The sequence below is a fragment of the Coenobita brevimanus genome, chromosome 45 (assembly GCF_032717465.1).
Source record: "Coenobita brevimanus isolate Jiangsu-jjx chromosome 45, ASM3271746v2, whole genome shotgun sequence".
In the NCBI taxonomy this organism is placed as follows: Eukaryota; Metazoa; Arthropoda; class Malacostraca; order Decapoda; family Coenobitidae; genus Coenobita; species Coenobita brevimanus.
The window spans coordinates 29,698,069-29,842,247 of record NC_136998.1 but is presented as its reverse complement, the minus strand read 5'-3'; the positions used below and the strand labels follow the sequence as shown (position 1 = coordinate 29,842,247).

Genomic DNA, 144,179 nt, shown 5'->3' with positions numbered 1-144,179 from the left:
AATCAACATAAAAATACTGGGATAACGATTATTTCTAATCTTGAGTTTTGTGATACAAGATTACCTTCCTGGAAAGTGCTAACAACTTTCTAATGTATGAATGAATCCAATCAAGATTAATCATTAAGTCAACACAGATTTTTTTTTTTTACATATACATACAGTACATGAATACAGTAGATGCTTGATTTAACGAACTAATTCAGCCAACCCCCATTCCGTTATCTCGAATTTTCCACTAAATCAAGTTCCACAACCAGAGCTCAGTATAAAGGAAAATTTCCTGTTATTTTGAGGTACTTCCCGCAAAATCCTTGAAGGCAACCCAAACCTTGCAAATTATTTTATCTCTCAATGCTACACACAGCAGTTTGAACCCATTATATCCCCATAAATGCATTATTGTACATGGAATTTCCATAACAGAATTATACTTATTTTAATGGAAATTTTCCCTTAAATAGGGCAAAAAATACTGGAAAAAAAGGATTCCTCTATCTTGGGCTTCAGCTAAATTGGTGTTCGTTAAACTGAGCACCTACTGTACAAATAAAAGCATCCTGACATTACGGAAGTTACTAGTCACGAGTTAGGATATTGCAGAAATGATGATCCTGTCTGTTTTTGGTAGGAAAATTACTTTGTACAGTTGAGGTAAATAGTTCCTTTACCTTTCTGAGACTGAATACTGATGAAGAAAAATTCCAATTTATCCAGCTGATATTTAATAGCTTACTCAAGTTCTTGCTAGGATTTCATATGAGTCTTGAGATGGTGTAAAGGAACTACTGACCATAACTGTACTTACCACTTCTTCCATCTCGAGGCAATAAAAAATTTGCATCAGTCACTTTGACACTGTTTATTGATGAGTGAGAGGCTCCCTGCAATGACCGGGGCCAGAGTGCACAGCAAGCATCTGCTGAGGGGGTTGGGGGTCAAGGTTGTTTAGTCACCAATGACAGAATAATGAAAGTGAAACAGAAAGTCTCTTGACAGCAAACTGGGATGAAATATCGCAATTATTTTGATTATTCCACTTGTTTAACAAATAAAATATGACAATGGATTATAGCAGTGCATGTAATGAAGTGTACAATTAATAAAAAATAATGAATGTTCAGTGCTTCTTTAAAAATCCAATTTTATGAAAATTTTTAAATTAGTAGCCATATACTATTGCTAAAGTATCCAATAGATCTGCAGTTCCACTAAATAAAATCTAACTTAGGTTTTCATCATGACTGCTTCATATTCTAGTAAACAAGCAAACTAAATACTGTATTCTTATAAATCTTTACACCGTTTTAAAATGCATTTGTTTAACACGTGCAATGGACAATATGAATACTTGATCTCATGGAACCTCTGGGCCCAATAATTCAATACATTCACATTAACAGCATACTCGATTCATATGTATACAGAATACCCTTGTTACTTATCAAGAGGGAAGACAAACTCAGCACTTACACTTTGTTAATTATGAAAGCATAAGAAGGGCACAGGAAGGGCAAAAGTAAAATTAAGAGACATCTAATCTTCTAATACATAACTTTGATATGAAAAGCATTAACCACAGGATTTTTAAGACTGGGTTTTGTATGCAAGCAGAACTCATCACCACTGAAATTAATATTCATGTTTATACCATAATACAGATTCACTATGCACTCAAGACGTAATTCTTTCCAACAGTAGACCAAATGAACCTTACAATCTGATGACAGTAAACTTGAAAGTCAATAAAGTAATTAAGTTTAAATGCCAAACTATGTTTATCAAAGTTTTGAACCACAAATCACACACAGTTTATTTCAAAACTGAAATATATTATGCTTGATGCTCCCAAGAAAGAACAGTTCTGCAGCTGCTATAACTGTCCTACACAGTCAAGAGTTTGGAGGGGAACATCTTAAATCAGTCTCTGACTGAGGTGCAGGCTCAAACACATCTCTACAGAGCATAACACAAAGTCATACCATAACTCCTTTAAAGTTCTGTAAAAGCAAAACTTGTAAAAGTATGTCCCCTCCCAAGGCACCCCCTTAGTCCCTGCCAAGCCCTTGGAGGCTTTCTAATGGTACATTCTTTAAATCTATATGTGACTGTTTAACAGCCAAGAGTGCTATGGGAAGAAGTGTTTAGGTACAAAATGTTTTTGGCTGACAATGCAGCTAATTACCTACACTGCCTCTGTACTAATGGAAAAACAAATTTTGAGACTGAATAAACAGTTTTTACCTCCTTCTGTTAGAAGGCTGCCAGCACCCACAAAGTTACCTTGGCCAGAGGTGGAGAAACCCAGAGTTGCAAATCTCTAATTTCCTTTATGTAACAATTGAACTCTTGTGCAGCTACCTGACTGGGGCAAGCCAAACAGCAAGAAATTGCCGTGGAAGCTCAAGGAAAGATTGAGTCAATGTGACAAAAACACACTGCCAACAGGTGAAGGGCACAAGTTTGCACTGATATCTGAAAGCCATCCATATTAGTTGAAGGCTGGGTCTGAACTGACAGGGGTAGTATGAAACTTGAACCACCTCATTAGGGACTTAAAAAGAATCTAGAAAATTGAAAATCATCAAGCCTACCTTAAGGTTGCCTGTTAGGAGCTCAACTTTGTATTATATAGCAAAAAGTACAGTATACTGGAATGAACCATGATAAACTAATACTCATTACCTTCAGAAAACAATTTAAGTGCGGAGAATTCAGTTTACTCATTATAAGCTGTGTAAATGTAAACCACTAGTACTGTTTTGCAACTGATGCAGACAGCATGTTGTTAATTAAGCTGCTCTCATTCAGCATTGCTTGGTTATATAAAACTTTCAAATTAATAGAGTAAAACTTTTATACAGAAAATTCCTGTGAATCAGTCCCAGCATCTATAGTTTGAAACATAAAGCTCAATAAATGAGGAACATCTGGGATAACTATGGTAAACTCAGCAGCCAGGCAAAGGGTTGCGGCTTCTGGGAGGAATATTCAGACTACTCTTCAAATATGAATCATATGTAAATGTAAATGGAATACCGTCCTGCCACATGTCTGCCTAATCAAGATACAGTATTACTACTGAACCAGAAAGAAGGATTACCTTCCTGTCAGATACCTCCCCATCAAGATATTATTACTGAAATGGAGAGGATAACCTTCCCGCCAGATGTCTGCCTAATCAAGATGTTACTGAATTGGAGAGAAAATACAGTATTCACTTAAATGACTGTTAAAACACAATGACCTAGAAAGCCATTTCATTCCATTTTGGGGATATCACTTTAACCAAGTGTCTTGTTTTAACTTTTTAAAAAATCATGGTTTAGTTACACATAAACCTGCTTGTTCCATTCAAAGCCCTCATCAGCACCAAATTATTTCTAACATTTGAGCAAGATACTTTTGGTAACTGTCTACCCTTTTGCCAATACTCCTTGCTGACTAATGCACACACTACTTTTGAGCTTCTTTCCCCTCTTTAAGAGATCAGATTTAAATATATTTACCGTACTGTCGAGAATCCATGTCAATCATCTTCATCTAGCAGAATCTTGCTAGGTCAATGGTGTTGTTCATCAGTATAACCTTGGCCAACTCCAGCTAAAAACCTGAAGACATCAGTACCTCCCGATAAAGATACTGTTGTCACCCCAACACCAGGCACTGATCATCTGATCAACTTGTACATAATTTAAACAGCCAATGTGCAGCTTATTTCCTGGTGTCTTATGCACACACTTCACTGAGGAGTTACTGCAACCATAAGCACGGTTGGTTGCAACATGGCCCTTACTGTGAAGTTCATTAGATGTTACTTCCCATTTCTCATTCACTACTTTGTGCATCAAATTTTCCTCGTTGTACCTATTGTCATTCTAATTACAAATTTCACACATGCAATAGTGTCAACACAAAAGTTAGTTTCGCACTGAAAGGTTAGGACTGGCAGGCAACTGGGAAAAGGGAAATGTTCCCCGAGCTAGACCTTATTACATCATATAGCCCTGCTAGATGACAGGAGGGCACTACCCCTCCCGGCATGGCAGCTACCGAGCGTAGCTCGAACTCATGACCCCCTTGTCCCGAGTCCGACGCCCTACCACCGAGCCACCCTGCACCCAGGCAACCAGGAAAGAATTAAGAGCAAAGCACTGACTTGTGACTGGGAAAGGAAAGCCCTCTGGAAAGGGCAAAGTATACTAGCAAATATTATAAAGTAACACAGCAGCAGTTCTAGGCAATCACTATACTGTACTTGGAGATAACTTTAAAAATCACAAAATACACAGGTATACTGCCAATTCCAAGATTCATGCATAGAGTATTATGCCACTGTTGTTTTTATACACAATGCTGCTATGAAATATCTGTTAACTTTAACAAGTTCCCCCACTTCTAAATACCTGCCGTCTGATATTTCTGAGTCACATACACTTCACCAAAATGAAAGCTACTTAAACCAACAAACCCCTTCATCTCTTGTAATTCCTCCTCCATTTTGGATGAGTGAGGAAGGCACCGACATTAGAAGTCAGTGACGCCTAATAAATTGTTTTCAATTAATCCTCAAAATGCCTATGAAATAAATCACAATGTACTCAAAATAATGGCCTACATATAAAGAACTAGCTCAAAATCTTGCATCTCGACTCTCAAACACTATGCCCCCTCCAAGGAGCCCTGAGAATACACCTGAATCCTCCGTACTGTGCTACCATTATTCAGGCTTTCTTCTGTTAGGAGTGAAATAACCTCATCACTCAGTTCATCAAGTCATTCAGAATGACTCCCATATTCAATAGACCACCACCTTGGCACAGAATGGCATAATCTGTATCATATCACTAATGAGATTATGCTATGTCTCCCACAATTCACTGCATCACTTCATAATGCAGATTATTCTATTCTTAGCTCCACTATACGAAGAGGCTGCTATGAACTGCCATGCCATAATCAATGGTGTGGTGCTCTGCAGTCTAATATATATACAGGTTGAATACTCATGAGGCTCCTGTGGACAGTAAGCATTCTTAACCTAATCTACTTTTTTTTTTTTTTTTTTTTCCCCTAGAAAGATGATCCAATTCCCAGCATCTTGCGTGAACTCATGGGACTACTGTATCTTAATTCCCAATCACCCTAAAAGTAAATAGTTATGATTCTACATTACTCATCCTTACCCCACAACTAAGTGGAAGTAGTAGCGATGGAAACTCTTATCCACATCAATCTATGTTCACCTTCATGGGATGTTCAAATTTTCTTAGGTGTGGGGAAAATTAAATGATGTCCCAAGTAGTCATGAATCAAACTTGCAACTGCACAGTAAGATATTGTGTCTGTACTTAACAGAAGCCAAATGTCAGCCAGCTGGCTCTATCAGGGTTATGACTGGTAAAGGAAGTTAGGAAGTGTGACTTTCATCCAGGGATTATCATCTATAAATGAATAATTTGTTATTTCATCATCAGCACCTATGAACTTCAGTGTGGACTGAATGGACTGATGTAAAACTTACTCAATAGCCTATTTGCATACTAACAATTCAGTCTTGTAGTCAATGAATTTCACAATCCGTGCAAATCTAATAATCTTCCTTCTTGTTTCCTTGCTAGTTTAATGAACATCTGTCAGATCCTCAACTAGTCATCACTGTCCATCCAAACCTAATGAACATCTGCCAGCTTCCTCACCTACACAATACTGCCCAAACCTATGGTACATCTGCTCTACAGATCCTTCTATCTGGACTCTTACATGATTGCAAGCTAGAACAACATGGTTCTTCATCATGCAATTTCAAAGAGAGTGGGATGACTGAGATAAGAAGACGTAGTTAGATTGATTTAATACAGGCCCAAGGTAAGTGAAGCTGCCATGAGCAGGCGACTGACACCGTAAGCAACAATGAGAAAACAATTCAGTAATAAGAAGGTGGCAGCAACTGCATCATCTGTCAAAATATGGCAGGAATGAGACACATCTACTGTGAAGACGGGAGGAAAACAAGACTCAAATATTATGAAAATTATTCGGCTTTGCTACAAGTGTATGTGACTGATGATGATGTGGGACCTTTGGACCTAAATTTAGCTATGTAAACTATGATGCTGGTGAATATTGTGGTCACTAAGTAAAAGGAAATGACAGTGTTACTACTGACTTCTGTAATGTAAACAGTGGAGGCTGCATGTAAAAGAAGCATTCCCTTTTAAAAAGAGACTTGACTTATTAATTCTGGAATGAATCTATACCACACTCGACCAATACACTATCGTGAACTCCCAAGATAATAAGTGGAGTGTACAGAAGTATCCAGTGGAAAGATATTTGTACCATTTGTAAACCTGACTACCACTTCATTACCTTTGATAAACAAGAAAGTTGTCTGAAGCTTCATATCAAGAAAATACAACCCTGTTTCTCAGCTACCATTACTGCAGTGGAAGTGTTCTTCATGCCTTATTATATAACACACAAACCTTGGATATCTAACAGGACCTTGGGCAACCTATAAATCCAATAAGGTCTTTGGGAATAATAAATGCTGTGTACTTAACTGTTACATCTGCTTAGTCAGTCTTCTGCCTATAAGACTGCTTGTGAAGAAATGAACTATTTTATCCCATTTTTCTTTGACTACCAAAGTGCATTAATCTGTTGCATACCTACTAAATTATAGTATGCCATTTCTATTCAAAATTACCAACTGAATTCTGGAAAGGTGGAAACCATTTCACATGTACTGCATCATTCAATCTAGACATATTACAATAAGGTATTACCTGGTTTTAAAGCTGTTACTGATCCTTTCAAATGTTAAGTGGTGATAAGTTCTAACTTGTATGAGAAAAATTCTTTTGGCACAGCCATAATAAGAAAATAAAAGTTATTACAGTTCAGGTACAAAAACAACAGGTTATAAATCCTTGGCACAAATTTCTAAAAGCCTTCGGCTCAAGAAAGACACATTCAGATTCATTAATAAATAAGAATATCACATAAAAAATGTCTTTCACTACATTACTTCACATCCCTACTCCACTGCCACCAACACTCAGTAAAACCACAAGCATTATGCATATTAAATGCAGATAATACATCTTTAATCTTATTTACACCAAGGCATTAAGTTTATTCATATACAGTACCTCAAGCAAGTGTAACTTTACTTCACATAACTATTATTTCGCATTGTATTTATTTTAATATAAGGAGCAGCATTGCAAAACCTTAATGAGAACTAGATCTCAACGATGGTTGCTCATGTGCTCAAAAAGCTGGTGGTGGCTAATGGGATTGGGAAGGGGGGCAGTACATCAGATGCTTGCAAAACTCGGGACACAGAAGACATATAACTAAATCTATTTGCACATAAAACATCCAGTATCATTAAAACTAACATTATGACAAAAAATTTGTACATGCGTTATGATAGATGCTGAAATCGACACTTAACAAAACAAGTCAGCCAAAAATATTTTAGTGTACATTATTTGAACTAGAAATCACTGGTATCTCTCTAAAATAAACCCTTATTGCCTTTGTAACAAGGGGAGGAGTTCAAACAAGTTTGACAAATTTGTCAAATTCCCTGAATAGTAGCACAGGCAATGCGTTTGGCCTCCATTCATTTGGAACATACTATATTTCTGGTCATATCATTAGTCCAGTCCATCAAAATACCTTTCTCTCTGAATATCCAAACTGCCGAAACATCAGCATCCATCGCAATAATAATTATGATCATAGAAAAAAAATTAAAGAGGTCCAAATGTAGCAATTGCATGGAGCCAAGCTTGTAGCACAGTGTTAAGTCAGTTTGTACTATGGAAAGCTAGCTTTCATGGGGCATAATGAAGCAAGGCTCAATCCTTGTTCCTGAGCTCCTTACCCCAATACAAATTCAAGCATAAAGCTTGCAACTCTTGCCATCTTGAAGTATAGAACTGAACAAGACACTCACCCAAGGCTCACAACTTCATATTTTAAGGGCATTTACTGAAAACTGTCCTTCAGTTATCTATATGCATCACTCAGCAATGAGCAAGTTGTCATATGACACACATGAATCAACTTCATTGGGAAGGAGCTCAGATAATGTAGGTCTGTCTCCCTGCAACGAGCCTTACGTGCACAGATGAGAAATATGTCTTTATAAATATCAATAAACATAATTACAGTAATGATACATATCTGAGAAATATAGACTCTGAAAATAAAAAACCTGTACAGATGATGCTGCAGGCAACAAAGGAAGGAGAGCTACACTTGAGAAATGTTCTCTCTTATTTACAAAAAATAAATAAAGATTAGAGAGAAATAATTCAGTCATTAAACACTCTGAGTTGTGGTCTCTCCCTCCCTTGTTATTGTTACCCTACAGCATCACTTTGGTAACCTGTATTTAGAACCTGTAAAAATTTCCTGTGGCAATGTTGCACCTCCAAGGAGGCACTAATCCCTGGCTTATGAGGTGAGTTTAGACTTACGGAGGCTGGGCAGGAGAAAGCCAAAAGCTCAGGAGATAATCTGGGCCAATTAAGCAGGTTAAGACACTTACTAAACAATATGTTGCATCATCTGATCCAAGTAACTTCATTTCCTCTTTAAATAGCCATCATGATTTACCGAGTCAAGCACCAATGGTTACCCTGAATTTGTCAATAGATATGAACAGTTGTACTCTTATTTTGTGATACATTAGGGTCAACACACAAACTATACTGTAATGAATTGTATGAAAATACCTAACTCATAATCCATTAATATGCTATTCTCGGAAAATTCATCTGACGAAGGCACTTGGACAACACCGAGCATGGCAGAAGCAGTCACTCTTATACCTGGCCTGCTTTCCATATAAGACTCACTCACTATCATTACTCACAAGTAAGTGTATGACCAAACAGCAGCATAATTGTTACACTGCTGCTCCCATGTAATTTAGAGTGAATACTGATAATGAGAGCTTACATTAATCTACAATACAGAGGGGCTTCCTTGGCCAAGACTTCCTCCTGCCCAGCTTGGATAATAACAACCTGATGAGCAACCTGACTGATTTGGTATGGGCTTTGATGAAAGATTTACTATTAAACTTATGGCTAAATGGGAGTCCACAATCAGCCTGGCTCCAAGTCTCCTACCCAGTACACACAATTGCTTGGTACAACATGGGTGGGAGCTGATGCAGCCATGCTGTGTGTAGCAGCAGCTGTACATACGGGTACGTATTTGACAAATAAAACATTCACATTCCTGTTAACTTGACCGTTTCTCACACACACCAACATTTGCCCCACTAAATCAACTAAGCTGAGTATCCTACCAAACTTTTAAAAGTCAACGGGAATCTGCATGTCCTACTTACTTAGAGCATGGCTACTTTCCTTAATTAAGTACAATTGTGTGGGGCTGGGACATAAGAGGTGCGCAGCTAGCACTGTCAAATAGTAGGCTAAGGGAGTGTGGGCTCCATGAAGATAAGTGCATTACCATACTCACCCACATAGATCTGCTGTTCACAGTATGACAGAAGTTGCTACTCTCAAGATCAAATACATTACTTACAATTGTCTTACAATTAAGAAAGATGCAGATAAGACTGTGGGTGAAGGGCAATGTCATGTACCTTGCATAATAAAACAAAAGGGCAATGAACAAAGAATGATACAATGAGTGCTTAAAACATTTCAACCACTCCTTAGCATAATGCACTCTAAAATTTGTGAATTGGAGATCTTACATAAAATGAAGGTATTATTTTGTATTACATAAGCATTGCACAATACCCTGATCTGATTAACTGGGCAGATAAAAAAGTTTTTTTTTTTTTTCCTGATGCTTCACAAAGACCTCCAGTACATGTAAACTATGTCATAAAGCTAGTCCACTAAGGAAATCTCTTCAATTAAAAAAAAAAAAAAAAACTGTATACCAAATAAAAATAAATATAACTTACATCCATACTAAACAAGTATTTAACCAAATGTACCAAATTTTGTTTATACATAAATCCTTATCATGTACTCCACCTTAAACCATTATATTAAGTACCAGACACCACACATAAGAAATTTTTAATGTTACACATACACTACAGCCACAATATACACAAATTGGCACAAGAAATGGACACCAGATGGTATCCTAAATTTATATAAACTACATATGGAAAAGAAAAAGTAATCACAAAAATAGTTTCCAACCTAATACTTTTTAAAATATCATATATTACTAGGATGGCAAGCATGACCATCTCTTTAAGTTAACCTTATTAAGTACATCTTTATTAAAAAAAAAAAAAAAAAAAAAAAAAAAAAAAAAATTGCTTAGTTGTATGAAGCAAGCAGTCTTGGACACTTGCTTCAACAGCTAATTTTAACCCTGTCTTATTTGGAAGGTGATTTTCAACCACCCATTTAACAAAAACAAAACTCTAAGCCTACCACTTCCCATTCCACATGAAAAAATCTCAGTTGGCCCCAATTCCCTTCTATGCACCTCCTGGGCTGACAACTACTGCTTTTAATATGGCATTTTGAATCTTCGTAAGTACTGTTCCTACAAAACAAAAACGAAAATTATAAATACTGTACTGTATGTAACAAAGATATAGTCGTAGAATGATTGCTCAAAGAGGTAGTCACACTTGCTGATATGGAAACAGGGGAAACAGTGCAGGAAGAGAGGGGTTTGAGCAATGGGTAACACTGGGAAAATGAGCGTTTCAAGCATTTATCGCTGTACAATCCTTGTCCTCACTGATTGTTCATCACATTATACCATTCCATATCATATGTGGAATGTCTCCAAAAAGAGAGCTTAAATACTGGCACCTCCTTAACTACAATAACAAAGATGATACATAAGAGGTAGCCAAATGACACCTGTCAACCCTTTCCTTATTATATTAAGGGGGGACAGAACTGACAGTATCTGTCATGGATATGCTCATTAACTCTGCTCCTTCAAAACATGAAATTATGAAAATGATTTACAACTGTTATTTAAAATAACATAAAAAAAGCATAGTGAGGCTTTCGCATGTTACAGTACGCAAATATATATTCCTGAAGTCATAACAGACACTACAATATAGCATAGCCAATCTGATATGAAAATCCATACATCTTAAGTGCAACACAGGCAAACATTCCATGAAGCCCATTTTTTCCCCAGTAAATCCTATAATCTGAGAGGCTTGCTGCTAGGAGAAATGAAGTACTGCACACTTCTAGAATCACTGATTATAATAAAGATGGTAAGAAGACCCAGGGTCCATGGAAAACTCAGATATGTCTACTACTTCAAAGTATCAAAATTTGTACTAGCACTGTTCTTATAAATTTATAATGATTGTACCATACTGTACTTCTCCCTGTCATTATAACTGTCTTTATGTGATACAATATATAAACTAACTGAAAGTATGGAACTTAAAATTATGATAATTACTTCAGGTAGCCCTGGTGAATAATTTCAGGTAGTCTTGGTGTATACAGTAGATAATACTGGAGATAATTTCTGGCGAATGAGAATGAAAACATTTAAATACATTGACTGAAGCAAGGTTGAAAACAAATCAGACATGCAACACATGCAATATCCAAACTTATATACTGTATTTCATTCTGGCTACGCTCGGCACACAGTCTTGGCATTTGGGCACATACATTCCATACTAAAATCAGTGAAACAGATATATACAGCAAAACCTCCCAACAGTGGACTTTATCAGACACCTTTTATAAAAAGATCACCTATCACTCAGTCCAATATAATATTTATTTAATTCATCATCAAATCCAATACAATAAAGAAAACAAAAAGGTTCACATGAACCAGTGCTTTTTCATATCTTTTTGTTCTGAATGATGATGAAGCAAAAGAACTGACAAGAGATGAAATTGAATGGACAGGGGTCTGGCACACCCTCTTTATATTGGTAGTCAGTGAAATGATGATATCCATTATCTACTAAAAAAAAGTATGCAGACAGTTATGTCTGTAAAGTGGAGTCAAGATTCCCAAAACTAGGAAAATGTGTGAATAACTGTGTTGTCCACTTCACTGGACCTATTGCTGAACAGTTCCTCAGTGTTTGTGCTTTCTCTTTCTGTTTCTGGATCCTGCCTCACTCAATCTCAAGTGGGAATTAGTAATAAGATGATCATGACACTGATAACTACCATTATTAAGTTTGGAACTGCATTATTGTGGTACAAGTATTTTAGTATCTAAGACTCATATTTGCACCAGATGCTTTCCCTTTAAACCGAATTGAAGTCTGGCAAATCCAGAAAAATGTACTATATTGAAAGATCACACATGTAAGACTTTTGCCACATCAGACTTGGCTTTCATGCAATTAGTTAGATAAAATGAGGTTTTACTATATGCTGCTGTCACTAATATTACCCATATACCTGTAATGAAATGTTGTCTTAATCAATTTTCACCGACTCCCTGATGAGTTCCATCCCAAAATCTAATAAAGAATTATAAGTCTGTACTGTACTTCATAAAAATTTCTGAGGTAATGGTGGTTTCTGCCTAAATGTGCTTTCATATCTTATGATGATTCTGAGGTATTTGAGGTTGATTTTTAAATTTAATGCTACTGTATCTTAAAACAAATTCACCCGTTTACCAAATAGGGCTTTGATAATCTTCCAAAGCAACCCACTTCCATAACAATAAATTTTACAAATCACTCACATAAAACACGGTCAAATATGTACAACAAACTTTAAAAAGTGCAAAATACTATTAACCCTTCGACCAGACATCTTTTCGCCGTTCTCCATTCCTTGAACATCTACTGCATTTGACCTCAAATAAGCCAACCAATTTTTCTTTATAATAGTATCCAATTACCAAATAGAAGTACTGATCTAGTACAAAACATTGAAAAAAAAAAGAAAAAAGCATACATAAATTATCTTAATTAATTACCATTGTCAAAGCAGTACAAAAGGAGAGAAAAAGCGCTGTTGGTGTACTGATCAAAGGGTACATATATATCCCTGCCAAATATCTAAAAAATGCTTAAGCTTGGTCAAACATGAAAGAATTTTTTTAAATGGAAAATGTCTAAATGAATAACAATACTGAACTACACTGTACTTTACAGAGCAGTGAATATGAGTTTTGTAAATGTGCTTGCTTGTATAACGTTAAAGCAATCACATGCAAATTCCATGTTTGTACCACATATTGCATCATGTATAAAAAAAAAATACAAAACCAGATCACTTATACACAACTGAAAATATCTGACCTCTTGCTTTGCCACAATACTTGAACTCCCTGAATCCACTGATATGCTCCATATCTATTCTTGGTGTCTCCTGACAATTTCATTCACCCTATGATAAACTCAGCAGTAGTCTGGAGGGACAGCCTGCATTGCCTACACTTCAAGAAGTCTCTTCTATGGTAAATAAAATAATCAGGTAGCAACATGAATAAAAAGTAAATATTACACCTTTGAGTTGCAGGGGTTAATCTGGAGTAATCAGCGGTGAAGAGAACAGACCGGAGATATATAAGACATTCAATGGACACACTATCCATCACCATCTGTTTTCAGGCCTTGTTCTAGGTGGCAGACAAGGCTTTGGAGCACCTATTCCTTGGAAATATACTTAGCATTTACACTATTCTCCTGTACCGGTATGTGAACATTTTCTTGTACATTATTAATACCATTTTAATACAAACCCAATTTATTAATAGGAGACTGAGGTGTAATGTGGAGAATAAATTGCCAAGGAAATGGTGTTATGAAATCCCCAAACCCACTTAGAACATAACCCATAGTAATGATGCTCAGTGTCTGTATTTAGAAGCCTTCTTAAGCCTCTGCTGTAAATGAGATTGCTTGTTTATACTTTCAGCTTCACTCACACTACCACCATACACTTCTCACTCAGATTAGAAAGAATATTAATGAAAAAAATATATATAAGAAATGAAATTATCTGAGATAACAGTTACCACAGCTATTACACAGACTTGCTTATCCAGAACTGAAACAACCACAGATGTATAAAAATGACAGCCACATCATGATTCCAGCTGTATGATGGCTGAAGCAACATGATGGTCAGATGCTAACAGAGAGACAATTACTATCAATAGCATATACTAAGGGCTTCAGAGGAAAAATAAGTCATTGGTCATCTTACAATACAATAGAGCCAGTAGTCACTATGCAAAGTCTTGGATTTAAAAAAAAAATATATATATATATATGAAGGAGCAGAGTTGCTTGGCTGGATTATTGAGAGAGCAACACTTGTATATGGGAATTACACCCATGTAACACTAACAACCACTTCTACTAAGTTGAGGTATTTCATAAAATGACAAATAACAGCTACCATTACGATACTACACGCAAACATATTGGTTAGGTATTGTCGTAGCCTTTGGAAGACATAAAAGTTATGAGTAAGTGGCACAGCATCTTTGCACTCTGAGACAATGTGATTTTCTACTTAAATTTGTACCTTTTTGTAATACAGTAAGTATATGAAAGCATTAAAGTATGTAGGTGTCCCTGTCATCACATCATCTCAAACTTGCACAATTGGAAGCGCAAGATCTTGACTGCCCAATACTTTACTTCATCAAAATATAAAGTGACACTTCACAACATAATGAAGACCTTTTTGGCACATTTTGATACACAGGAATAATAAGGTTGCAAAACAAATCTTACATACAAAATGTTGCAGAACATAAAGATTTGCCATAAATCATAATCCTCAAGTACAGCTTACTTCCTTAAGGAAGTAAGACTGATGTTCTTGCAACTTCATCAATTAACATATGCAAGTGGTGAAGATCCACACTTTGAGTGACAGACACACATTCATCCACTCACTTCTAAATGAACCAACACATTACCAATACTCAAATGGGCCATTGTTGCTTGTATGCCATCCAAAGCTCTGACATTAAGTAGAGGTATTATCACTCTAAGTCTATACTGTATATGTTGAGCACTTATGTTATTACTTTATGCCTGAGAATGAAAACTGAGGGCATTACAAAGACTGCCAGCTCATATAAGCTGAAATATCTGAGTAAATATGATCAGCCTCTTTGGGAGATGAAGTACCAGATTAGCCACTGTGTAACCTTAGACAGCATTATCACTACTACACGTATCATCTATTCCTGAAAAGTGAACTATAATTCATTATAAGGTTCCATATGGCTAACCTAAATACACTTATTGATATGTTTGTGCAGTGTGGTGGGCATCAGGGCCTGATTCCTGCCCCCACCACCTGCTGGGACAAGTGGACTACTGCTACTCGGACGTAGTGTCCTTAGCTCCCTGATCATTTTCATCATTGACATACTTCTCCATGGTGTAGCTACGATTTCGCTTAAGAGGTGCCCCGTGATGGGTCACCTGGTGCCTGCGCAGGTACCACTTATTTTTGCATTTTTTGTGGCACAAGTCACACTCCACCCCCTCACCCTTGGTGTGAATATTGATAATGTGCTGTTTCAGATTGAATTTGTTGCTGAAGACGCGGTTACATATGGGACAGATGCCTGGCTGCCGGCTGTTCCAAAGCTTGGGAACGCATGCCCGCACCAGATATTCAGCGTCTGGAAGGGAAGAAGAAATGTCCTCTCAGTATGGCTGTCACTGGGATTATCCCAGGCAACTTAGCTTATGTATGGATTAAACTATCAAGTTTTTCTTTAAAATGGGGAGCACAGGTGGACAATTGGATTTCCCTGTTTAGCTGAGGCAAATTGGCTTTCCTTCCAGCCCAGAGTCCATGCTAATGCTCATTCCTTACCATAATGTCTAATATTAATTCTCATTCATTATCTCCTGGAACGGATATTAGTGTTTATACCAATGAAGCATAGGTTAATAAAAAGTTCCACAATCTCTAGTTAACAGATAATAAAGGAGGAGGAGTGTACTCTACCATCAACAATCTGGTAGAACTTCAAACTAATAAGTAACTATAAAGTCTACAAAAACTACTTGGACAGTATCATGCTGAATAGAGTCAAGAGTTTGGGTTACATGCTGATTGTTATTTAGAGGTCACAGGAGGAAGCCTAATGTTAAAAAGATGATTTGTCACAAGCTTGTTAAAAAGCTCAAGTTTAGTATTATTATGCATGGTATTGCAAAAGATTTCTGGACCCAAATCCCTGCTGGCTTTGTCAATGTCCACCTGTTGCCGTGCTCAAACTTAGATATTTAAATTACTCTAACTGACAGGACATTTTTCCATTACAGAATGAGATTTCACAACTTCTGATTCATCCACAAATACAATTCCCAAACTTCGAATGCAGAACATACTAGAACGACTGTGAAGACTTCAGCACATGCGGTCCATTTGTTTCTTAGTGAAGACCTCCTGAGGCTGGGTAGACTCCACTTGGTGGGGATTAGAAGTGAGTGGTAAGGCCATGTCCTTTGTCAAGTCATTGGGTGGGAGTGGACTGGCCAACGCCTTGGCTGACTTTGCCTCGGTTGGGCCCTTGGAGCGACGGAGAGGGGCCCCATGAGCAGTCACATGGTGCTTGCGTAAGTACCACTTATTCTTGACCACTTTGTGGCACAACTCACACTCAATCCCCTCCCCTACTGTATGCACATTCACAATGTGTTGTTTCAGGTTAAACGAGTTACTGAAAGTTTTCCAGCAAAACGGACAGAGGCGGGGTTGCATGCAGCGCCACCTTTGGCGAGCGGGGGCATCTGGAACAGAGCAAAATATGGCATTAACCTGGGCCCTTAGTGTGCTGCTGCCAAATGCCCCCACTCAGCCAAGTGCTCACAGGCCTTTACACTTCATTTCAGTGTTCTTCAAATGCTCTGCAACTTACCAAATAATATACAGTAGTTTACCTAACTGATTTTAATACCTTGCATCCAAAGTTAGGGTTCAGAAATTTATGAAGTTTTGTGCTTGTAACTCACTTTACTTTGAGTATGCATACTGTTAATGTATAAGCAATACATTAATATGCCAAAAGAGGCAAAACAACCTGCAGACTATTTCTTCTTGATGTTTCATCTCTTTTCCTCTGTTCATCAAGCTGCTGCCAAGTGGTCCAGTGATTACATAGAGGTGATGGGCATGAAGAAAGAGAAATTTCTACAAAAACACAGCAAACTTCACTGCATAAGTTAACACTCTACCACAAAAGATTATAAGAGAAAAACTTGTACAGTATATCTTTTAAAGAACAAAGTAATACTATTGCATCACTTATGCAGTTCAGTTAGTCATATACTGTACTTAAGCACTTATCCAAAAAGTCTAAGAAGTGTCAACAATAACTTTCTAACAATACTTTTACTGTTTAAATACCAATAACTACACATGCAGAATCTGTTAAACTTTCCTGTGTCAGCTTCCCTCTAAACTAAAAGTTCAGGCATTTCATACACTTTAATACAATGACAAACCATTTCTACTGATGTGGTATGTGAAAATGTATGCACTGGCTGAAATTTATATGAAGTGTTTCTCAGATCTCCAACACTTATACCTTTTCAATATATCGGTAAGGATGTTCATTTGTATGCTACAAAAGGAAGTACAACAGTACAATCAACTCATGAAATGTAAGTAAGATCTATTGTTTGCAACACTGTATAACTATCACTACTATAATTCTTTCCATTAGCAAGATATTTTATTGCATAATGCCATGCTCTACCTTACTTCTAATGATACCCATTTATATATTTATTTTCTGTATTTTATAAAGAAAACTGTATCTTTAGTATCACACAATACCCACAGAGCAATGAGTGCATATGAAAATTTTATTTGCCCCACAAACACCAAAAGTTTTCTCATAGCTAAACAATTATTCCATGAAAGATGTGACTTCACCATGTCACAATATTAAGGTCAAAAATTTTCACGACAAAAGAATATCAGCAAAGCCACACTGCCCAGAAGGTAATACTTGACAACATTTATGTTTGATGCTACCCATAACAGAAGGGTAATGTCTGTAGGTACACTTAAACATCCTCATGCATTCATTTACATTAACTGCTGTATTTCTTGTTTCATACAACAGCACAGTAAACATCAGTCTCCACTGAGTATCCTATGGTTTCCCCTTACACATTTATACTACTGTGCTTCATTCCAATCTGCTGTGTTTTGTCTCAATTGGATGCTCAGGCCTCACAATAGCCCTGCACTTCCTTCTTAGCCTCCCTTTCCCTCTCACTTTCTCCACTACAGTACTGTAGATCAACTACAGTACTGTAGATCATGTTTGTCAGCTTACCTGGCCCTAGTAAAACCTTTCCATCATACCACAAAATATTCCTCTACAAAAAACATCACCACCACCACCCTCCCAAAAAAGCTAAAAATATCACTCCCACCACCCCCACCCAAACCCAGAAGTAATGCCCACATCAAATGGACGTGAATTCAAGTTTTTCATTGTTGCTCTTTCACTTTTCATATTACAGCACAATAAAAAAATGTTTCTTCCAATCACTGAGAGGTCCCTGGCAGCCATAATAAACACAGCCCTTCCATGACAGGGCAATTGTATACATGTTTGGTCTGGGCTCTTGTTATGAGTTTTAGTGCTATCAAGGTGAAGTTTTGACTATTTACGTTACAACAAACACTATACAGTACTGTCCTTAATGTCGTATCATAACATCCATCCATCATCCAATCCTACATTGCCCCATGAGGAGTGTAGGAGCCCGGGGCTAGGCAACTGGTCCCGACATTTAAGATGAGAGTGACCAGCCTCACTCATCCCTGAGTAGCATTACATAAGCAATCAACCCAAACCACTCCTTCACTGGCTCAATCCGACTGGAGCGCAACATCTACCCACTAAATCACCAGGTGTCAAAATTTGGTTATGTGGTTACCATTCAGCTTAGTAAATGGTTTCCTGGTGTTCAGGAAACCATTTGGCTTGTCACTCAGTGTAGAGTCACCCACAGGCAGAACGAAGAGGAAAGAATGAAGGAAAGAAAGACAGAAGAGGGAGTGTAAAGTCAACCGTGGGCAGAAGGACAAGGAAAGAATGAAGAAAAGAAAGACAGAAGAGGATGGAAGGAAAGAAGGATGAAGGAGAGAACAAAAACATTTTAAGTCCTTTTGTACTGATAATGGAAAGAGAACATTTAATTAAAGTGTTACAACCTGGAATGTTACAGTGGAAATGAGTTATCTGAGAGGAGCATGTGGGGTCACATGAAGAGACAGACTGTCAAATGAGGAAGTGAAGGAGCATTGTGGTGTGGATGTGGATGTGATAGGAAGCATTAGGAGAAAGACATTGAGGTGGTTTGGCCATGTGGAGAGGATGGAAAGTGAGTGACTGATGAGAAGGGTGTATGTAAGTGAGGTGAAGGGGAGAAGAGGGAGGGGGAGGCCATGGATGAGATGGAGAGATGGAGTGGAGAGGTATATGAAAGAGAAGGGTGTGAGCTGGAAGCAGGGCAGTGGAATGGCGGGGGACAGGGCGACATGGAGGCAATTTGTTTGTGGCCACTCCTTAAGGGATTAAGGTGTCTGGCAATAGACAGACAGATAGATAGTTACAACTTGGCATGACATGGAAGTGGTGATGCAGAGGGACACCTTCATGCAGTGGCACTCTGCTGCTTGGTTATTCATATGTTCCTGAACTCCCTCCTAACACTGTACTCCAAAATTAGGATGGTGGACTGCAGGAGAAAGGTGACTTCAACCTGCAATCCCCTTGGTTCACATCTAAGTGAGCTTGTGGTAACAAAACTTTGAAAGCAGGCAATTCTGATAAACTGCCTACAAAGAGACTAACAACCTGTTAAGCATGGGAGGACCAAGAATCTAAAAATGTTCTAGATACTGACAATGAATAAAACTGGTAAATTCTTTGATTTGCATGTTGTTCTGTCTTGGCAAAATCCAATACCCTTACAATAACCCCCAACGTACAATGGCATCTTTTATACTCCATTCCTACTACTGCTAGATGACATCAGGTAGCTTAAGAGAGACCCCGTCTTCTGAAGTGTTACAAAATGTCTTCATTACTCTTTTACTGCAGCTGCTGTACTCATATTCATCATAAGAAGGCTGTGGTTGACATACACTTATACATCTCGTCTTCCCTGCAATGTCTGAAAGTCTGAGAGAGCACTCCATGATCGACCATGATTATACTAACTTCAGTCAGGAAGCATGGGTAAGATATCATATCCCCCAATCTCACTCAGTGTCCTACTGTTTATCATAATAGAGAGTTGTCTGCTAATCACATGCATGCACTCACACACTCCTTTATCCTCCCTTTTCATTGCTTAAAGTATAATTGTTTTATCATTTAAAACTGCAGAACAAGTATTATCAGTTAAGAAAATAGTGCAAGATCAATAGACTAGCATGACAATTTATTAATTTAATGCCATAAATTAATCAAAAGAATGAAATATAAAAAATAAGTGTCCTAACATATTTTCCTGCATCCTACATTTAAAAAGACAGGCAGAGTGGCATCTTGTGTGTCTAAGACCCAGCCTTCTCTAAATAAAACTTCCTTGCAAGCTATGTGTTGTCATTTTCACTGTCAGGATTTAAACAAATGTCTGGAAGGTTACCATAATTTTTCAAATTCTATTTTCAATGTTTTATTATTCCATTAGGTTAATAATTTCTGGGAAAGTTGGATTTTTTCCATGTGAGATGTGCATGTAACAGCTTCTCCCTCTCCTGGTATGCAATAGCTAACCCAGTAACAACGATAATGGCTTTAACATGTTATTCACAGTACACCAGAAAATGTGACTCAGTTTAAGAACAAATCCTCACAATGAACAGGCATCCAAATAATGGACCCAACTAATTATGGTAAGTTTTCTAGTAACTAAGGTTTCTCCTCCACAACTTTCAGGCAAAACAAACACAATTAATTTTCTTTACCTCGAATAGTCCTCTGTTTTTTACAATGAGTTTAAGTAAATATCTCCCACGTTTGTGAAAAGACTGTGATAAATAATACAGCATATACCACAATAATCCTCAATTTACATAGATCCCACTAACACCTTCCATTTACATGGTCAACCCAAATGTAACCCATTCATCCCATTTATGTCAATGTCACCATGATGTCTCAAATCAACAACATGGTGATGTCATTGCATGTAAGCCTCCCCACAATCCATTGTGTTCCCCCTGTTGTCTTGTGCTCATGGTTGCAACTTAGCCAAGCCTCACAACGTAATAAATCTCACATGATCTGTGTTCCCATGTTACTGGGGTTGGTTGTGTTTCTTCACTTACATGTATAATGGTGAAGGCTGTTGCTGGATTATTTCATGGAAAACATAACACCCATGCAAAGTTAAGTGACATGGCTGTCTTTTGGCGTCAAAGTGAGCACAGTAAGGAAGTCATGAAAAACTAAACAAGCGTTGGATCTACCAACCAAGGAAATCAGTGAGTTGAGAAGCACAGTGAGAAATTAAGAATTCATAAAGGCATATTTTGATCAGGATTATTTGTGGCTAGTGTCTGCATAATCTACCAGCTGATAAAAACATTATGCATACCAACACCAAGGAAACCTAATGATTAAATGTCTACAATTATGTGGGTTGAATATCCCCTGCCATTTAATGCAGGAAAAGGAGCGATTCCATCAATATGTGCATTGGAACCACTTGCATCATGGCCATCTGCATAGGGATGCTGTTTCCTCCTTTCCTGTTGTGTTACAGAAGCTCATCAATGAAGACAGCTATGATATTTCTTTATAGGGTAGGAGCTCGCCAATAACGACTTCCACAATAAAGTTTTCGGCAATAACAGTAAGTCTAAAAAGATATCCAATTTCTATAATAACATTTGGAGTCACTTGAGTAATGGTTATTTTGCGACTGCCGAATTGTTATACTTTAAATATGTCCGTAACAAGATGAGGAATGAAACGGACAAGCATGAAGAGATGAAAGAAATCGCCAAAAATGTGAGCAATAGCGAGGAGATGGAGAATCCTTCCCTCGCCACCTCCCCTGACTTGCCCACCGCCATCCCCTCGACTTCCACTGCCCCACCTAACTCACCAGCCACCTCCTCCTCCTCCACCTCCTCAGCCCCAACTGACTCACCTCCTCCACTTGGCATACCTGCAACCCCCACCATAATGACTGTTGCTGCATCCTGGAAGAAATATAATATTCGACAGGTCGTAAATTTCTTCATCAAAGCCAGGAATAATACAACACTGGCAACTGTTAAACGCGGCCATCAGAATTAATGACGACTGGACTTGTAAATAAAATTTCAAGAAAATGCCAGAAGCAGTATCACGACCAAGTGAATGCCCGCCATCAGTCACTCATCACTCGCTTTCTTTCATAACGCCTGCCAGCCGAGGAAGAACAACAGAGAGGGGTTGGGTAGATCAAGACACTGACAACTTTGGGGACCTGCCTGAAGATTATGACTTTATGGGGTTTAATGAAGTGTTGACAGAAGTGAGTGACCCTGACGTGAGAGGCAGGAGTAGTGACGAGGCCAGTGAGGGGTCAGGGGGTACATTATAGCAGCCTCCACACACAAGCCTCAGAACAATCATCACACCAAACACCTCATTAACTCCTTTAATTTGAGTTTTATAAATAACTCATGATGATTTAATAACTAATTTTATTATTTCAGCTAAAAAAAGTAGTGATGGGAGGGCTTCCAATGGGAAAAATGGGTAAAGGTACACAGTGTGTGAAGAGTGATGAAGGAAAAGTAGTGGTGAATAATAAGGATATTAAAGATGCCTGGAGAGAGCATTACAAAAGGTTGCTGAATGAGAAGTCTGACTGCAACAAGTAAGGTTTGGAGCCAGCAGATCCAGTGTTTGCCTCTTGGCCTCTGATTGATGCTGCTACTGTGTGCAAAGCAATAGGTGGGATGCAGATGAGGAAGGCAGCAGGTGTGTCTGGGTTGTCTGCTTAAATGCTGGAAGCCTCATGTGATACAGGAGTGGGGTTAAATACTGGCTTGATAAATATGATTATATATGTGTATATTGTCCCAGATGACCAGATGAGGAGTGTAACTGTAAAAGCGTACAAGGCGAGGGGTGATTCCCTGGAAAAAGCAAATTATAGAGGCATAAAGTTTTTGGACAAGATAATGAAGGGTATTGGAGAGAGTTCTAGGAGGTATGATTAGAGAAAGAATGAACAATGATGAGATGCAGTTTGGGTTTATGCCAAGCAAAGGGAACACTGAGGCCATATTCATTGTTTGACAGCTTCAGGAAAAATATGTAGGAAAGAAAAGGTATCTGTACTTTGTTTCTGTTGATTTGGAGAAGGCCTCTGACAAGAGTCCCCAGGGAGGTAGTGAATTGGGAAATGAGAAAGCTTGTGACTGAGGAGTGGCTGGTTAAGGTGGTTATGGCTATGTATGTGGTTGCTAGCACCCAGGTGAGACTGAGTGGATATTTGAGTGATTTTGATATTTCCAATGAATGTTGGGGTGCATCAGGGGTCAGTCTTGAGCCTACTGTTGTTTATCAAGGTACCTGAAGCCCTTTCACATGACTTCGGAAATAGACTCCTATGGGAGATGTTGCATGCCGATGATTTGGTGTTGATTGCAGGGAATGAAAGGGAGGTGGAGGAAAGATTTAGGAAGTGGAGAGAGGGTATGGGACAAAAGGCTTATGAAAAAATGCAGGTAAAACAAAAGTGATGGCATCTAGGGCTGATGGCAGTACTGTCAAAGGGAGTGGGGAGTGGCCATGTGCGATTTGCAACAAGGGTGTGGGGAAAAATTCCATCTTGTTCAGTGTTTGTGACAAGTGGGTACATAAGAGAAGTAGAGGTAGACTGTGAGTTAATGCTGATTTCATGTGTGTGGTGTGTTGGGGAGAGAACATGGAGATTATCAGGCATGAAAGAACTGATTTTGCTGGTGAGTCTGTTGAGTGTGTGGAAGAGTTTTGTTATTTGGGAAACATGTGCTGGAGGTGGAGCTGGAGCTAGCTCTGTGGCTAGAGTGAGGAAGAGCTGGAAGAAGTTCTGGGAGCTGTTGCCTCTTCTGACACTAAGAGGGCTCTCCCTCCATGCTAAGGGATCTTTGTATGCAGTATGTGCTAGGAGTGTAATGCTGTACAGTAGTGAGACATGGGCAGTAAAGGAAGAGGATATATGCAGGCTCAAATGTACAGAAATGACAATGAATAAGTGGATACCTGGGGAGACTAGGTTTAAAATGGAAGAGTTGACAGGTAGGATGGGAGTGGAGTGCACTGGTGTTGTGATGAGGAGAGGTATGATGAGATGGTTTGGGCATGTGGAGAGAATGGAGATGATAATTGGGCACAGAAAGTGAGAAGTGTTAACATTAGGGGTAGGGCTGCGAGTGGTAGACCGAAAAAGACCTGGGACAAGGTCATTGAGTGTGGCCTCAGCCCTCAGGGATACGGGACTGAATAAGGAAACTGCTAGAGATTAAGCAGCACGGACAACCGCCATTAGGTGACCATGGCTGACACATGCATGCATGTTGAAGCCTTTAAAAAACAAAACAAAACTATACAAAACATTCATTGTGTATTCTCTCCAACTCCTATCCTCAATGCACTCAATGCTGCTGCCATAAGTTGTCTGAACAAAGCCAGCAAAAATCTTCACCAACAAGATGAGGGAGTCCATGAATGAGCTGCTTGAGCTTGGACTGGAAATGACAGGTGACCAAGAAACTGCAGTGGCAAACCAGGGAGAAAAAACATCTCAAGGGACTTTGGAAATGCCAAAGGCAGCAACATCAACATCACATGAGTCAACTGAACAGGAATTGAGTAAATTCCTCCAATATGATGATTGGGTAAAAAACCAAGATGCTGAACATATACAATACTCAGCAATGTGAAGAGTTTAATGATGAGACACTGATCAAATTGTGGCATAAGCAAAGACTGACTTTTACCACTGAATTAACTGCCGACCCTATTCTGTACTCACACGGTAAGTGAGAGGTGGAGGAGAAGCCCAGTCCACTCTCTTCTTTCCTGAATGCATGGTGGTAGTATGGGTTGTGATTATGTGAGGCTGGCAGTTCATTCAATGACCAGTGCAAGGGTACTACCTATGGTGGAGACTTCCTCACCTGACTGGTGTTCTCTCTCTCTCTCTCTCTCTCTCTCTTTCTCTCTCTCTGTATGTATGTCCTGTATGTATGTAAGTATTACATATTTTACTACAGTGTGTTTGTCATATTTTCTTCAGTACTCTTAATCTCTTCTCATGGTTTTCAAATACAAAGGAGGATATTTTTATTTGCTGTAGATTATACCATTCAATATACTGTTTTAAGGCTCATTAATTCATTTGTTTTTAGCTTCTGATTTATTCACCATAATTAATAACCTTAAAAAAGTACCATTCCCTCCCTCTCTCTCTCTCTATCTTTCTCCCTCCCCCCCTCACACAGGTACCTCACCTCACCAAGTACAACACCCCAACATCCAGATTGCTTCATTTCTTTGTTCAATTGTTTGGGTTGAGAATGGCTTTGGGTGTTGACTGAATGTCCTTTCCAAGGCCTTTCTGTTTTATATTTTTAAAACAATCCTTTCTTACTGTTGAACATCAACCTATACACCTATATTTATTGCAATACACTACCAAGTTCATTTTCAAGATGCCTATAAAATGTTGTACCAATCCAGTATATTATACCAGTACAGTATATTAAAGTTTCAAACACCGGAGATCAATTTGGTAATAGTAAGAGAAAGTGAGTGACTGATTTCAATACTTCGGTCGCTTTTACAAAGCCTTTTTGCTCCCACCAATCCCAACTTACTTTCATGAGGTGTACATAATACTTTATGGGTCCTTGTGAGAGCCTATTCATTCAAGATGATGACTGGACCAATTCCAGGATGTTATAAGTGGTACACCTAGAGAAGTATTATAGACAAATCTAAGCACTCCCAAGTTCCCATTCGAATGAACTCCACTGACGAACCAGCGAGGAGGGATGGAAAGCCTCTTCCTCACCCCATCTTAGGGGAGGTACTTCTCAGCCACTTCTCAATGTTACCAGTACAGTATAGTGACTCATCACATCCAACTTTCCATCCCTACACCACGCAGCTCCACCATCCCCTCCCCCACACGCAACAAGAGATGAACCCGTCACCACAACAAATGACTTCTCAGACACAGACTTCAACAACTTTGAGGAGTTCCACACTGCCTCCTGCAGAGGATCTGGAAGCCAGCTCTAGTTTCAAGTCACAGCCTCATATACCCCCCATCATCATCCTGCAGTCATCATCATCATCTTTCAAGGAAACTACCACTCTTTTTTGCTTAAATTTCTTTTGTGTCACAGGCTCATGTTTGTATAGCCTCTGTATTGTAGGGTGTGCCTGTAGACAGCATATCAGCATGCAACTTGGAGTAACACCATATACGGTTTTTAGTGGGAAAGTGGCAGTCAGACTTGAGATTTAGCACATTAGCTAGGGCTGAAGGAGTCCACTTACACAGTCTCCACATACAAGGAAGTCATATAATGCACACACACACACAAAATTGCTTCATAAATCACCCTGCACATTATACCATGAAGGTTATGGAAGCCTACATCAATGTGACTGGTACCCACAAAACCCTGTTCACCAAAATGGTGAAAATAACAATGAAGTATGAGACCCCAAACTTCCGACAGTCAGAAGTAAATCATTCACTGGCCTTACTATGAAAATTTCAATTATCCAGACTTAGATGCATGTGCATTATCATAAATACATAATAAATAAACAGTTACCTCAGTACTCTGTGAATTAGATATGCACAAACATGACACACGGAATGACTGCACCATGCCAAGCGTATTGGTAACTGTAAACAAAATTCAGCTGATTGTCTGACGGAGAATCCAAGGTGGTGGTCAAAGATTTGTACAGTATATGCATTTATTTAAACTTTTAATAAGTAATTTAATGCAAATATTTTCCCTCACAACTTATTGATGGATGGTAACTATGAATAACTAGTAAATTAAACTGAGTTATTTTATTATTAAACTTTCCTTGCCAATTACCCGGGGCATCTGTTCACCAAAATGGCAAAAATAATGACAAAGTATCAGAGCTAAAACCACCAAGAGTCAGAAGCAAATTAATCAGCCTCACTAAGTATTAATTAAGCTTTCAATAATGCAGACTTAGATGAGTGTGCATTATCACAAATGCATAATAAATAAACAGTAAACTAAGCATTCTGTTGGTCGGATATGTAAACATGACACACAACAGTTGCACCACGTCAAGTGCATTGGCAAACTGTAGACAAAACTCAGCTGATTGCCTGATAGCAAATGCAAGATGGTGGTGAAAGATTTACGAATTTGTGTATTTCGGCTTTAATTAAATAATTCAATGTAATCATTTTCCCTTACAATTTACTGGTGGATGTTCATTATGAATAATTAATCAATAAAACTGAGTAATTTTATTTTCTAAATACCCCCTGCCAAATCAAGGGTGAGAAATATGCATCAGTGTCTATTATATTGCAGGATATACATTAATACACTATCCATGCAAGAATCTAATGTAAGTAAAATTACTAATCAAAATATTCTTTTTGTTATGGTGTTTGAGAGGAATGAAGTCACAGAGTGTGCAGTGAGGTTGGATGGTGAGGATATGGAGAATGTGAGTGCATTCAAGTACTTGGGTAGTGTGATGAGTAAGGATGGAACTTTGGGGGATGAAGTACGTGAAAGGGTACAGCAGGGAAGGAAGGTTGTTGGCACACTGAAAGCAGTGATGAGAAATAGGGAGGTGAGTATGGAAGTTAAGAAGTCACTGCATGATGGTATTGTGATCCCTACCCTGACGTATGGAAGCGAGGCGTGGACCTTGCAAGAGGGGAACAAGTCAAGAGTGAGAGCAGTGGAAATGAGTTACTTGAGAGGAGCATGTGGAGTGACATGGAGGGACAGGTTGACGAATGAAGAAGTGAAGGAACGTTGTGGGGTAGATGTGGATGTGGTTGAAAAGATTAGGAGAAATACACTGAGGTGGTTTGGACATGTGGAGAGGATGGAGAATGAAAGACTGACTAAGAGGGTGTATGTAGGTGAGGTGGAGGGAGGGAGAGGGAGGGGTAGACCGAGGGTGAGGTGGAGGGATGGAGTTGAGAGGTATATGAGGGAGGGGGGGGTGAGTTGGGGGGAGGGGAGTCAAATGGTGGGTGACAGAGTGACTTGGAGGCGTTTTGTCTGCGGCCACCCTTTGCGGGATTAGGGCGTCGGGCTATAGATAGACAGATAGATAGTTATCAAAAGTAAAACGAAAACTAACACTGAAAAACTATTACTTTTAGGAAACACTGAGTTTACCTGAAACAAACTAATTGGTGAAAATATTAGGTTTCTACTGTATACAAATTGGACATTTGACAGAAGAAAGTGTTATTCTGGTTTATGAACAATGCATGCTGCATTTGTCGTTAAAAGGTAATGTACGTCATTTCCAGAAAATGTAGAGTTATTTTCGACACTCTGTGACCTATACAGTATACAAATGCACCATGAGAGTATTATATGGCTTCTAGTCTGCCTGATGCATTAAAACCAACAGCTTAGACCACAAATGCGTAGCATGGGCCAACCGACCTACTGCAGTTGTTCTCTCTTCTGTTGTTATTAACTATTGTATCTTGCCAACAAATTTTCTCAATCTCAGAATAGTTCTGGCATCAGCCAAAACTGCTCATTAATCCATAAACTGCAATTGACAGTCTGAGCTGTACCAAGGCGGACTGTGACTGATGGTTCACACCACACGCCCTTCCACTCACTCCCCTCCCCCAACCAAACCCCACTCCTTCCCTCTCACCACCACCTCCTCCATCTCTCCCTTCCCCCTCTACTGTGCAGCACTCAGCCTCCAACATTACATAAATGAACTAGAGCAGAGACTTGAAAAGAACAGAGGGATTATCAATTAACAAACTCCACCATCACTTGCTTCAATTCCAGACAACCTCAAGCCACCCTTCACAACCAATGACATGCTACTTACCCCATTTCAATCGACTTTGTGAGTGTGCAACCTACCTCATATGAGCAGGAGTTTTAACTATGCACAACGAAATTTCTTGCAGGAGCAGTGTCATGTGGTTTTTAAGAGATATTAGTCTATTTATCATCTCTCATCACCATCCCCTTCACTGACTCCGGAAACAAAATAACAGTAGCTACTATGAACAAAATTCATGCAACTCCTGATCCATTTACTATGGCATTAGCTCCCATGGAAGACTCAAAACCTGTCATAAAAACACAGATTCTTGAAGACAAAAATGAGAACAAGGTCGACAATGGCTAGGGGAAGGGACGGAAAGATGAAATAAAGTACAGAATGTAGCACGTCACACTTGACTTATGGCTTACTGGACTAACTGACAACTCACCCAGGTACGCTTTGACAGGAATGAATCCTGTTCATACAGTTGCTGGTTTTCTGCCAACTGGGAAATTTTTTACCAAAATAACTCTGCAACTATGGTGAGATGAATTTAAACATTTCATGCTCAAGTGTGTAATACAATTTCCAAGATAATGTACATTTGAAGTCAATTTATGATTTTCACTGAACTGGCACTATTTCCACACCACAGAGCCTGATTTGCATCCCCCCTGTTGCAGTCCATAGCATAACTAATCATTCCCCTTAGAAAAACATATCAGTTTCTTCAATATATTCTGGATACACACATGACCCTCACTCAACACAATTCAACATCAATGCAATGATCTCACTTAAATCTAGCACTCCAAAAACACTCACAAGCATCATCAACAGACAAAATAAATAATAAAAAAAGAACAGCCTACAAACATATCACACAGTCAACACGTGAGCCCAAGCTAGGCTCCCACCACATAAACCAAAAATATGGAAATACAGTACTTGGAGGAAAAAAACTGTAATAAATAAATAACTATTCAGCTTAAAAGACTGCCCCAATACTAAAAGTTAATGAAGGGCGTACCTGATCACTCTGGTTTAAGTAATCCCTCTTCAAGTAAATACAGTACCAGTAAATTCATTTGAAGCATAATGAATATACAGTACGTATATATCCGCGGCAGGAAGCGTTAAACCTCTCATCATGACCAACAAATGAGTTGACTAACAATTCTGAACCAATCTGGTTATTCCATGTTTATAAATGGGTTTCTCCCAGATACCACATCCCATAACAGTAATATCATGTTAACAAAGGAACAATTGTTGTTACACAAAAGCCAAGAATTTCCCTTAGTCAATCCCAGTCCAAAAACGGTTCTACTATTAAGCCTTTCAATCCGATGAAATTTTTAATTCTGTTCTCGTTACCTCCAGACAAGTTTTTTCAGCTCCTGAGACTCTTTTCAAACTGAAGAGGTTAGAAACAGCCTTTATTTACCCCTCCAATGAAAGATGTCTCCCCCAAGAAGAATAAAAACAAGGTGTAGCCAGAATAAATGATGTCAATAGACCTAAGGGGTTAATTTTGTGTCTTCCATGAATCTAAATATAGCACCTGGAGAATGATAACTTTAATATTCATCTACTTTGCTATCACACAGGCATGAACTGTTCAAATGCAATAATTATACCCAGATTTGATAAAGTTATTTATTAGGAACATATAACAATTTTAGTCCAACTTTATATAGGCTACACACACATGCTGCCCATACACACATGAAAAGGTCAAAGTAGAGTCAAAACTGTTCTACCCTCCTAATGTGCAACCTTTTCAAATGTGGGTACAATTCATTCCTGCTGATCACATTTTTTTGCAACTGTACGTACATAATTTGTGATTATAACTTTGCTAAAAACAATAATTATGTCACTGGTTCTCAGAATCTTAAAATGTGTCTTCATGATGTACTACAATCAACTACTCCAAATATCGCTGGTAACTCCAAAATGGGTAGGACTTACAAACTGTACTTATGTTACCACCTATCAAACATTTTATACAAAAAGGCTGGGTAAATCCTGCAATATTAAGCCATTTAAGAGGGATATCCATTTACATTATTTGGTCTCTATAGTTTACATTATGGTAACAAGCACTGAGCTTACCTTTACATCACGGATTATCAACAATTACAACACACCCAAGCCACTCACATTTGTCTTCATTCAAGTAGATCACATTCAATCAGCTGCAACCTCAAGTTTAAGGTTCAAACCCAAAACAAGGCAGAGTATGCCCTTCATATGCTTGCTTTATGATCATGCCAACAGGTTCTATACAGACCCAACCACATACAAATATGGCCATTACAATACTTCAACTTAAACACACACACACACAAACACACACACACACACACACACACACACACACTTCCTATAGACACCCCTTCCCAATTTGTACTGTTACTTCACCACTATGGGAAAGAGTTAATTCTGGCTATCACTATTCCTCCAATAAGATGGTCCATTCCTGCAATGAACTTGATACAAACTGATACAGACTTTCATAGATAATTTATATGACTGCGCAAAAGTCCTCTCATACTTGGAAAGTTCAAGAAGGTTAAATGTAACCCCTCTAATCTGAAATGCCACTCCAAAACTGAACAGAATCATCTAAGGGTAGTAAGTATAAAATCAATTATGTGTAATCTTAGTGAAGGGGCAACTTGCTACCAATCAGTGTGAGCACTCATCAAGGATCAACTGATACACAGCCTTGCTTACAACCTGGGCTGTAATCATGTCAACATAAACTTGTGCCACGAGATAAGAGGATAACATGTCAAGAAGAACAAGGTGAAACAACACTCACCCAGTCCTGCGTAGTGTTCCCCCAGCCCGCCATTTCGTGGTTCTGCACAGACGAGGAACCACTAATCAGCACACTCATCACTTCTTTACAAAAGCAGCAAAGGATACTATGAACATAACATTTCATTCCAGTGCCCGGAAAGGTGTACACTATACTGTACGTATGTGCAAAGTACTGTATGGTACTGTACTTTTCTTTGCTAATAATACCTACAACATAACAGTTTAAAGTTGCAACACTCTTGCTGCCTGTAAGGCATACTTCAACTATAAATGATATGGTTAAATACATTACTCCACAGATTATCGTAATGCTAAAATTGATAATTTTTTGATAATCTACAATTCACTCCCATTTTTTTCATGAATGCAGACACTATGGACCTAAAGGTACAGTATTACAATGTACTGTATCTATATTATGCTTTTGTGATGGTAATGAAAGTAAGGGTACCTGGCATTAAAAACATGAGTACAGTGTAAGCTAGTTCTCTCCTTTGCATTAAGAACAAAACTTCATAATCAGACTTAACAGAAACATGAAAATAATGTGGACAATATCTTTCAAGTTTTGTTCTGTTACTGAGAACAAACTGATAAAAGTACATATGGTGTATCTGAAATTACAGCAGTGATCAATCCATGCTCCAATGACTGATTACTTAACATTTGAGAAATAATTGAAAAATCTTTTGCAAGCAAGAAATTGTTACCAAATATAACCCTTAAATATATATCTATAAAAGGAAAAGAATCTTAATAACAAGTGACAAAGGAGTATGAAAGGTTCATCCCCAATCCAAGATGACTTAGTAGCTTTCAGATGCTCTATTCTCTATGTCATATATTGTCCTACAATCTTGGGTGATACATCATGAGAATACTGATCACATCTGCAAAATCACAGCTACGGTAGTTAAAACCTAAATGTGATATCCCTTTCCAGCAATATTTCCAACAGGCTGCAGTGGGCCTTCCAGAATCTCATTCCATCTATGTAATCAGTTTGAAATCTGTGTCTGCCTATGCTTGCTAGGTGGTAGGAAAACAGTGGCATAGCCAGAGGGGGGAACAGGGTGACACTGGCTACCCTCGAATAATTTCTGGCCATCCTGAATTTCAAGGGCAATATCTCTGGACTCCATGGGTTCTCCCTGAGCCACACCATTTTAAAATCCTAGCTGCATCCTTGCAGGGGAGGGTGAGGGGGGTCTAGATGTCTGTCAGCACAAAAATCTTTACAGCAACTTGCCTCCCATGTAATGGAAAAGGCCATACAATGCTCAAGAGCTGCAAAAGTCCCTACTATGGATCAAATAAAGCCTTAAAATAATAAAAACTGTGATCCCAACCCTGATGAATACTCTCTCAGACAGTTCTTTAGTAGCACCATACCCCCTCTGCTGCAACCCAATCAAGATGCAACAAAATCTATCAAAGCTCAAAAGAGGGAGGTGAGGTCGCCACAATAACCTGGGAACCCCTCTTTCATGGCACAGCCTGAAGAGTTGTTGTTGTTAGTCAATCCCAGCCTGTCTGGTTGAGCAGATCCATCAACCACATGCAAGCAACTGTCCCTACAGGGGTGTCCTGTGCAGTGACCAGATGTTCCCTTGAAACTGACAGCACCTCACCAAAGCGAGATGCAGGAAATAGTATGGAGGTTTGGTTCCTGGATGGATGCCACATTTACATCTTCACCCTGTTAACAGGAGCACCATAGCACACTCCACTTCACCCAATAATTTGGCTACATGGTTACCATCCAACACTGTAAATGGTTTCTTGGGTTAAAGGAAACCATTAGGCTTGTCATTCAGTGTAGAGCCACCTGAAGTAGAAGTGTAATAAAAAGTGACAGGAAGGAAAGGGAGGAGCAGGAAGAGAGGAAAGCAGACACAGACAGAATGAGAAAGGGGAAGGAAGAAGCAAGCGGCACTACATCAAGTGGGTGGATAATGGTCGCCACCATCTATCACCATGCCAGAAGAATCAATCATCACAGTATGCACTGGAAAACCTCTTGTGGGAGGTTGAAAAGTGGTCACAAATTCAATTAAGTGAAACATTTCTCAAGACATTTGGCACAGAAAGGGCACGAACATGTTTCTCATTGCTCATGCGTCATTCAAGTAGGGAAAACTTCTGGGAAACAAAAATGTCAACTCTGAAGCATATGTAAAAAATTATTCTCATGAGTTATCATGAATAATCTCCGGCAAGTTACTGAATCAGTGTGTGAAGGGACACGGGGCCCACCAAGACAAGGTAACATGGTGGGATGAGGGTGTGGAAGCCGCAGTTAAGGAGAAATGAAGGCTTTTCTGGGAAAAGGAGTGGTAACAGAGAGGAATACCTGGCTGCCAAGCATAAGGCTAGAAAGGATGTATACAGGGCAAAATCTGAATCACAGAGAGTTTTACCAGATAACTATACAGCACTGATAGGAAGATTCTGTTATTTATGGTGGCAAATCAGATGAAGAGGAAAAGCAGGGATACCATAGGTAAGCAACATGTGATATATGATGAAGGAAAGGTAGTGGTGGATAGTGAGGATATTAGAGACACCTGGAGAAAGCATATAACTATTTGCTGAGTGAGGAGTTTGACTGGAACAGGTAAGCGTTGAAGTCAGTGGATCCAGTACAGTATTTGGCCTTTGGCCTTTGACTGATGCTACTATTGTGAGCAGGGAAATAGACAGGATATAGCTGGGGAAGCCAGCAGCTGTGTTTGGATCAATTGCTGAAATGCTGAAGGCCCCTGGTGATATAGGAGTGGATTTACTGTAGTTACTGATTTGAAAAATACAATTATATGACTGTATTGTCCCAGGTGACCAGCTGAAGAGTGTGATTGTAAATGTGTACAAGGGGTAGGATGATGTCTTGGAATGAGGAAATTACAGAAGCCTAATAATGAAGGTACAGGAGAGAGTCCTAGAAGATACCATTAGGGAAAGAGTGAATACTGATGAGATGCAGTTTGAGTTTATGCCAGGCAAAGGGAACACTGATCCCATATTCAATGTCCGACAGCTTCCAGAAAAATTAACAGGAAAGAAAAGGGAGCTGTACTTTGTTTTTGTTGACTTAGAGAAGGCCTTTTACAGAGTCACTAGGGAGGTGGTGAAGAGGGTAATGAGAAAGCTTGGGATCGGGGATTGAGAGTGGCTGGTTAGAATGGTTAAGGCTATGTATGTGAGTCTTTGCACCCAGATGAGAGTGAATGGATATTTGAGTGATGAATTTTCCATGAATGTTGGCATGGTCAGTCTTGAATCCCATATTGTCTGTCATGGTGCTTGGAACTCTTTCATGTTACTTCAAAAATGGACACCCATGGCAGATGTTGTATGCTGATGACTTGGTGTTGACTGCAGAGAATGCAAGTGAAGTGGAGGAAAGATTTAGGAAAGGGAGAGACGGAAATGAGGCACAAGGGTTTGAGAGTAAATGCGGATAAAACAGAAGTCATGATATCTAGGGCTGAAGGCAGTACTGTAAAAGCAGAGACTGGTCATGTGCTTGTTGCCAAAAGGGTGTGGAAAGTTACTCCATCTTGTACAGCATTTGTGATAGTGGAAATGGAGGTAGACTGCAAGATAAGGCTGATGTCATGTTTGCGGTGTGTCTGGGAGAGCATGTATTGTCAGGCATGAAAGAATTGATCTTGCTGGTGAGTCTCTTGAGTGTGAGGAGTTTTGTTATTTGGAGGCCATGTTATGTGCTGGAGGTGGGGCTCTGTGGCTTCGGTAAGGAGTGCGATTGGAGAAGCTCAAGGAACTGTTGCCTCTCCTGACAGTTAGAGGGCTCTCCTTCCATGCTACGGGATCTTTGTATGCAGCATGTGTTAGGACTGTAATGGTGAATGGTAGTGAGTTCCTGGGCAATGAGGGAAGAAGATGCTCGTAGACTCAAACATACAGAAATGACAACGATTAGGAGGATGTGTAGTGCATCCTAGAATGTGAGGTCTGGGGGGGTGGGGCTAGGGTTACAATTGCAGAGCTGAGAGGAAGGATGGGGCTGGACTGTATCAGTGCTGTGATAAGGAGTTGGTTGAGATGGTTTGGGCATGTGGAGAGGAGGGAGCATGACACCTGGGCGCAGAAAGTGAGAAGAATGAATGTCTGAGGTAGGGCTGCGAGAGGCAGACCTAAAAAGACCTGGGATGAGGTCATAGAGTGTGGCCTCAAGAATAAAGTACTGAATGGGCAAGCTGCCTGAGATCGAGCAGCATGGAGAGCTGCCATTAGGAGACCAAGGCTGATGCATGCAAGCATGCTAGAGCATTTATAAATGAAACAAAACAAAACAAAATGAGACTTGGCTGAGAAAAAGATATCAGAAAACATAGTAGGGCACCAGGTTTCACAGCATTTAGAATGGCGAAATTGCACATTGGCAGCAGCCATCAAATATTCCTATGATTACACATCCGTGACAAAAAAATGCATTTTCGCCCCCTCCGGCAGCACAAGTTTCAGATTCTCGCTACAGTGACGCCAGTGCCAACGCACAGTTTCAGCCTGTTTCCCGTAAGTGTTCAGTGTGTCCGCAAGCTGAGTGTTACACTCTTGCGTCAGTGATTGGTAACTGACGGAAATATGCCATCTTGTGCTTCAAGTGGAGCCAGAGGTGGACCGGGTAAAAGTGAAAATACTGTAAGAAGGTGTGAATCTGGAACAGCAAACGGTAAATGGAAGGTCAGGCGTGACTACCGCAAGGGGGTGAAAAAATGCAATTATGATGACAAGTCAAAAAGTAAAACTGTGGTGGAAATGGAGAATGGTGCTCAAAACTCTGAAATACGCAAAATGTATATATGTGCCAGAGTCAACTGTGTGTAAACACCTGAGTGAACCTAAAACCTATCTAGCCCTTGTGAAAATGTATTTTGAACCTGGCACCAGAGGTAGAAGAGTGAAGACAGTGACCGAGTACAGCTCAATTATGCTGGTGGTTGAACATTATTTGTTACAGTGGTTGAATAAGAGGACCAGTGAAGGCTCTAGTGTATCTCTGCTTGAAATTCAAGACCAGGCCTGCCTATTTTATAATGCAGTTGCAAAAAAACAACACTGCAGGAGTGAATTTTCTTACGGGCCCAGTCCCTAGTAGCTTATTTCCCATTAGGTCAATGTCCCAGCTTTGGCAGAATCAACTTTAGTGGCACTTTTCACAGTCCCTAATAGACATGAAACCTGGTGCCTTACTATATACTGATATCTGCTAGGCAAAAGATATACAGGTAATAAACAGAGATAGTCAGTATGCAAAAGTCACAATAATATTGTAAGAGTTTTGGTAAAGAAGAAGACAGTGGACAGAAAATCCCTTGACTTATGGGTGATAAAGAAATCTTGCCAGGGAGCAGTATTACCTGAGCAATAAATCTCAACCACCCATTGGATGTAATTCCTTGCTGGCCACATGTGGTTGGAGCACCTTATCCCACAAGATCACTAGGTGTCCATTTAATTCAATGGTTACAACCCAAATAGTAAATGGTCTTCAGGGCTATACGAAACCACCTGGTATGTCACTCACCATACAGTTACCTCAATGTAGTACTGCATCAAGTGAAAAGAGGGTGGGCATCCCCATCTACCACAGAATGCAATCTGTACATCTATCTATGGCCAGATGCCTTAATCACGAAAGGGGAGGTCACAAACAAATCGCCTCCATGTTGCCCTGTCCCCTGCCATTTTGTTCCCCTTCCTCCAACTCACACTCCCCTCTCTCATGTACCTCTCCACTCCATCCCTCCATCTCATCCTCGGTCTTCCCCTCCCTCCACCTCACTCGCATACACTGTCCTTGTTAGTCTCTCACTCTACACATGGCCAAAACAACTCTATGTATTTCTAATACTTCCTATCAGTCACATCCACACTACAATGCTCCTTCACTTCCTTGTTTGTCAATCTGTCTCTCCATGTAACTCCACGTGCTCCTCTCAAATAACTTGTTTCCACTGCTCGCACTTTTGACTTGTGTCCTCCCAACAAAGTCAAAGCTTCGCTTCCATAAGTTAGAGCTGATATCACAACAGGGCTCTTGCTAACTGCCGATGGTTGCGAGCCACTTGGCTCCTAAGGTGTCAGCTTTACAAGCCAAATAAATTTTTAGTAGCCAAACTGACTAAAAGCCGAAATATTTTACGAGCAACAAATATATTTACTTATTTACACACTGTGATGATTAGAATCATATAATTAGGTTTTAAACATTCACAGTGGTGACAAGGAAAGACGTAATAATCGATCACAATGTTCTTTTTTGCTCATTTAAGTGAGATTTACTAATTTTGTAGTTTACTGGGTTTTGATGTGGATGTATTTTCTCCTCGCCAAAAGGCGACCAGCATGTAAAATCTGTTCGCTGAAGGGAAAAAATACTGTACTCACATTTGCGAGCTGTGGCTCGCCAAACAAGAACCCTGCACAATACTATTATGCAGCATCTTTTTTACTTCTATGCTCACTTCTCTGTTCTTTATCACTACTTTCAAAGAACCAGCGACCTTTCTTCCCTGTTGCACCCTTTCCAGAACTTCATCCTCTAAACTTCCATCCTTATCCATCACACCACCTTAAATGCACTTAAATGCACTTACATTTTCCATTTCCTCACCATCCAACCTCACTGTGCACTGAGTGGCTTCTTATCTCTCGAAGACCAAACTTTACTCTTCCTCGCATTCACCTTTAGAGTCTACCAGTATTACACACTCTCCCAAACTCATTCACCAGGGCTTGCAGTTTCCCTTCATCTTCATTTAACAATAATGTACAGTATCATCTGCAAACAACAGAACAGGAAGCTTTCAAATGCTGCCCTCTCTTATTAGGGCCACACCAACATCCACTGCCCTACTTTGTATCTCTTTTATAACTCCATCCATATATGGACTGAACAACCATGAAGTAATGACACATCCCTGTTTCAATCCAACAATCAGATAGAAAAATTCACTAAGTTAACCATCTACACGCACTGCAGTCCTAGAAACCCTCACACACTCTTCACGGAGTTCAACAGCTGCCCATTTACTCAGTATTCATTATTCGTAATGTTTTCCACATTCCTTGTTTATGCTTTCTCCAGATCCATGAAGGGCGCATAAAACTTTTTTCCCTTCTCTACAAAATTTTATATTAAAGACCTTGGGATGAATATCTGTTCTACACAACTCCTTCCTTTCCTAAAACCTCCCTGTTCTTCTCTAACTAATCCCTTTATTATTTCCCTAACTGCCAATAAGTATCTTACCATATACTTTTCCTATTACATCAAGAAGATAAATGCCCCTATGATTACCATACACTTCTTTTTCCCCTCTTCCTTTACACAGGGAAATAATTATACCTGACTTCCAATTCTCCATGACTCTAGCTTCCTCCCAAGCAAATCTGCTCATTTTCCACATCCATTCTACTACTATCTCTCCCCTGTGCTTCTGCATTTCACCACACACTCCATCAATTCCTGGGGCTTTCCCCATTTGACTTTCCATTTCTTTCTTTACTTCCACCTTGCTGATCTCTTCCTCCCTACTCTTCTCCCTCCTTCTTCCCGGCATTCCCCAGCCACTTATACTTGCACTGCTCTTATTCTCCATGTTTAACAATTCCTTAAAGTGTTATCTCCATCTGCTTACTTTTTCTCTTTTAATCACTAACAATTTACCATTTCTTTCTCTCACTCCCCTACTACCTTCTTCATCACCCTGTCTAACTCTTCCTCCTTCCGGAACATTTTCTTACATCCCCTCCACTTTACACTCAACTTCCTTCCCAGTTCCTCATCCACTCTCTTCTTTCTCTCTTTTACTGATTTTTTCGCCACTCTCTTCTTCTCTACATATAACTCTCTATATTGTCTCTCAACTTCCTCTCAGTAAATTTAAGGGAAATTAATTAAATATGTGTGTTAAATTTGTTTAACCAATGAGATGAACCCAAATACTGTTCTATACAAGAATCACCTGATATTTATAATAACCTGTCAGTATTTTAGGTGGAGGTAACACCAGTGGGTGAAGAATATTGTAACTCATCCACACTACCATTTTATAAGATACCATTGGCTAAGTTGGAAGTGTGTACCACTGCTCCTGCTGGTTGTCTCAATATTGTTGATATGAACTGCTGAGCAACTGGTCAGCCATCAAGGCTTGCTGCCACAAACCTTTCCTCTCTCATATTCATTTACTGCTTCTGAAAGTTTGGAAAATGTACATCTTGGATACCAAGGCAAGTAACCAAGGTGGCCAGGGCATGGCATGGGCCAAAGAGGAGAGCAGGGGATGGAGCTAAAAATAGAGGGTGTCACCTACTCTGACAGCACTCTCTTCATATCTCAGAGAAGGGAGCTCATGTGCCTGCAGGAGCACAACTAACCCATGGACACCCATCATGGGAGTAGTTCTCAAGAGGTTCATCTCTATGGACTCCTACAGAAGGAGGCAGTGGTAGTGTGAAGAATGGTCACCTTGGCTCCCGCAAATGTGCTAAATCGTATGATATTGGTATGTATGTATGTATATATTGAGCCCAATGGCCTGCACACCCCAGAAGTGAAAAGGCACCTCCACTGTACATTTCTAAGCCATGATTATGCACTACCTACATAATACAAGAAATACAGACAGGTCTCACCATTTCTAGCATTACCATTCTGAGACCCACATAAAACTGCTGTATTCAGTACTGCAGTGTAGATGCTGCAGTGTTTAGATACAAGTGTACAGGGTTATGTGGTTCAGGAATTTCAGGTTATGTGGATCTTTCTCCCTCATTACTCCCTTAACATCCCTACCAGCCCCCACATTTTAACATAGCTAGCCCTATCACAGATATAATCACAATCCCCCAAAACTATATCTTTCATACATTGTCTACAAGCACTCTCTATTCTAGAAAACACTCTCTGAACACACACTATGTTCTCAGTGTTGGCGAGGCAGCCACAGCACCTTGTGGGTGGTGGGGCGTGTAGATGGAATATGTCTAAAGAGGTGTCATGCTTTCAGATACAGTCAAGTTGCCTAAGGTGCGCCTAATTGGTTCTGGACCAAGCCCATGCCATAGAAAACTACTAAACCTTTGGGAAAAATGCAATTTGGTTTTGGACGTTCACCCAAAGTCCCCTTTTCACCCCACTTTTCCCCATTTTCCCCACTTCACACATGTACACAATCAAGCAATCAGTCAATGAAGGTATTACACACAAATTAAACACTAAACAATAAATAATAAAGGGCTTTAAGGGCATAAAATACTGTACGTACTTGACTCCAATGACGATAATGCCTAAGTGGAAGGGGTAGGGTTGGGGTTTCCGAGGCAAGAGGCACATTTCAAACCTTGCCACACCTGCGCCATTGGTAAATTTATGCACGTGGTCCATTTTGGGGGGTCTGGCATCTTGCCATGTCATAGAAAATCATGCCATGGAAGCACATGCCATAGGCAACGACTGTACTTGCATTCATATTACTATTGTGTATACAGCTTGTTTCAGGGAAAATATATTACAATTTCACATACATTTGTATTTTATTCCTTGAAAACCATACCCACTGTGGCATGAGTGTTGAAGTGCAAATACTGCTGACACTTAAAAGTTCCCCACTGGTTCCTACACACATTCATACTCACCACTGTATTACAGATAACTGTGAATTTACAAGTGATGTGGAGTTACAACACCTCTTTCTTTGATTTTTGGCAGTGTCAAAGCCAATTCCTCAAACACTCGCTCTCATTATGCTTGTGTACAGCAGCAGAATGTGGGGGGAGAACCTTTCTCTTATCCCATTAAATTTTATTAATGTATTTAATTACTTGTATATAGTATTTTCAAATTTTATTTTTGTAATCTCCAGATGATTATGTGCTGTCACTTCCCAGCATGCAACGGCTGAGTATGTGATCCATCAGGAGAACAATTACAATATATATGTACACACTGTAACCAGTTCCAGCTTAACAACTGCGGAATTTGCTGATACGATAACTGTGGTGGCTGCGTCCGACAATCCCATATGTATGCACTGCCACCCACACAAGCTGACATTCAAATATTTGAGCCAAAATGGCTGGCCAGCATTTTCATGTACAGAACCCCAATCCGAAGTTCCTGCACACACAGCCAGCTTCACGCCACCCCTTCAAAAACCACCTTTCACTCATCCAATTAGTCACACACCCAACAGCTGTGGTAGTCTTACTTGCATTCCAAATTCCCCCCCCCCCCAACTCTGGGCATAGGCTTCGCAGCCTGCTAGCAACGCCCAGTAGTCCTCCTACATACCATACACCTCTACATGTCACCACTTCAGCACTAAGACCCATCGTCCAAATTGAATATATGCTAGGGCTGTCTCATACAAGACTGGTGCATTGGCATTAGCGGGGGTATTTTTACGACATGTTGGCGGGTCTTCTGGTAATCAGTAAAGTCTGCTTTAATGAAATTCCAATCCTTAAACTGTTCCCTGCCCCAGTGGGGAATTGAAACTTGGTCCAGTAGGACTGCAGGTCACCACTCTACCGATTGAGCCACTCTGCTCTACCTCAGCCTTACCCCTTCACTCTCCCTATCGCTCCTTACCTCCTTCTATGGACCTGGAGTGATTGTCCAGGCCCCTCAGCTGTCCCCCCAGCCTCAGAGGGAACCTTTGGTGACAACTCAGATAGGTCTAGGACATTATCAGGTGGGTGGCAGAAATGTTTTTTGAGATTTTAGGTAATGTGGTCCTTGGCCCCTTCTCTATCCCCACTGAACTCCTATGTTAAACTGACCTCATTATAAGATTTCTCAGCATACGATCTACTTTCACTTGATGTAACCCCATCACATACCAGGGCATGACTATCTGAGAAATTGCCAGAGCTTGAAGAGATAAATATAGCCTTAAATAGTCCCTACTATATGAAGTCTCCCCTACATTGAATAATACCATCCAGAAGAAACCCAATGAAATACTGACAGGAAGTCACCATGATACTGAATGAGTTACTGAAGACTGCTTCCAACCCCTCAATCCAAGGGGTTTCTAAAGCAATGAGTGTGGCTGTCAGGTAGAGGCAAGAAAAATATTTAGGCCATCATCACACTAAAAGAATTAATGGGGATGGTTTTCTAATCCCTTCAAGGTATGGAGCCTCTCTTAAACTAAATAATATCTTTTGAACATGTCATTAAACTGAAAGAATTAATGGAAAATATATTCTAACTCCTACAGCGTGACAGGCTTCCCAATGCAGATGAAAATTATCTTGGGAGAGCTACAAAAGAATTTTAAAATAATCATCACAATAAAGGAATGTACTGAAACACTGTTTTAACTCCAGGACTAAAGGTCTTTCATAAGTTCTAAATCATATACTTAAAATCTCTTTGGTGCAACAGAAAAATGAAGTTTTTGTACAGAATGGGATATTATGCCAGTTGAAATCAGCTCTCAGGGAGTTCCTGCTTAGGTTAGTAAGTGTTGTCTAGGGCAGACACCTTTGTCAACTGCACAGATAACTATACCTCTAGTAGCTATTTGTTCTGTAAAGTCACACAAAAGGTTACTGTGTTTAACCTCATCAAATTAATAACATACTCTTCCTTTATGCTTTTCCCATCTCTCAGATAATTTCATTTAGTTCACAGCAAAACTTTTAATGTAAATGGTTAATGAAGGCAATATCTAATTCCTCTGGTTCAAAAACCTCTCTTAATCTGCGTAAAACTGTCTAAGAGTAGCAAGAATACAATACAAATTGTCATTACACTGAAGCAATTAACTGGGCAATCAAAGCAGCTCTGACCAGTGGCTGCAGCAAACACCCCTTCATGCCTCTGTATTACCTTTCTTCGCTATTTCATCCTACCACTCACTACTTTCTGACCCTCATAATTATTGTTCTACTTTATTATTTTATCCTTTACTGGCCTATCAGAAGCATCAAGGTCTGAGGCTAAGCTACTCAGTCCTCACATTTATGGTGAGTATGATCAGTCACTGACCAGTGAATGGCATTACGTAAGCAATAAACCTCAACATCCCTCCATATTTATAAGTGACTCATCAACAAGTGGCATTATGTGATCAATAAATCTCAAACATCCCTCAGATTCATTAAACACTTATGGGCTACATCTGGTTAGAATTCCTTAATCCACTATCAAAGGCTGTTTATCACTGGAATCATGACAACCTAGTCACTGACTCCAGACTCAAAAGTCAAAGAATAATATGAGACAATAAAATGCTCAAAATACAATAAACTACTTGAAGCAGAGCCAGTAAATCATCCTCACCATCCTCATTTCTGTCAGAAATAATCAAATAAATATTTGAAATAAAAAAAAAAAGTAAATAATAATAATACAAAAATACATGACCACTGTATTCCCCTCCCTCAAAAAAAAAAAAAAAAATTAAAAAAAAAAAAATTGTTGAGTACTCAATAAAAATGGCCAAGTATTCAATCAATTTAACCCCTTCAGTTTGGCAATGTGCTTTATTGATTTATTCTCGTTACCTCAAGGTGAAATTATTCAACCTGGGAAAGACAATAGTGAAGAGAATGATTAAGGGTACATCTCACCAATCCAGGTGAAAGTCTCTCCAAAACCAAATAGATTTGTCTTAAGGTAGCAGGAATAAAATAAAAAGGAAACCATTGTAATGAAGCTATTATGCTTTCAACAAGTGATTTATAAAAAAAAAATAAAAAAAATGCAAACTACACTCCATCTTCCAATCCCATTCTAAGTTTTTCTATCTTAATTTTCCTCTGTGTTAATCTTTCTCCTTCAAAGTGTTCCTTAAGTCTGTTCACTTAAATAATATTCCTGCTAAGCACAATTAATTACTTCTACCTCTTCTCTGCTTAGTCTACATTTTTATATTGCATTTTTTTTTTTTTACCTTGACAATGATCCCTAATCCCTTTCAGTTCAACTGATTGCATAGTTTAGTCATACTGGTCAACTTGACTAAAAACCAAAAAGACTCATTCCTACCTAAGGTTCACGAAATTTCATGCAACCATGACTTAGCATTTAAGCTGTCAGAGCAGCCAAGCTCTGTTGGGTATAAACAAACCAACTTCTATTATCTAACTCTCCAAGTACTTCCACATGTACTGCTCTGGTAACTCATCTCTATTCCTCCCAACTCAAACTCCTGTCTTCACAACATTGTCTAGGTCACATTTTCTTAAGTAAAAGTTGCTACCATCATGGCGTGATGCATGGATCTCTCTCACTTTTATAATCAAACTCCTACCCCTTACCACTGACTCCGCACTTTCCTACCTTACTCAACCTTCTACCACAAACACATCCATCCTTCAGCCCCTAACTGCAGTGCTGTATCTTACAGATTACTCATGATCAATCCTATTAAACATCCATTAACAGAGACCTCTTGAAATAATAAACAGTGACCCCCTCCATATGCATGGGTAAAGTGTTAATCTATGGCCCCGAGTCTACACACCTCGAGAACTGAAATAAAATTAAATGTTAACCAACCCTCCTGGTCTGCCCCTAACTTGCCAACTAACTATGCTCTATGACCCAAACTAGAGATAAACATGAGGCAATGACATTAACCCCTAAAAGACAAGCATTAAAATGTTCTGACGTACACTCAGGACAGGCATAATCGCCGGGTGCAATATGGTGGGAGGTTTGTGGTGGGTGGTGGTGGTGTGTGTGTGGGGGATGGGGGGTTGTGGGGTGGTGCAGGGAGAGGGGCTGGGTGCTTGGGGGTGGTGGGGTGTGGATGTGGGGGGGTAGGATAGGGGGTAAGGGGGGTGATGGGTGGGGGTGGTGGTGGGGGGTTGGAGGGGTGGGGTGGTTTGGGAGAGTGGGGGGTTTGGGGGTGTGGGGATATAGGTGGTGTGGAGGGTGGGGAGGTGGGAGAAGGTAGGGGTAGAGGATTGGGGGTGGTGGGGTGTGAATTGAATAAAAAATGTGGGACTGAACACTTATGAGAACACAGGAATGAATATATTTTTTTTTCTAATTAGCAAACATTTTTGTTCAATTTTGTCCCCTAAAGCTGCGAAACTCATTATGAGGGCAGAGTAGAACTAGGTGAGGCACGAAAAAGGATTGATAACCGTACGCTCAGTCAGTTGGAAATGCGTTGGGAAGCATGAAATTGAACAAAGAATGTGGAACTGAACGCTAACTTAGAACACGTCAATGAAAGAGTAATTTTTTTTTTCTAATTAGCAAATATTTTTGCTCCATGTTGTCCCTTAAAACTGCAAAACCCATTATGAGTGTGGGGAAGAACTAGGTGAGGCGCGAGAAAGGACTGATAACCACACGTTCAGTTGGTCGGAATCGTCTTAGGAAGCATGAAATAGAATGTGGAACTGAACCCTAACTTAGGAGAACACATCGATAAAAGTAGGGCTGTGTTCGCCTTGTCTGTTTTCAAGTCCTGGTTACGGCCCTGATGCAGATACATTTTTTTGTACTATCTATCTATAACCCGACTCCCTAATCCCGCAAAGGGTGGCCGCAGACAAAACGCCTCCAAGTCACTCTGTCACCCACCACTTGACTACCCTTCCCCCAACTCACCCCCCCCTCCCTCATATACCTCTCAACTCCATCCCTCCACCTCATCCTCGGTCTACCCCTCCCTCTCCCTCCCTCCACCTGACCTACATACACCCCCTTAGTCAGTCTTTCATTCTCCATTCTCTCCACATGTCCAAACCACCTCAGTGTATTTCTCCTAATCTTCTCAACCACATCCACATCTACCCCACAACGTTCCTTCCTTTTTGTACTCAAAATAAATATTTATGCAGAACAGAAGTCTGTCAAGGCGTATGGGGAAATATCTGCTAACATTGGCCAACCACTCATCAGTTGACCAAGATACAAACACGCCATCATTGAATGTGATCTCGACCTTGGGCCGAATTGGCAATTTTAATTGGCAAATATTTTAATCTTTATCACCATATAGGTTTGCACACCTAATTATTTGAAATTCAGTCAAAAATCTGTGCTTAATATAACTATTAACAGAAAACCAGGATTCAGAGTGAAAATTTCTTAAAGTCAGCAGAAGTGTTATGCCTCTAGCCTGACAACTTGCCTTATGCAGATACATTTTTTTGTACTCAAAATATTTATGCAAAATAGAAGGCTGTCAAGGTGTGCTGACGATCTGAAGGGGAAATATCTGCTAACATTGGCGCATTTTAGCTCTGAAACCTAATTTTTTAATTAAGTTATATTTAGTACAATTTTTTAGCAGATTTCAGATAATTAGGTATGTATGACACACTATGGCCAAGAAAATTAAAATATTTTCCAGTGAAAAGTGCTAAAGTGCCAATGCGGTAGTCACACCGAGTCGGGTGAGCCAAGTGAGCAGGAATGGATCCCATGGACTTTGTCCATAAGTAAATATTTTTTTTAAATTACAGTACTTATGAATTTTATTATGTCCAAGCCTTCCTTAAATTTTACAGTGTTATGCAATAAACTACTGTATTTATAGTGGCATCTGAGAAAGGTAAGAGGGAAATGAGATATTGCCACGAATTAGAAGGAACTGGTGGGGTGAAGCAGGTTGGTGGCCAAGATGCATTTCATGTATGAAAATATCTTCTTGTGTGCGTTACAAATGGCCTTTATCGAGTCAAAACCTTGCTAAAATTATACCGTGTTGTGCAGCAGACTGCTTACAGTTTTCTATGAGAGAATAATGACCGGACTTTTATGAGAATCCCGGACTTGTATGGGCATTTGTCTGGCATTTGATAATATTGTCCGGCCTCTGCCTGTGTTCAGGAAATCCGAAAACTGGGAAATAGGGGTACGGGAAATCGAGGTCGAGAGTGTGTATGTATATACAGTATATATATATATACTGTATATACATACCCAGTATATATACTGTATATACATACAGTATATATAAATATATATATATATATATATATATATAGTAATCCCTCTAATATCCGAACGCCCAATATCCGAACATCCCCACTAACCGGACATAATCCTCCTGGGATCCAATATTCCCAAAATGGGCCAAAAACCGCAAAAAATTAAAAAAAAATCTGACTTTTTTCCCTCCCATAATTTGAAATTCCCGCCTGGCGCCAAACAGCTGTTACACCATGGTCCCTTCACCCCTTCCTTCCTCCCCCTCCCCCTCCTGTCAGGTTGCCATTTGGTATTTTTCATTACCATTTGTGGGCCAATTTGGTAATGAAAAATTCGTTTGGTAATGAATTAGAATAATGCATTACCAAATGGATTTTTCACATGTATGAGGATACACAGGATGGAGATGGTGGATTGTTTGCTCTCTCTGATTAATCTGCTACCCTACATAGTGTGAAAATAATCAACATGGTGTTAGTTATAAGGAGAGTGATTACATGTATTTCCACTTGTATATATAATTAGTGAAGAATATATGCTAGCTTTACGAATTTGGTAATGAAAAGTTATATTTGACAATGAAAGTTGAGGAGATTGGTAATGTGGCTGTTGCGATCTGGCAACTCTGTTACCCCACCAACATCAACAGTCACAGCTTAACTCCGATGGAGAGCAGATACTCATAACAGTGCAAGCCACAGGTGCTTGTTTTTTGTGAATAAAACAGTGAATAAACTGCAATACCTTGCCACTAGAACACACGGGAATTTACAGTGTTGTGCAGTGTTAAGAAATTAGAATTTAGAGTGCAGAGGATTAACTGTGGACTGCAAACTGGCGGTTCAAACCAGTCCAAGAGCAAGGGACTTGTAAGTACCCAGAATGTTTAATATTGTATAAACCCACCTCTAAAACCTCATTTTATGGTTCTTTTGCATTTATTTCAGTCTTTTATGTCCCTTATTGGTGTGATTTGGGTCTTAAATAGGTGCAATGCATGTCCGGAGGGAGTTGTATAGGTGTTTTTCAGAGTTAGGGTCCATAAGTACAAGTCCATAAGCTGGGGCCCAATATCCGGACAGGACCACTATCCGGACCTGCCTATGGCTCTATTGATCCGGATATTGGAGGGGTTACTGTATATATATGTATATACAGTAAACTCTTTAACACCCAGATGACAAAGACCCAGTCACCCCAGGTCCCGCACATTTTGGGCTTGGGTTCATTAGTCCAAGTCTTGTATGTTCCCTACGATATTCGGACAAAAGGCCATCTGGACGAACGTCCGAAACGACCTGGGACACACACACACACACACACACACACACACACACACACACAAAAAGAATAAAATAAAAAGGCTGATATGTGTTCATCCCTACTCTTTAAATTTGCCGCACGGTGACGAACAGCTGTGTTTTGACGTGCAGGTCCGGTGACATCCCTAAAGCGTCCCTGCATCCTCCCCACTTCCCGCCTACCTACCGTCGTGACTGCATGCTCGTCGCCATGGCTGCCCATGGGCTTGCTTTTGTGGTGGTGCCCTACTTGCTGCAGGCCCTACTGTTCCTTTTCATTTATTTCATGGTTTCTGTCCCTTATTTGTGTGAACAGGGTCTTAAATAGGTGCTGTGCAAGTCCGGTAGGGAGTTATTTAGGTGGCTTCAATGTTAGGTTTGGTTGGGGTCTATAGGTACATGTCCAGGGGCATTTTGCCCAAGTCATGGACATTACTTGGGCTCTATTACATCGGATACTGGAGGGGTTACTGTGCATAGTATGTACAGCAATTACTCGGCATCTGACTATTCGGTAAATCCAGTACAGTAACCCCTCCAATATCCGGATCAATAGAGCCATAGGCAGGTCCGGATAGTGGTCCTGTCCGGATATTGGGCCCCAGCTTATGGACTAGTACTTACGGACCCTAACTCTGAAAAACACCTATACAACTCCCTCTGGACATGCATAGCACCTATTTAAGACCCAAATCACACCAATAAGGTACATAAAAGACTGAAATAAAAGCAAAAGAACCATAAAATGAGGTTTTAGAGGTGAGTTTATACAATATTAAACATTCTGGGTACTTACAAGTCCCTTGGTCTTGGACTGGTTTGAACCGCCAGTTTGCAGTCCACAGTTAATCCTCTGCACTCTAAATTGTAATTTCTTAACACTGCACAACACTGTAAATTCCTGTGTGTTCTAGTGGCAAGGTATTGCAGTTTATTCACTGTTTATTCACAAAAAACAAGCACCTGTGGCTTGCACTGTTATGAGTATCTGCTCTCCATCGGAGTTAAGCTGTGACTGTTGATGTTGGTGGGGTAACAGAGTTGCCAGATCGCAACAGCCACATTACCAATCTCCTCAACTTTCATTGTCAAATATAACTTTTCATTACCAAATTCGTAAAGCTAGCATATATTCTTCACTAATTATATATACAAGTGGAAATACATGTAATCACTCTCCTTATAACTAACAACATGTTGATTATTTTCACACTATGTAGGGTAGCAGATTAATCAGAGAGAGCAAACAATCCACCATCTCCATCCTGTGTATCCTCATACATGTGAAAAATCCATTTGGTAATGCATTATTCTAATGCATTACCAAACGAATTTTTCATTACCAAATTGGCTCACACTTGGTAATGAAAAATACCAAATGGCAACCTGACAGGGGAGGGGGGAGGGGGAGGAAGGAAGGGGTGAAGGGACCATGGTGTAACAGCTGTTTGGCGCCAGGCGGGAATTTCAAATTATGGGAGGAAAAAAGTCAGATTTTTTTCGAATTTTTTGCAGTTTTTGGCCCATTTTGGGAATATTGGATCCCAGGAGGATTATGTCCGGTTAGTGGGGATGTTCGGATATTGGGCGTTCGGATATTAGAGGGATTACTGTATTTCAGCAGTTTTGAAAAACAATCCCATTTACGAAAGTCTTTCATTGTTCAGCAGATATTCCAAATCCTCTTGGCAGTCCAGGGAGTGTTATCTGTGACTTGTAGGCCTACTGTGTCATTACACTTGTATATGGTCACTAATTTCTGTATTTTTCAGATTCAGGTACAGTATAGTGTTGTACTGCTTACAGTATTATACAGTATACAGTACAGTAATACCCCAGTTTAATGATGCAATTGGTTAAGTAAAACCCATTGCTAGGGGGTATCGTATCTCGGCATAGAGTTAACATGTAAAGAACAGTATACAGATGCATTTTTGAGCTTTGGTTCCCCCCCCCAACCAAGTCCTAATTTCACCCAAATGATCCAAAGAAAAGTTTCAAGCCAATCTAAATGGCCTTACTGTTGTAAAAGAAGCTAACCTAAGCCTAAAACCAATGCCCATCTCGCCTGTCTTGCAATCTCTGACTCACACTTAAACTCGGTAAAGAAGCGGCAGCACTGTATACAATCCCACCATCAGATGATCCTGCGACAATTAAATAAAGATCTGTTATGCATAATAATAAGTATGAATGGCGCAAAATTGTCCAAGGTGCGAATTGTTGTGACAGAGAATCGATGATGTTTTGACGGGGAATTCTCTTCACAGGGAATGCGATTGATGATGCGATCGGGATATCCTTTTCAACAGCCCCTCTTTATGTCGTTTTTGTTACTGTTCTTGTTGCTGAACTCCTTTACTTTCGTCTCTCTTATTTTCCAACATTTATTTAGAAATTCCTTTGTATTTTCAAAGTATTTTCTCTTGAACAATGCGAATGTAAACACATGGACATATCGATTGATGATGTGATCAGGATAGCCTTTTCAACAGCCCTTCTTTATATCGTTTTTCTTACTGTTCTGGTTGCTGAGCTGGTTTATTTTCTTCCCTATTATTTTTCACCATCCATTTAGAAATTTCTATGTATTTTCAAAGCATTTCTATTTGAACAGCCTGAATGTAAACACATGATTTACCAATGTCACAATTTTCACCAATGCATGAAATATTTACTCTCTATGGCTTTCAAAATTATTAATATTTATTTAAAATTATTATTATTATGTATTCCATGATAGGTTAAATGTTCAATGGTCAAACACAAAATATTCTTTGTTGAGTCGCCAAGTTGTCCACACTGTCTTGTACCCTGTCTGATGGGCAAAAATCGGTACCCCAAATGACAGTGTTCACTCCAACTATGACTAAAACACATTTATCTAAGTCTTACAAAAAAGTTTATAAATCAACCAAAACACAAAATTTACGTCCAAAATATCAATATCGGAAAAAAAAATATACAAACATTGCAAAACTCGGGATAGGCCTATGACAGGCGGGGTAGCGTGGTATTTCTTCCCCCATCAATATTCCGGGGTATCGCATCTAGGGGTATCGTAAATTGGGGTTTGCCAGTACTCTCCCCAAACACATTAGTAATAACATAAGTAGTGATGACAGTGATCATCAATACATGTAAGGTACTGAGTGAGTAGGTTTTTCGATTATTTGGCAAATACTGTACGGTTATTCAGCATCGGCCAAGTCCCGAAAATGCTGGAAAATACACACACACACACATATAAAGCATTCACCAGTGAAGCCATTCCTAACTTCAATTTCTCATAGCTGCCACTATTGTTTCAAATGTACTGTAACTTCCCCCTTCCATTTACCACAACATGCCAGATGTCTCCTAACAAACTGGCTACAAAGGTCTTTCATAATATGCACTTCACCTAATTTCACACGAACTGTGAATGCGTTTCATGTAGTATCTGCCAGAATAATAAGCTGAAGTGAAGAATGAACACTACCAGGTATATTCACTTAATTTATTGCCTATGACCACTAGGTGCATGTCTATAAAAAAAAAAAAAAAAAAAAAAAAAAAAAGGATGTGCAAGTCTCACCCCTCTCCCTCATTATAGAACAAATAACTGGTACTAGCCATGCTGGCTTGTATTAGCTCCACACACAATACAATATATCCATCATCTCTGATACCAATGCAATTATATCACAGGCACTGACTTCAGCTCCCCCACTCAAATGTACAGAAGTAGATTCTACTGTATTTTTCTCATCACCAGACATTTTTACTCAGCTCTGAAGACTTTTTGAACTGGAAGAGTTGGATATAATCTTTATTAATTCACTACCAGGGTATATTAAGTTGCAAAAACATCACCTAGTAACAGAAAGAATAAACTAGATACAACACAATCAGACTGAAATAGTTAAAATATAGCTAACTACTGCGACACTACAGTTGTGTTAATCCCCTTAAGTTAGAAGTCATCTCTATTATTACTCTGGCTACCACTAGAATATTATATTCAGCTTATAAGAGACCTCTCTGACTGGAAGGATTCCCCAGTTACCACAGGTTGATGGAGTATTTTAACTTAGGAGAGACTTCTCTGACTGGTAGGGCTCAAGACTGTTCACACAACAATGTACCACCAGAATGAGTCCTACATGGGGGAAGGGGAGGGAGGGAGAGAGAAAGAGAGAGAGAGAGAGAGAGAGAGAGAGAGAGAGAGAGAAACTTATCTGGCCCCTTTACATAGGTTTCTTTCACACCAAATAAAATCATCTGGTGACTGCATTAAATTGAAAACGAAGGACATTTGGGCACAGACCGGTTCGTAACAAATACTTCTAATCCACTCAAGTCATCTCTCCTGCCTAAAATGAATAAAATCACCTTGCAGTAGCACAGACACACATCAGAAAACAAATCTTGTACTGACGCAGGTTAATAACAGTGTTGTGCATATCAACAAGGAAATTCTTTTTACACACAAGTACACCCCTGCACAGATGATGACGTAGTTATCACTCACAACCTGACAGAACCCTACCTTCACACCTATCAACATGGTACAGTACCTTGTCCCAAAGGAAGTAAGGAGTGGCCCACTGCACCACTAGTATCTCAGGATAATGATGGTGCCCCAACTAAATAACCCGATGATATTCATAGGGTGTCTAGGATGCTGTACTTTCTCATGCTATGCAGTTGATAGTCACTTCATGTGATGCTAAAATATGGACTTATGACAGTACTAGGTGCTGAGTAGGGCTACGTATGTAAAAAGTATAACTGCTATATCACTTTAAGAAAACACTGTAGTAGTACATGTTTCTTAAACATCTTGAATTGTCAAGACTGACAGCCATCTGCCAAAACCAACTGTAGTATCAGACAGCATGATCACCAACTGATTATTAAACAGGTGCCCTACTCATACTCTCACAAGGATTATGGTTGCATTCCAGATTCAAACAATTTAAATACAGTACTTACCTTGAGAAGATTCGTGTTGCTGTCCTAAAGACCCTGAAGTTCCTGGACCCGCATATAACCCTGCACGATAAGAGAAACTTGTAAACAGCTTTCCTAAAACGACGTTAGTACAGTGCAGGCAGTTTTCATCATTAACATGGGATGTGTTCTAAAACATTAAAACTTTCTGCAAACAGCTTATTCTCTACAATAACAAATCAGCTTCTAATAGGTAGCAATGAACTGTAATAGGCAACTGTTCTATAAATTACTGTGAACTTAAATGCAATACTGAATGTTCTGAGAAAGAGAGAGAGAGAGAGAGACAGACAGACAGACAGACAGAGCAAAAGGGATTTTCATCCTGCACACACAGTGTGGGTTATACATTATACTGTACAACCAGGTGGCTCAATCAGTAGAGAGGTGGTCTGCAGTCCTACCAGACCCAGGTTCAAATCCACACTGGGGTGAACAGTTTAAGGATTTGAATTTCATGAAATCAGACTTTACTGACCTACCAGAAGACCCGCCGACATCGTAAAAATCTATCTATCTATCTATTGCCAGATATTTTCCAGTAATCCCGTAAGGGGTGGCCATTTGACTTTATACCCCCGCTAATACCAATACATCAGTCCTGTATGAGACAGCCCTAGCATGTATTCAATATGGACGGTGGGTGTCAGCGCCGAAGTGGTGACATGTAGTAAAGTGTATAGTATGTAGGAGGACTACTGCGCCTTGAGAGCAGGCTCTGAAGTTTGTACAGTGTCATTTTGGTGAGATGTCCATCAATCTGCCACTCTCACTCATTCCTATAACTCACCCTGATGTCCATCCCAACTCTCTCCCTCTCTCTCTAACATTTTCGAGGTTAAATAAACAATACTAGCAGAAAATTGTGCATGTGTAATGAATAAGTGTAATACTACAGAAAGCAATGCTATGAATGAATTTCATTTTATCATTCATTCATTCATCATCCACTCCTACATTGCCCCATGAGGAGCGTAGGAGCCCGGGGCTAGGCAGTTGGTCCTGACATTTAAGATGAAAGTGACCAGCCTCACTCATCCCTGAGTGGCATTACATGAGCAATCAACCCCAACCACCCCTTGGATATAAACCTTCACCGGCTCAATCCAATTGGAGCGCAATAATTACCCACTAAACCACCAAGCGCCAAACTTTGGTTATATGGTTACCACCCAGTGTAGTAAATGTTTTCCTGGTGTACAGGAAACCATTTGGCTTGTCACTCAGTGTAGAGTCACCCACAGGCAGAAGGAAGAGGAAAGAATGAAGGAAAGAAAGACAGAAGAGGGAGTGTAAAGATTCCCGTAAGCAGAAGGACAAGGAAAGAATGAAGGAAAGGGTGACTCTACACTTAGTGACAAGCTAAGTGGTTTCCTGTACACCAGGAAGCCATTTACTGTGCTGGGTGGTGATCTTATACCTAAATTATAAGGAAGAGAGAAAAGGGCAGTCACCCGAAAGCAGCACTACATCAAGACAGTGGATGGTGAGCACCCCCACCTAACTCTTGATATATGTGTGAATGTGCAATATAAAATACCAAGTCCTTTGAGCACCTGATCACAAACTGGGAGCTTAGCTGAAATTATTTAGCTTGTGTTCAAAATACTCCACAGAAGAGTGTTTTTATTATATCTGTGTTCTCTGCTTGATAGTCTATCTATAGTGGCTTAGATGTTTAAGATGGCCATAAACATTAGTTAGGTCAGTTTTGAACTTAGATTAAATACAAATATCCTTTTAATGGATGTCTGGTAACATATCTCCCCTGAACCAACATTATAATTAACAAGCTTAACATTAAATCACTTAATATACAGTATTTTTTATCAATGCATCTCTATTGTTAATTGAGGAATACCTGTACTCCAAATTACATACCATAACCGCCTCAATTTTGATGTTATTTTTCATTTAGCTTACTCTTGCTCCTGCTCAATACAGTACCTTTATTTACTTTAGACAAGACATCAACAAGCTGGAGGTGCTGCATACAACCTCCAATAACCTCTTCATCATAAGACATCTCCCTTAAGCTGAATAAAATTGTCTGACAGCAAGAATACATGGTAACTGAAAGTACACCATCATACTGAAGGCATTAAACAACAAATAAATTTCTGAAAGCCTACCTGCAGCATCCCTGGGTAAAAGACCCATGAGTGGTGGTCTGATCACCATGGGTGGTGGACTGGCTAGAGCCTCCTTCTCTCCAACTCCTTCTGCCATCTCTCCCCCTACTTCCCCAGTGGTCGTGTCATCACTAACAGAGTCGTCTTTGACTATATGTGAATGCAGCAAAGCCTGGGACGAACGAGTGCTAGAGCTGCTAGTTGGGGGTGGGGGAAGAGTTGGTGCTGCCTCACAACTCCCTTGATATCCCTGGATACGTTGCCTCAGGATAGAGCCTTCAGTTACCAAGTTAACAGCTTCTGGCATGTGGCTGTCCTCTTCTCCTACTGCCCCCTCTCCTTCATCTTCCTGTTTGACCTTTGGCACATCTTGGGTAGGGTGGGGTGCTGCTAACAAGGGTGGAGGGGGCAACTGTGTGGGAGGGGCTGGCTGGGCAACACGAGGGGCAGCATCCCCTCTTGATGCAGGTGGGTTGAGAGGCTTCGTGAGGGCAGCAGCTAATGTGGAGCCCTCAAGATGAGGACTCAGTTCTATTCGGGGCGTGGGCACTTCTGAATGAGGTGGAGTGGAAGGTGTTGCGGTGGAAACTGGCAAGCTGAGGGTTGGACTGGTGACTGGTCGGCGCTTTTTGGGTGGTGGTGAAATATGGGACGGCTGCTGGAGAGCATGGCTGGTTGGGGAGGATGGAGATCTCAAACGTGGTGAGGATGGACCTTGGACAGCTATACTCCCCAAGCTACCCACCACCTTGTTAACCAACCCACTCTGCAAATGAAATATTAAAAATTACCTATGTGTCAAGTGGGGTTGGTGGAGGATTAGTGCCCCTCCCTGTAAAACAATTAACTCTAAGCCCTTGGCCACCCTGTTTGGGATACATGGCATCTGGCAATGAATGAATGATGACTCTATCATGCAAAATAATAATTCTTTCTTACTATGAAGGGAAGACTTCTAACCTGCAAGTTTTCTTCTTTACTTAATCCAATGCTCCTCATAATCAATTACTGCACTTCATTCTGGCAACAGCCCTTCAGCCTGATACAATAAGAATACTGGACTGCACTCGGACAGCGCATACCTCCCCCAATACCATTAAAGATGATCCGGATCCATGGAGATATTGTGTGGAATACATAGTATCTGGAGTAGCCCCCAAATTTAATCAATTGTTCCTTGGCCCACAGCCCACTCTTCCACAAAATTTTACTGAAATTCACTGAGAACTTTTATTATCCATAGGATCCAGATCTGCAAGGCCTGGGGGGGGGGGAACACAACTGAAGAGTTGAGAGGAAGGATGGGTCTTGAATATATTGATGCTGTTATGAGGAGTAGATTGAGATGGTTTAAGCAAGCTGAGATGATGGAGGATGACAAATGGATGCGGAGGGTGAGAAGCGTGAACGTTGAGAACACGGCTGCAAGAGACAGACTAAGTGACCTGGGATAAGGTTATACAGTGTGATCTTAGAATAAGGGACTGAAAAGGGAGGCTGCCAAAGATCGAGCAGCATGGACAGCCACCATTAGGTGGCCAAGGCTGACACATGCAAGCATGTTGGAACCTTTATAAATGATATGATGTATCTCACCTGATCTCTTTGCAGTTGATGTGTTGCTATGTGAGGCTGCTGCTGATTCTGTTCAGTCAATCCCTTAATATGCAGCATCTCAGCCGTGCGTAAGAATGTGGTGAGTCTATCCTGAGACACATACACCTCCCCCTGGTATACGAAACTGAGAAGCGCAGACATGTCCACATATGCCACATCTCGCAATATTATAATGGGATGCTGGCATGGATTTTGCTGAAACATACAAATAAAAGCTATATAAAATAATGTACATACAGCATATAACTATATATAAAGTATAAAGGGAGATAGAGAGATGTACATAAATGAGACTGCCAAGAAACCAGGCTCCTCAGGAATGTATGACACAACACGTTACCAGAGGTTTTACTGCATTTCAGTGTGTCATGTGGCACTATAATTTCAATAACCTACAGCACAATTAGGGTCAACTTAACATATTATAGTACTGTTTACAAGCTTTGCTAACACTAATTTCATATTCTTACCTTGAGCAAATTTCTGAAGTAAGGGGAACAGGCCGAAAGCACCACTTTGTGAGCCTTCAGACTGCGTCCCTCACATGCCAGCGTCACGTCCACAAAGTCCTCATGGTCTCGTAGATGCTCAAACGATGTGGCAATGTTGCTGTGAAAGTTGTTCCACCGCAGGCAAAAGTGTTGGTCACTACCCATGGCGATCATGTGCTGCTTACTGCTGTGCCCAAGGAAAAATACATGAAGCATTAATCTTCTAACATATGCTACATCATATAACACAATACAATAGCCGTATGATTACCAAGGTTGTTGCTGTTATTGTTACTGCTTAACCCAGGTCTATCTAACCATGCAGGTAAGCAACTGTATGTACAAACGCCATCCTGGGAATTGGCATCCCTTTTGGTTGGCACCACCTCACCAGAGTTGAACCAGGTTCCTTCCCCATGGCAAGGTGTAGGGAAATGAGATGGCTCAGCTCCTGGGTGGATGCTGCAGCTGCTTAGCTCCACCCAGGGTGCACAGTGCCACCACATGTGGCATCCTTGTCAGCACTTGCTTACCAAAGTTGTGATTGTTGCTGCCACTTAACCTTAGTCTGACTGGCTGAGCAGATCCACTGACCACAGGTAAGCAACAGCTTCTAAAGGACCATCTCACAGGTACAGTACAGTACAGCCCGTAAGTTGTGCAGGTAACAGACACCCCCTTGGGGTGGACAGCACCTCACCAAGCTTGGACTAGGCCCTTCCCAAAGCAATATGCAGAGAAGCAAGAGGTCTGGCTCCTGGGTGGATGCTGCAACTACTTGTCTCCACCCAGGGTACACAGAGCCACCATGTGTAGGCTGCGCATCAAAGCCTGATTACCCTGGTGATATACTATTATGTATAAGCTGGAATTAAAAAATGCCCTTCTCTTATTATTATAAGATTTTTTTTTTTTAAATTCATTATATGGAGGTCCCAGTGTTATAAATACTATGGTCACATTTACAGAAATCAGTTCACTAAGAGAATGCTCATATAACAGAATGCATAACCAATGGGAAAGAGGGGATTCAGGATCTGACCACTGCTAGATTACACCTATAATGTTATGTAAGGCAATTTAGAAAAAGCATAAAGGTTAGGTATCTCTAAAACACCAGATACCATACAACTCAGGTATATTTAAAACAGAGACAACTAACATATGACCTACAATAATACGTATCTACTACAATGGAAGCATTAAGATACCCAAGAAATGATGATGGAATTGTTACCACATCCATAAACTCCAAACTCTTGCTAGTAATTAAGTATAACTCCAACTCATATGGTAACTAAGTGCACTAACCTAGGATAATAAACACATCTGTATGAAAAAAAAAAAAAAAATCCATGCCCACCCTAGCTTTACTGTCAACTCTTCACTATTGACACTACCCACTCTTACATGATCTTGAAGTACCATACACTGTATTCTGATTACCACATATACCAGCCACAACTCTCTTATTATTCACCAGACGAATTCTCTGGGGATCCTATCAAATGCCACCTCTAAATCCACAAAAATTAGCTAGAGTTCTATTCTCTCTCTCAGGAGCTACTCCTGTCACTGCCTGACTCTCAGAGCTGGAAAAAAAAGAATGTCATAAATGATTTTTGACAAGATTGTGATTTAACTCTTATCATGTCACAAATCCATGGGGCCACTAAAGTACAAAGAAAAAAATCAAATGTTGTACAATTGAAAAACCATGAAAATTTACTAGTACTGTGCACAAAGCTCTATTTCAAACTGTCCCACAATACTGTAGCAATGTCTGGCAATGTACTACAGTTACATACAAACATTAAATGTTCAAAGAAATTTCAGTAAACTTTCGGAATTCTATCTATCTATCTACCTATTGCCAGATGCCTCAATCCCATAAGGGGTGGCCACAAACAACCCACTTCCATGTCGCCCTGTCCCCCGCCATTTTACTGCCCTGCTCCAAGCTCACACCCCTCTCTCTCATATATCTCTCCACTCCATCCCTCCATCTCATCCTTGGCCTTTCCCTCCACATCACTCACATACACTCTCCTTGTCAGTCTCTAGCTCTCCATCCTCTCCACATGGCCAAACCATCTCAACGTGTTTCTCCTAACGCCTCCTATCACATCCACATCCACACCACAACATTCCTTCACTTCCTCATTTGTCAGTCTGTCTCTCCATGCGACTCCACATGCTCCTCTCAAATAACTCATTTCCACTGCTCTCACTCTTGTGTTCCTCCAACAAGGTCCAAGCTTCACTTCCATATGTTACAGCTGGTATCACAGTACTGTACTGTCATGCAGTAACTTCTTCCCTTCCATGCTTACTTCCCTGTTTCTAATCACTGCTTTCAAAGAACCAGCAACGTTTCTTCCTTGCAAGCACTTAACCCTCTAAACTTCTATTCTTACCCGGTACGGTGCTCATCACACTACCCAAGTACTGTACTTAAATGCACTCACATTTTCCATTTCCTCCTCATCCAACTATTACACATTTTTTCATAATTACACCCAACTAATGGACACTTAAATTAATACCAGTAGCTATACTAATTACTGAACTGAAGCAATTCTAGGTACTTTCTCTTCTATAAACATCTGGCACAAATGGATTATTTATTTTTTTTTTATTCAATTAATTCCTTCCTGTTCTGTTACTGCAAAAATATATATATATATATATATATATATATATATATATATATATATATATATGCACACAAGGAGTTGAGGGAGACTCTCCAGCTCCTATTTTTTTCTTTTACTGCATCTACAACAGAGTGAACTAACTTATGGTATCCCAACCTAACCAAACTTTCATGCATATGCAATGACGGATGAAGCTGAATAATGCCACCTCCTCATTTGTAAAAAGTGCAATTGTGATGGACGTGAATAGAAGAGAAAGTGCTTAAAATTATGTAACCTAAATGGTGAATATATCACACTAGTTTCTGTCACTGTTAGTTGCATGCAATTCCTAAATAATGAAGAGAAAATGCTTAAAACTACACAGACTAAACAGTGAACATATCACATTACTTTCAGTCTCAGTTTGTTGGGTGTAATTCCAAAATACTACTGAATCAACATTCAGAATGTCAAACAATTGTTGCTGTAGATCCTAAGTATGATACAGCTGGCCAAGCAAAGCAATGCCAGAAATACTGCAAAGAGAAGGCAAGACTACTGCTATGATTACCATCTTAACCTCTTTAATCCAATATGGTAGTCATTTTTACTTCATTCTTGCTACCTTCAGACAATCACATTTAACTTAATAAAGGTCTCATATGCCGGTGGGTTAGATATCAGTATACCCTTAAGTAACCCTTTAATAGCTACAATTCCTCATAAGTTGAATAAAACCCCAAACATGTATTAAGAAAAAGTGAAAAATTACATAATTCCAATGTTGAGGTTAACACTGCATTCCCTCATTGCAAGTCTCTTCATTAGCTACATTTCAGCATTCCTGGCACTTCCTGTATTCTTGGTAGAGTACCCATTAACTCCGATGAAAAGTCAAATACAGTAACTACAAAAGGTTAATTCAACCCTACTTTTTTTTTTTTTTTAGTCCAAGGATAGTCAGTCAGTGAATCAGTAAACTGTTAAACTTATTAAACTCAAAATGAAAGCTACATGCAGTTTACTTGTAAATACTGTAAATAATGCATGGGAAAAAATGTTGAAAATACAACCTGGAATCATAAATACATGTTTATTTGGAAAAAAAATGGGAGCCAAATGAAAAGGGCTGTCAAGTTGTGATTATTTTGGAAACATCAGCATAATTCCCTAAAATATTGTACTGGGGCATATTTAAGATTTTCAAATTTCACTAATTTCAAAGATGAGATTGGGAATGCATTAACTGCTTGTGCTTATCATCATCATTCTGTTTTCCACTTGTAATAAATGGAGTAGACACAATTCACACAAAAAGCCACACTTACATTCACCAACACATAAGGTATTGTAATCCTTTGAAAAAAAAAAAAAAAAAAAAAGTGACAGGCAGTGCAACTTCGTGACAGGTGATGCTTACCAGGTAGCATGACATTTATCACAGATGACAACATCAGGATGCCCCTTTACATTTGCTTTCTGGCTCAACACCAAAACATTCGACACCACAGTAATATCAGTTGCTTAAATGAGTCTCCTTTGTTCACAAGGTTGCCAGGCTTGTATACCGGGATGCAACATGCCTAAAAATCAATAGCTACCATTCCATCCAGTGAGCTTGCTTCTCACTTCATTATATAGGCCTATTTCTATTTACCTGGCTACAATACTCAATCAGAAAGATCAGCTAACTCCTCCCAACATCTATGACTGATTTGCTGCAAGTTAAGCCACATCCGGTGAGTAAATGTACCTGAGTATTGCATGATGTTGCAAGCGTTGCAGGGTAGGCCTGGCGGCGGCGGCGAGCGGCTGGCTGGTGGCAGGCAGGCAGGCCCACTTACACACCAGCGTTAATCAATAATTTCCCTTCCCTCCGCCGCTACTCCCCCCTACTCCCCCCTCCGCCCTCTCCACCTAAGCCATTCTTGCTAACATCTAAGCAACACTTCAGCCCACAAAAACCGCCACACCATGGATGAAAATCTCCAAAAATTTTGTGCCACGATTGCGAAACTGGCATCGCCCACATTCTGCGTTTCTCCTCTACGGTGACGCACTCAACCCAAATAAACACTGGCATCTTTTTTGTTGTAAACACTTCTTACTCACTTTAATTTACCTTGAGGAGGATTTAGAACTGTTCTAGGATACTACACGGATATTTCAACTTACCTTACATCTACATGCGCCCTATATTTTAAGCAAAGGCGCTGAAAATATCACAAAACGCGCACTCAAGCCACTCATGACATGTTTTCGAGACGGTCAATGAACTCATTGCGTCTTTGTTAGATGTGGTTCCAATAATGTTTAGCGCACAGAAGTAAAAGCTATAGATTAACACAATGCCCCAAAATAACGTTTCCAATATTATACTTTTTAATATAAAAGCTCTTGAATATTACAGTCTTGCGTGAAAAAAGGATCAAATACTTTGCATTTGATACCTTATGTTTCTTATGATTTGGTTCAACTCTTGTACGGCCGTCTTTTATGGTATTTACTGTAACCTAAATTTATTTTATGTTGCCTATTTGCTTGTTTATATTCTTATATTTTCCATGTCATCTGTGATAAGGATATTCGGAGAAGTTGGTGAAAGTTACCTTTTAAAAGACTTTGATGTTCTCATAGTAAAATATTATTAGGTCTTGTTTACAACTTTTCTACCTGTCCTTGGGATGCACAGAAGTAAGCCTAATCTTCTAGTTTGCATGTACGCGAGTAAATATTTATTCTGATGTATTATGGAGGAGTTAAAATGTTTCAAATCCTAAAATATGAAGTGAAAATATCGACCATACTTTTCATTGCTATAGCATGCAAGTCTTACTCGATATGAATGCAGTTGCTGGCGGTAAGTTTGAATATCTTTAGGCGTGTTGAAAAACAATAAAATTCAAACGTAAAGTAACATTCAGTCATTCCATTATGCGCAACGAGGATGGCTCTCTGAACCGTAAATGTGCTTAATACCTCGGGGTCCTAAACTTGTTTCCTATCACCTGTGTGGTGAAAACGCAACCTCCCCAGAGTGCCTGTCATGTGACGTCAGCTACCAAGGAGCGCCACTATTCTCTGTTCTCCGCCATTTTAATTAATTCTATGTTGCTGATTTTTCTCTTCAGATCTCACTTCAGATAATCCAAAAATTGACTCTGTGTCTTCCTCTTGCCCTCCTACCTTCAGTCTTTCCAAGCAATCACTCAGAACACGTTCCAAGAATACCAGTTGACTTCTTCTGGTGGTTTTCATAATTTGTCACTATGTACCAGCTCTTCTCAGAACTTCTTCATGTGTCATTCTCACTGTCCATGGTATCCTCATCATTCTGCAAAGAAACCACATCTCTACCGCCTCTGTTCTCTTCCTCATATTTTTCTTCATCATCCACGTCTCACATCTATATAGCCTAACAGCGTCGACCAGACAAAACACATCTTATAGTGTTAACTGCCTGATATCGCAAAGCGGTAACCAAGTGAAAGAGCTTTCCAGTCCAGCTCCTTTTTCTGGATGTTTTCCATACATTAATTTTGTTTTTAGTGCGACGATCCTTTCCTGCTTTGAGACTACTCTTTCTTATTTTTTCCCCTAGGTTCTTCTGGGAAACGCTCCTCTCTCGTCAAGATGAAGGAGAAAGTCAGTTACTACTAACAACCATGCTTATGTCAGATTAGACTCTACCTAGGCCTAGATTAGAGGCTAATGAGGCGCTCAGGTCGGGTTTGGTCTTCAATCATAACGTACTAAATGTGTAGCTTACTGCATGCAAGGGAAGAAAAACTTTAAAAAATAAGGAAAACGGCAATAAAAACAAACAACCACTGTATCGATACACACACACACACACACACACACACACACACACACACACACACACACACACACACACACACACACACCTTATTTCCGGAGGGGATGGCCACAAACAAGTTGCCTCCATGTCATCCTATTCTCCGCCAAGAACGTACCTCGATCTCCACCTCATCCTAGACTTACCCTCCCCTTCTTCTTCACCTCACTCACATGCACTCTCCTAGTTAACCTCTCTTTCTCCATTTTTTTCCAGATAACCACATAAGGTCAGGGTAGGCTTACCTCTCCTAAAACTTTCAAGCACATGCACAACACAACAACGCTTCCTAACTCTCACATTTGTCTTTCTCTCCACGTAACTCCACATGTTCCTCTCAAATAACGTATATCCACTCCTCTCACGCTTGATTTGTGTCCTTTCAGCAGAGTCCAAGCATCACCTCCATATATGAGAGTGGGAGCCAAAGTACAGTCGTGCAATAATACCTTTACTTCAATGCTTCCTTCTCTATTCCTTATTATTGTCCTTCATTTAGCTCTAGCTTCCTTCCCTGCTTTATCCGTTCTTGCACTTCGTCCTCAGTCTAAGCTCTTGTCCGTGCTCAACACAGTGTCTGAATATTAGAAGTACTTACGTTCGAAATTTCCAAGTCATTCGGGCTTCATTATGCACTCCATTATTTAATTTCTCTGAGAGTCAGTTGCTTTATTTTTGGCTTTATTTACTCTCAAAATTACTTTCTTACACCCACCACTATACTCATTCATCCTGCCTTGCAATTATCACTCATCTGTACTTGACAAAACACTGTCGTCAGTGATTGTAACAGTACAGGCAGTTTCTCAGCCTCTACTCTCTGTCTCTAAGAACGCTCCAATATCCACTGCCATACCTTTTGTCTGTTTTATAGTATCATCCATATATATATATATATATATATATATATATATATATATATATATAGAGAGAGAGAGAGAGAGAGAGAGAGAGAGAGAGAATGTGTGTGTGTGTGTGTGTGTGTGTGTGTGTTTCGCATCTACAATGTGTAACGAAAACAGCAGGATGTTGTAGTGCATTTTTATAAAATGATGGTAGCGAAGCATGTGCATATATGAGTGAGTGGTTCAGTATCAGTCACAGGGAAAGACAGGGGTATGTGATGTTCTCTACGTATAGGAAAATGTGTGTGTGTGTGTGTGTGTGTGTGTGTGTGTGTGTGTGAGAGAGAGAGAGAGAGAAAGAGAGAGAGAACGGATGTGTGCTTTGGTAGCAAAAACAGCTTTTTATCAAAGGAAAACAGTGATATGAGTCAGCCAAGAGTAAAGCGTAATTAGTAATATCATATTCCAGTACAAGTATTCTGAATGGAAAACGGAATTAATATGTTCACTTAAATGGAACAATTAGTCAGGTTTTATGCTGTAGTTCTTACATGTTCCATCTCAAAAACTGCCAGTGAACCAAAACAGATTACGTGTATTTTTCGTCAGTTTAGGTTTTTCATGTAAAAACTAAAGATATAAATATGAAAAATATTACAATGTTCTCATACACCCTTCAGGAATAAATAATAGGTGAATATAATGATCTGGCGTTCGCCTAAGTAATATGTCTCTCTCTCTCTCTCTCTCTCTCTCTCTCTCTCTCTCTCTCTCTCTCACACACACACACACACACACACACACACACACACACACACACACGTCTAGCTATCTAATCTCTCTCTCCCCATTTGGCTTCCACATCTAATCCTACTTATTTCTTTTCTCTTTAACCTCTTCATTCTGGCGACGTGCTTTATTTTTTTTATTCTAGCTACTTCCAGATGATATTTTTTCAGGTTTCTGGATACCTTTTATATTGAAAGGCTAAATGAAGGCTGTATATAATCCCTTCTGTTGGAAAAGCCTCTCCTAAGGGACGGAACATCGTCAGGAGTCAACAAGAATGAAATAGAAACAAGTCATCGGATGGAAAGGATTGAAGTTCATTGTCATTCTAAGTGGAGAATTCGTAACACCTCTTTCTCGGAGATTTACCTTGCCTGTTGCACCTACAGTATATGACTGAGGCAATGTATGTATGTATTAAAACAATATAATGACATATTAGAGAAAATTAAGATGCAGTGGACGAAGTAAATCACTACGAAAGAGGTGCTACGAAGTCACCCATGCCGCCACGAACACGGCCCTCAGATTAATTCAGGTCACTGAGGGGTCACATAATTCAGCTTAATTCATTCAGGTCCTGTATCCATATAATACGCATTAAGGGTGGGATTCGCGAACAGACTCGTATTTGCGACTGGTTCACTGTTGCACCTTAGAACTGTATCTGAAGAAAGAACATGAGACGGGAAATATGTGCACGCTTCCTTCCTTGTCCTTCCTCAATAACAAATTACAGGGAATGCTCAGTGGGCACAGGAACGCCGCGACTGAATTTTGACCTTGACTCATCACCTAGATCTTGAATAAGTCTGCACCAAAACTGAGTCATTTCCCCCCCAAAAAAAAAAAAAAAAAAAAAAAAGTGTGCAAATTTTGATCAAAATTGAATCGGGTATGCATAATGTGTTAATACAACACCCTGAACCCTTGACCTTGGGGCATGACCTTGACCTTTTAACCCATCAGAGCCAAAATCGAATCACGTCTTCCCTGATACACACACAATCCCATTTTTATTAAAACTGGATAAGGCATCGATGAAATATTTTGTTAGCAAACATACATACGTACATACATACATACATACATACATACACACGGCATACACAGAAACCGACTCGATTACAACAGCTACATCTTCGGCGTCCCTTCAGGGAAAAAAAATCATTTTTCTCCCGTAACCAGGATTAATTCTGAAGGAAAGTAAATGGGAATATTCTGTGCTCTCCTTGCCCTTCTTGCAAAAGTAGATTTAAGGTACGAGAAGGGATCGGTCGCAGATATGCTTGAGGATTCCATCCCTGTATCAAAGTGCTTTAGGTCTACTGCAGGATCGGACCTTTACTCGGAGGGAGAGTGATAGCTAAGACCAACCTTTCTTTATGCTGGACAAGTGCGAATTAGGAAGGGGTGTCTGTAAAAATAACTGCATAAGAATGTTCGAATGTTGATTGTGCATATACAGGTCAATGAACTGAGTGACAGTAGAATTTGATAACAGTAACAAGTGCCTTGGGTCATAAACATAATTAATTTCACTGCATGCTTATTTATTCATTCATTCATTCATTCATTCATTTTCGATGTGATCTTAAGCTATGTATGTATAAGACTTAGAAGCTGATCAAGATGTACGATGTGGCAAATGGCCTTTGATCGGCTGTGACGTCAGCAAGAGCATTGCATAGACCTATGGTGTATGACTATGTTGAAGCAACGCGCGCCTTTCAGTCGTGTGAACACTACAAAAGCAATGCATTTGTATATGCTTCATGATTATGGACAGTACGGAATATGTATTGATGTTATATATTAAAATGCAAACTGAATTATGGGTAGCTCGTAAAAAAACATCAATAAATGGGAAGGATCACTTACCCTAAGTATTACTTGATATGTCTGCAGACAGGCAGGCCTGTGTATTGCAACGGCCGACTTATGCACGCCTGACATAGGCGGGCTGTTATAAACTACCCGTTCAAACTGTGTGTAACGGGTGCTGAAGTGCAACTGATCCGTAATACCGAAGGACACCGTTGCGTACCACAGGATCAGTGACCCACCACCACCCATCCAGTGCCTCACACATCGGTATAGATGTTGATTTTTTTTTTTTTTTTTTTTTTATGGAGGGGGTAGGATGACAGAGTACACATGTAAATGGTGTTGGAGTGGCTGTGTTTGGAAGTGAGAGAGTACTGTATATACGTCATCAAGAGAATCTCGACGATGTGAGAACATGTGAAAACACATGTGACAACCCAGGTCATGTAAGCGCATGCTCTATCCATCCGACCGCTGAAAGTTCCAGCCTGAAGTATTCATTGCGTATGCAGGTAGGAAATATAAGAATTATAAACGTTTTAACAGAAGACTTCAAAGCTTAATGTAGCTCTGAAGTGCTTCAGTTACAGCTTTAAGAGTTTCTGAGAGAGGTTAAGATGTACTGGGTCATAAACAAACACTAAATGTTCAACATGGCTCTCTGGACTTTGTATGCTGTGTTCTCAGTGTCCGACCAAGAGACATAAGATATCGTGGGCCTCCTATGTTACATAGAAGTCAAAATATATTACAAATGCAAGGTATTACAGTGTAACGTCCTTTAGTCGCTTGCTAGCAGTTTCACGGCCATTTACAAGAAGCAAGGACATAGCCAGTCTAGTCAACAGTAGAGATTGTCATTAAAACGTTTTGTTACTTCTAGGCGTCCCGCCAGTTTACAGTGAACCCTAACTTTCAGCTTCAGTGTACTGAAGACAAACAGTACACACTTAGATTTACCCAAGACTGTAAAGATGTCCCCGACTTTACAGTTGTCTATGGCTCAAATGATTTTCTAATATTTTTTTCCTTTAGTTATATATTAGTGTCGATTAGCACATTAATACTTCAAGCACTAGATGATAGACATGTTCTCTACTTTATCACATACAGTACAATGAAATAATTAATACTTAATAACCTCAACTAGGAGTCTGTGTGTTGCCATGGCAACGGACTTGTAAACATGTATGCAGTGTTGCCAACAAGGATTTCCTCCAGTCTCTCTCTGACAACACACACAGATATGTGAAAAATAAGAGAGGAAGAGTTCCTTACCGCAGCTTCAGATCTTTCACACCAAATCGAACGAGAGGGAACACTGAAAGGGTGAGTGCGTTGCGTAGAGAATAAATGAATTATACAATTGCAACATGCAAACGTTAGTGCTGGGGAAGTTAGGTAATGTACTAATCCGAAAAAAATGTTATATCAACGAACCAGTGACATTTGTACTCCAAAAGGTTGGTACTGTGACGCGCTTTAGTGTGGTTGGTCATGCCTATGAGGTGGAGTCAGGATTCCGGGGTATTAAATGGTGAGTGAATGAGAGTGTGGTCCAATTACTTAGGCTTGCTGTTCGGAGGTCTTCTTCTATCATTTTTTTCTTCTCTGGACCCTACCTGACCCTATCATTGGCCAAGAAGAGAGCTCTCTCTCTCTCTCTCTCTCTCTCTCTCTCTCTCTCTCTATATATATATATATATATATATATATATATATATATATATATATATATATAAACAATATATATATATATATATATATATATATATATATATATATATATACAATATATATATGTATATATATATATATATATATATATATGTATATATCAATTTTTTTTTTTTAAATGTCGAGATAAGTCGATTAATGAGATGATAGAAGAGAAAACGTTTTGTTAGTATGGTTAAACCGAGAGGTTAGATATAAACACGACAGTGAAAAGGGTTCAGTATTTGCGTAAATCTGAGGGTGGAAGAGGCATGGAAGGTCAAGAAGATGGATGGATATGATAATGAAATGAAAGAAAGCGAGGTATGAATGTTGAACCAGAAAGAGGATCGCAATGGGTGGATGAAGTGTGTCTGGAGATGCACATGACAAGGGTTAAACTCCTTTTTAAATTACATGCTTGACGGAATTATTCTACCGGACGGGTAAAAAGGAAGAGCACTTATAAACAAGAAATAACACTCATGTGGACATTTTTATTTATTTATTTGTCTATGAGGAGTAGCTAAGATTTCAAAATTTCTGTTTGTGAACTGTTGTGTGACCTATGAGTATTTCACTGAGCACCAATGTTAGTTCTAACTGTGTTTTCTCTTTTCTGTTTCTGGAAGTACCCACTTCACTTTTTTTTTTTTTTTTCAGGAAATTGGTTAGGATGGTGGTTATGGTGACAATGTTCCTTATGTATGGTGATTCTGTTCATCGTAGGGAAGACTGTTCATAGAAAAGGGTTCGTTGTTTTTATTATTATTGTTGATCAACTCCAGTCTGTCTGGCCGAGCAGACCCATCAACCACAGGCAAGCAACCACCCGTGCAGGGCCGTCCTGTGCAGTGAGCCGATGTTCCCATGCTGTTGATAGTGCCTCACTGTGAAGAGGCAAGGGGAAAAATTTGGAAGTTTGGATCCTGGGCAGATGCGGCATTTGCGTCTCTCCACCCAATTAACAGGGGAGTATAGTAGGCTCCACTTCACCTCACGGACTGGTTATATGGTTACCACCCAGCGTTGTAAATGTTTTCTTGGATTACGGGAAAGAATGAGATTTTTCACTCAGTGTAAAGCCATCTGAAATGGGAAGAGTGAGAAAAGTGACAGGAAGGAAAGAGAGAAGTAGGAGGATGGGGGGGGGGGCAGACACAGAAACGGAATCATAAAGATAAAAGAAGTAGGCAGCACTACATCAAGTGAGTGGATGATGGTCGCCATCACCTACCTCTACAGAGTAGGGTTAAAGAGTGACAACGCTAATTGATTTTCTCTTCATGCACAAACGTTACTTATAACAACTGGTCGATCAACAGGTACAGGTTGTCGAGGATGGCAGAGATAGAGAACGTTGAAGACGATTAGTTCTTCAGCATACGAGTTCACTGAAACGCTTAAAAAAAAAAAAAAAAAAAAAAATCAGAAGCTTCAGCCCCAAACTACTCGCTTGTAAAAAAACCCCTGAAAAACAAGGGAAAGGACAGCTACTTATGGAAGGTAAAGCCTAGCACTTAGCTCTGCTTATTTCTTTCTTGAATCTGCAAAAAGAAATTGAACTTGCTGATATCATAAACCCCTTCAATACGGTGACGTCTTTTTATATTTCACTTATGCTAGAGCCATGCTAGGGGAGACATTTCGAACTGGACGATTCAAATAAAATTTTCATTAACCTTTTCACTACGAGAGGTCTCTCCTACGTTGAATGAAACTGCTTATAAGTACCGTAACATAAGAAAAAAGAAAACGTTACCGGATGCGGTGGGTTAAAAATAATGATTATATCACTCCATGACTTGCACTACATATCCATTGAAATAATACAGTGTTCTTTTTTGTCTGATTTGTATGTGTTTGGAATACCATTTTTCATCTTGTATATGATATAAAGGAGACTTATTAGGATGGTAAAGAAGTGACATATGCTACAAATAGGCTTATTCGAAGGTGGTATAAAAGTAATGCCCCAGGAACTCAACACAAGCCGTCTACCGAGTTATACAGGTTTTGTATCATACAACAAATGCCTCTGGTAGAAATTTCTGATGGTTATCTGTGCATTTACTCTGACGTGAAAATGTGAGTCGAATTATTTTCTTGATAAAACGCTTTCTTCTTTCTGAAAATCCAAAGGTCACAGGAAATCGTGTCACTGGAGTAATGAGGATGAGGAGACAGCTTAATCCCATCAGCTAAATGATGTACTTTCCATTTTGATTTTGCTATAAACAAATGATGTTATTTTGCTCAGGATGTAGCTTTTGAAATGGCGAGATTTCATACACTTAATTAGCCCATTCGCCACTGAGGACTCATCTATACTGAATCAAATCTTCTTGTATCAGCAAGATTAAGCTACTAAGCTACATCGTCGGATTGAAAAAGTCCACCGTGCATTTGTGAAACTACCGCAAGAGGTGTGACTTAGTTCATATGGACAACCTATTCAACAAGTGTCTGTCTTCATGTCCGGGTGCTTCTCTGCAGTCCGCATCACTGGTTGTTTCTAATGGCTTCTAAAATGTCTAAATATGTAAAGACAGCAACCCTTCTATATGTAGGAAGACTCGCTTCAAGTTATCAATATTCACGGGCTTGTATAATGGCAAGTGCAGAATTCCAGTGTCAGTATAATGGTGAATGTTGTCCACCGATCAGTACTGACTTGAAGTCTCGATATTTGAAAAATGCTGTTGCTATTCAGCTGTGGATTCAAAAGCTGAACCTTTCACCAATACTATTACTGTGTTCTCATGAAGACTCAAGATCGAGTCTGCCCTTAGAAAGATAGCCACTCTATCATCCGAAACACCGACTGAATATTACCTTTTTTTTAAAGCAAGCTTCCACCACTGGGTATTTTACCATCGTATCCCATTATCATTCAGCAATAGTTTTTTGCATTGTATATGTCTATCTATTGATCTATCGCAGAGTTCTTTACTCCCCCATCAAGGCTACTTAGTCCAGATATTGAAGACGAATGATCAGTTGCTATTCCCTGAGCGGTATAATGTGAGCAATAAACCCCAACCATTCCCTGGATGCAGTCCAGTGAGCCACACGCAGATGGAGAGCTTTAACCCTCTAGACCACCACGGGAATATCATGAGCGGGATATGAGGGCAATACAGTACGTCCTTCCCAGAGAAACATGAGTCACATGACAAGGCAGTGATGTGGCCATAGTGACATCTGCTAGTACATGGAGCCTGTCGTGTGTTGGGTATAAAAGAGTTGAGTAGTGATCATAGTTTGATACTTTTAAAACACTGTATCGTGCAATTTATACTGGAAAAGAGTATATTTCAGAAATTTTCTTTTCCCACTTAGGTCCTGAGGTTCGCATAGCAAATGCAGGGTTCCACTGGATTCGTGTGGAATGGGGTGAGGAGGGGCAGGACGAAGGACTTGGAGAACGAGGAGCACAACAAACTATACAAACCTCCCCCACTGACAGTGCCAGTCCCAGGTTTGTTCAAGAACTTATTGATTTTCTTCACAGTTTCCCAGGTGGTGAAAGCACTGTGGATTATCTGGGAGGACTACAGCCTGATGCTATTAGTAAGTCATGGAGAAGCCCATAAGAGATAGAAGCTTAAGATCAAGCTGCATATATATATATACAGAGAGAGAGAGAGAGAGAGAGAGAGAGAGAACGTCAGTTTTGGGAGGTATCTAATCACTCTATCACGTGTAAGTTAATTCTACCACAAAGTTCTACTTGTCATATCTTATGAGTGATAAGATATAACAGGAAAAATGAACAATAGTAACTTGAATGCGAAAGAATATTTGGTCTATGTGAATGTCATTGCAAAACCTAGGGAAAATTACTGTACAACATGACTGACAGTTCTGTATTCTGTGGTTAACCCTCAGACCTCAAAGAGTTTCCAGTGGCGGGTAAAATCGTCTGATGTTAAAGTAAAATAAATAAGTCGTCATCTGAGCTTTACGGGTTAGAAGAAAATTGAAACCAGCAAAGTTGTTATCCCTGGCATTACGTACAGGAGAAATGCTCGGTGGACAGACTTGCACCTTGTGTATGACTGAAGCTTCCTTTACTACATCACTGTGCATGTACCGGCTTAATTATTGTTATGACCCCACAGAGATGGCGAAGGCCGGGGTGCCAGTGACTCCTATGAAGACTACCTGGCTCTAGCCTATGCAAAGGAGGTCGACCCAGACGCCTACTTGCAGGACGAGGATGTAGGTGCAGTTGGTTGCTACTTTACGAGTACTTTGTCCATTTTCACCCTCTCATAGTCGGGACAACTCTTGTATTCTGTGCCAGCTAACTCTAGACGAATTAATTCAGTGGAGTTAATCATAGGATCCCGACAGAGTTAACTTCTTAAAATGCCATCTGTCCGTCTTGAATGCAGAGCTGTAACGGGAGTTTAACACTAAGATAAGGTGCTAGTCACAAAGGAGTGGTATGGAAAGCATTTGGAGCCGTAGAGTTGTTTAATTATTCCATGTAATAACTGGGTATAAGTTATAAAAGGACAAAACTCCGTGAAGATAAGTTAGATGAACCAAAATGATCAGCCAGAGACACAACTCACATCTCAGATTTATACAGAGATTTTTAGAACATGTTAGAAATGAAATGGCAGCCTAATCTAGACTACATGTGGATGCTTGGATTCCTTAATTAGATTGGAAGTAAGGGCTGTCTAATACAGTCCTTCTGTTGGCTCTACTATGTCTTGTCTGTGGAGGGTGACGTTGTTGACGTGCCATGTGTTCAGTTATTCAGATGCAATTATTTATGTTAAGAAGAAGGCTCCAGAAAAAATACACTCCTATCCCCTCTTATTTTTTTCTTTTTGTATCACTATTACGTGAAATATTTTCATAGGTCAGTTTCGGAGAGGTGAGGATTGAGGTGTGTGTGTGGAGGGGGGGGGGAGTAGAGTGAATGTCTGTTGATGAACAGTGTTAAGTCACTCTTTCCTCTGTGAGGTTGATTAAGCACTTTATACGTGCAGGGTGTGGAAGAGGGTGTAGAGGAGGAAGAAGTGGACCGAACGGAGGTATATCCCCAGCTGCCTTCTCGGGTATACACACTCCAACTGCTCAGACCACGCCAGGGATGGTCCACCTTATACAGGTACGGTGCGCCTGATTACGTTGATTTTTCCTTTCCACCGTCCACCCTCCCTCCACTCATTTCCATCTGAAAGAAGCAAAGATATATTAAAGAAGAAACAAGTATAGTAAACAGATTAAGGACTGTGCTTCCATGTTGATAATTTACACAGGCAATTATCTGTTGCATGAGTCTTTCAGCAAATACTGTACTTTTCCTTTAGAGGAAACATCTCTTCTCCTTCCAGTGCAAAACTGCAAAAGTCCACTGCATTCGCACGCCATATTTCACAACTATGTTTGAGGCTGCATCATGATCAAGTCATTAACATCATCATCCTAGTCCACTAGTACATACATGGAGTGGGTGGGATCCAGAATAATAGCAGAAAAAAGGCAAACAGGAGAAGATACCAAGAGAACACCCAGTGGAACGGGCCGCGTTTAATTCACCCATAATTCAAATTATCATAATTCTCAGTTTCACCGCACAAGCTTAACGACTCATAAAAAAAAAAAAAAAAAGAATGTGTCTCATTATACCATGAGACAAGAGTCTATCCCACTGACTGCCAAATTAAAAAAGAAAAAATGTAATCATAGTCAGGTGATATGTAGAGGTGTATGGTATGTAGGAGGACTGTTGGGCCTTGATAGCAGGCTGTGAAGCCTATGCCCAGAGTCGGACACCTAAAAAAAAAAAAAAAAAAAGTGCGTCTCCTTAAATACTTCATCCATTCATTTATCAACACCATCATCATCGTCAACATCATCATCATCAACAACAACCTAAGACGGTGCAAGACGGCACGATGGCCTCTCCATACTTTCTTTAATTTAGACCTTTTGTCTGTTAGCTTTCTTCCACTCTACTGAATCACCTCCACTCATCAAAACTTTCCGGTATATCTCCAACAAGTAGTTCATTCCATTTTCTCCATTACAGTAAGCATCTCTCCATATACTTGTACCTCATCTACACCTAATACCTTCCCATTTTCAACCTCTGTACAGCATTAGTGGAGTAGACTGTAGCACCAGTCGAGCAGGGCAGTACTCCCGAGGTGGATGGAAAGCTGATGACAGGGAGTGCTGGAGCTCCCGTTTCATCAGCCCTCAGGACTAGTTCCTGACCATCCCCCTTTGCTGAACTTTATCAGTATCTCAGTTACACAGAGAGTAAGCCAGCATGCTCTCCAGTACAAATTTCTCTATCTTCACCAAACTACATGCACAGTACACACTACACTTCCTATTCAAAATTTACCTAAAATGGCGTCGTTATATCAAGCCTCGGAGTCCCCAGGGGGGGGGGACCATAAATGCCCCCACCATCTGCCCCTCTCCCGGTGACGACTGTCTGACTCTCTTCTTCTTCATTTCTGCAACTTTCGCGGCCTTTCCTCTAACTTTCGCTCTGTTGAGCACCACCTCTCCTCCTCTAAACCTCACCTTCTTTTTCTAACGGAGACTCAGCTGTCTGAGGCAACTGACAGCAAACCTTTTTCTGTATCCTCCTTCTTTCTCTATACTCATTTCAAAGCCAAAGGTGGCTGTTGTGTATACATACGCAACGACTTATCTTGCTCTCGTGTTCCTGAACTTGATTCTTTTGAATTCTCCACACTCTGGCTTCGGCTTTCCTGTCATTCTCTGACTAAATATATCTGTGCTGTTTACTTATCCCCTAATTCTACTGACTATCAAAAATTCTTCGACTATCTTACTTCTACGATGGAACACATTCTATTCATTTCTCCTTTCTCTGAAATCTCCATTCTTGGAGATTTCAATGTTCACCACCACCTTTGGCTCTCCTCTCCTTTCACGGATCCACCTGGTGAACAAGCCTACATCTTTTCTATCCTTAATGACCTAGAGCAGCTTGTACAGCACCCTACCCGTATCCCTGACCGCCTTGGAGAGAGCTCCAATATACTTGACCTCTTCCTCACAACTAATCCTTCTGCTTACTCTGTTAATCTTTTCTCTCCGTTGGGCTCCTCCGATCACAACCTTATTACCTTAACCTGTCCTATCACTCCGGTACGGCCTGTGGACCCTCCAGGGAAGCGTCGTCTGTGGCATTTTGGAGCCGCAGACTGGGAGGCCCTCAGGCAGTACTTCTTTGATTTTCCCTGGAATGATTATTGCTTCCATGGCCGTGAGCCATCTGAGTGTGCCTTGCGCATTACGGAGGTTATTCTCTCGGGCATGGAAGCATACATTCCTTTCTCATATCGTTTGACTAACGCAAGAAAGCCTTGGTTTAATCACGCTTGTTCTAATGCTGTCCGCAACAAGGAGAGGGCCTACAAAAGGTACCGGAGCCAACCCACCCCTGAATCACATCATCTTTATGTTTCTGCCCGGAATCATGCTAAGTCTGTTCTTCGCTCTACTAAAAATAATTTCATCCATACTAAATGCTCTCAACTCTCCAACTCGAATTCTTCCCGCTCCTTCTGGCATCTTGCCAAAAATCTTTCTAACAACTTTACCTCATCATCCTTCCCTCCTCTTTTCTACTCTGATGGTTCTGTAGCTATTTCTTCTACTGATAAAGCAGATCTCTTCACACAGACTTTCTCCTCCAATTCTACCTTAGACGATTCCGGTGCTGTTCCTCCATCACTTCCCCCCTCTGACTTCCTCATGGCTGACATTAAAATTTCTTCAGTTGATGTATTTTCTGCCATCACTGGCCTCAGTACTAACAAGGCATATGGGCCTGATGGGGTCCCTCCTGTTGTTCTCAAGAACTGTGCTTCTGTGCTTACACCCTGCCTAGGCAAACTCTTTCGTCTTTGTCTGTCAACTTGTACCTTTCCTTCTTGCTGGAAGTTTGCTCTCATTCAGCCAGTCCTAAAGAAGGGTGACCACTCCCAACCCTCCAACTATCGTCCAATTGCTTTAACGTCCTGTATTTCAAAAGTTTTCAAGTCAATTCTTAATAGAAAAATTTTAAGGCATCTTTCCTACCACAACCTTCTTTCCGATCGTCAGTATGGGTTCCGTCAGGGACGCTCCACTGGCGATCTTCTCACCTACCTTTCAGACTCCTGGTCATCCTCCTTTCGGGACTTTGGCGAAAGCTTTGCCATTGCACTTGACATCTCAAAGGCTTTCGATCGAGTCTGGCATAAATCTTTAATTTCCAAACTGCCCTCCTACGGTTTCTATCCTTCTATCTGTGCCTTCATCGCTAGCTTCCTTTCTGGTCGTTCTATAGCCGCTGTTGTAGACGGCCATCGTTCTTCTCCTAGATCTATCAACAGTGGTGTTCCTCAGAGCTCTGTCCTATCACCAACTCTCTTCCTTTTATTCATCAATGATCTTCTAAGCTGTACATCTAACCATATCCACTCATACGCTGATGACTCCACCCTTCACCTTTCCATTCGGTTCCCGCAACGCCCATCTCAACAGTTACTTCAACAAACAAGGGATGAGGCTATGGCACACCTAATGTCTGACTTGGCTCGTATCTCTGACTGGGGTAAAAATAATATGGTTGTCTTTAATGCATCTAAGACTCAGTTCTTACACCTATCAACCCGACAAAATCTTCCACAGGTATACCCACTAATGTTTAATAATATTCAGCTTAATACTGCATCATCCTTGAACATGCTTGGGGTTTCATTTACTCGGGACTTATCTTGGAAAGATCATATTACATCTCTTGTAAAATCTGCTTCCAAGAGATTGGGTGTGCTAAGCCGACTCCGCTCTTTCTTTACCCCTGCGCAATTGTTGACTCTATACAGGGGTTTTATCCGCCCCTGTGTGGAGTACAACTCTCATGTGTGGGGAGGCTCCCCACATACAGCTCTTCTCAATAGGGTGGAGTCAAAGGCTTTTCGTCTCATTAACTCTCCTCCTCTTACTGACTCCCTTCAACCTCTGTCTCTTCGCCGCACTGTTGCATCTTTATCTCTTTTCTATCGCTACTTTAATGGTCACTGCTCCTCTGAACTGTCTGCTTGCATTCCTCCACCTCTACGACGGGCGCGTAGCACCCGTCTGGCAGCAAACTCTCATCCTTTTTCTGTCCAACTCTCTAATGCAAGAGTTAACCGTTACTCCCAGTCTTTCATTTATGCAACAGGTCAGCTCTGGAACTGTCTCCCTCTGTCTGTATTTCCTGCTGCCTATGATCTCCAGTCTTTCAAACGCAGTGTGTCCAGACATCTCAAAATGATCGGATCTTGAATTTGGCTCTATATTGTATTTTGTTTTTCTCTTGGAGGGAACTGTTACTGCGGGCTCATGGCCTTTGGTTCCTTCTTCCTCGCATAAAAAAAAAAAAAAAAAATCATCACTTCAGCTTATGTCAGTCTCTCTTACTTTCAAATAATCATCTCTAGAATAATATCTCATGTCGTCACTTTCTTAATTCTAATCATTCAGATATATAAGTTGATATAAGGCTACCCGAGGTGAAATTTTACTTGCATTTACGCTCTGCTTTGTGAAGGACAGCTGTAGAAGGCACTGTGCTTTGGGTTCCTTATTCTGGGAAAAAGAAGAGGAAATTAACATGTTCTCATTATTATTTTCTTTGTAATTAATTTCTTCAGTCAGGGGAATAATTTTCAAGTTTTATTCTGCCTCTTACCAAACGAACCTATACAGCAATGCGATAGACCTTTCGAACTACTGAGATAAGATAAAACCCTCATTAACCCGGTGCGAGGTATTTCCTAAGTTAAGTTGATTCGTCTGGGTTAATCTCTCAGTAAACTATATAAATATTACCAGTATAAATTCCATCTCCACCTATAAAGCCGATTTCTCAGTTACTCCAAATCTGCAGCACCAGTTGCATGAGAAATATAAATGATATTTGGGACTCATCCTTGGTTTTATAGTTAGAATTGCCTTTGATCTCTCCAGACAAACTATCTAAACACGTTAAACGTACAATAGTATAATGCATCGAGTGAAAACTGTTAAAATTGGCCTTCGAATCTACAAATAGAAGTAACTATGATGCTTTGAGGGGCAAGTACCATGTGGAGGAACTCTATATGCAGCTACGGAAACAATTTTAGATTAAGCTTCCAACCAGATACTGTATACCAGTCATACTGGGGGGGGGGGGGAAGGAATGGATCTATTCAGAAATCGACCTTACATAATTGTGTGGATTTTTTATTCCCAAGTGTAGCCCTACTATCAGGATTAAACGTACTTCGACACTTTACTAACGGTTGTGGCGACGGAAGTTGTCACATGAAATATTTAGGAGCCGCCACCTCCCCCCTTTCTAACAGAAGAAGCTGAACGAGATGACAGTCATTTAGTCGTTTATTTACATGTTTATTAATTTACGTATTATTTATTGTTTCCTGGGTTGCTTCCTTAAATTTTTAACAGTGGATGCATGTTTAGTTAATCTAGATACTATAATACTGTAATACTATCTAAGTAGCTGCATGTGAACAATACTAACGTCCAAAACTGCATCCCCTCCCCCCGATAACAAACTCCTGGCTGCGCCCCTGTTGATGTGATTGCTCTATAAGGCAGGCAGCAAAAGAGTATGAGAAAGAAGGAAGGCTGACCTGTTACATTTGGAGAGGAATGAGAAGTATGGAAGGCAGCGCACAATGCTGACTGGAATTTGTCGACGAACGTTAACCTGTGATTGGACTGGCCTGAATGATTGTCACTGCGTCCACCCAACCTCTTACCTTCATCATTGCAGGGGCAGCGGTGGGGGGTACCTGATGGAGGGGCTGGTGGCTTCACAGGAGGTCAAGATCAGAGTACAAGTGACCCAGGATAATCTCACCTCACCCTGGACAACCGTCACTGCCAACACCAAAAGTAAGTGGTTTCAGAGAATCTATAATTGCAATACTGTTCGTAAATGAGTGGAACCAGTGTATCTCCTGGCCTATGAATAGTGAGATGAGCAGAGCCAGTGTGACTATAATTCTGTGAGGTGCGAGAAATAGGTGTGTAAAAAAAAAAAATGCACCCTTCATTGTTATCATAATAGTGGTAATTTCTTCTACTAATCTAAGGATGCAAGAAGAGAAACATATATTATTGTTAACAATATTTCACTGAACTCAGAAAGTAGTATACGGTATAATGTATTTTCAACGCAATGGCATAGCCATGAGGGGACTTGGGGGCCCAAACCCTCCAGTCAGACCCTTGGCTCTCTCACTGGCCTTCTCATTTGAAATTTCCTTTTATTCAATGAGTACACATTGTGTAGCAATTCTCCCCCCCTCCTGATTAGGGCTTTTTTTTTTTTTTATAGATAATAAATGGAGGAAAGAAAAACAAACCTTGCCCTCCCCTCCATATGGGAAGACCTGGCCAGGCCACTGTTTCAGTGTATGAAGTAGTTCTTTCTTCTCGAATCTGCCTTCAGTAAAACAAGTAGTATCTAAACCAGGGGAGTCACTGAGCCTTGACTACGGGCTACGTTCCCATGGTGTTCTTGTTTGTACACCGAATCTAAACGTCGAATTCTGAATAGCTTTGTATATCTCTTAAATTTTATTCTGCACGTTACATCTTGATATTCTTTAGCTGTGTTGTGGAAGCAAACTATGCCGATACTGAAACTCTCTCTCTCTCTCTCTCTCTCTCTCTCTCTCTTCATATATATATATATATATATATATATATATATATATATATCAGAAGAATCTTAAGGTTTTATGTGCTAAATAGATCGAGAATGAGAAGGAGCTACGAAGCCTTCTATGCTTTCTGTAATATAACTCTAATACTCATGACAGACACGTTGTAAGATCAGCAACGGAGGAGTAATTCACATTCCCCAGACCCAAACACTGAAGTTCTTGCTGGTTTGTGCTGATCTCACTTAAATTCATTTATGAAAATCCAATTCTCAGTTGAGAGGTATATGAGGGAAGGGGGGGGTGAGTTGGGGGGAGGGGAGTCAAATGGTGGGTGACAGAGTGACTTGGAGGCGTTTTGTCTGTGGCCACCCTTTGCGGGATTGGGGCGTCGGGCTATAGATAGATAGATAGACAATTCTCAGTGTCTGGTTTGTCATTGAAAATTTGCTGACATAGCTCCCATTGGCTTGTGTTGCTGGTTGTGAAATTTTTACTTGTCACTGGTGATGAAATGCAGGAATGGGAGATAACTTCTAAACAGGATCAGCAAATCCCAGTGTAGATGAAATGAAAAAGATCTTTTTTCCACCAAGCTCCCTGTATGTGTGTGTGTGTGTGCGCGTGCGTGCGTGCGTGTGTGTGTGTGTGTGTGTGTGTGTGTGTGTGTGTGTGTGTGTGTGTGTGTGTGTGTGTGTGTGTGTGTGTAATGTAATTTGGTATGCTATGTGATGCGATCCGATGTAACGTGATGTGATGTAATGCAGTGAGATGTGCTGTGGTGTGGTGTAATGTGATATGATGTAATGTGGTATGATATGCTATGTGAGGTGATGTATTGTGACACGATGTATTGTGACGTGATGTATTGCTCCCGTATCGTCAGGTGCAGCAGGCAGCGGGCAGGACCTGGTGGAGGCGGTGAGGGAGAACAATGCCACTCTCGTGCGGGACGTCCTCACTGACCTTCTCCGTTTCTCACAGTACGTTCTTTACTTTATAAACTCTCTTTACCCTTCCATTATGATTATTTATTGTTCATATTTCGTTCTTTTTTCTCCAGGCGATTTTATTTACCTACAGAACAGACTTTCGAACTGGTAGGATAGACACAGACATCAATATCCCATTTAGTGTTAGGGTGTTCTAGTTTGAATAAGAGTTTCGTGAAAAGAATTACGTCATCTGGTTGAGGGGATTAACAGATCGATTACATAATGAGCTAAAATATTCACCGTTATTCATACTTATGCAAAGCTTTAAATATGTATACAAGCTATTTTTGCAGTTATTTTAGGCCTAAAGTATGTACTGCTCTTTAGTTGCAGAATTTGATCTTTAAATTTCTTACTGTTAGGGTTTCTCTCGACCGAAGAAAATCGCCTGGTGTTAACATAAATAGAATCCGAGGTATACCAATATCAGAGAAAGGAAACTCAAGACAGCTTTTGGAGCCTTTAACTGCTAGAATTTCACTCAGCTGAATAGTCTACCAGTGTTAGTATGAATAAGACAACCTTGTCCGCAACGAAAGGATCAGTTCTGAGCTAAGTTGACCTACACTTAGTTCCTTCGTCTGTGCATTCTTCTGTGACAGCTCATGTTAAAAGTTGGTCAGTGACGTCTGATAGAGGTCTTTATTTTAAAAACTTTGTACTTTAAAAAAATAATCCTCTGATATAACAGGATAGCTTCACAAATCTTTAGTTGATATTTAACCCACGGAGAACGGGAAACCACTCCAAGACAAATAAAACTGACTGACGGAGGTCAGATACCGCTTGACTTTGATGACGTCGTTTGTAATAACTAATGGTTTTATTAAAACTGGGAGATCCTCTAATAGTGAAAGGGTCAAAGAAGGTTGTAGCTAGCCCTTCTATACTTTTTCCACTTCAGCTAGATTTATTACCATCTCTACATCCTGAATGCTCTGAGACCTGTGACAAGAGCTCAGCATTAGAATATGATGCTAGTCACGAAAAGAGTGCTATGAGAAAAGACATAGACATAAAGCCACATTTATTGCCTTATTATGCTTCTGAACTACAGGAAATAGATGCAGTAGGGGGAAAAAAAATAAAACTCACCATGTTACGATTTAACGAACTGCACTTCGAAAAGTTTCTCCTATGTGTAAGCTGAGTACAATCACTTGGAGATAGTAAAAACGAAAACAAGCACTAGTATGGCGGTCTAGAAGTGTGTGTGTTTTAGGGTGGAGCGTGTTGACGGTGTGGTAGAGGGTGGACACACTGCCCTGGTTGCGGGTGTGGCTGCTGGTGCCCGCGATGCCCTGGCGGTGCTGGTGGAGCGGCGGGCGGGGGTGTCTGCACCCACAGCAGGGCCGCATCTCACGCCGCTGGCTCTTGCCGCGTGGATGGGCCGCACTGATCTTGCTCGCAGGCTGAGGGCGGCAGGAGCTGACTGGAATCTCCCTGACAGGTCAGCGCAGCGCCTTTTCATCATATTTGAATAATCACAAACAGGTAGATACAGGCAGCGACAAAACGTCACTTATTATTCTATTGTGTCTATTCAGATTTAGGGTTATTCAGTTATTTTCCTCCCTGAAGCACCATATAAAAACGAAGCATCTATTATATAGACGGGGACACGTACCACCAGGCGTCTCCCAGCACATGAAGCCTATAGAAAGCAAAGAGAAAAATACAGAATATTATGCGGACTTAAGTCCTCGACTGTCGCTAATTGTACTATGCCACTTTTATACAATGTGTGCGTGCGCGCAGCAATCATCTAATTTCATATTTTCATATTGTTCTCAGTCTCTCTCGTCCTCTAATTCCATCGCTGGCCAGCAGTGTGTTATCCATCTGTTACCTCTCACAAACGACTTGATCTGCCGATCTCCATTTCTGTATTTTAACGGTGGTGATTATATCGTCTAATCTCGTCTGCTCCCTTAACCAAGACGCTCCCCCTCTTATCCCTTCATGTGAAAGCACTCCTAAGTTTAAGCTTCAAAGTCTAGTTTCTGAATCATGAGTTAGAACAGGCCACTTTGATTATCTAAAATCCTTTTTTGACTGAGTGATATTCCTATTCTTCATGCTGCTGGTTTGTTAGCCCGTCAAGGTACGTGGTGGTGACTTGGGGCCCTGTTTGGCCACTTGGTTCTCAGTATTGAACCATTTTCCCTACTTGCTTTGATATCCTGCTGTATAATTCTAGTATGTTGTCAGTATGATTAGTAATCAAACAGCTTTTCACTGGTGGTATTTAGTAAGTTTTTGGAAGAAATCGTACTGTATACTGAGCAGTGTCATAGAGACTGTAATACTAAGCTATAAGCTACTACTATCTGTTCACCTCTCGAATTCTAAGGTCCCAGGCGACCACTCCACCCCCCTCTTGCCTTTTCTGAAGTTCAAGTAATGCCTCCTTACATGTAACCCTCTCATAGTCGGGGCAACTGTAGTATTCTATTTTAGCTAACCTCAGGTGATTTTTATTTAGCTGTGTGAGTCATGGGAGACGGAGAGTGATGGGGAAAAATTAATGTCAAAATACGTTACATCTTTAGTACACAAGGCAATGAAGACTGAAAGTAAATAAACTATGTAAACTACTGTAGTACAATACTTGTACAGTACTATGTATATGAGGTGTATGTGAAAGCTGCTGCAATTTTCAGGAATGGAATGACAGCGCTGCATTATGCTGCGGCGGGGTGGCAGCTGGAGGTGGTGAAGGTGGCACTGCAGGAGGGTGCCGACCCTAGGATTCCTGCGGGGCCCTTACCCACCCTTACACTGGCACTCATACCAGCAGCTGCACGTATCTTTCAGCACAAGTACAGTAATGTGAGGCAGTTTGCATGGTGTAGAGAGCTCGGAATCCTTCCAGTATTTACAAGAGAAAATGTGGTCGAGTGTTAGTGTTGTTATCTATCGATCATCATATTATCATTAACATCAGCAACTGCATTAATCAAAATCATTATCCTCCTCTTCTTCCTCCTCCTCATCATCATCATTATCATCATCATCATCGTCATCATCATCATCATCATCATCATCATCATCACATAAGGTGATGACATGTAGAGCTTGAATGTTTTATCTCACAGGGTACATGAGTAAGGGGAGAAAGACGACCACTAATACGGTACTAACATTATTCCCTCTTTCGTGCCTAGTATGAGGTACTGGCAGCAGAAGTGGTTGACGGTGATGTAGTCATATCTGTATGCCAGTACTGATTTATGCAGAAGATGCTTGGCCTGAGATAAAATTACTGCTTAAAACTAGCTTATATTTCAACTTCCATTGAGACTGTTGGATGAAAAGACAGCCGAGCGATGTGTATACTTAAATGCAAGTGAATTAACACTTGAAGTAACAAATAAACACACGACAAGGACAAGTAACTACTGAAAGTGACTGTACCCCCTCCACAATATGTCTACCCCGATGTATATATGTTCCCCCCCCCAATGCATACATGCCCCCACTAAACTTGCTGACCTAGCACGCTTTCCCAGGGCCCCACGCCTGGGAAGACGGCGCCATTGCGTCAGTTCAGAGCAGACATTCAAGAAGGGCAGACTATTTTGTTGTGAGCTCGTAATAAACTCCTTATCTAGCTGTTTGCACACGGAGTTTCTATCACCAAAGTATAGCAAGTTACATGACATAATCATGATTGTTTATTTTTTAATTCAGATCATGGAGAACTAAAAACGTCTCAGGTTCCTGGAGCGAAAGCATGACTGTCAAGACTGATATACAAGTGGCTAGACTAAATATCGAAAGAACCGTTTAACTGTACAAGTTATAATAACGGAAACCTGATAGGCAGTATTACTATGCCTTTCATGAAACTAGGAATTAATGGGCACTGTCTATGTATAGAATTACGAGGATATGTGCATGGAAGTAACAAAAATAGATGGTAGAGATTCAAAGTCCATTGCTACCTACTTTAGCTTCCTAGCTCAAGAGTGGTAGGTCTTCCTGAAGGACCTCGAGTAAGTCATTTTCCTGGGTGTGTCACTTTGATGTGGTTCACCACACATCTGCTTTTCCAGACACAGGTTCCACTTTTGTAACAGGAATTCTGGTATGACACCAGCCTCAGAACGAAGGCGCCAATGTCATTTAGAGGGCAAAGTTCCCTTTAAGGATGAGGCGAGGATGAGTACAAGGGAAAACACGATGATAACAAGGGAGTGGATGATGATGCTGATTATAATGATGATGATAAAGTTCATTAAAGCATTTGGTGGCTCTTTTTCCTAACATTAGATATTTAAGGGCGATAAATTTTCCTAAATAGAGTGCTGGGTGATTGTTACCTCAGCGCTGGGTAATTTAAGCCTACAACTTTTTAATGCAATAGTGTTGAAAGCCTCATTTATTTAAATATTAAGTGACTGAAATCCATTACTTGTTAATGAGAGTGATAAGTGACGCGTTACCTCAACATCTGGAGATCGAGAAATATAAATAACCTCAGGGCCGGGTGACAGGGGGATACAAATGCTTGTGTGCTCTGATTCTCCTAAGTACTCGCACATCCCTTATGCCGAGGTGATGCAGTTGTTGCTGGTCTGAGTAAGAGAACTTGGTTGACCACGCCCTCAGTAGGTCTTTATGATTGGCCAAGTGAGGAATCAGCAATTTTGGGGTAGTGTAAGCCCTTCTATTTCTTGCCTGTTTCTGGGGTTTCAGATGATCCCTCTATATCAGACAGTGGCATAACACTGACGAAAAGTCACAGTGATAGAACCCATGATTAGTAAATGGAAAACCAAAGCCAGTACAGGGGAATCTGAGAAGCTGGAACTGGTATCTGAGAGAGAACCAATAGTAATTGTTGCTACTGCAGATCGGAATCATGAAAAAGAAAAAAAAAATCACGCTCGCAGAGAGGGGGGGATAGTTCCGAAGTTGTGTGGGAGAGGGAACGGGGGAGTTAGATCAACCCTTTCATTTGTACCATCTGACGATTTTATTTTGCATAAGAGAGGTTTCTCGAACAGGACGTGTTAGATATACTGTAAACATCTTTAACTCCTCCACTGCTACAATGCTGTCTTAACCTGAGTAAAATCTGGCAATAGCAAGAATATAATGAAAATAACATTCTCTGACTAAAGGGTTAATAGTGATATGTCAAGAACTGCTCACAATAGAGTGAATATGGAGCGTGCGAGAGAAAGAAAAAAAAAAAAACAGCCATCCATTTCTCTCTCTCTCTCTCTCTCTCTCTCTCTCTCTCTCTCTCTCTCTCTCTCGAGGCAAACGACTTTTACATGCATATCTTTACCGCGGAACCCCACTCTCTAGTGCGTGGTTACTGGGTTGGCATCACTCTCCTGGGGGTGGCTACTTAAGGAAAACTGTCTATAACGAATTTATTCAAACTTGCCAAATACTACTAACCCCTTTCATCTCAGCTGATGGCCAAGAGTAGTCAGACAAGAGGCACAGTTCAACCAGAAACCAGTATAATTCATTCCTACCTCATAATTAAGGCTCATCAGATTTCATGTAAACACTACTAGAATTTAAGCTGTGTATTTGGTTTAGGTTTTTTACGTAGAGCAGACTTACGTTAGTCACCAAAGAGACTCATTCTTACCTCATCTGGAAACTCAGAATTTCACTTATACGACCTAGTAGTAAAGATGTGGGAGTGCTTCGCATCTGTCATGTAAAACAAAATTACATTAGTAACCAAGGAGACTTAGTCCTACCTTGAATTTTACGCACCCACCACTTAATATTCAGACTGTGGGAGCTCTGTCACTTGAAAAACCAACCATAAACCTGCCCTCACCACCCAAACAGCAGTAACTTTTTCTTTCTCTTTTCCTTTTTCTTTTTTATTTTCTGTTTACTTTTTTTTTTTCCAGAATGGTATAAGTTATATCTTGTAAAAGGTCACGGTTGCAACCTTTACTGCAAGTGTATGGCCGCCTCCTTATCTATTTATATCATTCCTTGATTCCTGACAAGAGGCCAAGTGTGACCTTTTCTTCGTATGACCTTTAGGAGAAGGCTTAGAATGACGCCTGTTGACTGCACGAGGGACATTAAGCCACACCAACAATTTCCGTCAAGTCCCAATCTCCCCCCAAAATATGACCCTCAGTAGTCGGTTTCCCTCCAGATCCCCAATTATACTGCTTGGTGGACAGGGACAGGGGGAAACAAACTGAGTCCACCAGTCTGAGCGGACCTGTAGATCTGACTTGGATTATTACCCTACGGCAGTGGCTCAACCAGGGGCGCGAAACACGTAAGCCAATTCAATTACAATATTGTTAAATTAAAACTTTTAGCCATTGAGAGTGTCTTCATGGTTGATTGTATTTTCAGTGTATTAAACTACTCTATGATACTGGTACTTCTGTGTCATTGTGTTATCTTGCTAAAGTACCAGTTTGATGTTAAAGTAGGTATGTTCAGTGAATCTAAAACTGATTTCTGACAAGAGATATGAGAAGCTGCTCTGAGAAACGAAGGGATGCGAACACTTGAAAAGAAAAAAAAAAAAAGTCGAGAACCACTTTTGTATGGCTTGACTCCGAAGTCACCCTGGATTTAGCCCTACTGAGGCCAGGATTTCTGCACGTCAGATATTGCGAGGAAGGTACTTAGTACACCTCCCTTCGCTTACTGGCTTCTGGTCACGAAACTCATTGGTACAAACTTTAGAAAACTTTAATTATTTTTTTTTTATTAAGTCCCACACCGTCACTCGCGTAGTTAATAATTGGAAAAAAAATCCCAATCCGTCACCTCTGTGTGACGCTGGACTCTAATGGTTTGAGGGACTACGACAAAAACACCCAACTTTATTACATTCATTCATTCCATACCACTCTGTCTACTTGCATATGAATACATGTATTCCATAAACTTACTGTCTGATTCGCCAGTAACAAAATGCTGTATATTGCCTGATATTTGTCTTGCAGAAAGAGAAAAGATGAGGTGCTGCGTGATGCAGCGAGGATGGCGGAGGTGCTGGTGGAGGGAGGTGCTCAGGTGGATCAGCGGGGCAGTGGAGGCAACACACCTCTTCACGCTGCACTTGCTCTGCATCTGCCTTCCATGGTCAGTTCCCTGCAACTGCATTATCTTATTCATACTGCAGTATCTACTTGCTATGAATTTTCTTGAAGAGAAGTTTGCTTATTGGTTGAATGAACACATACAAGTAATCGATGATCATCGTTTTCAGCAGACCTCTAACTGATTGTAACAATAGCAGTTAATGATCTACATGCTTTTTCAGAATTTCTTATACATTAATTGTTAATTTCTACCATGCATAAAAAGTTCGGCCAAAATATCTAAAATCCGGCAGCCTATACTGGCAGTCGTATCATATATATTACTTTAGTCACCAAAGTTTATAAAGAAATCTGATAGAAAATAGAAGGGGAAGGTTTTCAAATCGTTGCAATTTGCAAAGCTTTAAGTTATGTAGATAATATCGTTCCAATTTGCAAAGCCTTAAGATATATAAATAATCTCGTCTACATTCTTTGAACGATCACCAGTAGTGTAGGTCCTACACATTTCTTATTCTTATATGATTATGAGAAATATAATGGACACGGAGGACACGAAGACGATTAATGAATGGACACAATAAGAAAAACTACTGAAGGAAGAACAAGTATGAAACATAAGACAAGGAAGCACGACTGTGGTGAGAATACGAGAATGCAAGTTTGGAAACGGAGGACCGTATAAACGGCAGCGAAAAAAAAAAAAAAACAACGATATAGCCTTGGAGGAAGCAGGGCGAGGGATGCCAATAGTGGTCGCGTAGGGAAAAGGACACACGCACAAAAAAAAACTCAGGAGGGGGATGAAGAACACAGAGATGAGAGTAGAAAGGGGAAACAGTGATGCGAGGAGAGGTGGGTAACATGCGTGAGAGCACAACAGCAGGGGAGGATCCAGTACTTATTAAATGGAGCGGGAAAGGAGGGGAGGGAGCAATATTTCTTTACCCATTATCATCATCATCATACTCATCATGCTCATCATCATCTTGACTTATTTTCCCACCTAGGGACGGGGTTCGGTAGGGTCCAGAAAGTAAGTGAAGAGAAAATACGTGGGACGAAGGGCTATTCAATAGCATGCACAGTCAAATGAACCGGACACTCATTCACTCACCATTCAGTCCCCAGGAATCCTTGATCTACCTCACAAACCTAACTCTTTTTACACACACACACACACACACACACACACACACACACACACACACACACACACACACACACACACACTGATGAAAAAGCTTTATCAGTCGGATCCAGTGCATATACAGAGGTACTGGATGACATAAGTTGCTAATTCCTTTCAATAAGTCTGTTTACTTATTTCAAGTTGTATACTAGCTTTACTCCTTCTGACGACATGAAAATGATATGACAGCTGAAAATAGAAAAATGTTATGGAATAGCTGAAAGTAGGGAAATATATGGCATAGCTGAAAATAGGAAAACAATGGTATAGCTAAAAAGAGGAAAATGACAGCTGAAGAGGGGAAAATAATGTGACAGCTAAATAAAGAGGGAATTCGGACTCCCAAGACCCACCCCCCACCTCTCTGGATCCACCATTTACGGATGAAAGTTGGTAGATACAGAGGAGGGGAAGGCAGAGACGAGGTAGAGAAGGAAAATAATGATGGGGCACAGAAATAGGAAAAAGAGACAGGGTAAAAGGAAAAAAGTAATGCAGCACAGAGCAGGAAACATTGCAGGTATTAATCAATTTGCATCTTAATTCCCGTGCCTCATTGCCAGAATAAGACGATGCCACGGCTCTGTGTCCTTCCCATGGAACTACTTCGTGACTAGCACCAAATTCTACTGTTAATCTCTCGTTACAGCTCGGTATTCAAGATGGAGAGAAGGTAATTTTAGGCCAAGTTAAAGTGGATGGAGAAATGTAAGCATTTTATGAAGGAAAGACCAGGAAAACAATAGTGAGAGGTGAGAAAGGGAAGTGATGGAGTAATGAAATGACAATAAATGATGTGAAGGATTGATTGGTGAGAGGTTGGCTATCCTTGTCTTTGACTCATATTATAATGATTACTTTGGTAATAAAGTACACTATACAAATGCCTTTCATACATATAAACATAACTGCAACATTCGGTATAACAGCCTCAGAAGGACTAATAGAGCTGGTGCTGTTTGTCTTCCTTTGTACTCCTTAAACGGAATGGTAGAGGAGGGGACATTATTGGCACTAAAAGAAAAAAATGATTTTTCTAGTGTGACAAATTGGACAAAGAAAGAAGTGGATTGCGTGATAATGATATTCTAATCAACAAACACAGTAGAAAAGAGCAAAAGGAGGTTACGTAACCGCCAGCGCCCGGAAGAGCTGCTCTCTGTCGCACAGGATGAGGTGCCGCTGCTCTCATTACCTGTAACCTAAGAGTATTTTTGTTACTGTATTTTTTTTGTTTATCTTTTAACTCGGTGTAATGTAATGCCATAGATATCCGGGTTACTAGGTTGGCAAGGGGACAGACTTAACCTCGTGAATAAGTAATACTGGAAGAAATGGATAAGGTGCCTGGATGATAAACTAGGTTAAATTATCATATTAAACTGGCCAATGGCTTGGTTGCGTGGTTGTGTAAATGTGTAGGTAATATGCAGTAGGTGTTTAGTCTACATAAGTGGCTCTAGTAGACACCGAGTGTGGTGTGGCGTGGTGGAAAAGGTCAGGCCATACGCAAGGCAGGGCGAGTAAACGACACTGCAGCTTTAACGTCGGCTGGCGAGGCCCAACCGCCTGGAGGCGTCCCGGCTCCCTTCATAACACCCCCTCCCCTACCTCCACCCGCCCCCCATCGACTCAGCCCCTCCCTTTCACGTAATAATGCAAGTCTCCATATACCCACTTCCCTCCTCTGACAGTTGTCAGCTCCCTAACCTCTCTTCATAGTATTGTGAGAAAATAGTTTTTTATCTGGTCAGTTCCATGGATGCTTTGGTTTTTGCAGTGAGGTGGTCAAATATGCAGGGATGGAAGGTGGGAGGGTTGCCATGTGCGGCGGGCTGAGAGGCGGCCAGACACGCACCTGCCCTACTTTCCCTCCAGACGCCCCGCACCGTGGCTGCGCGCTGGCTGGCCCTCCCTCCTCCCGCCTTTGTGTTGCTCGATCAATTTTCGCCTCTGCTCATGACTGGCGGCGGATGTGAAGTGCATGCGCGATACACCGCCGTCGCCGCCATGACGCAGTTATGTCGTAACACAGAGTTCAAGATCAAGTTCAAGACCACTTTAAGCTGCATGCTGCTTGGAGAGGGGAAGACCGTGCTTGGGAGAGGAGGGGGAGCGCGGGGTGGCGGCCAGAATGCAGGCAGGCAGGCAGGCAGGGAGCGGCTCTGGGAATGTGATAAAGAGAGGGAGGCGCTGTGGTGGCACGTGTGTTGCCACCATATATCCTAGCAACGAGTCTGCCGCAGCATTGTTATGTAACCACCACATTACGTCAAATTGCCTTCTACAGTATAATGAGATCTTGTTAGAAGTATACAGTATGAATTTGTATTTTACATAACATTGGTATATGACTGTAATCTACCTAGATGTCATCCAGTCATTTTTATCGCTACATAAGGAGTGACCAGTCTCTCGTCCTCGAGTGGCAAACCAGAAGTATCCGTCGAATGTAAGCTCTTATGGAACACATTCGGTTGGAGCACCTTGACCTACGAGATTACTTGGTTAAACAGTTACAGGCCATCGTGGTAAATCGTTTTCTGGGCCACTAGAAACTATTTGGCTTGTCACTCATCAAAGTCACTTGAAGGTAGCACTACATATGAGTGCTTGGTGTGCGCTGAGCCTATTTCATGACTGGCATAAGAGTATACAGTACAATTCTAAACGAAGGAAAAGTTTGTGGCAGAATTCAAATAACCATGCTTTTGATGTTGATGCGGGTATTGGTTGATGAGCAAGGATGATTTAGAGGCATGAAGAGCTTGATGTGGCTGATTTATTTGCTATGTGTCATGCATCCTGCTTATAATACACTGATATGAGCCAGGCAGGAAAACAATAAAGAAAGCACGTAGCCCATCTCGGTATCAAGATATATACACGTACTTGTTGATTCTGGTCAGTTTAAAAAGAATCCATTACATATATCCCAGTTCCTCTCTATAACGAAAATTGGAAAATTATAGTTAATACTACTGTAGGCAGGACAGTACAACACAGACTCCGACCCAGTGGTGGTTGACTCTTCCCCTCCAACAATTAGATTACTGGCGCGGATTACCTTATAATTTTTGTCGTCTCCAGAGAAGTAGATCCCTTGAATCCACTTATATATTTTCTACTCTTCTTGTTACATCTAGGTGATTTTATTCAGTTTAGGAGATCACTCGTCCTGGAAAAGTGTTACATAAATCCTTCCAGTATCGACATACTCTGCATACCTAACGTACAAAAGGCTATTTACCAACCATACCCAAGAATACATTGCTGAGGACGAGATATTAGGGAGCTTCCTTACCCCTTTACCACCAGGGGCTCTCCTAAGCTAAGTAAAATTCCCTGGTGTTAGTGAGAATAAACTACAATCACTTATTATCGTGGGAAAGTGGTTAATGGATGTTGGAAGATAATATATATATTTTTTAAGGTGGGCAGTGAGTTACAGAACAGTATTTTGGAAAAGAAACATAATGCAGTAATATAGCCTCTCCTCCGCCTCCTCCTCCTCCTCCTCCTCCTCATCATCATCATCATCATCATTATTATCATCATCGTAGTTCAGCTCCCCTCTTATAAAAGGGATGAGTGAGTATCTAAAAATAAGAGTGAGAAGCATCAACCAACACTGTATCAAAATAAATGCCATTCACAAGCATTCCCTCGTCACGCAAACCTTCTATACTCTCAGCTCCACTCACAGGCAAAACATCAGCACAGTAGGTATGTTTCAAAGTCATCATTTGAGTATGGGACAAAGCCATTCCATCGACTATCAAGCGTAGAATAGGGGTGCATCCATTCTCATCTGCATCTCTATAATAATCGATTCATTTCTATCCTTTGTCAGTACAGTTTCACTCTCTACTTCCACACTTTGTCACTTCTGTTCATTCATCGTCTCCTTGATCTCTCACTCCTTCACCTACCTTCAAACCCACTCTCATGTGCTCCCTTCACCACCCTATTCATACCCATTCTATCTTTGTGACCATGGAGGAGGAAAGAGTGAATAACATATACGTCACACGGTCTAAGGGGTTAAGGGATACACTGAGCCACTAATGTGTGCTGTAATTACAAGGAGGAAGTGTACGGGAGTGAGACGAATACAAGTTAAATCTGCGAGAGACGTAGGAACAAAAAGGGAGAGCACACGAAAAACAAGGTGAACAGATATGTCAAAGGATTTCAGAGACATTAATAACATAAGACAGTTGATATGAAGAGAATGAGAAAGCATGTGAGAGAGATAATAGGGGAGAGAATGGAGAAACAGTAGGCCTACTAGACTTTAATGAGGTGAAAACAGATCGAGTGATCGTTAAGGAAAAGTTTTTAAATCTAAATAACCGACTGGCAGTGATGAAAACTCTTCGTAGGGTCAGGTTTTCCATGATGAAGGAGGGTCAGAAGGTAAAGAGGGGATAGAGAAAGCAATACAGAAAATGAAGCGTGGGAAAGCGACAGAAATGTACAGGATTCCAAAAGAGTGCCCCAAGAAGAGGAGCGGAGATAATACTTCAGAATGATTAGTTGATCTTGCATGTACTTCAAAGGAGGTATGGCTGTATGAAGACTGGCAAGTGTGGTCAAGTGAATGCATTATGCCGCTGTATAACGGTAGGGAGGGACAAAATGTTATGCACACATTTTAGTTTTAAAGTATAAGCCTACTGAGCATATACCATGTAATGCGTGTGGAAGAGTGGTGATCGGAAGAGAAGTGCAACATACTCGTACAAAGCACAACAGTAGGGAGAAACACTGAGGTTATAGGTGCAGCAAATGTATGGAGCAAGGATTTGTTTATGTATGAAAAGCATTAAAAGAAAGGACGAGACAGGGCCGTATCCATGGGTCAGGGGCGATGGGGGGACTGCCCTTTACGTACTAGATACATTGCAGTACTACAAAACTTTCTCAAACTAAACTATGAAGAACGTATACAGATTTCAGATTCGAAATATTCTCCTTAGCTTTTCAAACGGCAAGTGTGTACCCAGTCCAGCAATGGGTGATTGGGTGATCCTAGGTCTAGACTCTAAAGGAGGTTTGGTGAGGGGATCGGTCGCTCACAGGGTCACCAAATTTACCTTTCAGTGAATTAGCGGTAAATTCGTCATTTCGAAAAATCAAAGCATTTTTTTTTTAATTCTCTTACTTTTGGCATACTTCTAGCACAGAGATAAGAAAGAAGTAAAATATTAAATTCTAGTTACTTCACCTCAAATTCCTTCCCCTCCTATCCACCTACCGCCTACCCTTTCTTTGAAGAAATCCTGGGAAGAAGCCTGTACGTGGTTTTCAAGGCGTGCTTAGACAGGAACTGAGAGGAGCGAAATGTGTCAGTGCCCCATAGTCTATGCGCCATAGGCACGGTGATATCATGACCAATGTCCATGCATTATGTGCCATTATGATATTGCAATGGCAGCTCAGGTGATGTATTATATGTTGTGTTGTTGACATGTGAAGTGGTATCTGTAAGTTTAAGTGCTGTGTAGAGTTGTGTTGTTGACACGTGGTGTGATGTGTGGTTTAGGCACGGTTGCTGATGACACTGGGAGGTGAAGCTCACGTGGCCAACGAGCGTGGCTACACACCCACACACCTGGCCCGCCTCACCGCACACTCACTTGACACACCCACACCCAGAGAAGAGGATCGCCCGCCTATGGGACAACTTGAAGCTCTTACTCACCTTTTGGACAACTAAAATGTTCCCTATAATAAATTGCTTAGTTAATTGCTTGTACTTTTAAGAATTCACATTTTTCGATCATGAAACTTAAAGCATTATACGATCAAAACAAATAGTATTGTATTCCAGCTCAACCCAAATGATTTTATTCAGCTAAGAGTGAGTCACAAGAGTCTGAGTGTGAAGTTACATCGAATGACTATAATTAGTTTGATGTTATTCATGAAAGCCTCCTCTGTGTCTTACATTTGTTGACTTAGAGGACCTGGATATATTCATGAGATGGAAGGCTATTTTCAGTGTCTTACCATTACCCACGTTAACAATATAGCATCCAAAATTTGTAGTAACCATCGTAAATTAAACCATCAAATCCTTAGTCGCTGTTTGTTTACCCTTATAGTTTTAATCTGATTTGGATCAAACTTGGGGGAATAGATAGGGTTCATCCATTGGCCTGTTGCTGATGCTTTTTTTTTTTTTTTTTTTTTTGTAGGTCAATAACGGTAAAGGTTACATGGGAAGGCCAACTAAAACAGTTTTTACCCGATGTAGACCAAACTTTGTGGAAAGGTTCAGGTTATAGCAAGGAAAAGAGATTTGAGTTTGAGAACAGTCAGAGGTCACAGTGAAAGGTCAAAGGTCAGATTTCCTGGGCAGTCAACTCAAACAGTTATGATCTGAGATTAACCAAAGCTGGTGGAAGAGTTAAAGGTTAGGCAAGAAAGAAGTAATTAAATTTTAAGAGTAATCGGTCGAGGGTCAAGGCCACAGGACAAAGCCATATCTATGACTCCTAGACAAGTTGGTCGGGACTGGTGTTGTACTGTCTGGATGCCCCATCTTGTTTATAATATTTTCATATCTTATTGTCCTAGCTTTGTCTGAATTTATTGTGAAGTCTATAACCCACCTTTGATTAACAATCTCATTATTCAAATTGAATTTCTTCCTTAATGGCGTTGTATATGACATCGTGTTGATTTTAGAGACAACAGCAGATTCACAGTAACCTCGAGTTGGAGAGTCTACATGGAAAGATTTTAATCAGCCTTCATCATGAAAACTCCACCGTACGTAAAGAATTTAACTCGTGCTACTCTCAGCTATGGGTCGTTTTCTGAGTGGCAGTGGAGGCTTCATAGCAAATTACACGTTAGAATTGTCTTCTGTGTGTGTGTGTGTGTGTGTGTGTGTGTGTGTGTTTTAATACAGTTATCTTTTTAATGTTGATGTATTCTGCATTAGTAACATACAAGAGGATTTTGAGCTGTAACTGACAATAAATCGCTATGGCAGGAGTATTGCGAAAAATCCACAGTCAGTTAGAATACAACCCTATGACTCATGGATCGAAAACTAAGAAACCCACAATCAGGAGAATATCAAATAAAGAGTGCATGAAGATCAGTGGGGGGGGGGGTATTGGGAATAACAATGAGAAACTGGAAGAAAGCAACGTGAGCAAAGGAATAGACTAAAGTGAGGGGTATTACAGAAGTGATTAAAGAACAATTACCAAAGTACTAGATAGATGTGGGACCATATGAAGGTTTCGCATATACCCTTTCACTCTAAGCTGGCCTGACATTGCCATCTCTTCACCTTGAATACTGAGTTGTAATAAGAGATTAACACAAAAATATGGTGATAGTGGTGAAGAAGTGCTATGGAAAGGATGCAGAGCTACAGAATTGTCTTATTCTGCCACTGAGCTACGTATAATAAGTTTCAAAAGGGCAATTATCTAGGCCAGGTTATGTTAAAAGGAATATAGTAAAACACCTTGCATGTGAAAATCCTTAAGAGGCTACAGTAAATCACCACATGGCTATGGCTAGAATGAAGCACCGTGCGAGTAAAACTTCTTCAGAAGCTATAGCAAATTAATCAAGTTTCGTCAGTGCAAAGCACCTTGCGTATGAAAAGCCATAGAATGTGACTGACCGACCGGCGATACTCAAGCATCTAAAAAGGAAATAGGTGAGGCATGTAGTTAGAAGTAAAGATAACAGGTAGCTAAATTAGAAGACTTACTGACTAGACTCCAAGAAACTGTAAGCATAACAAGATTAGATCAAATACCAGGTGGAGATTTGATAAGTATAAGATAAGATCAGATAAGTAAGAGTACGAGTGTACAGGAATAATATGACTGACGTTGGCATAGTCCCATGAGTCACGGAGAAGGTTGGGAGAGGACGCAGATGAATGATGATGATGATAGACTTAACCTTTAAAAAGTATGATGTTTAGGGTGGCACTCCAAGGTGTGTGTGCGATGAGGAAGGAGGGTGCTACCTTCACCTATTCCTTGGCTGGGGACAAAATAAAAGCTGAAATATGGACAAAGTATGTCTTAGACTTTTTTCTTTTATTAGCAACATAGCAACATTTACGTTTGGAGAAGGATATTGTACTAAATGTGTGTGAGGGAATATAAGTCTAGAAAGGCAGGTACCATGGGGAGTATTTTAATAACTGTAATCACATATACGAACTGCATCTATTGACGGTTTTGGAAGTGGTTTCATCCCCAGAAGCCTTCCTTAAATACGCCCCACTCTCCTTCAGTCAAAGCCTATGTGTTTTCATTTAATGTTATGTTATTGGTGATTCAAATTAATTTCCTTGTTTTTGTTATTAGGTGTCAAAATCTGTTGTCGAGCCTATTGCTATATGCGTGCGTGCGCACGTGTGTGTGTGTGTGTGTGTGTGTGTGTGTGTGTGTGTGTGTGTGTGTGTGTGTGTAGGCTACTATTTTTTATGAAAATATTTTACTGTATCTTGACTGGAATCGAACCTGTGTGACTTTGCTGGCTACGTCAACCATGTTTAATAATACCTTATTTACAGGCAAGCTTTCCTCGCTGGGATATAAAAGTTTTGGAAAGATTCACTTGGTAGTGTGGTCCATAACATCGATCAGACAGTGAGATCCCTCGTTGTGTTGGTCTGGCCTGCGGGGTTATGGGTTCACTCTCAGCTCTCACCATCCTCATATAGACTGTATGGAGCAGTTAAAGGAAACCACTATACGTGATTTGGGGGAAATGCAGGGGCGTCCGCAGGATTTTTTTGTAAAGGGGGGCAAAATAAATTTTATATATATATATATATATATATATATATATATATATATATATATATATATATATATATACTGTTATGATCTATCAAAATACTGTACACACACTCCAAATAGGCATAGGCCTATACTTACATGAGTTACATGACTTACATCAAATTCAGAGTGACAGAATGCATGAATCGACTCAAATCACTCAATCATCCTTGAACAAGAACTGAAGCTGTCGAATTCCAAGGGGGGGCAACTGCCCCCCGTTGCCCACCCCTCCGGAAGCCTATGGGGAAATGGCAAAGAAGGAAAGAAGTGAGCCTGATGTGACAGAATATAATAATGAGCATTACATAAATGAAGCAAATTCCTAGGAGAAAGTCACTGAGATGGGTACGATCCACTGGGCAATGTTGGAAAGGCAATCTCTGGGGCGAGCGTGACTTTGGCCGCCATATTGAATCACCACACTCTACACCACCTGACACTGATCTTAGCCTCTGTTTCGCTTTTGCTTCCATAAGTTGCTCAGTGGGCCATGACTATATTTTAGCTGCGCAATGGGCCATGACACTATATTTTAGCTGCGCAATTGGCCATGGCACTATATTTTCTGGATTCATAGGCTGATTTCAAAAGGCGCGGGTGTCAGGTGCGGTGCATAAACATCATTAGCGCCGCCTTGGACCCCTGGCGGTGGGCACACAAACTACGCGGTGCTACCCAGTGACGAGCAAGGACATCCTTGGTGGCGAGTCTCTTCATAGGGTACGAAACTACGATTGTTGTTGTATTAGTAAATTTGGAGTCCAGTATAAAAAAAATAGTAAAAAAATTAAAATTAATGCATCTTCATTTCTTGCAGGAGATTTTATGAATGCTTAAGATTATGAAAAGAACCATACAGATACGCTGCCTCTGCGTCCTTGTACTCAAATGTAAATAAACGTTGGCGGGAAGCGTTTTTGCGACAAACCTTTTAGAGGTATTTATAGGTGTAACTGATAGCAAGTTAAAATAGAATTAAAGTGAATATATTACACAGATATCAGTGCTACATGTGGGGACAGAACATTGGTTGATGATTTTCCGTGATCCATCTTGTGAGGATGTGCACTGGGTGAAGCTGTTGTAAGATGATCGTAAACCAAACACGACTTTTTTCTTTTTTAATGGCTGTGGTTACCTGTCATAACCAGATGTAACTGCTGTCTCCTTTGGGAAAAAATTATATTCACAATAGCAGCATCCTGACAGTTCCACAAGGAAGTGCTTTTATTGGGATAATCGAGATAGACTACTACTGGTAGGGAAATAGGTATCAGTAGGCTTCATACTGGTTATATTTGTGCACTTTCGCATTAAGGTTCACAAGTCGTCTGTATAACATCCTTGCACAGGTATATAGCTTAACAATCTGCATTCTTATTGTCAGTTTCCATAGTACCAGTGGTACCCTTGTTTATTACTGTATCTTGGCTACACCCAGCTAACAGCAGACAAATTAAGTCACCATTTAGTTATAGTTTTAGGCAATTTTTCTTCTCTACACACCTCACAAATGCACCTACTGATTCTTTACTAAATGGGTGCAGCCTTATTCAGCTGAATAAGTGGTTCTGGCAATGGTGGTGGTGGCAGTTGAGTAATTTTTTCACACTGAATTTTGGCTTTATGATTGCAAGATAAATCTTGTCTAGATTAATTTCAGACTTCACCACAGACTGACCCAGTCACTTACCGGGGTAATTCATTCAAATGATTTATCACTCTGTTACAGAAAGAGTTCTTCCTCTTGTCTAGTCTTGACATTTCCATGAAGATTTTTGTATTGAAGATTTTCCATGCAGCCTCATACTGTACTGTACCTCTTATTGGACTGAAATGGGGAAAGATTGTGCATGGGACAACCTTTCTCCTCTTGTTCCTCTCCCGGGTAGAATAAATGGCCATTTCTCAGAGAGCTTTCAGTTCTTTGTGAATGTGGGAAGGAGGTTAGGATAATGATGATGAATACTTTCTTTTCTATTTTACTTGTAAGACCGTGATTTTCATTTGCATTACCGTGGTATGTTGTGTTCACTGCTGTATTGTGTATTACAGATACAGTATTAATGTCTCTCTTTTAATGTGAAATGTGTTTGTTTCTTTTCCAGGGTGACATCATGACCAGCCTTAAACATATCTTCTCGGAATGTCAACGATCAACTGCTTTACATCCAAAGCTGTCGAAAAACTTGATTAAAACTTATAGAGAGGTAATTAAGATTATTCAGTATGCGGAGTTTTACATATAAAACAGTTTGATTTTGCCTTAAGTTGTTAGTTGGTAACCTAGAATGGCTGTTTCTGTTTTCCTTGATAGTTTTGGGGGAAATTTACCACTCCAAGGCTGTAGACATTGTGGCTCATGAATTACCAGAAAAAAACAGGAAACATTGGCCCTTATTTTCACAGATGTATTTAATTTTTCCATTTGCATCAGTTTGTAGTGTGAAACATTCCAGAAAATCTATAGAATTATTGGTATTCCTAATTGTTTGCACTCTTGTTGCTCATCAATTTCTGTTCCAAGCATTACTACTGTAAACTATTGGTAGTTCTTAAGATGGTTTTTATAGGATAACTTTGCATGTACCAAATGTTACTGGTAATGAAGGACACCTAGCATACTATGATCATGTAACCCATGCTTAAAAGTCAGGCTACATTTTAAAAAAGCTGATTGGATAACTGATCAGTTGAATTCAGTTTTGCATTTAGGGGTTGAATTGATTGTACAAGTGAAAACGAAGATCATTGATTGAAAAATGGTGCTCTGTAAGGGACTGTAGTGATTGTGTGTCAGGAAGAAGGTTAATTTCATATAGATTCCATTAGTGAATGATCAGTTAACAATCATCTGTAAAATGAGGGTTGTTTTTGCTTAATCCCAGTCTATGAGTAGACCTGTCAACTATAGGTAAGCAGCTGCCTCTGTAAGGAACCAGCACCCCCTTTTACAAGACAATGCCATACCTGGGTTGTGTCAATGTCCCTCCCACAGTGAGGTGCAAGAAAGTGTGCAGGGGTTTGGCTCCTAGGTGAACATTGCAGCTGTTTCACTTGGGGTGCACAGCACCACCATGTGTAGGTTCCTTATCATTGCCATTAGGTATATACTGTATTACAGTACGGTATAGATGATGGGGTTCAGTTAAGGCACTTTATCATTAGAGCAGAGTCCAGTGACTTTCAGGATGAGCACTGTAGCCTTGAAGAATTGGTATTGGTATGCAGATATATGAGATGCAATTTTTAATGTTATCTTAATTATTCTTGTACCTAATCTTCATGATGTGTGCTTTTGAAATAGAGTTTCTGATTTGTAATCAAACTCCAGCATCATTGTCATAGGTATGTCTGGATAGTGGTGACCAAGAAATAGTCATTTACATCCACCATAGTTAATGCTTGACTAACATTGAAATAACATCAAAACCTGGCTGATTGAACTTCACTTGAGTTGCTGGTTCTGTCTTGGTTTGTCAGAGACATAGGTGCTGACAGCACCAAATGACCAAGTAATTGTCATTTACATCCACCATAGTTAATGCTTGACTAACATGGGAATAACATCAAAGCCTGGCTGATTGAATTTTATTTGAGTTGGTGGTTCTGTGTCCTGGATTGTCACAGGCATAGGTGTTGGGGAAGTCCCCTGACTTGGCTTTAGGGGACATCCTGTGATGCTGTTTGAACTAAGAACAAATAATTTTCTTTGTTAGAGAGAAATCCTAGCAGTCAGAGTACAAACGCTATCAGTTTATGCCATTTCATTACACTTATCCCTTTGATTACTCTGGATGCACTTAAGTACAGTACTATATTTAATTAACACTAAGCAGTATTGCTGTATTTAGTGATGGATTTTTTTTTTTTTTCAATGAGAAAAAGTAAATTCACCTAGTAAATTTACCAGATTGATATTCCTCCTTGAGGGTCAGAGCCGCTTTGTGAAGGGTTATTACAACTATACAGGCCATGTCTCATACTTGTCTGTATGTTATTAATAGTTTTAGATAAGAAAAAGTTAGAGTACCGTAAACAGAGTGGTACCGGATGATAAACTATTTGATATACAATACACCCTCGATATAGTGAAGATAATTGGTATCAGACCCTTGACGTTAAGCCTGATAGTTTGTTAAAGCTGACCACCATGCTGTTTGGTAATTTCCCAGGCATTATGGCTTTTACTGAACAAAAATCGTTAAATATGGAGCATTGTTTGGCTGTATGTCCGCACACAATAACATACAGCTAAGTATCAGTAAATGCTCTTCTTGCTAATTTATGTGTTTATTCTTACATTTCAGGAAGTATGGATAAATCTATGTTCGTTCGTCACACCACGCTGGTTGATGTTTAACCATTCTTTTACCTAGCAAAATTCGTTAAATGAACATGACGTTCGGCCAGCTCAAGGTGGCTGTTAAAACCGAAATTTGTTAAATGAGGGTTCAGTATATTGAGGGTGTACTGTGTTAGATAAAATTAATTTTGATTATGATCATTACTTCTTCTTGGATAATTGATTAAAATCACTAATTTAATTGTGTAATCCCTTCAGTTGAGAGAAATTCTGATAGTCATATGGTTAAATATTTGTTACTGTTTGCTCTTTCTTATATGTATATGCTGAGCTTCACAGTTAGTATGCTGTCCTTGTGTTGGTCATTGAGAGTTCATTGTAAGAGCAGTACTTTACTTAATATGATAGTGATGCTCTTGATATTCTTTTTCAGAGTGACTTCAATGAGTTCTTTGGAGAGTTTACCAACCTGCTGCGGAAGTCGCTGATCTATGGAGATAAGCAGCCTAGTGTTGATAGAACTCTTAATTTTGTAGGAAAATTTGCAACTTCAAAAAAATATGAGCAAGGAAACAAAGATGGTGATGAAGAGGATGAAGATGATGTTGAGGAAGCTGATCCATTCTTAGTGAAACTTATCCAGTTCCTCTTGAATGTAAGGCTTTTTAATGTTAAAAAATGTGAGAACTTATTCTGTTTTTGTCTGTGACTTATAGTACAGCAAATGTCTTTATGATGTACAGCATATTTTCTAGGGCTTTTTGCTTTGCCATTGATTTCACATGCTAGACCTGACACATTTCATAAGCTTCATATTGATCCACTTTACCCTCTCATCTTCATCTCACACAGTACCATCACACTATATAATTATTATTAGATGCATTAACTACCCCAACTGTTATATTTCTCTTTCATGCCTTTAAAATTTCATGAAGGCCTACAGGCCTACATAATTATACTGGACTCTGGGCAGGACTCTGATCAAGGACCTTCAGAATTGATTTTGAATACAGTAGTTTTTTAGAGAGTAAGGGGGGTTCTCAGTTCACACCACCCCCTCCCTTTTAACTACCTCACGATTCAGGAAGTATGTTGGCATAATGCTTTCTCCACCAAACCCACAAATACTAGAGGGAAAGAAGTAAGGAGTCTTTATGCAATTTGTGTGGTAATCATGGCTTAAATTTGATATTGTGTATGTATGGTTAAAGACTCTAATCCTGTAGCTACACGATGCTGTCATTCTCCTGGTAATAGCTCCCAGGCTGATGATAGCCATCCACATTCTGAATTACTGGAACATTGCATATTTCACAGAATCATGAGGCAAACAACCAGGGTGTGCGATTACGTGTGTGCCAGCTGATCAATATCCTACTGAGCCACATGGGAGAAGAGGCAGTGATTGATGATGAGCTCTACAACAGCATCTATGACACTATGCTGCATCGCCTTCAGGACAAGATACCATCTGTCCGGGTCCAGGCAGTTATGGCTGTTGCGCGTCTTCAGGATCCACACAACAAGGAGTGTCCTGTCATCAAGGGTAATCCACTCTTGTTGTTAGTCTAATAATTACTGTTGGAGAATTTTATTTATTTATTTATTTATTTTTTTTTTCATGAAACACCTGTGGATATTTCACAAGGTCTACAAGAAAGCTGACCTAAGTTGATCACATGACATATTTTTCTGTATTCTTGCAGTAAAATGTGTGATATGAAATTTTGTCACCTCTAAACTGAGCCATATACTTTACTATTACTTATTTATGTAGATAGTTTTCGCATGATATAGAGTTGCTGCTTTCTTCAGGGTTTTATCAGACATCGCATGACTAGGGAGTGCATGTGTTTTCTGGTTGCATGTATCCCCTTCGTACTTTCTCCAGCATATTCAATATCTTGATGTTGTTTTGAAATAGTTATTTTTTTCTGTGGCTTTTAAAAGTCCCCTTAGTGAAACAAAATTACCCAGCATGAGCTGGTACTAAGTACCCAAGCTTATCATTAGTAATCAAGGGAAAATGATGTACATGGTTTTCAGTTTGAAGCAGCAAAGGGTATATAAGACCACAGGCACATTTGCTGTAACTGGTGTTTGCAGAGATACCTAAGAATTGACTGAATACTCCATAGCTTCGCTTTTGTCTCCAGAAAAGCAGAATGGTTGATAACAAGAGGAAACCCCCAGTATCCGGATGATCTTACGCATTTTTTTTTTTTTTTTTTTTTAATACAATGTAATGTTGAATCCAAAAAAAAAAATGCATATGAGCCTCTAATATGGTTCCTCCATAAAGGAAAAATTAGTTCTTGGCTTTCCATAATCCCCATTATTTGTTTGTGTGTGTGTGTGTATGTGTGTGTGTGTGTGTGTGTGTGTGTGTGTGTGTGTGTGTGTGTGTGTGTGAGAGAGAGAGAGAGAGAAGGTGTGTAACATTACAGTTCATCAGTTCCTTATGTTATTCAAACAGCATTACATTGCAGTAATATTACATGTGATACAGTATCACGTAGGTAAAGTAATTCTATTATTATTACTCTGTGATGAACTTCGGTATTGCATGTAATAACAGTTTGATTTTCAGCATATCGATACCATTTATCAATGGACCCAAACCCTGATGTACGTCGTACAGTGCTGTCCAACATAGCCATCACCTACCAGACACTTCCAGATATCCTTGAACGCACCAGAGATGTTCGTGACGTTGTTAGGCGCCAGGTCAGTACATACAGAATAGTGACCCTTGTCCTTCCATCATCCAGTCCCATGTTGCCCCATGAGGAGCGTAGGAGCCTGGGGCTAGGCAAGTCAGTCCTGACATTTTAGATGAGAGTGACCAGCCTCACTCATCCCTGAGAAGACATTATGTGAGCAGTAAACCCCAACTACCTCTTGGATATAAACCTACACAGGCTCAATCTGACTGGAGCACCTTAATTACCCACTAAACCACATGGTGCCATAATTTGGATATATGGTTACCACCTAGCATAGTAAATGGTTTTCTGGGGTACAGGAAACCGTTTGGCTTGTCACTCAATCTAGAGTCACTCATAGGCAGAAGGGAGAGGAAAGAAAGACAGAAGAGGGAGTGTAAGGCAGAAGGAAGAGGAAAGAAAGAAAGACAGAAGAGGAAGGAAAGGAGGAAAGAGCAGACACCCAAAGCAGCACTACATCAAGTAAATTTTATATGGTTCTGTTTATGTCACTCCCTTCAGTGATATGAAATTTTCAGTCTATTCTCCATACCCTAACAAAAGATATTTTTGCATAACTTTGAAAGAATCTTTTGGTGTTGTTGCCAAACCCAGGTATGTATAGTTGAGCAGACCTGTTGACTTCAGGTAAGCAACTGCTTCTGGGGGGCCATCTTGCAGGTACAGTACAGTACAGTACAGTACATGTGCTGTGTAGAGATCCAGTGCTCCCTTGTGGTAGACAACACCTCACCATGGTCAGAGCAGGGTCCTTACTGTGGCAAGGTGCTGAGAAATTTGAAGAGGTTTGGCTCCCAGGTGGATGCTGCAGCAGATCCATCCAGGGTGCTCAGTGTCATCATGTGTAGGTGCCTTTGCAGCACCATCTCTTGTAATGAAGGGGGTAATTAAGGCAATATGTGACCTGACCTCTCTAGTTCAAAAGTCTCCCATGATCTGAATAGAATATTTTAGAGATAGCAGGAATAAACAGCCAGTGAAATACTCTAGCTGAAGGGATTAGCAAGTTTCCAGTGAATGAATATCTAGCCTGTGTCAGTAGACATGGTGTTAATAATTATTATCCTTTATAATTTCATTTATTTATTTTATATATTATTTTTTTTTTTCACTACCTCACCTCATCCATTGGTGGGGAAGAAAGAGGTCTGGATGTTATGATGATAATGCACAGTATCATCAAACATGACCTTTTCAAGAAACAGAGCATTTGATTCCTATGTCTGAGTGGTCATACTACTGAGTTGTTATTCCTGATGTGGTAGGATTAAATCCCATTGTGTAAAGGAAAGAGTTTAATGTGGTATAATATTTGTTGTAACCTATAATTCACTCTTTAATATGCATTATATAGATTTTTCTCTCTCTTATCAAATAGTTTTACTGAAATTAGGATAGGTGTCTGGTAGAGAAGAGATTAGAAACTAACTCCATTAGTCCCTGTACAGTATTTAGAAGGTTCCAGTTAACTTAATAAAATTGACTTGGAAGCAGGCATAAAGTATCAGATACATCATTTAATTGAAGGTGATGTGCATATCAGCCTAGGAAAGGCCTGTTGAAGTAAATGGGGTATTGAAGGCTATATCCAGCTGTTCAGGAAAAAAAAAAAATCTTGTAAACTAAAACCGTAGAGCAAGATAAGAAAGGCTTCATCAGAGTAAAGTGCTTAAGAAATGATAAAGCAATCCTCTCCTTATTCATCTTATGGCTTTTTTGCCACATACTGTACAGTATAATATTAAGATGTACAGCACACCCATGTACAGTCAGTCACTGTATGAGCATTTGCCTATACATACAGTCAATAAAAAGTTAGGGCTTTTTTTTTTTTTTTTTTTTTTTTTTTATAATCCCTGTGATGGTTGATTTCTCATTGTGTGATAATTTTTCTCGTGTGATCACTACAACACTAACTTTGTTATACGACCAGTTTTTCAGAAACGCATCCCCATCATAAAATGAGGGCATGCTGTACAACATATAAGTACGGTAGTATTTGTGTTGACGGTGAATTCTTTTGCAGGCGTACGTTGTGATCTCCCAGCGTGTACATCTCAAGTCCCTGACAATTGCCCAGCGAGTACGTCTCATATCAGAAGGATTAAAGGATCGGAGTGAGCTGGTTCGAAATTGTGTGGAGAAAAAGCTAATTCAGACATGGCTAAGAATGGTCAGTGCTAATGTGCTGGATCTTCTCACCTGTTTGGATGTGGAAGCATCTGTGGCTGAAGCTGAACTAACAATCAAGGCCATATTCCAGGATGTGCCTTATCCTAGTCTGATGGAGAACTTTGGACTAGATAAGGATAAGCGCGTTATTTCCACCTCTGAACTGCGGCCTGAGTCTGCCCTCTACTGGCGCTGTCTTGCTGAACATCTAAGGTTTACTCCAGAGACCTTTATTGTGATATACTGAAGAGTTTTGTATAATTGCTGTAGTGGCTAGACTGCATGTTGTGAAATACTGTACTGTATTTGCTTTTCGTGTTGAATAATATTGTACCATGAACTAACTTTATTGGGAACATTTTCATCCCTTTTGGAAATTACTGTAACACAAAATTCACATAGTAGCTGTTACATTACATGGTCCATTTTCTTGCATCATCACTTTCTCTTCCTTTTGCTTATAAGATGTTCCTTTCATCAGTATAGTTGTAATATTAGAATTCTTTCTCCACATTCTGCTCAGCTTACAGAAAACCCTTAGGTAAGCATCCTGTTTAGTGTACATTTATGAACATAGCCATAAGTTGCATTACTGTACAAGGTCTGTCCAAAAGAAAGCTGAACATTTTAGATTTGGCACCAAATAGCACGCCTAGCATGATTGTGACAGGAGCACTGTGTAGCAGTGACTTTGGGCATTAATTTAACTCTAGCTGTATCACGCCATGTCAGTTAGTCATTGAACCACACACGCTTGAGTGAACGTGTGTTTAGTGAACTTGGTGAATTTTTTTCTTTCTTCTGATGTCTGAAATCAGCAACATTTCAGGGTGGAATTTAAGTTTAGGGGGGAAAAAAAAATGTTTGTAGGGGCCAAATCTAGAGAGTAGTGTGGCTGGGGGACAATAGTCATCTTGTGCTTTGCCAAAAAGTTATGGATAAGGAGCGACATGAGCAGCTGCATTGCCATGGTGCAGCTTCCAGGTTTTGTTTGTCCATGCCTCAGGCCTCATCCTTTGCACTGCCTCCCTCAAAAACTTCAGGATGTCCAAGTAAAACTCTTTATTGATTGAGAGCTTGGAACAAATTCACGATAAACAACGCCCTTCAAATAAAAAAAAGTCAATCAGCATCATCTTCACATTTAAGCAACTTTGACATACTTTTCTTTTTTTGTCATGGTGACAGTGTTCTAATCCACTGCAGTGACTGCTGTTTTGTTCTGATATTGTAGTCATACTCTCGCACTTCATCACTTTTTATAACATTTATCCAAAAGTTTTCATCAGCATTTGAACAATCACACAGCTACTGACTGACTGACATGGTTCTTGTTTTGCTCATCTGTCAGCAGATGCGGAAGAAATTATGCGGCAACACCTTATGTCTTCAGTTTTTCAGTTTAAATCATGTGGCATGAACTTTTACAGATGCCTACTTTTATTTAAACTTCATAGACAGTCAGGTGATGATTTTCACGGATAACAGCATGCTCTTTCTCAGTGTAATTGTCGTTTGTTGATGTGGAAGGCCTTCCAGATTTGGGATCTTCTTTGATGGATGTTCTTCCCCATTTGAACTAATGGAACCACTTGTGACATTGTGTACGGCTCAAACAATGCTCTCCATAAGCCTGTTGCAACATTTGAAAAGTCTTTAAAAGTTTTTGTCAATTTGAAACAATTTCATGCAAACACTTTACCCTTCAAGATCCTTCATTGTTCAACTTCAAACGGATTGCCAAGTGCACTGATCACATGTTCACGAAAGCATGTGGACCTTCATGACTAGGTGACGTGGTGTGATGCTGCTAGTGTTAAACAAATGCCCAGGTCTCACTACCATACAGCATTACACTCCAGATACATTCTGCTTACAAAGATCCCTTAGCATGGACGGGAGAGCCCTCTCAGTGTCGAGAAGCAACAGCTCCCTGAATTTCTTCCAGCCACAGAGCTAACTCCAGCCCCACCTCCAGCACATAACGTTGCCAAATAACAAAACTCTTCAATTCACTCAAGAAACTCACCGGCTTGATCAATCTTTTCACACCTGACAGTCACCACAAGCTCTCCTTGACACACTGCACACATGTCAGTGATGGAACAAATAGATTGGTGTTGAGTTCAAGCAGCAGGTGAAGTGCAGTCAAGTGATATAATATTTGTAAGAGCAAGAAACGTAGGTAACAAAACTTTCCTGATGGTGCAACCTGTGTTCCTTCTGTAAGGAGGAAAATATTGCATCAGTTAAATATCAGAAATTCAGTTCCCTTGTGCTGAACAGCTGAATGTATTTGAATTATCATTGAAGATTTTGTAACATCTCATCCAAATTGTTTGGTTCAGTATATACAATGTCAATATCCTCTTGTATGTTATTGATGCAAGGTATGTTGGTGAAAGAGCACAATAAATTGCATAAGAGATTGTTGAGGTAGAACTTTGGATAATAAATTGGTTAGGAATAGTTGTTATGAATCCTTCTAGCATGTGATCTTTTGTCAATGAATCCTGTTACCGTGTACTTTCTTGCCTACCACAGAAAGGAGGGAGCAGAGGAAGCCCTTGACACCATTCTGCCAGAGTTGACAAGGTTTTGCCAGTATCTTCAGGATTTTGTGATGGCTGATCTAATGGATACTGGGGATGAACAAGAGATGGCTGTCCACTGTATGGAACGTGAATTTGTCATCAAGCAGCTTGTATCCATGACATTGCTATATGACCTGGCTGATGAGGTATGGTTTTATAATTATTATTTTTTATGCTTCTTGGATCTTCAGAAACAATTTACTGTGTTATGAGGTAACGGTATAACCAAGTGGATGCCCACTTATCTAACTGATTATGGTGCTCCAACTGGATGGTGCTTATAAGGGTGTACAATAAGGGTAGTTGGGGTTTATTGACCACATAGTTTTACTCAGGGGTTGCCAACTGGTTATGCTGGTCTTAAATGTCAAGACTAGGTCGCCATGCCCCTGGCCCCTACACTCCTGATAGGGCAGTAAAGGATTCAGTGGTAGACATTTTCATTGATGGAGAAGTTACTGAAGAAAAAGACATTTTTGTTTTAGTATGTACTACAGTACTTACTCATAAATTTTCTCTTCATGCAGTACTCATGTTTAGATGTGAGATGTATTCCAAAATATCACAGTGTATTCAATATAGTTGATACTGAGTCAGCAGTGACTGGCTTTTCAGCTTTATAGATAACATTGACACTTTAATAACCAGTATTTCTGTAAATTACTATATAATAAAAAAAAAGAAAAAAAGAGAGACTCACTGGATGTAGTAGTCTTCATGTTATTCTACATTGAGTGATAAGTCATTTTGTTTCCTGTAAACCAGGAAACCATGTGATGAATTAGTGTGTAACCATATAGACAGCAAATGAATGCCTGTTTGTCTAGTGGATTAAGATAACTCCAACCACAAGGGCTTAAATATGAGGGATCGTTGATTTTTTTTTCTCTTTTTACATAATGCTGTGTAGGGGTAAGTGACTGATCACTTGTGTCATAACTGTCAGAACTGAGTAACAGCCATGGGTCTGTATGCTTCTGATGGGGCAGTATAAGACTGGATGGTAAATTGGTGGACTAATAAGAATGTATGGCATTTTATTATCTTGGGTATTGTCACTCATATGAAAGATACAGTAAGACCTTAACTTTCATGGCCTTTGCTTAAGTAACGTATTAGATTTTGCAGTTACCTAAGGGATGCTGTCATCTGTCTTTCATGAAGCTAAAAAAAAAAAAAAAGAAAAGCAACAGACAACCCCCTTTTACTTCTTTTGGGTCCCCCTAGTCTAAGGCAAGGGTAACATATTGTATATCACTTCCAAGAAGCTGTAGGAGACTGACATCCTCTGTTTGGGTTGCATCTGATTTCAAACACTGTAATTAAACGTTTATTGCACTCCACCTAAAGAAGACTGGAGAAAAATAGAGCTCTGGTCACAATGTCATTTCATGGTAGCCTGCCCTGATTCCTGTTCAATTTCCTCTGCCTGCTGTTGGTGTGTTCATCGTCCTGGGTGGGAAAGAGGTCAAGATGATGATGATGATGACAAATATTTCCCGTGTCTGGATCCCATCCATCCATGTGCTCTTGTGGGAAATGGGTTAGGATGATACCAGGATTGTAATGATGAATATGATTTACTGTTTTTAGATCTGGCTTATTGAGGTCGTTTGGTCATGTTGAGCATATGGACAGTGAGAAACTAATGAGGAGAGTGTATGTGAGTAAGGTGGAGGGGAGGAGAGGGAGGGGAAGGCCAAGGATGAGATGGAGGGATGGAGTGGAGAAGTATATGAGAGAGGAGGGTGTAAGTTGGGGGGAGGGCAAAGTTGTGGGAAAATGGATTAGGATGGTAATTATATACTGTATTTGTCTTCCTTCAGGTTGGCCGACGTTCCTTAGATCAGCTGGTACGGACCCTGCTGGTGTCAGACAAAGTAGGTGAATCTCTGGTGAAAGGACTGGTGGAAACATTTGGCAAACTTCACCCTCCAAATGCCAGAGTCACCCAACTTGCAGAGATTATATCTGAAATACAGGAACCAGTGTGCAAAGCAGTACAGCGGCCTCTCTCTGAAGAGGAGAAACGCAGAAGGAGGTTACAGGTATGTCAGTGACAGTTCTCATGCTCACCATTTTGTGTGTGTGTGTGTGTGTGTGTGTGTGTGTGTGTGTGTGTGTGTGTGTGTGTGCGTGCATGCGTATATGTGAGAGAGAGAATGAGAGAAATGGTGCTGATATTAGATATGTTTACAGGTCCTTGCATATCTGGTTATAGGATCAAGCAGTTATGCATATTATTGTTCCAAGTGTTTGGCTTTTAATCCTGAAAGTTGAGCTGAGGCATTTTAACAACAGAATGTAAAACATACTGAAGCAATCTCTTACTTGGAATTATTTATGCTATCTGAGTCTATGAAGCTCCTTGTAGACACATAATCCTTTGTTATCAGGTTGCCCATGTGAAGGTGAAGATCAATCAGGTTAAGGAAGAGTTGGAGGAGTGTGTACGAAGCCGAAGTCTTGACCTTGACCGGGCTAAGCTACTGAAGGAAGAACTTCAGAGGCTTGAGGATGAAGCAGCCAGCATTAACTTGGACACCAGTGTGTCTGAGGAGGTAGGCAAGACTTGCATTAAAAAAAGAAAAAAGAAAAAAAGAAAGAAAAAAAAAAAAACACATTCAAACCTCGATTTAAGGGACTAATATTGTGAATAAATGTGTTCCATTGCGTATATATTTAGCTTTCAAAATTTGATCTGTGAACCATGAACCTCCCTTTCCATGAGGCTAGGGAATGAAACCTTTGTTTTCCCATAGGATATGGACCTTGTTGAAAAAAATCCTTGATGAGCATATAACCTTCAGGAATGTATTTATTACACTGGAGGAGGGTTAACTGTTGATGATGGGTGGTCTAGTTTTTTTGCCATTCCAGCAGGATGGGGCTCATAAGAGTTCAAGTTCATGGAATGGTTGGGTTTTATTGCTAACATAATGGCATTCAAGGGAAAGTGACTGGTCACTAGCTTAAAGTACATAAATTGAGTTGCATAGCTCTAGGCCCCGTGAGCATCTGATTGTGCAGTAATATGGATGAATAGAGTAGTACTATAAATTATAAAGAATACAGTGATTACTTCATGAACTGAATCAGCCATAATTCCGACGAATATCAAGCAAGGACTTCCATTTTAACCAGTCACTGTTGTTTGACACTTCTGAGAATTACATCCATACAAAACGGATGGCACTGCTCTATCCTTGCAAGCTAAACCTCCAGGAACATGGACTGGTGCATCCTACCTGCATGTTTAGGACCGGGAGCCTCTGCAGAGGGGTTAATGAAGCACTGACACTCGAAAGGCATTGATTTTGATGCTGTAACCTAATTTTGTGTCCTCTGAAAGTACATTCAGCTACTCTGGATTTTTTTTTTTTTTTTTTTTTTTAATGTAATGGTAATTAAACATTAAATGTGTCAAATAATGCTTAGATGTAGATACATGGGCCCATGTTATTTCCTAGATCTTTAGTACCGTACAGTAAATGTCATTATGTTACCATTTTTATGTCTTTAATTAAGACCACAATAATCTATGAAAAGATTAGATTGACTTAAGGTTCTGTTGCCACCTTTACAGTTTATTTAGCAGTCTGCTCTAGTTTATAATACCAGATCTTTTAAAAATTGTGATATATTGAAATACATCCTTAAAATACTGTTAGTTACTTTATTTGGATTTTACAGGTTGTGGAAGAAGTGCGTAATGATGCCGCAACACTTAGCAAGTGCCTAATGATTGTATGCAACATGGTGGAAAGTGCAGACATCACCGTGATGACACCCACACTGTATTCTCTTCATGAGAACCTAGTACTGTCTTGTCTTCGCACAGAGAACCCTGCTGTCAGAAACCAAGGAGTACGAGCTCTTGGACTTTTCTGCCTGCTCTCTAAAGATTTGGCACATCAGCATATTACGCTCCTTATGCAGGTTAGTTGGTATTAATTGTTAGATGTTACTGAACTCTAAGGACCTCTAGGGTGAAACAAATGATACTCATGGTCACCAGACACTGTGGTGGTTGGATGCTGTATCCATGTAGAACATCACGGACGTATTTAAAAAGGTTTTTTTATTCATGTCAGGTTTTTCATATAGCAGTATACAGGTGCACTTCAAGCTCATTTCTGCTACTAGGCTTCAGACTTTTTTTATTAATTAAAACTGGTTGGTGGGGGCTCCGATCATCCACTCACTCAGTGTAGTGGTACTTTATTTTGGGTAACTCTACATTGGGTGATGGTGGGTGGTAACCTTATTACCAATCAACACATGTTCCCTACATGTCAGCAAGTGGGTTGGTTGGGGGTTAGTGCGCCTCCTATCAAAACAACTAACTGATAATACAAACAAGAAGCCCTGGATCAGGATAGACCAATAGGTGATGTCAAGGGCTGGACAAAGTACATGGTACGGATTGCAATATGGAATGCTAGAGATGCGAATGATGAGGCGAAAGAGAGAGATTGTGCAGGTGCGTCAGGGTGCAGAAGTGGTCATATGTGGATTAACTGAAACTAAATGGAGACGTGAGAGAGTGGGAGTATGGATGGGGTATATGCATGGGAGCAGGTGAGAATGAGAGGGCAAAAGAAAGTGTATGTAGTGTGTGCAAGAGATGGAAGGACAGACACCCAAAACAGCACTACATTGAGTGAGTGGATGGTGAGCCTCCCCACCTACCACTAAAAGGACCAGATTATTATTATTATAATTATTATTATTATTATTATTTTTATTATTATTATTATTATTATTATTATTACTGTATTATTATTATTGTGGTGTTGCCAGTGTTTTGACTAATGCAGCTTTTAGAGGTGTGTGCCAGTTGATAAGAAGAACATACCGTAAGCTTTTGAATGAACTGGGGAAAGATGCTTGTATAATGTTGCGTGAAAACTTTCTACCAGTGTAATTTCCTATTGGAGGATTCCCAGGTAAGAGCAAGGGATCACAGATAATGATTATAATAATGACAGGATTTTTATTCTTAATTATTTCACAGATCTCAAGAATTGATGTAGAACAGATTCAGATGACTGCAGTGAAGTTTGTCATTGACATGTTGCACTTGTATGGCCTGGAGGAGTTTACTGGGGCTGCAGAAGACATGAATGCTGGAGCTGATGGGTTATCATCATCCAAGAGTCAAGCTGAGGAGGAAGAATTTGAAGGGGAAGGTGGTGCCACTATTTCTGCTCTCTGCCAGGTACTTGATCAGGTGTTGTCCACCTTATGTGAAATAAAGGTACAGATACAGTGTATATAATGTTATGTGTTGACCTCTTTTCTGTACTGGAACTACTTCCGCTTGAGCTTAACTCAGTTCGTAAAATGAATAAATGAATAAAATAGTGAAGTACAAAAGGGAAAGAATGAATGGTGGCGAGCAGCCAGTAGAGTGTCAAGTGAAGTGATTCATACATTCATTTAGCTAAAGCCTTTGAAAAGCTCAGCTCCAGCCCTGAAGCAAAACTTTTTTTTTTTCCCCCACAGTACTCTAGGATAGAGCCATTCTGTTGGTTGCTGAATTAGAATAGGGGTGCAGCTGCGTTAAGGTTCAGGTTTGCGTAATTCATCCAACCACTTATCATTTATTAAATTCTTTTTTCTTCTTTATCTTCCTTAACTTACATTCTGTATATCACTTATCATATCCAGCCATATATAGGCCTTCCTTGCTCCCTCACTCACAGTTGTGGTTTTCACCACCTTGTACAGAGGGATGCCTTCATGTGGTGGCACCGATATAACCAGTTGGCTCAACTGCATGGTTATACAGATGTCCCTCAGGTACTTCTCTATCCCCCAAAAGGAGGATAGTGGACCACAAGAGATCATCAATCCGCAGTCCACTGGGTCCAAATTTCAGATGAGCATAAGGCAACAGCAACCCTGTTAATATCTGTTCACTTTATATATGACAGTATAAACTGCCACCTACTCATGCACTTACTGAATCACTGCCTTTTTGAAGGATGAAATCAGGCAAGTAGCAATCATAGAGTTTTGTGAGCATCATACTGTACTTATTAAATGGGGTTGTTGAGGGGTATTGGGTCTTGGTGATATACAGTATCTGATGTGCATCTGGGGTGTGTGTGAGGTTCATATGGCGTGTGTGTGTGGGATGTGTTTGAGAGGTGTGTCCAAAGATAAAGAACACCTTTTGGGGTGTGTTGGGATGGGTGGATACGGTTAGGTGGATGAGACTGGAAGATGTTCTCTGTCTCGTTTAGCTTTATAGTGGGTAAGAATTTTCTCTGCACCCTAATAAGTGTGTAGGCATGAAATATTGCAACTTATATATTACAAAAAGTGTTTTTTATTGCAGAGAATTAATATTATTATCCACTCACTTGATGTAGTGCTGCTCTCGGGTGTCTGCCCTTTCCATTCCTCCCTCTTTTCTTTCCCTCTTCTTCTGTCTTTCTTTACTTCATTCTTTCCTCGTCCTTCTGCCTGCGGGTGACTTTACACCCCCTCTTTTGTCTTTCTTTCCTTCATTCTTTCCTGTTCCTTCTGCCTATGAGTGACTCTACTCTGAGTGACAAGCAGAATGCTTTCCTGTACACCTGAAAACCATTCACTGCACTGGGTGGTAACTATATAGCCAAACTGTGGTACCTGGTGGTTTAGTAGGTAATTGCGGCGCTCCAATCGGATTGAGCCAGTGAAGGTTTATATCTAAGGGGTGGTTGGTGTTATTGCTCACGTAATGCCACACAGGGATGAGTGAAGCTGGTCACTCTCATCTTAAATGTCAGGGCCAACTTGCCTAGCCCTAGGCTCCTGTGCATCTCATGGGGCAATGTAGGATTGGATGATGGATGGATTATTATATTTTCTTTAAAAATATATATATATATATACAGTACCATACCTTGCATGAACTTTTCTTTGTAATTCATACTGGTAAGTGCTTGCTTTATACTAGATTAATATACTGTATCTTCATGTAGATGATGGATGTTGAAAGCGCTGATGTGCGGACTCTGGTAGCAGAGGGTCTTTGCAAATTATTGCTGGCTTGCCGTATCACATCTTCGAAGTTATTATCCCGTCTTATACTCATGTGGTACAACCCAGCAACTGGTAAGCTAACATTTCATGGATTCATGCGCTAATTTATCTGAATTGTAACTGCTTTAATTTGATGATGTGTTTTTCTTTTCAATCAGTTTAGTTTAAGTTAGATGGGGATGCTCACCATCCACTGACCCGATGTAGTGCCGCTCTCAGGTGACTGCCCTTTCCTCTCCTCCATCCTTCTTTCATTCCTTCCTCTTCTGTCTTTCTTTCCTTCATTCTGTCCTCTTCCCTGTGTCCGCAGGTGATTCTACACTGAGTGACAGGCCAAATGGTTTCCTGTACACCAGGACACCATTTACTACGCTGGGTGGTAACCACATAACCAAATTATGGTACCTGATGGTTTAGTGGGTAATTAAAGCTCTTCAACTGGATTGAGCTTGTGTAGGTTTATATCCAAGTGTTGGTTGGGGTTTATTGCTTACATAATGTCACACCAGGATGTGTGAGGCTGGTCACTCTCATCTTAATTGTCAGGACCAACTTGCTTAGCCCTGGGCTTTTATGCTCCTCATGGGGCAACACAGGATTAGATGATGACGATGATGATGACAGTTTTAGCTACCAAGCTTGGAGCCATACTTCATTCTTATGTAGTTCTTCCCAGACGAGTGTCCCTGGAAAAAAAAAAAAAAAAATAGTGTAAGGTGTTCACAGCATGTTGTGCAAGGTTTCTAAATGGGAATTGGTGCCCTCTTCCTCATATTGACATAGAGAAGTATCAGCTCCACCACTGAATTCTTGCATTGCAAGGTATAGTAGCTACTTACATGCTGTGGCACATGAAGCATTAATGTAATTGGAGTTTCTTTTCTCTTCTGATTTATGTCCTTTCTGAAATACAAGAGATTTTATTGGATTACCCTACCCAATGTGAATATGGAAAATTGAACTAAGACAATCAAGATTTTCTTTAACCCCTTTAATACAAAAATACCTTGTTTTTTATTTTATTCTTGCTTCTGCTGTATGATTTTACTCAGTGGAAGAGAGATTTCTTGTAGCAGAGGGATTTATGTATGTGTTCTCTAACCATTCATCATCCTATTCAGCATTGCCGCATTACGAACACTGGGGCCAGTGGCTGGGTTACTCAGTCCAAATGTTTAAGGTAAGAATGACCACTTGTTTTTTCCCTGAGCAACATTTCGTGTGTAATAAACCCCAACTACCCATCAGAATCAGATCTGTATGATCATACCATATTCACTTGAAACACTTTAACTCAGTGGACCACCAGATGTCTAAAAAATTGTGAGGGTAGTGGAGCTTCTGCAGGGCTACTGCACTGCTTTAGTACACAGCTTGAAGGCACATCCTTGAGTTCTCTGCTTGCATCAGAGAATTATCACACAAAGGGGATAGTACCCAAGTACCATAGGAACCTTCCAGATTGGAAAATATCACCGCAACTGAATGCAGTCATCTTATAATAGGAAGAATAAGAAAATGGCCATCATAATGGAGGAGTTAATAACTATATTGTAAAGTTTAAAACTAAAGTGGAGTTATTGATTGAGTTTATTGCATAAAACAAGGTTTCCTTTCACTTGTGTACTTTGTATTGCTAACCTATCTATAAACTTATATTCATTATACAGTACAGGAATCTGTTGGTTGTAGCACACTTGATTTTAGCTGTTTTCGTTATCACTGCGAGATGAAAATCTGCTCTTCAGCCATTATAGTGCATTTTTTGGCTAAAAACGTTATTGTTGTATCTGAGCTGGTATCTGCTGACAATGATGATGCAGTGTCTCTGGTTTCTGATGGCTTTAACCCCTAAAACGCGGATCGTCGCGTTTGCGACGCTCGGCCATAAGGGCAGGACGGCGGGTCGTCGCGTTTGCGATTTTAGTAAATTTTGAATAACCGCGGGCAAGCAGGCTCTAGCTGGTATTGTCTATCAGTACCACCATCCTCTAGCTACAACTAGCATACTTTACCTTTGTACTACTGACCTCAGTTGTTGCCAAATATCGCGTTTTCCCCCCGTACCCCCCCTACCACGGCCCGGCCAGCCTGGCTGTGATACATGGCAGCGCTCTGAGCGCTCAGAACTGTAAATCTGCGATCTCCTCTCACAAGCAGTTTATGCTACTAGGAAACGCTTGTTTCCCCAGTTGTAACACTAGCTTTTGCCTCTGTTTAGTGTCAGTTTACTGCAGGCTTTCAAAGTGAGATTATGGCGAGTTCTAGCTCTTCCCAGTCAGTGCAAGCGGCCGACAGGAACGAGAATAAAGTGGCGGACGTAAGGCAGAATAAAAAGCGCGCCGTGGTGATCTTTTGGGAAGTAATATGATTGAAAATAATGTAGTATACATGTTTTTAGCTGTGAAAATGGAAATGTTTGTTGAGTGATGGGAAAACCGCCGCCACAGTGCATGTCGGCCGTACGCTCCGTTGATTTTAGCCTTATTTTCAGTGCTTATTGTACAAATACGGATTCCTAACTACCTTTACGTTGTAGTATAAAGTTTACTGTGACAGAATGAGGCTGTGGTAGAGGGGAAACCGGGTTGCTGGAGGTGTGAAAGTGAAAATTTGGTTACCCAACTTTGCAAGTCTCCACAAGTCCTTGGGTAGTCCACGAAGGCTCAACACCTGTCTCTGGAGAAAGCTGAATGTAAGTACTATCTGCCATACCAAGTATAATGTTCTAGGGTTAATCTCTGATTTTTGGCGAATATTTTCCTACAGGTACTCAGACCGCGATACAACCCCGCCACTCGGGGGGGATCGACTGTAAACACCCGCGTTTTAGGGGTTAAGGGATTCAAAGATGAGGCCTTACTTCAGGAGTTAATCCCAGGTGGTAGTACCACTAACTCTTCATGCTTAGCCTTGGAACCTCTTATGGTACCTGAAGCCCATCTCGTCTCTCTGGTATGTGTTTTTTCCTTATTTTGCCCTTTTTATCACTTTCTGTTGATCTAACCATGCTTATGTGTGTTTCTGGTACTTACCATAACAGTATGTATGTATTTAGTAGGTGAAAATTGTTGTACAAGGGAAAATGTGGGATTTTGGATGCCTGGTACCAATTAGGATAAATCCCATAAGTTCTGTTTATTTGTTATTGTGCAATTCCTTTATCATGCACCATGTTCCCTATGAATTATGCATGATAACCAAAGGATCATTGTATAGTATAATTGCATATTAATAGGGGTTTATTTTTATTGCAGAGGATGAGAATCTGCTGAGGCACATGCTTGGGGTTTTCTTCCCATTGTATGCCTCATATGGAGGAAGTAACCAAGAGAGTCTCAGTGAGGCCTTCCTCCCCACTCTTCATACAATCTTCAATGCTCCAGCACGCTCACCCTTGGTTGATGTGGATGTAGATGATGTGGCAAATTTCTTAGTATCCATCACCAGCCCAGCAGTTGTCACTGAAGAATACAAAGATGTGAGTGTCAAAAAACTGGCACAGTTTTAAGACTTAGTCACGGAAGTTTTTTCTCTTTAGGACTTGCGCATCAGCTACCAAAGATGTCAGTAGAGTAGTTCCCTAGTCAACCAGTACGTTAATAAGGAAAGCAAATATAAGAAGTGGCATAATCACTCCACAGTACTCTTACTTTGCATGGTAGTTGATGATTTGACTCTTTCTGGTAGGTAGTGAAGCACATCTAAAAGTTAAAAGTAACCCCCCAAATATATGTAGATGTTCAGATGGAATTAAGATTCTGGGGACATGAATGATTGGCTGTCCTGTTTCACTGGGCATGCTGTTAGTAGTTCTCCCAGTGGAGTTAGGATTCTGGGGTGTGCATGATTGGGTGGCGTATTTCACAGCACGTGATGTTGGTAAATCTCCCTCTTTCATCATTTCCCTTTCTCCACTACTCTTACATAGGCTTCACTAAGGTTAAAACATTTGACTCCACCCCATACATATGCAAAACCATCCATGAGCCCTTTTTTGTGAACCTTGTAGGCTGTTTCCAGATCCATAAATGCCATAAATATTTTGAAGTGTTTCTCACAAGCTTTCTTCACTGTCTCCTTGCAGATATTTGATCCACATATCCTTAGCATTCCAAAAGCCCCCCAGTTCATCACTTACTAGGCTTGATACATCCTGTAATTTCTAATTGATAATTCATATATAAAAGTTCCCTACAGCACTCGGCAGACTTATGACAGTTTTGTCCCCCCCCCTTTTTTTTTTTTTTTTTTAAGTAATGTAATCCAGACTACATACTATACAGTGTAATTAGCTGTTCTTGTAGAAATGTTGTTATAGTTAACATGGGATGCATGCTATACTGTACAGTATACAAGAGCAGGTAAGCTAGTTAACAAATTATTTATACTACAGAAGTTGAACACACATGACACTCTGGTGTTCTCCATGTGCACTGACATCCTCGCCAACCCTGAGAGCAACTGGACCAAGGTGCTTGTGAGATGCCTTTCTCATCTCCAACTGTCTCCTACAAATTATCCAACCCTCCGCCAAGTGAACATTTTGGCACTCAAGATCATGAAGGTAATGAACTCTTGGAGTTATTGCCTTTTGTTAATCTTAGTACATAAAGCAGTAATGATGATTATCACCTCATCACAAACCTTTAATTTATTTGTGTTGATAAACAATAATTTAAATGGTATTTAAATGATTCCATGCCTCCACTCACAGGAATGTCCATATTAAGGTAGGCCATGGCATTCCTAATGTATTCTATGGCCTGGAAACTAAACCAATTGCCAAAACTAGCAATAGAATAGTTGGAACACAGAAATACCTTGCTTTCTCAATCACTTCTTTATCATGTTGTTTCAAGAAGAATAGTGATGAATAAAAAAAAAGTTCTCAGTTCTAGGTGAGCTGGTGTGGATTTATGTTTTATTTGCTTATTAGTGTCATATAGTATGCGTAACAAAAGATATTTCATTTAGCGTGTCAAGGAGAGGTCAGTCTTGAATCCAGTGGAGCGCTTCCACCACTCCATAGAGGCATTACTGAAGAGTGCACCTGAACCAGAGGCAGAGTCTGAGGTTGCACCACCAGAGAACACGACTGATGTGACAGTTGAAAGTGGCAATGAGTCTTGTGCTGGTGAGTCTCAGTACATAATTGTAAAGGTATGATTAAGTTGACTCTGTAGTAGTAGTAGTAATAGTAGTTGTTCCCTAGGCAGTCTGGCTAACAGCCCTGAGTTGACTCTGTTGGATACGTTTATGTGAAGCTGCAGAATGTGGTGAATGTTTTTGACATATCAGATTGAACCAGGATTCTGGGTACTTGAATGATGAGTGAATGGAAGCGTGGCCCATTGGATTGGGCAAATTTGGGCTGTCTGGACGTTGCTACTCCTCACCCAGCCCTAGGGTGGGAAAGGAAGCCTGGATGATGATGATGATGATGAAGTTTAACACGCTCAGGTTCTCAGCTGAATAAATCACATGGCTTTAGTTTTGAATAGAATACTTGTTCAAAAATACATTCATCAGAAAGTAGCTGGAATAAAATACCTGTACGAGAAAATATGCAAGTACAGGTGGTGCTTCATATCCATTCATGGCATGCCAGCTTAAGGAAACACATAGCAGCCACATTTGTCAAATATCAACTGTGTTGCCACATTTTCTGTATGTATTGAGCAGCAAAGTCCCCAAGTGTACAGTTGTTTACCAGTACCCCATTTTCATGCCCAGTGCACCTTTATTGTGTCTTTTACTAATTCATCTACTCTTCTATTCCACAAGTGCAATATATTACAGTATGCCTTGGTGGCTTCTTTGTCCAGCTACTTTTTGTCAGACTATGTGAATCATAGTTAGAAATGTGTATCTCCCATTATTAATGTCATATGTTGATATGTATTTCAGGTGAAAGCATGATAAATAAGACATTAGATAGTACAAGTATCAGAAAGAAGAGGATGTTGTACAACAACCAGACTGCTTCAGATCCTGAAGTTCTCTCTACTGAGGTGGGCACAGTATTACTTCATATTAATTATTATTTTACCATGAAGCAGTAGGTGGTTGGCTGCCATTAACCATGGGAAGTACCACCATAGGAGTGAAATTTGGTTGTAAGCTTGATAGCCAGCCACAGTCATTACTCCTTGGCAGGAAATGGCCACAGGTACTTAAGAGTCCAGTTCCAGACTGAGACTTCCACATCTTTGCATCTTTGTAAATCATATTGCATGTCTTTAAGTAGGAAAAAGAGTAAAGGTGATGGGGGGATTTTTTTTTTTTTTTTTTCGGTGTTAAGGATTGTTGGGAATTAATTAATTAGTTGGTGTGGTCTTAGGAACTCATTATGATGGGATGGGTTGAAGGGGCTGTGTATCTCATGTGGCAGAAGCTTTTATATTGTTACTCTCAGTATCAGGTGGTTTGTAGGTACCGATATAAAAAACTTGTTTATGCAGTAAACCTCTCTAAGTTGGAATAATTGGGGCTGAGGCCATTCCGACTTGACAATAATTCCAACTTATGGGAAATATGAGATTTCTGACTAACCAGAAACAAAAAACAAAAATTGCTTACCTTGCATGCAGAGGGTGTAATCCAAGCTTATGGAGGGCCTAAGTAGGATGTAGAGGTGCTAGGGGAGCATATGATCACTTCTGTGCAGCATTTCTTAATCATAACCACAATTGAACAACAATGCAGTACTGTACTTTACTGTACTTTCAGCTTCTCTTGAATGCTCAGGGTCTTCAGCTTCATCCCCTTCCTGCCTGAAGGAGCCTTGGGAACCTTGGAAGCCATGCTGGTTAGGAATAAAAGTGTGGAATATGGAGTGGGATGCGAGAGAATACCGACGTGAGTGGTAGCAGATGCTTGCCTGAGGCAGGGTGAGGCGGGACGTTGTGGGACTAAGCAGCGCTGCCAAACAGAATGTACAGTACTGTACAGCACAGAAATCAGCTAGACTGGCCTAAATAGTGATAAAAATCCACCAGAGTGATGGAAATTAGGGAACATGAAGGAAAACAATGCTTAATAGGACTTTATGCCAGATATAGAGTAAGTTTTATCATGTATTACCTCCAGATTTTTTTTAAAACCTCTGCATTTAGCGGGCAGGCTGCCATATTAGCAACACTGGGCGGGAAGTGGCTGGAGGGCCCTCACAGCCTAGAAAACATGATGAGCCGGTGCATCATCATACTGAGATACGACTTCCCTTAGCTGAGATATCATGTCTTAGGGATAGCTTTACGAGAATTTTCTGACCGGTGGAGCAACATGAACCCTCACAGCCTAGAATGATGCGTCATCATTACAAGATGGGCCTTCTGTTAGATGTCATTTTACAACCTTGGGGATTTTTTTTCTGAGATTTTTTTGCCGATATCGAACATTTTAAATTATTTTCATTAACGATTTTCATGTGCCATTACAACTTGTGCTTAACTCTGACTCATAGGATGCTGACCTACAAGAGGTTTTACTGTAACTTATTTCCAGATAATCATAATGGAAAATAAGTACTTTAAATCTTCATGGAACTTATGTGATAAAAAAAAAAATTGCATTTTTTTTTTTTTTTTTTTTTTTTTTTTACTAGCTGCAGTATAAGCTTACAAATAAATTATGAATGTGAGTGTAGTTTCAGTATAATCATGAAAGCTTTAGCTAAATACCTGATCCTATGAAGAATTTATAAGAAAATAATGTTTCATCACAAAATACTGTGATGAAGCTTTTCATTACAAGACCTTTACCATAGATTATGGATGTTGACATAACCTTTCAGTCCAATTACTTTTTTTTTTTTTTAATCAGCTTGTTCTGGCTACATTCAGATGATTTTCCTCAACATTAGAGAAATCTTTTGCAATGAAAAAATCATCTCGTAAGCCCCTAAGCTGAATAAAAATGTCAGGTGATAGCAGGATGAAAGTAAAAAATACATCACTGGATTAAAGGGTTAGGACTAATGACTAGTGTCCTTGTATTGGCTGTCATGTTAAGGTTATCACAGCTAATCACACTTAAGCAGCAAATAAGGGAATGTGTCTTAGTGTATTTTCTTAGAGTTAGCTGTAGTAGTTGCACAATAGTAATCATTAGAGTTTTCTTACCTTTACAGCTTGAATCTGATATTGACAGCAGCCCTAGCAAGCGTGTGGCTCGCAGTCCATCTTCTCGCCATCTGGGCAATGAATCCAGTGATCCTGGTTCACCAGTGTTTACCAGCACACAGCTTGATGTAAGCCACAGTTAATGTATTTAATCCTTTAAACCTTATTAGCCTTTCCTAAACAGAATAATTAAATAACCTCTAATGCCTGTTAATCTGCAGCCATACTGTGCCAAGATAATGCTCTAATATCTGTAAATTTCCTCAGTTGAAAAGAAAATTGCATTGATATACAGTTGGTTCATCACGATGGCCAGTCACATAAAACATTATTACTCTGACCAGAGGTGGTTGCATTAGGCTTTAAGTGTTATTAAGTACTTAACATATCACTTCAAATGCAAAAGCATTCAAATACCAAATACTTTACACATTTTGCAAAAGTGTACTTAATACTAAAGTCATTATATTTGAATGCATTTTATATGCATCTTCATATACTTGTGTTGGGGTAAGTTTTTCAACACCTATCATCCCGTGGTAGTGCAATATTAGTTTACTGAGGAAGTTAAAAAGTAGTGAGATAGTATTTCTGACTAAAGAAATGAATGGGAAAGTGAGGAGAGTATGAATAAATGGATTGGTTGGATAGTGGGGTGTACCCTCAGCAGTTGATGGGAATGGTAGTGCCGTGGTGGATCTTTGTACAAGGAAGGGCTTGGCAATAGTCAGTACCTTTTTCAAGTAGAAGATGATTGACAGGTGTACGTGACAAATGATATTGGGGTTGGAAGGCAAATTGAATGAAAGGCAATGACTGTGTGTGTGCATAATTGATTTGCGCTTGACACTAAGTTTAGGTTTAGGGAATGGACTTTCCAGTCACTTCATAATAGTGGCAGAGATTAATATTGTGAAAGTGATGGATGGATAGAGGAAGAGAAAGACAGGAGGAAGCAGCTGATGCAAAGTACGTAGAAAGGCCGCAGGAGGAGGATAAAAGGGAAGTGTACAAGAGAGAAGTGGAGGAGTGACTGAATAGATATGATCTGGAATAGATGGAGGAGGTGGAAGTTAGTGTAAAGTGTTCTCAGAAGAAATATGTGCAGCATGTAAGGCAGTGTAAGGGGTGAGGAGATGTAAAGGGATAAAGGGAACAGTAAATGGGGGAATGAAGTGATACGAACTGTGGCAGAGAAACAGAAGAAAGCATATAATGATTGGATGGAAAGTAGAGGAATGGAGGATGTAGAGAGATGAAAAAGAGAGTTGTATAATGAGAAGAGGAGAGGCATGAAGAGAAAAAGTGGATGAGGACTTTGGACGAAATCTGAGTGTGAATTGTAAGAAACTGTATAGGAAAGTGAATAAAATAAGACAGTATGTAAAAGACAAAGTAGAGAGGTAAAAGTAAAAATAATGAAGTGCATGTGAAGAAGAGAGTATAAGTGATGAGATGGAGAGAACATTTTAAGAGCTATTAACTATAGGGAATGAAAGCATTGCAAGTACAGTATCAATGATTGTAAGTAGAGAGGCAAGAAGAGAGGAGGGGACTATCAGGACAGAAGTGTAGGAGGCACAGGTCAGAATGGGGAAAACACCAGGAAGTGATGGAATGTGTTGTGAAATGTTGAAACAGGGGCAGAGATAGTGACTGAAAGGCTGTAGAAGGTATGCAGATTGGCCTAGGAGGAATTATTGACTGTACAAACCCACTGGTCATTCTGACTTTATTCTGTCATACGTTCGTATTGTTGATAAAAGCTCCAGCATGCCTGTCTGCATTAGCCTTGGTCACTTAATGGTGATATACTATGCTGCTTGATCTCTGGCAGCCTCCCCATTCAGTCTTTTATCCCTGAGGTTGCTCTGTGACCTTGTCCCATGTTGTTTTTTGCCTCACGCAACACTACTGTTGATGTTCACACTTCTCACCTTCCTCACCCAGTTGCCATCTCCTATCCTGTCAACATGACAAAACCATCTCTCAGAAATCATTACTTTTTGCTACATTCATTTTCAAATTTCATGTCTTACTTTCACTCTCAAACTCATCCACCATGCCCTTACAGCTCTCATTCATATTTACTTAATGGAATGGTAGAAAAATTGACTTGAATAGTTTTTGGAAAATATATATAAGTGCTGTACAAATGTACTGATAGTAACATAGTATGGCATTGCCTTTAGATATTTTTAGAATACATTGCTGTTTATTAACAATAACAGAGAATGATGTGTTTTTATATTTTAAAATAAATTGATTTTCGACAAGGTTTGATACCATATCTTTAATAAAATGTAGTGTGTGAGTAATTTTTCATTACGAAAATTGTAGGACATGTTCTGTGATTCCTGTTTCTTCCTCAGAAAACCAAGACACCAGGCTCAAGTTCCATCCAGGAGAAGTCAACAAGAATTGCACCTCAGCCTGTCATTATTCCGTCAAACTCCGAAATTGAACTGTAAGTAATAATTTTGGATATTCAGAGTATGATAGTCAAACCTATTTCAGTATTTACTAAGGTTCTGTACCCAGTAAGCAGTGCAGAAATTCCAGTTCCTTCTTTTCGTATAGAAGAGAACTTTCATTATTAAAAAGCCGGTTGTTAGGGCCAAACAATTTTTTCATCTTGCATTGAGAGAGATGGAGAATCATGAAAGGGAGAGAGATTTACCTTCTGTGTAGCCAGTGCCAGCATTTCACGGAAGTAGGGGAGACCTAAATGAAGCTTGGGTGTTCCTGACTACTGTAAGCAGTAATGGCAAAGAAACATCTCAGAGTTCCAGATAAAATTAGTGTGCTTTAACCCCCCTGGTGTACAAGTGGTTCCCACCAAGTTGTGACACCCTTGATGAAGATTGTCGTGGTATTCTACTCTTTGCCGAGAAAGCTATTTGTATGTTTTATAGAAGGCACAATGAAGAGGAGGAGGAGGAGGAGTAACGTCATTTCTCGAAGAAGACAACAAAACAACAAGTAACAGAACACTAAAATTCCTTCATCTCATGGTATACCACATAATTATAGAACTCAGGCCTGCTTGTGTCAGAGTTATTTTCTACATCCTTCATATATACTGGACAAAATAAGTTAGGGATCATGGACTATGTCAGTGATTCAAACTAAACCTTTGTATGTACATGGCAGAATATATGAAATGCAAACGCTGACATCATTTTTCATCAATAGTTAATCAGAACTTCCGAATTCATTTATTGATTTATTGGTCATAGTGCACAAAAAAACATGTCACTGAATGACGTGAAGATCTCTGGCATGAAAGACAACTTGACCTTCACAGAACATGTCCAAGACTGACCCAGAGGCTCATCAATACTCGGTGTGACCTCCGTTTGCTCTCAGAACAGCCTGGCATCGGCGTTGCATACTCATGATGAGATTCACAATGTTCTGTTGTGGGAGATTGTTCCATTCCTCTCTCAGCGCGTTCTCAAGGTCATCAGGGGTCTGTGGTTGGTTTGGACGCTGGGAAAGTTGATGCTGAAGATGATCCCACACATGCTCGATGGGATTCATGTCCGGTGAGACAGCAGGCCACTCCATACGCTCGATACCTTCCCTCTGCAGGTACTCCTGAACCACACGAGCACGATGGGGACGGGCGTTATCGTCCATGAGAATGAAATCAGGTCCTATTGCACCTGCAAACAACCTGACGACTGGGTGAAGAATTTCATCCCTGTACCGGAGAGCAGCCAGTGTGCCGTTCCTGATGGCTACCATGTCAGTGCGACCCCCCAGAGAGATCCCACCCCAAATCATCACAGAGCCGCCCCCAAACCGATTGTGTTCAGCCACCAATGCCTGGCTGTATCTCTGTCTGGCCTCTCTCCACACACGCCTATGACCATCGTGGAAGTCCAGGCAGAATTGGGACTCATCTGTGAACAGTACCGGCTCCCAACGTCGTCTACCCCAATTCACATGTTGACGTGCGAATTCCAAGCGTCGTTGTCGATGATGTGGGAGAAGTATGGGACGCAGTACTGGCCTGTAAGCCCTGAGATTAGCAGCATGCAGTCTGTTTCTCAAAGTCTGGGGCGTAATGTGCGGGCCTGTGGCAACATTAAACTGAGTAGTCAGTGTTGGAGCAGGTTGAAACCGCTGTCTCCGGGCCAACGTTATGATGTACCGGTCTTGGTGTTGCGTTGTGGCACGGAGTCTGCCACTCCTAGGCCTCTCATTGACTGTACCAGTCCCCTGAAATCGTGTCCAGAGTCTAGAGATGACACTCTGGGACACACCGAAATGGAAAGCAACATCACGCTGGGTTTGTCCAGCCTGAAGCATTCCGACTGCTTGATTGCGCTCATTTGCCTGTAAATGACGTCTTTGTGGTGGCATGCCTTTACTAAAGTCACATTCAATCGCTGTTCACCTTCACAATAACGTGGTGATGTCTGCCGACTGACTGTCTGCGTCACACTACTACCCAGAGTTTACCACATTTGTATCGTGCGGCTCATGAGCACGTGCAAATCGTGGTGAAGCATACAGTGAACCGGAGTCAAGTCACAAAATGTGTGTTCAGTCCATACATATGTGGTATTTCGCTACACATTATTCCCCACAACCTTAGCAAACCAAAATGCCCATGATCCCTAACTTATTTTGTCCAGTATATTTTGTCTGTCCACCACTAATCTGTGTTCTATCTCTGATAACTAATAATGTATGATATATTTTAAATTATATGGTGATGGCTGTGTAAGTAAGTATTTTAAATTATATGGTGATGGCTGTGTAAGTAAGCATTATTATCTTGCAGAAATCAAAATAACATTCACTGGACCTTGAATTGTTGTGTAGAGAATATGTAAAATAAAAATTGGAAGAAGGTTGGACATCAGGCCCTTTTTTAGTGAGTAAAATATTTAGATTTGATGGAAGATAGAATGCTTACCTAGCACATTTGTGTGTTGAAGGTTTTGTGAAAAACCCTATAACTGCAACAAACATGACTGGTACATCTGTTGCTTGTTTGGTTTATGTAAGTTTTCCCATTTCTTTTTGTTTCATATGGTACTGAACACCTCTAGATCGTCTTCAAATACATATTTGACTTCCAGAACACCAAATGTTGCTGTAGGTGGAGGTAAAGATAAAAGTGACCGTCTTGGTTCTGCTGATTTATTTGAGTCTTCCCAAGAATCCCTGATGCAAGACCATGAGAACTTACCCCAGGGATCTCCCCATACTCCTACAATCAGGTATGCTTTTAGTATTTGTTTATTTGTAATATATATTTATTAATGTGAAAAAATGACTACTACTACTACTCTTCCTTCTGCCTATGAGTGACTCTGCACTGAGGGTCAAGCCATCCCTGCGTGGCATTACGTGAGCAATAAACCCCAACCACTCCTTGGATATAAACCTTCAGTGGCAACTTTTGCTTATTTCTTCTTTTATTCTGACATGGACTGCAGGTTCTAAGAATTTAATTGTGGAATCTTTGACATATTTCATTCCCTTTCAGTCACTTAATATTTCACTCCCATATGTGATAACTGATAAAAGTAAATGAAAGAGGGATGAGAGACTGTATTCACTGTGTGGGAAAAAAGTGTAAGAGTGTAACTGTACCACTATATGGAAGGTATCAGACCGTATTCTGCTTGCTGTCGATCTGAAATTGTAGGAAGAGGCTGGAAGTCACAATATTCTGCCTTGTATTTTAAGAGAGGTGGATGTCTAAGTGAACAGTTAATTTTCAGCGATGAAGTGAGACAGAGGTGTATGATGTTTTCATTACTGTTCTGTATGCATGTTTATGAGTGAGGTTAAAACTTGAGTTGTGGAGAAAAGGACGAGGATGAATGGCGAAGGGTGAAGTGTCTCACACTAGATGTGTGCAGATGATGCATTGGTGCTTGTCAGTAGTGAATAGGAGCTTTGTAGATTGGTTTAGAATGTGTAAATTTTTGTATAGTATCATGTTTTGAAAGTAAATGTAAAGTGATGGTTGTTGAGAGAGAAAGTGACTTTCAGTGAGATTTGCAGATGAATGGAGAGACTTGAATATTTGATGCAATTTAAGTACAGTGAATATGCAGAGGAAGTGGAAGGTAAAATGACACAGGGAAGAGAAGTGACTAGTGGTATGGAGGCCTTGATACTGAACTGGTCAGAGTGTAGGGGTTGCAAAAAGATTGTATGAAAATGTGCTACTGCCCACATTAATGTATGTGTGTGTTTCATTTATATATTCAGTCAGCTCTGGTATCTTAAACTGAAAATATCACGATTTTAGTTTTAGTTTTGCTACCTGCTGTTATTATTTTCTTGTTTGCATTAAAAAAAAAAAAAAAAGCTAGTGATATAAGACATGCCAGTACAAACTGGTTCTAGGGAAGGGGGATTGATAAGAAATCAGCAAAGACGAATTAAAATCCATCATGGTCCTGGGAAGGCACTTTATTAGTTTCACTGCATATGATTGGGATTAATGTGTATTGTGAGTTTTGATAATGAGTACAGTATCTAACAACAGGATAGCTGCACTTATGCAGGAAAATTCAGGCACAATAATGCATTCAACACAGACTTGTGCATTCATTAATATTATCTTCGTGATGAAATTTCCAGGAGTATTAACTTTTTATATTAATATTTCTGACTCCTAATTACTACCGTATATCACTTTCTGCAGCACCATACCAAGAATACATGGTGGTAGGGTACCAGAGAAAGTCATGAAAATTAACCCTTGCCTAGCTACAGACCTCATATGAGGCACAGTGAAGGTCTGCATGGGCCACATTGCAAGCCTCATATGAAGTACAGTTACACATGTTATAAAACAGGGATGGCAAACTACCTTACAAAGAATTAGGGGTTAAGACTGTGAATAGCTGCTGTTGGAATGGAGTGGCTCTGTGTGGTACTCAATAACTGAATGGAGTAGTACAATGGTGAAGGAGGTGGAGGAGAAAGAGAAGTGATGGAGAGAATGAGAGAAATTATGTTCAAAGTAGATTGAAGGTGGGTTTGTTGTGGACATCTCCTGTTGAGGGAACTAATGATAAAATTTTCCCTCCAGGTTATCCACCGATGAAGGTGATGACAGCAGTTCCTCACTGAACAGTGGACGCCGCAGGAGCAAACAGGAGAGTAGCACAGGACAGAGCAGTGAGGAGGAGTCCACTCCTCCTGTGAAGATCCCTCGTAAAACTGCCCAAACCCTGTATGATCGCAAATTGCTTACTGTGTTTTTTGTGTACAGTGAAACTGGAGGAAGATATATCCATCAGGTTCCTCAAAAACTTATACTTCTGTTTTAAGATGTGTTTTTTGGTAGTGTTGTGTTTCCTGAAATGAAATAAGATTACCTTGAGTTAGTTAGAAGAAAATTCGGAAGTGTACCATAATAATTGAATGGTTAAATGAAAATTTCCTGTACTGTTTTTTTTAATCATCAGTAAACAGCAAAAGCAGATGTAATTTAAGTACAAGTAATGAGGAATCAGGTGTCATCATCATCATCATCATTGTTTCATTTTTACTTCCTACATAAGTACAGTAATCTCTCAGTTATCCAACATAATTCACCTAACCTCCCCACCGGATATTGCAAAACGCTGAATATTGTGTTGGTACCCCCAATTGGCTGTTTATTTGGCAGTGAGCCAGATAATGTGCCATATCCTAAGCTGTCTGTCTCCACACTCTATCCTAAAAACTTTCCTACAGTATTACACTGTAGGGTATTTTAAGTGTTCTGAGCACATTTAAAGGGCTAGGTAGGCTTGGCTAGGCTGTGATGTTCGGTTGGTTAGGTGTATTAAATGCATTTTTTTACTTAGGAAAAGATCGACTTGTGAGCATCTTCTCAGAACGTAACCCTTTCGTAAGTAGGGTAGGACTTGTCCATATCATGTACTGTTTATATATATATATATATATACACACATATAAGACATATTTGAATATACAGAAATATACACTTTTGATACTAATATATATTTAACAGGAAGCTATTGAGGGAGAATCCTAGAAGGACCAGAAGCAAATCTAGTGCCTCATCCACTTGTGACCCCATCCAGCCTGCCACCCCTGATAATGTATTAGCTGTGGAAACCTCAGATGGGTCCAGTTCAGATTTTGTATCCACTAGGGCATCCAGAAAGATCCGTAGACAGGGACCAAGAGTAACCCCAGCAAGCAGAAGCAGCAGCAGAACTCAGGGAACTTCTAAACATACAGGATGTGTCGATAAATCGGCAAACACTCCTGATAAAGCAGTCACGACAGGGAAAACTCCTAGAAGTACAAGATCTACTCAAGGAAGGGCATCCTTAACATCTGCTGCTAAAAGTGGCAAGAAACAGGTTCAGTCAGTTTCCAGTGAGGATATTACTCCAGTTCGCAGATCACCTAGATATATAATCAGGTCATCCAGGTAATGTATGTGATTATTTTGTAGCAATTTGAAATACTGTATGCTTAACCTCAGTTGTACACTTTCTGTAAAGTTCTGAGTTAGCCGGACAATCAAATTTCCACATTCCTGCATCTGTATTGCCCCTTGTTAGGTACTGGTATTGATCTCTCTCAGCTGAATAAACTTATTGGCAGTAGCCAGAATAAGATAAGTACTGGTAAGTGATGCCCTGCCCTACAAAAGGTTAACTGAGTTAGCTTTTTTTAGTTGTTATTTGTGCAAGGATCTCCCTTAGCTGTAAAAAATCTTTTGGCCATAACATGCTATCTGAACCATTTATAACTATGAGAAGTGAATGATTTAAAAAAATGTCTTAGTTTTAGAAATAATGTTAAGAAATCTTACCAGTTGTCATATGTGCATTTTGTAATGCATGAAGCGTAGAAGGATCAGCCAATTCCATTGCGTTACCGTTACCAGTTATCTGCAAAATTTCCTGCTTTGATTCCCGTATAAACACTAATCAACTTTTGCTTCCTGAATCACAGCACTGTGGTTTGGTACCTGAAATATAATATGCAAGTGATATTCTTCTTTTATCAAAGTTTATGTTCTGCAAATACTTTACAATATTTTGGAAATGTTTAGTGAGGTTCATTGACAGGATTCGGATATATTGCAGGTATAGTAATAGATCTGGGATTGTGTTCACAGTTGTGCTGTCCAAACACAGCTTTTGACTGTAAATGGCATTCCCCAGTAATTAAAATTCGGATAAAAAGCTCAGTATCACATGTAAAACTCATCATCTCCGCCTCTTTTTCCCACCCAAGAATGGGATGAGGTAAGTCCAGAGAGCAACAAAAAACCTGATGGCGGGAGAACTATCAACTCAGACCCCAGAATCCTGACCCTCATAATATGAATGAATCATCCATACTTACATACTTTATACAACCTATCAGCTAGAACCATTCCCACAACTATCACTTCACTGGGATAGAACAGGTGCCAAGCCCTTGTCATACTCTTCATACAAAATTCTTCCAGCTAGATTGATCAGCTCTCAGTTCCCTAGCCACATCACTCTCTGTGCCGTGGTTATACACATTCATTTATCATATCTTCATGTATCCACCTTCTTGGCCTACCACGCCTCCTCGCACCTTTAAACTTGCACAGATATAATATACCATTTTATTAACACCCATTCTCTCCACAAGACCATACCATCTATTCACTCTCTCTTTGAGTCCTATATTCACAGACTTTACCCTACATCTTTTAAATCACATTATTCCTTATCCCATGCACTTCCCACAATCCATGTGCTTTCCTCAACAACCCTGTTCTCACAGCTCTTACTCTTGACTTTTCATTTTTATTCCACACCAGTCTGACACTCTGTTAAAGTAGGCTCTAAAACTCCTCCATGCAAGCCTCTTGCACCTGCCACACCCAGCCCTCTGCTTCTTATAAGGCCTTCATAGCATCATCCACTTTCCTTCCCAGCCTCACTATGTTTTTCGCTTTTTGCACATTTACCTTTCTTTTGTATCATTTCACCCAACTCTCACCAATGCGAGTCATTCTCCTTTTACCTCAGCATCATGCTGGAAGTCACCTTTTCTCTCAACAACCATCATTTTACTCCTATATTACAATTACTTTCAAGGTACTCTTACATTACGGTTACTTTCAAGGTATGGCACTCACAGAGCTCACAAGGCTTTTGTCCACTACAGTATTTGCAGAGAGCAGTGCCTTATTTACAGACATCAGATTTAAGATACTCCACCCTTCACCATTTGTTACCAATGCCATTCTTCTCTCCAGGACTTGTGTTATGCCTCTCTTATCCATGTAGATGTTGAACAGCCATGGGGTACACATCCTTGTCTCACTCCAACAATGTTGTTAAACCATTCACATCAGTGCCTTCTTACCTTTACTTGTGCATCACTACCATCATAAAAACTCTTAATGGCATTCAGCAGCTTACAGTCAACATGATACATATATACAAAGCAGATGTAAAACCAAAAATGTTGATGATGAATTATTTAATTTGTTATTCTGTCTGGAGGCTACAGTTTGGAAGGGGATGTGGGTGGTAGGGATTTGAGTGAAAGTTTGATTGGGCTGACTCTCATTATTAATGGGATAAAGGTTCAGGATAATGATAATGCCATTTCTTACACAGTGGATCGGATAGTACGCGAGGCAGTTTGTCCTCCTCCAGCAGCAGCCAGCTCCCATCGTCCACACGGAGGGCCAGGACGAGGAGCAAGAAGTAGAACTTGTTGGGGGAGACCATTTACTCAGCTGAGAACTAGACAGCTTCGAGTTTGGTTATACATCTCAATGTAATTTACTGATTGTTTAGTTCTGAGTACAGTACAGTATAGTCATCCTTCATTTTTTGTGATTCCAGCTTTGCTGGTTTTGGTTATTCACATCTGAGTTAGCTATAGCAAAACATACTTGTGTAAGGTGTATTTTGGGATGTATGAACATTTGTTGTTAAACTGTCATGAAATACCAATCCACCTTAAGCATTTTAATATCTGGTCGTATCATGTATAAAGACTCCAGCTCGCTTGCATGCATTGGCCTTGGTTACCTAATGGCATCTCTCCATGCTGCTTGATCTCTGGCAGCTTCCATTCTCATTATCCCTGAAGTCACACTGTGACCTTGTCGTAGGTCTTATTTGTTCTGGCTCACAACCCTACCCTTGTTCACATTCTCACTTTCCACACCCGATTGTTGTCTCATCCTCTCAGCATGCCCAAACCATCCCAGTCAACCCCTCCTCAACACAACACACACATTCAAGTACCATCCTTCCTCTCAACTCATTAATTGCAATCCTAGCCTCTCAGGCCCCACATTCAAAGACACATTACACATCCATCTAATCATTGTCATTTGTGTACATTTGAGCTTATAAATATCCTTTTCCTATACTTCCTAGGTCTCACCACCATACAGAATTGCACTCTAACACGTGCAGCATACAAAGTTCCCTTAGCATGGAGGGAGATCCCTCTCAGTGTTAGGAGAGGCAACAGCTCCTTGAACTTTCTTTAACCACTCCTTACCCTACCCCCACCTCCAGCATATAATATGTCTCCCAAATAATCAAAATTCCTGGTGATGCATACAAAGTGTTTTTATGCAATCATGCAGTCAAATTATGGTTGTGGAGACCCTTTTAGTTTAGCATGTTTTATTTTTTGCTGTTGGCAGGTGTGTTTGTTTCCTAACACCTGTGAGAAATGAGAGATGACTATACTGTGTATGAACCGTAGATTATCATGTTAATTGTCGTTATGGATGATTGCAGTAGACTCTTCATTATCTCTCCTTTATTATTGTATGGTATTATTTGCATATTAGTTGGTTGGTTCTGTAACCATGATGGTTATTCTTAATAGCTCCTACAGTAGCTATGTGCTCATAAAAGGTTTCATTTCAATTGTCTTTACTTATATTGACAACCTTACTCCAATTTTTCATACTAATAGAGATTTAACTATAATAAACTGGGAATATTCACCCTTTCATTTACTGTACATGCCAGTATTGTGGACCAGGACCATTTCAGAAACTGTTCTGTTTTACATGTACAGTATGTTTGAGGTCATTGGCTTAGAAATGCCATCCAATTTCTCTCTTTTCGTTTAGTTCTCTTTTGAAGGCTCCAACATGCTTGCATGCGCTGACCTTGGTCGCCTAATGGCGGTTCTTAAAAAAAAAAAAAAATAATGTTTCAAAGTAGAAATAATTATTAAGAAAATTCCACACTTTCTTGCTATTATATTAATTAGCAAATAAGATGCTATAAATACCCAGTGCCAAAAATTACATCAATAATTTTTCATCCTTTTTTTTAAATGTTAGGGTACTTATGTGCTTATTTTCTAATAGTACTATTATTATCATTTTTGGACATGTAGTGCAATTGTTTCACCACATCTTTTAGATTGTAGTTATATTTTGTCCTAGTAAAATAATAAACTTGAAAGTGAAAAAGTTCTTTGCATTGATATTTTTTTTTCATTCTTCATTTAGTCCTACGTTGCCCCATGAGGAGCGTAGGACCACGGGGCTAGGCAAGTTGGTCCTGACATTTAAGATGGGAGTGACAACTTCACTCCATCCCTCAGTGACTTTATATGAGCAATAAACCCCAGCCACCCCTTGGACGCACAAAATTGCTATGCTTCACACGTGCTTATGATGGTAGTGAAGCATGTGTAAGGGTTAATGGGCATCTAAGTGAATGGTTTACGATTGGTGTGGGCGTGCGACAAGGTTGTGTGATGTCCCCATAGTTTTCAGTATATATGGATGGGGTGATGAGAGAAATAAAAACACGAGTAATGGAGAGGGGATGGCGTTGGTAATGAATGGTGATGGATGGAATACCTCAAATTTGTTGGATGCTGATGCAGTACTACCTGCAAATACCTGACAAGAACTTCGTAGGCTAGTGCAGAGTTTTGCTGATGTCTGTGAGCATTGTGTCTTGAGAGTAAATGTAGAAAAGAGTAAAGTAATGGTTATTGAGAGAGAAGGTGATTCCCAGTGCGATGTTATAGTGAATGGAGAGAGACTGGAATTGGTGAGAGAGCTTAAATACCTGGGTACAGTGATGGAAAAGAGAGGAAAATGTGCAAGAGAAGTGGAAAGTAGAGTGACACAAGGAAAGAGAGAGACTGGAATTGGTGAGAGAGCTTAAATACCTGGGTACAGTGATGGAAAAGAGAGGAAAATGTGCAAGAGAAGTGGAAAGTAGAGTGACAAGGAAAGAAAGTAGCTGGCGCAATGAAGGTCTTGATAAGAAACAGAGGCTTGTTTTGCAGATGCACGAGGCTTACATGAATGAGTGTTAGTGCCAACTTTAATATATGGATGTGAGACTATGGTGTGGCATGAAAATGAAAAGAGGTAGAGCAGTGGAGATGGGACTGCTGAGGAATGTATGTGAAGTACTGTACAGAGGGTGGAATACGATGGGAAATAATGTGATTCGTGAAAGATATGGAGTGAGAAAGTCTATGGACACCAGAATCGAAGAGTGTACAGAGATGGTATATGGTCATACGGAGAGAATGGTTAACAACAGAGTGGTGAAAAAGGTATATCTGAAGGAATCTGAAGAAGGGAGGAGGCGAGGTAGGCCAAGAAGAAGGTGGAGAGATATGGTGGATGAGTGTGTGAGGACGAGAGGTTTGGAAGTCGGTAAGGCTAGGGAACTGACAAGAGATCGAGCTGGCTGGATGAATGTTGTGAGGAGAAGTGCATGATCAGGGATTTGGTACCCCTTTTTAACTTGGTAGCATCCGGATTGACTCTATCAGATACGTTTATGTGAAGCTACAGAACGTGGTGAATGGTTTTGGCGTATCCGATAGAGCCAGGATTCCGGGGGCCTGAATAATGAGTGAATGGAAGCGTGGCCTATTGGATTGGGCAAATTTGGGCTGTCTGGACATTGCTACTCCTCACCCTGCCCTAGGGTGGGAAAGGAGGTTCGGATGATGATGATGATGATAATACACTATATATATATATATATATATATATCTATATATATATATATATATATATATATATATATATATATATATATATATATATGAATTTCACCAAATCTGGAATACTGTAAACTTTAAGGACCACCAGGGGTGAAGGTATTACATTTCGGGCGAAGAATGTAAGGTGAAAAAACGATTATGCATAACTTGAAAATGAAACGAGACAGGGACCAAGACTTAAACAAAGAAAGAAAGAAAAAAAAAAAAGCTCTTAAGTGCCTTAATGGACTGTAACCTGCATCTCCATGAAACTGTCAAAGAAAAGCTGTAAAGAAATGGACCTGATGAGCATAGAGGTGACATGGGCTGGTAATTTGTTGGGCGGAGGGGCCATGGTAGGAAAGTATACCGTGACTAAGTGGATGTTTAAGGATTAGTGGTTAGAGTACAATGACGGTTAATTTTAAAATATCTATCACAATAATGAAAGCGTCGTGAGAATAAAAGGTAAAGAAATGGGCTTGGAAAAAAAAAAAAATGAAATGAGTTATATCCTGTGAAAATCTGTGTTGTAGGATTAATGTCTTGAGGGCACTAGGCCTATAACATGACCAGCCCTCATTTACTTTGTACTGCGATGCAAGTAAAATAGCCCATCTTGGTTCCTGTTTTTTTTTTTTTTTTTTTTTTTTTACAACATATAATCTGCTTTGTTTAGTGCTTCATACAGAAGTGCTAAGCTAAATAAACCATACTTTCTTTTCCAGAAAACCAAAGTTGTTCGTAACACAAAAGAGAATGGAAACCTGGTACAGTCTCCCCTCTTGTACCACATGAGGTACTAAGGCTGCTTGGAACTTTGATACCGGGTCCGGGCAGTTGAGTTGCTGCCTATCCAAGCGGTATGTAGTGTGCAGAGGGAAAGTGGGGGCTTTGGAGGGACGGCTTGATGGAGTGGGCATGAGATAGGAGCTGTGGGTGGGAAGTGACTGAACAGAAAGGAATGTTTTGGTGAGCGAAGAGGATGAAGAGGTAGAGGCTGAAGATAGGTAAGTGTGTGTTTAAAAAGGGCATTACGAAAAGAAGTCAAAGTGTACGGCGGGTCTGACACTTACGAAGCGAGTGATAGGACAATATGTTGCTTCTGGAAAGAAGAAATATGGAAAAGGCATGGATGGCCGAATGGAAAGGAGTGGAGAGAGCATTCATTGCATACGCACAAGATATCCAAGTAGCGAGGAAGATTCGTTATCCGTGAGTGACAAAATTGAAAGAAAGGTGGACCGTGAGTAGTTTATACTTTTTTTCTGTTTTACCAATTTCGGATGTTTACAAAACCATAACACCAGATTCGTAAGAAATAACGTGAATTAATTCGTTGGACAGTTCTAGCCAACACTCTCCTGTGACATTTCTTCAGCAAATTAAACGATACTGTGGGGTAAGCGAAGTGTTTTTGTTTCTTGGTGGTGCATTATGGTCAAGTGGTATGCTTTTATTTTTGCTGGTTCATTAATGGTTTTGATTAATTCGGAGAGGGCTGAAAGTGGTCTGTCGCGCGTTCTCAAATTTGAAATCGGTCAAGATGGACATCCCCAGTATGATTAGAATGGGTCTCGGTTAGGGTCGAATGACACGGATCTAGGTTAGGTTAAGTGGTGTTTGGGTAGGTTAATGCCTAAAATGGCTTGAAATTCATTCGTTTCTATTTATTTTCACCATTAAGTGAAAAGAAAAAGCTAGGTTGGAGTAAATCATTACAAATCCATAACACCACATTAAACCCTCCATAATATCTCGCTTACTTTAATTTACGGAAGAAACGTCACAGAAGAAAGCTGACTTAGAACTATGCAACGAATTGATTCACGTTATTATTTCGTAGGAATTTGGTGTTATAGTTATGTAAACATTTACCTTAACAGACGGCCGAAGTGATGTCACTTTACCATGTACAACCGCCCACCTCCGTGCTGGTTCAGCACAAACATCCGACAAGGGGCTTTTACAGAGGTTGATATATGAATACATTTATTAGTGGCTTTTGCGCTTAAATATTGACTGCCTTCCTTCCAGAAGAAAGAAACAAGAAGACATTGTAAAAGCCTCTTGTCAGATGTGTATTGAACCAGCATGACGGTTGTCATGGTAACGTGACATCACACAGGCTCAAAAGAGCTGATGTGTGACGTCACATAGCTATGACAACCGCAGTGCTGGTTCTAAACAAACATCCGACATCGCGACTTTTACAATTTCGTTTCTTGTTTCTTCAGAGAGGAAGGCAGTCAGTATGTAGGTGAGAAAACCAGTATAAATGCATTCAGATATAAGCCTTCTGTAACTCTATAAAGTTAAGTCTTAGAGAATGTCTATAAAACTAGGGTGTCTGGAATGTGTCTGGTTTGGCTGCAAACTTTTTCTTAATATTTACGTTTTTGCTATTGTAATATTTATCACTTCTAGCAGGAATAGTTTCTTCATGCAGCACTTTTTTTTTTTTTTTTTTTTTTTCCAAAGCTTCAGTTGGCGAATATACTGTATTATCAGATACACCCATGGCTACCACCACCACCGTAACTACACTGCCACCACCTCCATCAGTACACAACCACCACTACTACATTACTGCCATCAACACAGCTGCGTTACTGTTACCACTCCGTTACCACCAGCAGTCTACCACCACTACCACCCCCACCCCCACCACAACCAAACATTGCCATACTACCACTACACACTCCCCCTCCACCACCAGACATTACAACCACTACCACCACCATCACCACCACCAAACATTACTTCCACGACACATCCCACCACTACCAAACATTACCACCACCACCACCACCACCACATTACTACCATTGCTACCACCATCACAACCATCACCACACTACCACTACCTCATCCATTTACCATTTTCCCACGTACAACACACATCCCCGCCCGTGTGTGTGCTGGCTGGGTTTTTATGGGGTTGATCCCTTGTCGGACATATTTATCACCGCGTGTTGCCCCCCCTTCCCCTTCCCTCCTGTGGGCTTTGTTGAGGGACCCCACCTCCTCTGTTGTGGCGACCTCGACTACTCTCTCTCTCTCTCTCTCTCTCTCTCTCTCTCTCGTATATGTGATATATAAATAAAATGAGACTTTTTCATAAAACATTAGCCAACCCACCGTGCGCTTGAAGGTTTAGTTACATCAGAATGTTTGAGGGATAATTTTGACTATGAAAATCGCAAATCAAGAACCAGCTTTAAGTACTGATATTTGAATTAAGACCTTTTGCCGATGATAGATATATATTCTTTGAGTTTCTTGCCATCGACAAATGATTTGTCCAGTTTGGTCTCGTCGGCTGAAATGTTATTAGACTGGATAAAAAACTACATTCTACGTGGCTTGCGAGATTTCTTAGTAGGCTACCTCTTTCTCA

At 40.1% G+C, this 144,179-nt stretch overlaps 3 protein-coding genes across 3 annotated transcripts; 2 read left to right on the top strand and 1 right to left on the bottom strand.

Annotated features, from left to right (window-relative positions):
* Positions 1–16,379: 16,379 nt before the first annotated feature.
* LOC145398403 (uncharacterized) lies at positions 16,380–58,528 on the bottom strand. Its single transcript, XM_080271278.1, has 6 exons — positions 58,334–58,528; positions 57,843–58,058; positions 56,247–57,012; positions 54,097–54,156; positions 31,877–31,918; positions 16,380–16,762 (listed from the first exon to the last, which is right to left on the bottom strand). Exons 1-6 carry the CDS (start codon positions 58,526–58,528, stop codon positions 16,380–16,382), a joined length of 1,662 nt encoding a protein of 553 aa, XP_080127404.1.
* A 5,306-nt stretch (positions 58,529–63,834) lies between these two features.
* LOC145398477 (uncharacterized) lies at positions 63,835–96,710 on the top strand. The gene is made up of 10 exons (XM_080271354.1): positions 63,835–63,853; positions 73,372–73,510; positions 74,154–74,253; positions 75,039–75,160; positions 80,852–80,973; positions 82,633–82,729; positions 83,964–84,191; positions 85,405–85,563; positions 89,698–89,836; positions 96,537–96,710. The coding sequence occupies exons 1-10, from the start codon at positions 63,835–63,837 to the stop codon at positions 96,708–96,710; spliced, it is 1,299 nt and encodes a 432-aa protein (XP_080127480.1).
* Positions 96,711–101,939: 5,229 nt separating this feature from the next.
* On the top strand, positions 101,940–134,094 carry Cap-G (Chromosome associated protein G). The gene is made up of 19 exons (XM_080271353.1): positions 101,940–102,032; positions 104,562–104,783; positions 105,449–105,677; positions 106,722–106,858; positions 108,884–109,242; positions 111,574–111,769; positions 113,450–113,671; positions 114,020–114,184; positions 115,317–115,562; positions 116,641–116,844; positions 118,598–118,730; positions 121,916–122,139; positions 123,058–123,225; positions 123,636–123,795; positions 124,569–124,672; positions 126,793–126,912; positions 129,157–129,251; positions 131,881–132,021; positions 133,854–134,094. The coding sequence occupies exons 1-19, from the start codon at positions 101,940–101,942 to the stop codon at positions 134,092–134,094; spliced, it is 3,459 nt and encodes a 1,152-aa protein (XP_080127479.1).
* The last annotated feature ends 10,085 nt before the right edge of the window (positions 134,095–144,179 follow it).

Bases quoted from the DNA above. Each gene is read 5' to 3' on its own strand.
- LOC145398403 (XM_080271278.1), bottom strand. From the start codon at position 58,528: ATGATCGCCATGGGTAGTGACCAACACTTTTGCCTGCGGTGGAACAAC. The intron at 58,059-58,333 runs GTAAGAATATGA...TGTATGTTTCAG, and splicing joins ACTTCAGAAATTTGCTCAAG to CAAAATCCATGCCAGCATCC. The intron at 16,763-31,876 runs GTGAGTGTTGTT...GCTCTGTTCCAG, and splicing joins GGAACACTACGCAGGACTGG to ATGCCCCCGCTCGCCAAAGG.
- LOC145398477 (XM_080271354.1), top strand. The intron at 80,974-82,632 runs GTAAGTGGTTTC...CCGTATCGTCAG, and splicing joins CGTCACTGCCAACACCAAAA to GTGCAGCAGGCAGCGGGCAG. The intron at 89,837-96,536 runs GTCAGTTCCCTG...TGTGTGGTTTAG, and splicing joins CTCTGCATCTGCCTTCCATG to GCACGGTTGCTGATGACACT.
- Cap-G (XM_080271353.1), top strand. From the start codon at position 101,940: ATGACCAGCCTTAAACATATCTTCTCGGAATGTCAACGATCAACTGCT. The intron at 111,770-113,449 runs GTATGGTTTTAT...GTCTTCCTTCAG, and splicing joins TATATGACCTGGCTGATGAG to GTTGGCCGACGTTCCTTAGA. The intron at 126,913-129,156 runs GTAAGCCACAGT...TTTCTTCCTCAG, and splicing joins TTACCAGCACACAGCTTGAT to AAAACCAAGACACCAGGCTC.